Raw genomic sequence first — 144,179 nt, forward strand, 5'->3', positions numbered from 1 at the left:
TAAAGGTTATGGAGCGAATCTGAAACAGTACTCACTCCATGAGCGTCTCCTGCTGACCTCTGATTGAATTTTTTGAGGGCATGACATTGATGAAGGAAGAGCAGTAGATGTAGTGTATATGGATTTCAGCAAGGCATTTGATAAAGTACCCCATGCAAAGCTTATTGAGAAAGTAAGGAGGCATGAGATCCAAGGGTACATTGCATTGTGGATTCAGAATTGGCTTGCCCACAGAAGGCAAAGAGTGGTTGTAGACGGGTCATATTCTGCATGGAGATCAGTGACCAGTGGTGTACCTCAGGGATTTGTTCTGAGACCCCTACTCGTTGTGATTTTTATAAATGACCTGAATGAGGAAGTGGAGGGATGGGTTAGTAAATTTGCTAATGACACAAAGGTTGGGGGTGTTGTGGATAGTGTGGAGGGCTGTCAGAGGTTACAGCGGGACATTGATAGGATGCAAAACTGGGCTAAGAGCTGGCAGGTGGAGTTCAACCCCGATAAATGTGAAGTGGTTCATCTTGGTAGGCCAAATATGATGGCAGAATGTAGTATTAATGGTAAGACTCTGGCAGTGTGGAGGATCAGAAGGATTTTGGGGTCCGAGTCCATAGGGCACTCAAAGCTGCTGTGCTGGTTGACTGTGTGGTTAAGAAAGCATTGGCCAAGAGGTAATGTTGCAGTTATATAGGACCTTGGTCAGACCCCACTTGGAATACTGTGCTCAGTTCTGATTGCCTCACTACAGGAAGGATGTTGAAACCACAGAAAAGGTGCAGAGGAGATTTACAAGGATGGTGCCTGGATTGGGGAGCATAGCTTATGAGAATAGGTTGAGTGAACTAGGCCCTTTCTCCTTGGAACGACGAAATAAGTTAACTGATAGAGGTGTATAAGATGATGAGAGGCATTGATTGTGTGGATAATCAGAGGCTTTTCCCCAGGGCTGAAATGGCTCAGGTTTAGGGTGCTGGGTAGTAGGTACAGAGGAGATGTCATGGGGTAAGTTTTTTTTATACAGAGCAAGAATCGCGTGGAATGGGTTGCCAGCAACGGTGGTGGAAGCGGATACGATAGGGTCTTTTAAGAGACTTTTGGACACGTAAATGGAGCCTAGAAGGATGGAGTGCTATGAGTAACCCTAGGTAATTTCTAAGGTAATGACATGTTCGGCACAGCTTTGTGGGCCAAAGGGCTTGCATTAAGTATTAAGCTGTAGGTTTCTATAGCGGCGATGGGCCGAAGGGGCGGGGAGAAAGGCGCATGTCACCTTCACCAGCCGGGACTGGCGGGAATTGTGACGTCACAGCCCCTGTGCTGGGCTACGGGAAACCCCTGGCGTTATTGCGTTGGAGACGCCATTGTTGTGTAGGTTGTGTCGGTTTGAAGGTGCTGGGGTTTGCTGTCTCCCCTCCGCTCCCCGCTCCGGGACTCGTGGAGATTGTTCGCCTGCGCCCTTTCACCTGCTTCCGAGTGCAGTCGGTGGTTAAAGCGAGTGAGTGCTGCACTGCGACGATGTACGTGGGAGCACAGAGCCGGCCTTTGGCCCACAGCTGATCCGGGCGCGGCCGTGTCGTCTCCCGTCCCGGGTTCTAGCCCACTCTACCTGCCCCCATACCCTTGCTGCCGTCTGCCCGTTTGCCCATGGAGCCGGCTGGTGCATGAGGATTCGCCGAGGATTAGGAGCGCGGGGCCCGCCCGCTGCCGTCCGTCCGTGAACCTTCCCGAGAGAGGTGGTGTTCGCTTGGAGCTGGGCTCCTCTCGCCACCCAGTGTCCGCGACAAGTATCTGGAGATCGTCGCTGCAGCACCGTTCCGAGGAGGGTACGCCGAGACGCAGACGTGGACCTTTTTGTGTTAGATTTAAACAAAAACTCTGACCAGACTTGCTGCATTGCGGCTTTGTCAGAAAACAGACAGGAAGGAAAACTGCATTGTTCGGATTATTTATTTGGGAGATATTTCTTTTGGACTACTTGGACGTTTAAACTATACCATTAAATTTTGAGCTCTCTGGTTTATTAGTGAGTAAATCAGCTAGTATATAATTTTTTATGCAATGTGAAGTTAAAAAGGAAGCTGGTTGCTTATTGAGTTCGGGCAAGATTACTACAGATTATTTTTCTTAAACATTACTATACAACAAAGTCTAAATACTTGAGTTTCACATTTGGGAATTAAATTGTGTGTTTTGCGGTGTTAAAAGGGTAATTTATTTTGTGGGTAAGGCTTGTCCCATTCAAAAAAATGTCGTGTATACATTACAAATTTTCTTCTAAACTGAACTATGACACGGTCACTTTCGATGGGCTTCACATTTCTTTGAGTGATCTAAAGAAGACAATAATGGCCCGAGAGAAGCTGAAGGCAGCAGACTGCGATTTACAAATCACCAATGCACAGACGAAGGAAGGTAATTGAACTACCGTAACTTTTTACTATTTCAGGATTTTTTCTGTCCTTTTGTTTTATTTCCTCAAACCGCGTTCTGTGGTAGACAAGATGGCGCGTGTTGCTGGACTTGCCTCATTAGACATTAGCTTACACGTTTGAAGGAGCAGCAGTCCAATGCACAGGAAGCCGAAAGCTTTAAAAATATACTGGATGACATATTTGTCTTACTCCTTTTCAATTTACTTCGCAGCTTTTATTGTTACTTATTGTCTTTTTTTAACATGAAAATGCTTTATTCACGGATTGTCTTTCTGCCTTTGAAGGGTTTTATTTAGAATACTATAGTAAGCTTTTCATTTACCCGAGAAAGAGCTTCATGGAGGTCACAGTCTCTGCACCCTTCTATAACTCATCAGGATGACGGATAGGAAATCATTTAAATTACAAAAAGCCTAAACAAGGCTTTGAGGCATGCTGGAGTTGTAAAGATGATTTGATTCTAAATGAATAAAGTAGTTTTGAAAACTGGGAAGTACATTTTGGATAAAATCACAAGGTACATGTAATTAAATTACACAGGTTTCAAAATTCATAAAGGCTGTTGGTTTTGGTGCTCAAATATTTTAGAGACTGATCTACTTTTATTTTTAATGACTAGTAAGATTAGTTTGTTAAGGTTGAGTTAGAACAATATGTAAAAACAATAAGGACTTGTGACAGTTAATAATTTTAAAAAAGTTGTGCAACTTAGCCCATTTCTCACTAGATGCAAAGCTCTACATCACAATTCTTTGACTCCATATTCTGGCAATGGGTTATCACTATTTGTGCATCTTCCTGCAATATACTACAATCTACCACTGGATGGGGAGGGGGTTACCTCTCAGTGCCCTCCCAATTCTTCCAATTTTCTGATTCTTGACCCCTCTGTTGTTGCTACTTATTTTTATGGGATCATCTTAATTTAGATCTCCATTCAGTCTAAGACACTTCCAAATAAGTTCTGTTTTCAATCTATCCAGTTTTTCTGTGTAACTATTCTAGTAATAGCAACAAACAAGTCTCCCCATGCCATCTCTAGAGCAACCACATCTTATTTTACACTCAGTACCCACTTTATTTGGTACTTCCTGTTCAGTCTTCTCTTGCAGTAGCCCATCCACTTCAAGATTCAACGTGTGTTCTGAAATGCTCTTCAATACACAACTGGTGTAATGTGTGGTTGTTTGAATTAGTGTTACCTTGCTGTCAGCTTGAACTACTCTGGTCATTCTCATACCTCTCGTTACGCAAAGCACTGGATGTGTTTTTCTGTAAAGTAGAAATATGCATGAAATCCTATGAAATAAGTCATTTCTGAGATACCAAAACACCCTGTCAGACACAAACAATGATTGTATGTTCAAAGTCACTTGGATTACATTTCTTCCCCATTCTGAAGTTTGGTCTACACAACAATTGAAACTCGAGCAGTTCTGCATGCTTTTATGCATTGAGTTACTGCCACATGACAGTCTGAGTAGATATTTACGTTCCTAATAAACTGGTCACTGAGTATATATGCTTCTAAAGTCAAAATGCATTATTCTTCCTGTCAATTATGTGACCAATTTTTTGTCTGTAAATTTTGTATCAATTTCTCAATTGATAACTCGTTAATCTAAACAGAAAAAATTGAGCCTTGTGGAATCCCACTGTTAAAGGAGCTTGTCAGCCATGAAAAACATCTTTTCTCTGCCAGTTTGCTACTTCCTTGGATCCCAGGTACATTTGCTATTTTGATAAACACACGTAATGTAATAAAAATCTTCAGTGAAACCTGCATATACCGCACAAAACAGATTAGTACTCACCTTCTAATATTCAAAACAAAATTGAATGGTTATTAGAAAATCTTTGCATTCCAGAAGTGGCTGATTTTATTGTTCTGCCTTTCTAACTGAAAACATCAGATTCTTTCTCATCAGGATACAAATAGTTGCTCACCACCCACCAAAAAAAAGTTTTCAACTGGCTTTGTTCATTGCTTTTTAAGCAGTAGTCCTGCAGCTACAGATGATTGAAGCATGATGATCTCGAGTTGTCTGGACGTGCCTATATATCCTTTTTAAGATGCTTGATACTTTTGTCTTATCGATGCTATAATTCGTTCAGCTTCCTTAGCCAATAGAGGGGCAATGCCAAACTTTTTTAAAAACAGCTACAGGATCCTCATCTTGAGAAACCCTATCAGTCTTGACACAAGGTTAAGACTGATCCATTGGTTCCTAATGGACCTAACCTTCCTTCAATAGCCAGCCTTATTGTGAATGCTCCAGATGTGCATTACTGTCCTTTTTGTTTGTGGATAATTGTTTATCGGGATGGAGGGCGGTGACTAGTGGGGTGCCTCAGGGATCTGTTTTGGGCCCAATGTTGTTTGTAATATACATAAATGATCTGGATGATGGGGTGGTAAATTGGATTAGTAAGTATGCTGATGATACTAAGGTAGGAGGTGTTGTGGATAATGAGGTGGGTTTTCAAAGCTTGCAGGGAGATTTATGCCGGTTAGAAGAATGGGCTGAACGTTGGCAGATGGAGTTTAATGCTGAGAAGTGTGAGGTTCTACATTTTGGCAGGAATAATCCAAATAGAACATACAGGGTAAATGGTAGGGCATTGAGGAATGCAGTGGAACAGAGAGATCTAGGAATAACAGTGCATAGTTCCCTGAAGGTGGAGTCTCATGTAGATAGGGTGGTGAAGAAGGCTTTTGGAACGCTGGCCTTTATAAATCAGAGCATTGAGTACAGAAGTTGGGATGTAATGTTAAAATTGTACAAGGCATTGGTAAGGCCAAATTTGGAATATTGTGTACAGTTCTGGTCACCGAATTATAGGAAAGATATCAATAAATTAGAGAGAGTGCAGAGACGATTTACTAGGATGTTACCTGGGTTTCAGCACTTAAGTTACAGAGAAAGGTTGAACAAGTTAGGTCTCTATTCATTGGAGCGTAGAAGGTTGAGGGGGGATTTGATCGAGGTATTTAAAATGTTGAGAGGGATAGATAGAGTTGACGTGAATAGGCTGTTTCCATTGAGAGTAGGGGGGATTCAAACGAGAGGACATGATTTGAGAGTTGGGGGCAAAAGTTTAAGGGAAACATGAGGGAGTATTTCTTTACTCAGAGAGTGATAGCTGTGTGGAATGAGCTTCCTGTAGAAGTAGTAGAGGCCAGTTCAGTTGTGTCATTTAAGGTAAAATTGGATAGGTATATGGACAGGAAAGGAGTGGAGGGTTATGGGCTGAGTGCGGGTAGGTGGGACTAGGTGAGATTAAGAGTTCGGCATGGACTAGGAGGGCTGGAATGGCCTGTTTCCGTGCTGTGATTGTTATATGGTTACCAAGTTTATGTTAAACTATTGTTTCCTCAAATATCTCATTTTTCTGAAGCAGGAAAATATTTGGTATACATTGATTATCATTTCTGAATCTGATCATAACTCCTGCTTCTCACTTGTCATTATTTGGTTAATTACATAATTCATTTCCAAAACTTCATTGCCAACCAAGTAAGAATATTGTCACTGTAGGCGATTCTTTAAAATCCTGATGTCTGTTGAACTCAAACTGATCAGTTGGTCTCTTTTTCCTACTCTGATTAAACACAAGCTTACCATAAACACTGCAATTTGTTCTAATTTGTACAGTGTTCATCTTCCCACCATCTCTAGTTGCCTACATTGATTGCCTCAATATCTCATTTATTAGACTTTAGGTCTGTTCGTGGTTTTGTTCCTTCAAATGAGCAATCCAAATAAGTACTTTATTCTTTCGTGCTGCATCCTTTTTGGTTTCCAACCATATGCAGGCATCCGTACCAAGTGTTGGATGTTCCTCAGATTTCTATCCACTAGCCTTTCACTTTTGTGACATTTTGAAACCTGACCAATCATACCACTTGAGCTAATTTTGTTTCAGGTAGTCAATACTCTACTGTGAAATGATTTGCACATTTTGTGATTGCTACATACTACACTACATTGATAGTTACATAAATGTAAATTCAATAATCAGGGTTAAGTCAATCAAGATGAATGCTCTATTACATTTTTTTGTATGTGCGGTCTTATCTGTAGTGTTATATTCTGTTCAGGTTAATTGCGCATCTTCTTTGAAGTTGGTTTTACGGTTGTAGGATTGAAAAATATGCTGTCAGTTTGCATTCTGCTGATTGAAATGCAGACTGACGACATGGTTATTTTATGATTTTTGCATGTTTTTTTGGGGCTGTTTGCATCCATATTTACTTAGGAGATGGACTGTCTAGAATTGGCAAAAAAACATGGATTTGTTTGATGTCTTGAGCAAATTGAGATGGATAGGTCCCTTGGGCTGATAAAGTTCCTCCTTGGGTCTTGTAGGAGGTTAGTGCAGAAATTGTAGGGGTGCTGGGAGAGGTACTGTATTTACAACGTCCTTAGCCACAGTTGAGGTGCCAGCGGACTGAAAGATAAATACTGTTCAGTTGTTCAAGAAAGGCTGTAAGATTAATGTGGGAAATTATAGGCTGGTGAGCTTGACAACAATTATGGGTAAATTACTGGAACATATTCTAAGGGACTGAATATATAAGTAGTCAGATAGAGTGATAAGAGATTGTTGCCCCTCTAACTGGAGACCTGTGATTGATGGTGTGCTGCAGGAATTGGTGCTGGGTCTGTTGTGTGACATCTGTATCAATGATAACAATGACTTTTTATCATTTTCTCTCCCCTGTGCACTCCCATTTATTTTTGCCTACCTGACATGATCTTTATATGTGCCATACTCTGGTGCATTTTCTGCAAGTTTCACACTGAAACCTGCATTGATCTGGTGTATGTGAGCCCCTACCACAATGGTAACAGTTTGTTCAGCTAAATTGGTTTCTGTTTAGACGTTGCAATGTTATTCACACTGGTTTTTATTCATTGCAACTCAATTGCGTGTGTCTCTGCTGTTTCCATTGATACAGCTATTTGAAATGTAAGTTGTGCTTCAGTTGGGGGAAGTAGCAGTGGCCGTGCCTCTGGCACAGAGTCTGGCCTTGTGGCTCGGAAGGGTAGGGAAGAGTAGAGGAAGGCAGTAGTGATAGGGGACTCTATAGTTAGGGGGTCAGACAGGTGATTCTGTGGATGCAGGAAAGAAACTCCGATGGTATTTTGCCTCCCAGGTGCCAGGGTCCGGGATGTTTCAGATTGCGTCCAAGATATCCTGTGGTGGGAAGGAGAACAGCCAGAGGTCGTGGTACATATTGCTACCAACGACATAGGTAGGAAAAGGGAAGAGGTCCTGAAAAAAGACTACAGGGTGTTAGGAAGGAAGTTGAGAAGCAGGACTGCGAAGGCAGTAATCTTGGGATTACTGCCTGTGCCACGTGACAGTGAGAATAGCAGTAGTATGAGGTGGAGGATAAATGTGTGGCTGAGGGATTGGAGCAGGAGGCAGGGATTCAGATTTCTGGATCATTGGGACTTCTTTAGGGGCAGGTGTGACCTGTACAAAAAGGACAGGTACCACTTGACTCCCAGGGGGACCAATATCTTGGTGGGGAGGTTTGCTATGGCTTCTGCGGAGAGTTTAAACTAGAATTGTTTGGGGGTGGGAACCGAACTGAAGAGACTGGGGAAGAGGATGTTAGCTCACAAATAGAGAAAGCTTGCAGAGAGGGAGGATAGGCAGGTGATAGAGAAGGGACGCGCTCAGACCGAAGACTTGAGATGTGTCTATTTTAATGCAAGGAGTGTTGTGAACAAAGCGCGTGAGCTTAGAGCATGGATCGGTACTTGGAGGTATGATGTGGTGGCCATTACAGAGACTTGGATGGTCTGTGACAGGATTGGTTACTTAAAGTGCAGGTTTTAGCAGAAAGGACAGGGAGGGAGGCAAAAGAGGAGGGGCGTGGCACTGTTGATCGCAGATAGTGTCATGACTGCAGAAAAGGTGGACTGCCATGGAGGAATTGTCTGGAGTCTCTGTGGGTAGAGGTTAGGAACAGGAAGGGAGTCAGTAACTTTACTGGGTGTTTTTTTTAAAGGCTGCCCAATAGTGATAGGGAAACAGGTCATGGAAAGGTGTAATTATAACATTTGTTGTGATGGGAGATTTAAATTTCCCAAATATTAATTGGCATCTCCCTGGAGCGAGGGGTTTAGGTGGGGTGGAGTTTGTTAGGTGTGTTCAGGAAGGTTTCTTGACACAGTATGTAGATAAGCCTACAAGAGGAGAGGCCGTACTTGATCTGGTATTGGGAAGTGAACCTGGTCAAGTGTCGGATCTCTCAGTGGGAGAGCATTTTGGAAATTCTATCTCCTTTACAGTAGCATTGGAGAGGGATAGGAACAGACAAGTTAGAAAAGCGTTTAATTGGAGTAAGGGGAATCAAGCAGGAAATTGGAGGCTTAAATTGGAAACATGTTTTTGGGAAAGTAGGGAAGAAATGTGGCAAATATTCAGGGGATATTTGTGTAGAGTTCTGTATAGGTATGTTCCAGTGAAGGTTATGGCAAGGTACAGGAACTGTGGTGCAAAAAGGCTGTAATAAATCTAGTCAAAAGGAAATCTTACAAAAGGTTCGGACAGCTAGGTAATGTTAGAGATCTAGAAGACTATAAGGCTACTGGGAAGGAGCTTAAGAAGGAAATTAGGAGAGCCAGAAGGGACCATGAGAAGGCTTTGGTGAGCAGAATTAAAGAAAACCCCAAAGCATTTTACAAGTATGTGAGAGCAAGAGGATAAGATGTGAAAGAATATTACCTTTCAAATGTGACAGTGGGAAAGTGTGTATGGAACTGGAGGAAATAGCAGAGATACTTAATAAATACTTCAGTATTCACTATGGAAAAGGATCTTAGTGATTGTAGTGATGACTTGCAGCAGACTGAAAAGCTTGAGCATATAGATATTAAGAAAAAGGATGTGTTGGAGCTTTTGGAGATAAGTCGCCAGGACCGGAGGAGATTGTTGAGCCTCTGTCGACGATCTTTGTATCATCAATGGGGATGGGAGAGGTTCCGGAAGATTGGAGGGTTGCAGATGTTGTTCCTTTATTCAAGAAAGGGAGTAGAGATAGCCCAGGAAATTACAGACCAGTGAGTCTTACCTCAGTGGTTGGTAAGTTGATGGAGAAGATCCTGAGAGGCAGGATTTATGAACATTTGGAGAGGTATAGTATGATTAGGAGTAGTCAGCATGGCTTTGTCAAGGAGAGATCGTGCCTTACAAGCCTGATTGAATTTTTTGAGGATGTGACTAAACATATTGATGAAGGAAAAGCAGTAGATGTGTATGTGGATTTGAGCAAGCCATTTAATAATGTATCCTATGCAAGGTTTATTGAGAAAGTTAGGAGGAATGTGATCCAAGGGGACATTGCTTTATGGATCCAGAACTGGCTTGCCCACAGAAGGCAAAGGGTGGTGGTAGACGGGTCATATTCTGCATGGAGGTTGGTGACCAGTGGAGTGCCTCAGGGATCTATTCTGGGACCCTTACTCTTTGTGATTTTTATAAATGACCTGGATGAGGAAGTGGAGGGATAGGTTAGCAAGTTTGCCGATGACACAAAGGTTGGAGGTGTTGTGGATAGTGTGGAGGGCTGTCAGAGGTTACAGTGGGACATTGATAGGATGCAAAACTGGGCTGAGAAGTGGCAGATGGGAGTTCAACCCAGATAAGTGTGAAGTGGTTAATTTTGGTTGGTCGAAAATGATGGTAGAATATAGTATTAATGGTAAGACTCTCAGCAGTGTGGAGGATCAGTGTGGAGTCCTTGGGAAGCTCAAAGCAGCTGTGCAGGTTGACTCTGGTTAAGAAGGCGTACGGTGTATTGGCCTTTATCAATCGTGGAATTGAATTTAGGGACCAAGAGGTAATGTTGCAGCTGTATAGGATCCCGGTCAGACCCCACTTGGAGTACTGTGCTAAATTCTGGTCGCCTCACTACAGGAAGGATGTGGAAGCCATAGAAAGGGTGCAGAGGAGATTTACAAGGATATTGTCTGGATTGGGGAGCATGCCTTATGACAATAGGTTGAGTGAACTTGGCTTTTCCTCCTTGGAGTGAAGGAGGATGAGAGGTGACCTGATAGAGGTGTACAATATGAGAGCTATTGATCGTGTGGATAGTCAGAGGCTTTCTCCCAGGGCTGAAATGGTTGCCACAAGAGGACACAGGCTTAAGGTGCTGGTGGAGAGTAGGTACAGAAGAGATGTCGGGTAAGTTTTCTTTTCTCTCAGAGTGGTGAATGTGTGGAATGGGCTGCCGGAAACGGTGGTGGATGCAGATACGATAGGGTCTTTTAAGAGGCTTTTAGATAGGTACATGAAGCTTAGTAAAATAGAGGGCCATAGGCAAGCGTAGTAAATTTTTCTGGTAGGGACGTGTTCAGCACAACTTTTAGCTGAAGAGCCTGTAGGTTTACACCTGTACCTGTAGGTTTTTTTTTCTATGTTTTTTGAATGCATTCCTGTAAAAATCCACAAATATTCTCTCAGTCCTTAATTAAGCCCACTACCTAGTTGACAATGCTCAGGCAACTTTAATACAGCCATTACTCTGAAATGAGCTTACTTTTGAATTCACTTCGGAAACCTAAAGCATTCTGCAATCAAAAATGGTTTTAGTTCTATATATTCATGCATTACTTCCATGATACCAGCAAAGCTCATTTCAGCTGGTTTGGTTGATTGGAAAATTCTAAGCAAACTGTATGCATTTAAATCCAATGCACTCAAAGTTGTTACTTGTTTCTCATTGGCTATTCCATGGGAAAAAAAGCTGCGCTGCTTTTTTTTACTTGACCGTTTCTCACTTATTTTACTCGAACGCTCAGCTGCTGTTCTACAAGTAGCTAATGGTTTCAGGTTTGATTAAAATTTTCATGTTGCTACTGTTCTGTAACTCTATAATATTAAAACGAATTAAAAGTGATATAAGGAGCCGGCAGATGCTCATTCACATTTGTCTTTAAGCGTGTGACCTAGTAGCATCATGACATATTCAATTTACTTACTATATATAGCCCATAAAGAATTATTTAAGCAAAGAATGCTTAAGCAATGTATTTACGCAAGCAGTATTACTCCAGTATTGCTGAAATATTAAATGCTCAATACAAGTAAGTGGGAAGGTAGATGGGTTGGGATGGGAGACGAAATGAGAAGTTGGGAGGTAATAGGTGGAAACGATAAAGAGTTGAAGTAGTAGTAGCTTGATAGTGTAGACTCCCTTTGGGAGAAAGGGATGGAGGAGGGGTACCAGATGAAGGTGACAGGCAAATGAGAAGAGCTAAGAGTGGGAAAGAGGAAGGAATGAGTGAGTAATTACCAGAAGTTGATGTTCATACCATCAGGTCAGAGACTACTCAGATGGAATGAGTTGTTGCTCCTCCATCCTGAGAGGCCTTGTCGTGGCTTTAGAGATAGCCGTGGGCCAATATGTCAGAATGAGAATGGCCAGTGGAAGTAAAGTTATCGGCAACGAGGATATCCTGCTTGTTATGGACAGGGCATTGTCTTATCATTGCATGAGCCTCTAGTGCATCGTTCTCTGCAACATCTATATTCAATGGGATCCTATGAATAAATCCATGTTCCCCCCCACCCCAAAACACACATCCCATTTGACACAGGAATCATTCTTTGAGTTTCCCTTGTCCATTCATCCTGCCACCAATCTCCTGTCACTTATCCCTGCAAGCAGAAGACGGGCCACCACCTCCCTCATCACAATTCAAGGCCCCCAACAGTCTGTCCAGGCAAGGCAACGCTCCACCTGTGAATCTGTTGGGGTCGTGCTGTTTCAGGTGCAGCCTATCTATGTAATGAGACCTGGCATATATAGGGGGATTGCTTTGTCAAAACACATTTGCTCTGTGCATCAAGCAGGATTTCCTGTGGCCAACCATGTAAATTCACTGCCCCTTCTCATTCCAACATTGGTCCATGGCTGTTTCTGCATGATGAGGCCACTCTCATGACAGTATTTTGTCTGGAAAATCTCCAACCTGATACCTTGAACATTGATTTTTCTAACTTCTGATAATTTCTTGCCCTTCCACCTTCCTCTTTTTTTTGCACTCACTATTCTAACTCTCTTCTTATCCCATTTCTTATTACCTGCTTTTCACCTTCCTTGATGCTCTTCCTTCCCTTTCTCCTGTGGTCCAATTTCTTATATTGGGTCATTCCTTCAGCCCTCTGGCTTTTCCACTTACCACTTGCTAGCTTCTCAATTAATCTTAACCTCTCCTGCACCACCCACCTACTTTCCCCCTGAACTGCCTTCACCTATCACTATTCTAGCTTGTACTACTTCCTTCATCCCAACATCTTACTCTGGCAACTTCCCCCTTTCTAGTCCTGATGAAGGGTCTCAAACAAAATGTTGACTGTTTGTTCTTCTCCATAGATGCTGCCTGACCCGCTGATTTCCTCCGTTAGTTTTTTTTTGTCGGGTTTTTGGACTTCAAAGCATAATCTACAAAAACTCTGGTGCAGTCTGGAACCGTTGCCCTGAGTTGCTGTCAGCTTTTCTGGCTGTAAATTGATGATTCAGAAATGTTACTTTAAAAAAACTTTTTTATTGAAAAAAAGTAACTTCAACCTGGAAAGAAAGAATAAATTGAAAAATTATTTGAAGCAAGGAGTTTTACTTTCTGGTTTGCATTCCTTCAAAATGAATTGAAGCCTGGGCACTTACGCATCCTCATTGAGACATTGAATGACTGAAATATAGAAAATAACACTATTTTGGATCTTAATAGATTATTTTCAGAATAGAAACTAGTGTGTTGACCCCAAGGGTTTAAACAAACAAGCAAATAATAAGACAAAATGACACAAACCTGTGAGTGAGGTTTTCCTACATTGGTAATATAACTCTCTCTCTCTTGTTCTGTGAGTAGTGCTTCTATTTGCTAAACTACTGTATTCCAAGATGTTTTATGCTGATCAATTTTTCATAATCCTGTGTACTAGTTCTAGATGAATCAGCCCTGAAATCAATGGACCTTTATAGTAGAATGCTTTAGGTTTGTATGCAAACTTTTTGTAGTCTCGGGCTTCTAATCAAACAAACCAAAGTACCCAAATATTTAATGCTTATAATCTTCTGTTTTTCATGGTTGTATTGCAACCATCTACCAGATTGTTCTAATAAAGCCAACTGTTTTAATATTTTCCTACCATTGGCCAAAAGACTCAAGGCACCTTATCCAAATGGAGGAGAACATGAGGACATCCATTTAGTTGGCAAATGAATTGATAAAAAAGTGAATGCGATAGATATATTTGATACAATTGAAGGGTGCATGACTAAGATTGAATGTTCTTGTTTTTATTTTGACACTTGGATAATAATGGTATGCTAATTGTTCACAGAATATACAGATGATAATACTCTAATACCCAAGAATTCATCTGTCATTATAAAAAGAATTCCGATTGGAGGTGTGAAATCCGCTGGCAAATCATTTGTCATGTAAGTCTGCCATTTTGATTTTAAGTAACTATTACATGTTAAAAGGGAGGGAAATTCAAACAAATTTGACAGTAGGGTTCTTTCACAGATGAATGTATTGATGAATTCTATTTTTGCCATTTAACTTGCAGTTTACAGATTTTATAAGGGGTGCAACTTTACATCTATATTACCACTTTCACTCAGCTGTGATTTGTGAAAGTAAAAAGAATTGTGAAATAGACACTGCGTAGTCTTTAATTTCTTGATCCTTTGTGTAAGGTTTTTGTGTAATATAGCAATACATTGTTAAATATTTTGATGACAATTTTGACTTGACCAACAGAGTTGGGGTTTGTGTCTGAACTTGAGATGATAAACCAAAGCCTTCACAAAGATTTGAACCAGAAATGAAGGGGATAGCTTCTGTGATGTGATAGAAATTACTGAGGTAGTGCTCTTGGGATAAATTGATAATTAAATGCAGAGGGTGTTTCAAAAAAGAGTATTGAGTGACCTGTAGTGGCTAGTCATTAAACTTTAATCATTATCAAACAAACAAACTGATCATCTTGCCATTAAAAAATATTTTGTGACCATTATGAAAAATTAGTTGCATTAACCACATTACTCTGATTACATTTCCGAAGTACTTCATTAATTCTAAAGTGAGTAAATACATCAGTGCTTGAGGTATGCTGTTGAAATGAACATAAAATTTTTAGGGAAAATCTGGCATTTAGATGGTTTCAAAACCAAGCAAAAATATGACTGATTCAGTTTCAGATATGTTATGCAAAATTTGGCATTATCTTTAAGATGTAATGTCATTAATAAATTCAGTACATTTAGAGCAAAGCAGAAGCTTGCAGAATGGATAAGTTGTTTTTTTTTCAAATTAATTAAAAATAATTAATTTTAATTAATAATTAACTTCATTTTGCTCAGAATGGATTTGATTTCACAGAGACCAAAAAACCACCTGAATATGTTGGGAAACTTGAAATCTAGAAAGAGGAACCAAAAGGAATCAGAATTAAATATAGTAGGAAAGCTAATGGGGCTAAAGGCTAACAAAGCTAAAGGCTAACAAATCTCCAGGTTCTGATGACTAATGTCAAGAAGCCATGGCTTCTTCCCTTTTCCAGTCCTGATTAAGAGTCTCAGCCCAAAATGTCAACTGTTTATTCGTTTCCCAGAGATGTTGCTAAACCTGAGTTTCTCCAGCATTTTGTGTGTTACAATGGATTTCTAATATCTACAAAATATTTTGTTTATAAATAGTATGAGAATAGTATTGTTAGTCTTTGGAATCTTGGTTACTTAAATGTGGATACTTCTCAGAGTAGTGCTCATTACACATAACGTGTTGCTGGTGAGGTTTGAGAACTTGAATGAAAGAATAATAAGCTGAAGTTTTAGGAAAAATGCAAATGTGTGAGATGGTGTCTGTTTTATAGATCATAGATGAACCTGATGAAGACTGCATGGACCAAAACTAGTTTATTTTACTTAATTTATGACATGTATGTATAGCAGGCAAGATCAATAGTTCCTTGAAGAAGATAGTGGTCTAGATCTTACCCAAATCTGAACCAAAATATAGGAGCATCATAAACTAATGAAGGTGCTTCCAATTTTGGGTAAGATTTAGATCAGTAGTAATAACTGAGCAACATTCTCTTTTTGGTTTGGGTGGTGAATGGAAAGAAATCTACATATGGTAGTATATGAATGTACCCATTGTTATGATGGAAATAACAGATTTGGGAGGCCTCATGAGTTTCAATAACATCCCCCTCATTCATCTAAATTCCAGTGAGTAAAGGCCCAGAACCATCAAAATAAGGGGCTGAAAACTGCTCTCAATACTCCAAGTAATGCCTCACCAGTATCTTATTACATCCTTGCTTTTGTATTCTAGATAACATTGCATTTGTCTTTCTCACCACTGACTCAATCTGCAAATTAACCTTTAGGGAATCCTGCACGAAGACTTCCAAGGAATCAGTGAACCTGATTCTAAAGTCCCTTTGTACCCCAGAATTTTGAATTTTTTCCCTGTTTAGAAAATACTCAGTGCTTTTTTTCCTTCTACCAAAATGCATTACCATATACTTCCTGAGACTGTGTTTGATCTTAGATTAGATTCAACTTTATTGTCATTGTGCCGAGTACAGAAACAAAGCCAATGAAATGCAGTTAGCATCTAACCAGAAATACAAAGAATAGTGTTAGTTACAAAATAACTGCAAAGAAAAAGTAAGTGCTACAGCACACAAATATAAAAGTACTGAGACAGTACAGTCTGGGTGCAATACTGCTTAGCGCTGTGATGTGAGGGTCAGCAGGGTCACAGCCTCCGGGAAGAAGCTCTTCTTGTGCTGCTGGTGCAGGAGTGGAGGCTCCTATAGCACCTACCAGATGGGAGGAGAGTAAAAAGTCCATGTTTAAGGTGAGATGCATCCTTGATAACGCTTTTCGCGTTGCCCAGGCAGCGTTTATGGTAGATGTTCTCAATGGTGGGCAATTGGGTGCCGATACTCCACTGGCAGTTTTCACCACACGCTGGAGTGCTTTGTGGTCTTGATACCGGACAATTGCTATACCACACTGTGCCTTTTTGATCAGGATGGAGAAGTTCAGGGACCAGGTGAGATCCTCGGAAATGTGGACACCAAGGAATTTGAAGCTTTGACGCCACTACAGCTCCGTTGATGTAGATGGGGATGTGAGTGTGGCTCCTAGCATGCCTGAAGTCCGCAATGATATCATTGGTCTTCTGGGTGTTAAGGGCCAGGTTGTTGTCGGCACACCACGCGGCCAGGTGTGGACCTCATCCCTGTAGGCCCTCTCGTCATCCCCTCTGATCAGGCCAACCACTGTGGTGTCGTCTGTAAACTTGATTATGGAGTTAGAACCATGTACAGGAACGCAGTCATGGGTGAAAAGGGAATACAGAAGAGGGCTCAGCACACAGTCTTGAGGCACAGTGGTGTTCAGGGTGAGAGTGGAGTAAAAGAAGTTGTCTTAACTTAACAGACGGGTCTGTTAGTCAGAAAGTCCAAGGTCCAATTGCAGAGCGATGAGCTGATATCAAGATGGCAAAGTTTAGCGATCAGTTTGGAGGGGATCACAGTATTGAATGCCGAACTAAAGTCAATGAACAGCATTCTGATGTAAGAGTTGGGGCTGTCCAGGTGGGTCTGGGCAGAGTGAAGTGCCATGGAGATAGCGTCCTCTGTTGACCTATTGGTATGATAGGCAAATTGATGGGGGTCCAGGGTAGTGGGGAGACAAGATTTCAGATGTGGTAGAACCAGTCTCTCAAAGCACTTTGCAATGATGGGGGTGAGTGCAACTGGGCGGAAGTCATTCAGGCCCGTGGCAGTGGAATGCTTCAGCACTGGCATGATGGTGGCGATCTTGAAGCTTGTGGGGACAACTGCCTGGGCCGGGGACAGATTGAAAATGTCCTTGAAGACCCCGGCCAACTGCCCTGCACAGACTCTGAGCACGTGTCCCAAGTATTCCATCTGGACCAGATGCCTTCCGTACACCCTGCTCAGGGTGGCACCAGCATCAGAGGTGGAAAGAGAGAGTGGCAGTTCACCAGGTGGGAGATCTGCTTTGAGGGTGACCTTGTCCTCAGTCAACGCCAGCGTAGAAGTAATTGAGCTCATCAGGGAGGGAAGCAGAGCTGGCAGGGGGCACATACTAGATGGTTTGAAGTCTAATGACCTGTATGCCATGCCACGTGAGCCGGGGGTCCGAGGAGTTGAAATGCTGTTCAATTCTCTGTTTGTACATGTGTTTAGCCTGAGAGATTCCCCCCCTCAGGTTGGCCCTGGCTGAGCTGTAAGCCTCCTGGTCTCCCAGACCTGAAGGCTGAATCTCTGGCTTTGAGCGGGAGGCGAACCTCTGTTCATCCATGGTTTCTGATTGGGGAAGACTTTTATTTGTTTTTGTGGTGTCACTCTATCTACACACTTGTTGATGTGCTCAAGGACAGATTTGGTATATAAATCAATGTTAATCTGAGAGTCTGTGGTTGCATGGGCAGCAAACGCGCTCCAGTCTGTGTGCTGGAATTTGTGCTGAAGAACAGAGTCAGCACCCTATAGCCAGATCTTAATTTTATTTGCCATTTCTTTGCCCATTCTCCTAATTTGTCCAAGTCCTTCTGCAGTTTCCCTGCTTCCTCTTCAATACCTTCCCCTCCACATATATTATCTGCAAACCTGATCACAAAGCCATTGATTCTGTCATCCAAATCATTGACATCTAATGTGAAAGGATATGGCCCCACACTGTTTCCTTTGGAACACAATAGTCGCCAATAGCCAGTCAGAACAGGCTCCCTTTATTCCCACTCTTCCTCTTGTTAATTGGGCAATATGCGATCCATGCTAGCATCTTTCCTGTAATACAATTGGCTCTTAACTTGTTAATCAGCCACATATGTGACACCTTTTTAAATGCCTTCTGAAAACCCAAGTGATTCTCCTTTGTCAATTCTGTTTGTTATTTCCTCAAAGAATTCTTAACAGATCTGTCAGTAGGTAGGATTTTCCCTTAAGGAAACCATGCTGACCATGTGCCTCCAAGTACCTCAAAACCACATCCTTAACAATAGACTCTCAACATCTTCCAAACCCATGAAGTCAGGCTAACTGGCCTATCATTTCCTTTCTTTTGTCTCCCTGCTGCCTTGGAGCAACATTTGCAATTTTGCAGCCCTCTGGAACCATGCCATAATTTATTGATTTGTGAAAGGTCATTACCTCTGCATCTCTTTGGCTACCTCTCTTGGATCCACCATACTGTTCGTGTCTTTGACAGTGAAGACTGATACACAATACTTAGTTTGTCTGCCATTTCTGTAGTCCATTTACTATGTTTCTTTTTCATTTTGCAGCACTCCCATTATCTACTCTCACCTCCCTTTTACTCTTTATATGGTATAAAAAAAACTTGCTTTTCCCTTTGGTATTGTTGGCCAGTTTGCCTTCTGTGTATTTAAAAGTTTTGTAATCTTCTAACTGGCCACTAATTTTTGCTCTATTATGTGACCCCCCTCTTGATTTTATGTTTGACTTACCTTGTTAGCCACGGTTGCCTCATCCTGACTTTAGAATACTTTGGGATGTATATATCCTGTGTCTTCCGAATTGCTCCTAGAAACTCCAGCCATTGCTGCTCTGCCGGCATTCCTGCTTCCAATCAACTTTGGCTAACTCCTCTCTCATGCCTCTAATTCCCTTTACTGATATATCTGTCTAGCTTCTCCCTCTTAAATTGCAGGGTGAATTCAATTTAAGAACACACCCACTTAAGGTTTACCACAAGCTCCCTAAAGAAATTCAATTCATTACACAACACCCAATCCAGAATAGCTGATCCCCTAGTGGCTAAACCTCAAACTGCTCTATAAAGCCATCTTGTAGGCATTCTGCAGATTATCTCCCTCGGGATCCAGCACCAACCTAATTTTCCCAATCTACCTGCGTATTGAAATTCCCCATGACTATTATAACATTGCCCTTTTGACTTTCCATTTCTATCTTGTGTTGCATTTGTAGCCCACATTCTGGCTTCTGTTTTTGATTTTTGTTTACTTTTGTGTATTTTTGTTGTTGATTTGTCAAGGTGCTTCTGCCCCTAAACTGATTCTATGACTGCAGCTTTAGCCATTGGGCTCTTGGACTTGCTTTACTTGTCTCAGCAGTTCTGTGGCTGTGGACTCGCTTTGTGTCACTGGTTAATGTTAATTTGTTTACTTTTTATTGTTTGCATGATTTTTTTATACACATTGGGTGATCTTGTGTCGGGTTTTCTTTAAACTGGAAAATTAATCTCAATTGCGTATTTTATACATACTTTGGTTATAAAAATGTACTTTGAACTTCAATATGTGGCTATTTTAGATAAATGATTTCAGTATTCCAAGTTCTTACAATGTTAATCCCCAAAGATGTATTTTTAACTCCTTGGGTTTCTAGTTGATGTGGAAAAACCCAAAAATAATTTCAAAGTAAGATTCTGCCACTCAACACACACTAACATGAATTAACTCACTAACATGAATATACTTGGGATGTTGAAACCAGAATACTTGGAGAAAGCTCATAAGGTCATGGGGTATGTAGGTAAACCTCATGCAGACAGCACTAAGTCAGGATTAAACCTGGGTCTCTGACACTGAGGCAAAGTGGATTTATATCTAGAAACATAGAAAGTCTATAGCACTATACAGGCCCTTCGGCCCACGATGCTGTGCTGCACAGATACTTAATTTAGAAATTACCTATGGTTACCCATAGCTACCTATTTTTCTAAGCTCAGTGTACATATCCATGAGTCTCTTAAAAGACCCCATCGTATCCGCCTCCACCACTGTTGCCGGCAACTCATTCCATGCATTCACCACCCTCTCTTTTTTTGCCCCTGACATCTCCTGTGTACCTACTTCCAGTGCCCTCTTGTGTTAGCCATTTCAGCCCTGGGAAAAAGCCTCTGACTATTTGAAGATTTATTACCTGCAATCCATCTGTTGTCATTTAAATAACTTCATACAAGAGGATAAGGCAGCAATATTACTGAGATTTCAGCAATTGTGTTGCTAATTTAGGAACACTTTTCTCAATGAAGGTGAATTGTACTCATTTTTGCAGTTATAGACAATCTTGTTTTTAAAACTTCCATACTAACCTCAAACCTTCATAAGCTCATTGTGGCAAAACTATCCCTGAGAATTTGCACAATGTAACAAATCCCTAATTCACTTTGTTATGTATTTTGTCAGGAAATCTTTTCAGATAGTGTTGATTGCTAAATGAAAATTGAATGACTGTAACATCTTAACATATTTTTGCTTTCCAGAGATCGTTTTGAACCAACAAGTGGGACATCGAAAGCAGTATGTAAAACAAAAATACAATCTGAACCTTTCTATTGGTTGAATTTAAGTTGCACTATTTAATACATGCTAACCATAAGTCACAATGTTAATGATTTTGAGTAATTTTCAAAATGCTCAAATGACATGATATATCTGGCAAAGTAATGTTTTGTAATGCCTACCAAAATAGAGCGATCATTTTAAAACACTGTTGGATAACATTTAGTAATGGTTGTCTTATCTGCACATTAATTGTGTGTGTGACCTGATAGTGCAAGATTTAAGCACTGTATTTCATACTGAAACTGCAAATTAACATATTCAGGATTCAGTCTGTACAGATCAGTGTATGATTTTTAGAGTCTGGTTCAACAGTTTGCTATGGTGAATATGGAAGTTTCCTGTGATGTCTTGTCTTTTAGTATTGTGTGTATAGGGTATTTTGTGCATTTTCCTTCAAATAAAGAATGTTTGAAGTGTATTTTCCATTTCACATTGTATCACTCCAAGTTTTTAATGCTTTTATAGGTGTAATTTAATGGTAAAATGGGTTGCTTTACACTATAAGGCATGTGAAAACCAAGCTAGACTGCTGCAATTAAAAATGAATTGCTGAATTTTGTGCAGTTCAACAATTCCTCCTGTAATTTGTTTATAACAGTATATTTTATATTTGAGCTTAAAAAATTAAAATGTGACATGCATCTAGAATACTGTTTTTATTTTTAAAAAATCTGTTATTTTGGTTATTTTCCTTTTTCCTGGTCATAGTTTCAAAATGGAAGTTAGAAGGCTTTTGTGGTGTTCTTAACTTAAATCAGTGTATTTTTATGTATGTACTAGTATCAAGCTGGAGGTTCATACATTATGTACTTATTCTTGCTGCACACCACAGAAATCTCCTGACTTGTCAATTTAAAGCTCAGAGCTGACTGTTTTGTTATTTTGTGATCTTGATGTAAAGTTGATTTTGGTTGAGCCATATAAAATGTGGATTCCTTAAGAGATTACATTAAACTTAACTAGTCATGCACACATGGAATTACATTGTCTCCTAATAAATATATTACTGAATGCTTGATTCGATTTTCTATATCCTCACGATGAAATATAGACTGCATTAGTTTCTAATCTAATAGTTTTGTTGAGGACTTATTTTGCATTATTACCATAACAATTTTACGTGCCACATTTATTGCTTGTTAGTGCAATGGAGTAATGTTTTAAAAAGAAAAGCAATTTTTTTTATTAGACTTGAAAATGAGATCAATTAGTTTTTTTGTATCACTGACTTTATGAACAAGGCTTAGTTAGGTTTATCCATTGCAAAAATATTTAGTGCTTCATGGATGTCAACAGAGTTGTTGTGGTTTTTCACTTAAAGCTAATGATTTTAGGATGTTAGCTTTGTGGGGGGGAGGGAGAATTGGGAGTTCCATTAAGGTGGCATTGACATGTCTGAATGCCATACTGATTTTGCTGTCAAATTTCTGAGCAAGTTCCTTGTTCTTTACCATGATGGTGGAGTAGTTTAATTGTGCATTTACTAGATAAATTCTGATATTTAACTGAGGTAATGAAAACTTAATGGTGTCACAAAATAAATCAGACTGGCACTTTATATCACTTATATCAAAGCTGTAAGTGTTTAGGAGCGGTTTACTTTGAATTCCAGCATCCACTTTACAGTTTTTACCAAGGTTAAAGGGACCAACAAGTCTCTTATTTGTCATGTTGCAATATCATAACAATACTACAAGTCTGGGAAGCTTCAGAGGTGCTGTGTTAAATGAAATCGGCCACCAACCTATTAAAAATCTAACCTAGCAAAAAGCTCATCAGTTTTAAGGGGCCACAGAGGTTGAGGGAGAGAATTGCTGAGATAAGAGGCTAGCTAGTTTGACTGCCAGTGGTGAAATGAGTGAAAATCAAATGGGTGCATCAAAAATTGAGTTGTAAGACTTGAAGTAAATGAGATGAAATCTTTAATGTAAATACAAAGATAAAATTTGTTTAGCTGGTTGTAAAAGAAAACTACAAAATGATGGAAAAGTTTAACAGTTCAAGCAGCATATGTAGAAACAAGTAGTCAACGTTTTTGGGTTGTGATTGTTGGTCAGGATGTTGTTCTGACTTGAGGCTCATTAAGTTAAGATGTATCTTTATAAATGCACTTTTATTTTTATAAATTCTTCCAAGATTCTCAATTCTGCCAAGATTCTGATCTGCACCTGTTTTCTTGAAACTAGAATCAATTGTTAGTGTCCAAGTAGGCTACCAATCTGTATGTCTTCAGATGTGGGAGGAAACTGAAGCACCTGAAGGAAGACCACATCTTGAAAAATATATTTGGATAGGGTCCAAAATCAGCATTGAACCCAAGTCTCTTGCTCTGAGACTGCACAATTGCCACTCTATTACTTAACCAATTCATTGTCCCATCAACTTGTAAATCGAGGATGTGATTTAGAATAAAATACCCATAATTTTGGATATGTCTTAAGATGGAAAAATGGGGAAAGTTTGAGGAAGTAGGTTTGACAAATTAATAGATTAGTGCTTCAGTAGGTGAGAGCAGAGCTAAACAATGTCATAAAGGTGACATGTTCAAAGATTGGAGTCAGTTGAGGCACTAAATGACGAGTGATCTGGTTCATCATCTCTAGATGATTGTTGGCTGAGGCAATGATTTGGTGAAAGTGTAGTCTTAAGTGGGCTAAAGATGATTTGAAGAAAGTTCCTGTTCAGCAGACTTGAGGCCAGTGGTGTGATATTTCAGTGTGCGTGACTCAGTTTAACGACGGGTAATGAGGCCATGGTCTGGGCCCAGAGATGTTATAAAATGTGTAGACGGGTGACTGATTAACACTGGAAATGTGGAATACCACGTAGGAAGAGAAGTTGTAGCAAGTTTTGGATGGTTCTTGGAATGGAATCACGTGATGCCTCGGCCAGCTAGAAGATGATTGAGAGGCTTTGGTAAATATCATAAAAGATTGGAAGAGGAGGAAAATGGTCATACCCATACAAGATGTTTGTCATTTTGATTGTGACTGCTTTGGTACCTTACTTGGACAAAAATCTGATTGAAGGACTTTAAGTGTAGGGCTATTGTGATTTGAAAGATGGTGGTATTTTTGGGGAAGAATTAAGTTTGAACTTCATGGAGAGGTGACTGTTGTAATGTGCATGGTTATGGTTCTGTTAGAATGTATAATACCTACCGCCCACAAATTCCATGGGTACACATGGAAAAGCATTACTTTTGTTTACATAAATAAGTTGTACTGAACAGATTATATAATTCCTTCTGAGAGTTCTTCAGGTCACTAGGCCTTAGTCAAGGAGAGAGAGCAGAGAAATTGACCCTTTGGCACATCAATTTCATTTTGATCATTAGCTATGCATTTAATATTAATCATAACTATAATATTTTTATTCCTCCCATATTCTCATCAACTTCCCCCAATTTCAACCACTCGTCTATATACCATGGGTGAGATAGAATGGCCAAGTGTTCTATCATCCCATAACTTTCGGTTATGGGAGAGTTTCGGTGAACCTAGGGGAAATTTATTGGTCACAGGGAGAAATGCAAGCTCTGCTCAGATGGCACTTGATTTAACCCAGGTCTGGCACTGTATGGCAACGGTTCTATTAGCTGTACCACTGTGCTGCTCTTTGGTGTTTTAAATATGTCCTGGGTTTGATATTTTTGACATCATATTCTAAATTTGATAAGTTTTTAGAAACCTGTGTGTGTAATGTTTAATTTGTTTGATATTTGTACCATAGTCTTCCTTGCAAATACCATTTGCATATAGTTTTTTAATGCTTCAAAATTCATAGTTTTTTAAATTCTGTTTTGTCAAGATAAATCCCTTTGGTCATTGGAGCTGCAGGGGAAAGCAAAAGAAAGAGGTGTCAGACCTAGTTGCCAGACTGCAGGGAAAACTAAACGAGGTCAGTGTTGAGTAGTGATGTAGAGTAAAGGAATGTAGAGTGCATTAAACTGTGGAAGAAAACAGAAAAGGTAGATGTATTTCAGCGGAAAGGCAGTTGTTGTAGGTGGTCTCTTGTCTAAAAATCTTTCAACCATGTGAAGACTTCCCTTGATGAACTTGCTGTTCTGGATTCAGTAACTTGTAGGTCTAAAACCACATATTGCTATGTTTAAGCCTTTAACTCTGGACATTGCTTTTAGAAGTTATTTATAAATGAGGCTCAGAAACTGAAGAAATGTTTAGTCCTACTACATTTCCCCAACATTTGCTTAAATTGTATTTTCATTGAAAGTAGAATGACTAGTATAATATTCCTTTTATAGCACCAGGCCTTTATTTAGCACTTAGAGTCATAGAGCCCTAGAGAAGTACAACACAGAAACAGGCCCTTTGGCCTAACTAGTCCATGCTGAATACATTTAAACTGCCTACTTTCATCAACCTGCACTGCAGCTATAGGCCTCTGTATCTCTACAATCCATGTGAAGCACCTATCCAAACTTCTCTTAACTGTTGAAATCAAGCTTGCATAGACCACTTGTGCTGGCAGCTCATTCCACACTCTGACCTGAATGAAGAAGTTTCCCTTCATAGAACTATAGAACATTACAGCACAGAAACGGGTCTTTTGGCCCTTCTTGGCTGTGCTGAATGATTTTTCTGCCTAGTCCCACTGACCTGCACCTGGACCATATCCCTCCATACCTTTCACATCCATGTACCTTTTCGTTTTTCTTAAATGTTAAAAGTGAGCCCGCACTTACCACTTCATCTGGCAGCTCATTCCACACTCCCACTTCTCTCTGTGTAAAGAAGCCCCCCCCCATGTTCCCTTTAGACTTTTCCCCCTTCACCCTTAACCCATGCCCTCTGGTTTTTTATCCCCTACCTTCAGTGGAAAAAGCCTGCTTGCATTCACTCTATCTATACCTATCATAATTTTATATACCTGTATCAAATCTCCCCTCATTTTTCTATGCTCCAGGGAATAAAGTCCTAACCTATTCAACCTTTCACTGTAATTCAGTTTCTCAAGTCCAGGCAACATCCTTGTAAACCTTCTCTGCACTCTTTCAACCTTATTAATATCCTTCCTGTAATTCAGTGACCAAAACTGCACACAATACTCCAAATTCCGCCTCACCAATGCCTTATACAACCTCACCATAACATTCCAACTCTTATACTCAATACTTTGATTTAAAAAGGCCAATGTACCAAAAGCTCTCTTTACTACCCTATCTACCTGTGACACCACTTTTAGGGAATTTTTTATCTGTATTCCCAGGTCCCTCTGTTCTACTGCACTCCTCAGAGCCCTACCATTTACCTTGTATGTTCTACCTTGGCTTTTCCTTCCAAAGTGCCATACCTCATGTATTCAACTCCACCTGCCATTTTTCAGCCCATTTTTCCAGCTGGTCCAGATCCCTCTGCAAGCTTTGAAAACCTTCCTCACTGTCCACTACACCTCCATTCTTCGTATCCTCAGCAGATTTGCTGATCTAATTTACCACATTATCATCCAGATCATTGATATAGATGACAAATAACAATGGACACAGCACTGATTCCAGTGGTGTGCCTGGTGACTGGTGTGTCACAGGCCTCCACTCAGAGAAGCAATCCTCCACTACCACTCTCTGACTTCTCCCATTGAACCAATGTCTAATCCGATTTATTACCTCACCATGTATACCTAGCGACTGAATCTTCCTAACTAACCTCCCATGTGGAACTTTGTCAAAGGCCTTACTGAAGTCCACGTAGACAACATCCATTGCCTTCCCTTCATCCACTTTCCTGGTAACCTCCTCGAAAAACTCTTAATAGATTTGTTAAACATGACCTACCATGCACAAAGCCATGTTGACTCTCCCTAATAAATCCCTGTCTATCTAAATACTTGTAGATCCTATCTCTTAGTACTCCTTCCAATAATTTACCTACTACTGATGTCAAATTTACCGGCCTATAATTTCCCTTTTAGAGCCTCTTTTAAACAACGGAACAACATGAGTTATCATGTTCCCCTTAAACCTCTCACTTTTCACCCTTAAAATATGACCTCTGGTTGTACTACCACCCAGTGGAGAAGGCCTGCTTGCATTTACCCTATCTATACCCCTCATAATTTTGTGTATCTCTATCAAATTTCCTTTCAATCTTCTACATTCTAAAGAATACACACTCTATCTGTTCAATCTTTTTTTATAACTGGGCATCTCCAGACCTGGCAACATCCTTTCTCTGCATGTTTTCAGCCTGTTTGCATCCTGCTGTAGGTAGGTAACCAAAACTGCACCCAGTACTCCAAATTTGGTCTTGTACAGCTTCAATGTAACATTCCATCTTCATTGATTTATGAAGGTCAGTGTGCCGAAAGCTTTCTTTATGACCCTATCTACCTGTTACACCATTTGTTCTACCACACTCCTCAGTGCCCTACTGTTCACTGAATAAGACTATAAGATATAGAATTAGAATTAGATCATTTGGCCCATTGAGTCTGCTTCCCCCATGACTGATCCAATTTTCCTCTGAGCCCCAATCTCCTGCCTTCTCCCCGTATTCCCTTCATGCCCTGACCAATCAAGAATCTGTCAACCTCTGCCTTAAATAAACATAAAGCCTTTGTCTCCACCGCTGCCTGTGGCTAAGAATTCCAGATTCACCACTCTCTGGCTAAAGAAATCCCTCATCTCTGTTCTCAAAATATGATCCTCTTCAAATTCCAGATTCACCACTCTCTGGCTAAAGAAATCCCTCATCTCTGTTCTCAAAATATGATCCTCTTCACATACACTCTATCAGGGACTTTCACCATTTGATAGGTTTCAATGAAGTCACCCCTCGTTCTTATGAATTCTATTTAATACAGGCACAGAGCCATCAAATGCTCTTTATGTGACAAACCATTCAGTCCTCCCTTGCACCCTCCAGTTTCAACACAACCTCTCTAAGATGAGGGGCCCAAACCTGCTCACAATACTCCAAGTGAGACCTCACCAGTGTTCTATAAAATTTCAATATTACATCCTTGCTTTTATATTCTAGTCATCACTGTACCCTAGTTGGTCTTACTGGAAGTGCAAAACCACATACTTGTCTGTATTAAGTTCCAACTGTAGTTTTTCAGCCAGTTTTTCCAGCTGATGCAGACTCCTCCTTCAAGATGATACCCTTCCTCACTGTTCACTACACCCCCCCCCCCCCAAAAGACTTGGTATCATCGACATATTTGCTGATCCAGTTAACCACTTTATCATCCAGATCATTGATATAGAAACATAGAAACCTACAGCATATTACAGACCCTTCAGTCCATGACATTGTGCCAACCATGTAACCTCCTCTAGCAGCTGCCAAAAATTTCCCTACCACATGACCCTCTATTTTTCTAAGCTCCATGTACCTATCTAAGAGTCTATTGTGTCTGCCTTTACCACCTTCACTGGCAGTGCATTCCATGCACCCACCATTCTCTGTGTGAAAAACATACCTACTTATAATCACCTTAAAACCATGCCCCCTTGTGTTAGCCATTTCAGCCCTGGGTAAAAGTCTCTGGCTATCCACACAATCGATGCCTCTCATCGTCTTATACACCTCTTGTCAGGTCACCTCTCGCCCTCTGTCGCTCCAAGGCGAAAAATCCAAGTTAACTCATTCTCAAGGGATGCTCTCCAATCCAGGCAACTGTCTTGTAGATCTCTGCACTCTCTATAGTATCCCCATCATAATGAGGTTGCCAGAACTGAACACAGTACTCCCAAGTGGGGTCTAGCTAAGGTCGTGTGTAGTTGTAACATTACTTCATGGCTCTTGAATTAAATCCCACGAATGATGATGGCAAACACACCTTCTTAACAACACCGTCAACCTGCACAGCAGCTTTGAATGCCCTTTGGACACCGCCCCAAGATCTCGCTAATCCTCCACACTGCCAAGTATCTTACCATTAATATTATATTCTGTCTTCAAATTTGACCTACCAAGATGAGCCACTTCATACTGATCTTGGTTGAACTCCATCTGCCACTTCTCAGCACAGTTCTGCATCCTATGGATGTCACATGTAACCTGACAACCCTCCAGACCATCCATGACACCCCCACTTTTGTGTCATCAGCAAATTTACTTGCCCATCCTTGTACTTACTCATCCAGGTCATTTAAAAAATTACAATGAGGAGGGCTCCCAGAACAGATCACTAGTCACTGTTGTTCATGTGGGATGCGAACCATCCACAACCACACTTTGCCTTCTGTGGTCAAGCCAATTCTAGATCTGCAAAGCAAGGTGTCCTTGGATCCCATGCCTCCTTACCTTCTGAATGAGCCTTGAGCGAACCTTATCAAATGCCTCCCTGCATCCATATACAGTGGAATGCAAAAGTTTGGGCACCCATGGTCAAAATTTCTGTTACTCCATCCTTTACAGTTTCAAAATAACAAAAAAGGAAAATGGCCTGAAGCAGAAGTTCGGGCACCCTGCATGGTCAGTACTTAGTAACACCCCCTTTTGGCAAGTATCACAACTTGTAAATGCTTTCTGTAACCAGCTAAGAGTCTTTGAATTCTTGTTTGGGGGATTTTTGCCCATTCTTCCTTGCAAAAGGCTTCTAGTTCTGTGAGATTCTTGGGCCGTCTTGCATGCACTGCTCTTTTGAGGTCTCCACAGATTTTCGATGATGTTTAGGTCAGAGGACTGTGAGGGCCATGGCAAAACCTTCAGCTTGCGCCTCTTGAGGTAGTCCATTGTGGATTTTGAGGTGTATTTAGGATCATTATCCTGTTGTAGGAACCATCTTTGCATCTTCAGCTTTTTTTCCCAGACAGTGTGATGTTTGCTTCCAGAATTTGCTGGTATTTAATTGAATTTATTCTTCCCTCTACCAGTGACATTGGCTGCAACACAAGCCCAAAGCATGATTGATCACCCCTGTGCTTAACAGTTGGAGAGGTGTTCATGAAATTCTGCACCCTTTTTTCCCCAAACATACGTTTGCTCATTGCGGCCAAAAAGTTCTATTTTAATTTCATCAATCCACAGGACTTGTTTCCAAAATGCATCAGGCTTGTTTAGATGTTCTTTGCAAACTTATGATGCTGAATTTTGTGAGGACACAGGAAAGGTTTTCTTCTGATGACTTTTCCACGAAGGTCATATTTGCGCAGGTGTCGCTGCTAAATCTTCCTGAAGGTCTTTTGCAGTGAAAAATACATAAATGATCTGGATGATGGGGTGGTAAATTGGATTAGTAAGTATGCAGATGATACTAAGATAGGTGGCGTTGTGGATAATGAATTAGGTTTTCAAAGCTTGCAGAGAGATTTAGGCCAGTTAGAAGAGTGGGCTGAAAGATAGCAGATGGAGTTTAATGCTGATAAGTGTGAGGTGCTACATTTTGGTAGGAATAATCCAAATAGGACATGCATGGTAAATGGTAGGGCATTGAAGAATACAGTAGAACAGAGTGATCTAGGAATAATGGTGCACCGTTCCCTGAAGGTGGAATCTCATGTGGATAGGGTGGTGGTGAAAGCTTTTGGTATGCTGGCCTTTATAAATCAGAGCATTGAGTACAGGAGTTGGGATGTAATGTTAAAATTGTACAAGGCATTGGTCAGGCCGAATTTGGAGTATTGTGTGCAGTTCTGGTCACCGAGTTATAGGAAAGATGTCAACAAAATAGAGAGAGTACAGAGGAGATTTACTAGAATGTTGCCTGGGTGTCAGCACCTAAGTTACAGGGAAAGATTGAACAAGTTAGGTCTTTATTCTTTGGAGCGTAGAAGGTTGAGGGGGGACTTGATAGAGGTATTTAAAATTATGAGGGGGATAGATCGAGTTGATGTGGATAGGCTTTTTCTGTTGAGAGTAGGGGAGATTCAAACAAGAGGACATGATTTGAGAGTTAGGGGGCAAAAGTTTAAGGGTAACACGGGGAATTTCTTCACTCAGAGAGTGGTAGCTGTGTGGAATGAGCTTCCAGTAGAAGTGGTAGAGGCAGGTTCGGTATTGCCATTTAAAGTAAAATTGGATAGGTATATGGACAGGAAAGGAATGGAGGGTTATGGGCTGAGTACGGGCCAGTGGGACTAGGTGAATGTAAGCGTCGGCATGGACTAGAAGAGCCGAGATGGTCTATTTCCGTGCTGTAATTGCTATATGGTTTTATGATGCATAAGACCTATTAATTAGCATGTTTTTTATTCAAAAAGAAATCTGATGCTGAAATTTAGAAACAGCAGAAGATTTTCATAATGTCAAAGGTGATTATATGAAACCAGATGGTGCAAACTGATCTTTGAGGGGCAGTGAGGGTAGTAAGTGCAGGATGATCAGAGTCCTTTCTTGTGTTGGCTATAGATAATGCAAATGCCAGTGGTTGTCACAGAGCAAGGGGAAAGGCCTGCCATCAAACACCTATAACATATTCAATTTATTTGCTCCTCAATCTTGTCAATTGTGCTGGGGCAATTTACAAAGCCAGTTAAACAACCAATGTGCATGTCACTGATATTTGGCAGGAAATCAAAGCGTCCTGCATATGAAGCAATCTGCATATGGATAGTATTAGAGATGAGATTGCTGGAGTTGAGAGGCTGCATCTCTACAACTTTTGTCTCTTTTATTTTTAAAATGTACTTAGTGTTCTTCGATTTAGGAATGTCATAGCATTCACAGATGTTTAAAAAACACTTTGGACAGCTTTTAATCCAGGAATGCATTCCTGGGATGTCTGAATTTTTCATCCTTTTCCAGTTAGCCCCTGTTGCAGTGGATTATTGCGGCAGTTTTGTTTCTGGAATATTAGTATTGAACACCTGATGGTGATTAATCTTTATTTTTGAGCCTGGGCATTTATATAAAAAAAAGTAGAATTGCTTGCAGATTGGGCAACTTATGACAAGTAGAAATATCAAATGTTGCACTGCCTAACCAGCTGAGTTTTCCTCGTGCTTTCTATTTGTGTTCCATATTTTAACTGTTTTTAATTTTTATTGATTTTCATTCATTGGAAGTTGTTTTTAAAATGCATTTTTATTAATGGTTTGGTTTTTCAATAGTGTAATGTTTAAAAATTATTTTAAGTGCTTGAATTACTCAGTTGTGAAATTGAGTGTTTCCCTGTGATGGAGATACTCTGAACCATTTGGAATATACCTAGGTAGAAATAGGTCGTCAAATGTAGAAAGGCTGTTCTTCAGTGGACAGTCATATATTGATGCAGACCAGGTGACCATCCTGTGAGCAGGATGCAACCTGTGGACCATAAATAGTCAATTGCTGCTGCAGCATCATGTAGTTTAGAATACCTTATTTTGGAAGAAGGTATTTAAAGAATTAATTACTAATTGATCTAAACTGCTGTAACAGGAAACTGAAATCAGATGGAGGTTCCTGTTTGTCTGATGACTTCATTGAGGTGTTTCTCGCCTCATCATCATCTTTATTTCCTGTACCTATGATCATGTCCTGTTCTATCATCAGATGGAGGTTATAGAGCAGGATTCTTGGATGTTGGCTGAAAGTGTGTAGGGAAAGGTTGCTGATGGGGAGCGGCTATCACAATGTGTTAACTAGGCTGAATTGCTTTTTATGCTAGGGCCCGGTGTAAGTAGCTAACCCAGTTTAAAGTTGTAATTCAGCATTTTGGTGTTTGCTAGACCACATTGGAAGCTACCTTCGATCAGCCCCATTGTTGAAACATCTTGAACTATTATCCATGGTCTGGATTAAATCCTACAATAGAAAAATTTAAATATGAATAAATCTAGTATGAAAAACTGTGGTAGTAACTATTCAGCTTTTAACTATTAAACCTGTGATTTACTACTATCTTTAAGGAAAGGAAATCTGTCCTTCCAGGTAAAGAAATTTTAATTGTTTCAAGTGACATGATTGCTACGGGGAAGGCCAATATTGTTTTTGCCAGTTGCTCTTTGAACTTGTATGTATATGGCATTAACCGGGTGGTGGTGAGTCAAATACAAGGACAGCAGATTCCTTTGTCAACAATTCCCTCATAACTTTGCAGTTATGCTGATTGTATTATGGTGTTTGAGTTTATCTGTTAGCAACAGTAGAATTGAAATTATTTTGGGACGTATTGTCATTAAAAAAAAAACAACATGAAAATTAGCCCTGTAGCCCAACTGGTCCATGCCAACCCTAGCATCCTCCTGATGCCCAGGTTCAACCCATAACCCTCCAAGTTGCTCCCATCATGCACCTATCCAAATGATGCATTTCTACCCACTGACTGACAGCTCAGACCAGATACTCACTAACTCTGTGTAAGCAAGTTTACCTCTCAAGTCTTAAATCTCTTGTATTTGTGCTTTCTAGTTTTGGACACTTCCAACTCCTGAGAAAAAAACTATGAGCATCCATCTTATGTACTGCACCAGATTTATAGACTTCTGAGATAATCCCTTATTCTCCTATGGAATAAAGATTCACCGTGGCCAACTCTCACTGTAATTCAGACAGCATCCTCATAAATCTCTGCTGTATCCTTGTCACTGACTGCAACGTAATTTTCCCTAACCTAAACTGGATGCCCTCACTGATGAAGGCTAGCATGCTAATAACACCTTCTTCACGAGCCTGCCTGCTTACACAGCCACTTACTGTGAACAGTGCACTTAGACTCCCTGGGCACTCTCTTCCACAACACTCGCCTGTGTCCTGCCAGTCAGTCAACAAGTCCTACCTTGGTTTCAATGTCCAAAGTGCATCACCTCACACTTGTCCAAGTTTAAATCTAGTTGCCATTCCTCAGCCAATCTCCCTAATTCATCAGTCATAATCTGTTTGCAGTTCATTGTACTGCTCCAGTATCAGTAAGACACCTAATTTTAGCAAATTTGTTAAGCACATCTTGGTTTCATTTGGCCATGACTGGATAGCATCCAATTATTAAGTTATTAATTCTGCAATTTCATAGAGGACTAATGATATCTCTGGTTTGGTTAGCTCTTGTTCCTGAATATTCTCTAGTTGTGATTTGGATTTTTTGTATAGGGTGTCATTCCCACTCCTGGAAATTCTTGCTCTATTTGGAGCTGGTGCTGCCTGTCTTTGATTTTGGGATCTGGTGCCTGTACAGCCATTTTAAAAGCTATTTCTTAAACATTGATTAAAATTCTAAACATTAGTTTGTACATACTTCAAAACTGGAATGTTCCTTGCCATTTTATCATTGTTAAAATTGACTGCGCTAACAGGGCATGTAATCCTCGACTCCAAAACAGGCGTTATGCAGCTTACGTCATTCTATGGGTGAAGTTGGTGCAATTGAGTATACCTGGTCTCTGTCAAATATCTTCCCTTGTTATTTCAAGAAAGTTCATAATGGTAACATCCAGACTGTAGACAGGACCTGTATCAGGATCTGTTGCTGCTAACATGGATGCTGAATTGTGTGAAAGCAGCTTAAATAAAACTTCTTTGCCATGAAGAATGCTGTCTGTGTCTAGCACATTGATAATCTGTTCCTTCAAAAGAAGGCTGTGTCATTGCCCTCCCAATTAAGTGTACATTTAATGCGGTAGCATCTACTAGGTTACCGTTCAATTGTTTTTAGATTGATAACACTTTTTCAAATATTAACAATTGAAAATAAGTTTTTAAAGTTGCTAGATACGTAGTTTCACAGTGAAAACATTCATTTACAGGTTATTGCTAACTTGCAAGGATACTAGCCAGCAAACAAGGAATTGTAATAATCGCTTACATCTGTAACTGTTGAACTTTAATATTTTCAGGTTAGTGTTAATGGGGAATGCCTAGGCAGATAAATTGGTTTAAGGTGAGAGTGAGCAAATTTTATTGAAGTACAGGCCCTCCTATAATGAGCAAGCATTGAATATGGAACAACAAACCTGACTAAGCAAGATGCCAACAACTATATGTTGAGTATTCCTTATCTAAAATACTTGGGGCTGAAAGAGTTTTGGATTTTGGAATAGCTTGGGATCGCTATTGTTTCTGATCTGAATTTAAATGCTACCGGTAAGCAGTCTTTGTCTTATACTTGTTCATCATGTATACTTGTGCAACATGTTAGATTTTCATCAGTGAAGATATAGTCAAACTCATCAATGACTTGCACTGCTGCTTCGTGATCAGCAGTCACTTTATCACCACAAATCTTAAAAAAAATTAATGCAGTGGCTTAAATTGCTGCAGTCAGAATATTCACAATTACCTTCAATTTTCCGTTCAACGTGATTTTTGTTTGTTTCATGATCAGCATACCATTAAGCAGCATATGTTCATTTCGCTGACAAATCCACTCTTTCAATACACTATTGAGATCTTAATTTTTTTATCCAGTGCATTTCTATTCTTTATTAACTTCTGTTCATTACATGTATGCGGTCACTTCTCAGAACATGTCTGTAGTGCACAGTGACCTGTGTATCACCTGGGAACCTTCGCAGCACCTTACGGAATTTTCCATTTGTGACATCATGTCACTGCTCAAAAATTCAGATTTCGAAGGTTTACATATTATGAAATTTTGGATAAGGGTTACTCAACCTGTTTTAGTTGTTATGTGTAAATCTTGGAACGTGACATACATTACGAAACAACACCAATCTTCGGTAAAATTTTAATCTTGTTAATCTTTTACTAGATAATACAGGTTAATCTATGCTAGACCATAGTTGGCCAGTTTGAGAAAAGTCAATAGATCAGTTGTTCATGAAGTATCAAGGGGACTTGAAATGTCATTATGAAAGTGTCAAGTGTTCTGCATGAAAGAATCTAGCAATGCAGCATTCTGCTACTGTTCTGAATGAATGAATTAAAATTCAGGAAGAAAAGGATTCTTGAATGCCCAATTACATCAACGTGTTCAAGATTGCGTTGCGAAGGTGACAGGATAAATCGAAAGCTGTATGCTTGAAGACAATCCACAATGCTTTCAAAGTGTTGCCTATCATGTATGTATTTACAATGCATTTTTCTGAAGCCATAAATGAGGCATTTTACAGTGTTGGAGCATCAGGTCCATAAGCCCTTTATTCCAACTACGTGACACTTCTATATTTTTGACAATATTTTTTCAAAATGAAGCTATTTTACTATTTTGGATTTGGCAGCATTCTAGATTCTGTGTCCTTAATGCATAAATAAATATTTCTGATTTATCTGTGATACCTGCAGGCAAGTTCTCTATTATTGCTTCATTAATCATTCATTCCTTAAACTAAAATTGACTTGAGAGAAAATGTTTTGTCCTTATCCCATTTGTTATTCCCATAATTGGGTGTCGTCTTAGCAAATCTTCACTCTCTCATGTACATTTCCTGTAATATGCCACAATCAGTCTACAGCATTCTACATGAATTAAAAAAAACTAATACTAAATCTTTCTTTGTATCATTTTTCCATCCAAAGTGGAAAGATGATTCCAACTTTCATAATAATGCTTGACTTTGTATATCCTTTAGCAATCTGCACAAAAATGTGCCTTTCAGTTTACAGAAGAATGTGTGGACCATCAAACTGCCATTCTACTCATTCAGATTTAGTCTCATCAGCTCTCCAACCTATTTGCACTCAGGGCAGTCTACAACAGCCAGTTAACCTATGAACCAATAAACCTGGGGATGCTGGACCACCCAGAGAAAATAGCGAGTTCATTACCCTTAACTCCTTAACTTTTAATGTAAATGCCTTTTCCCATTAAGTCAAGCAGTAGTGTCTCCATTTAACTTTTGCATTAGCCTGTATCTTCTGCTTATTGCTTTTTCCTATTATGTTATTTCAATCCTTTATGTATTAATTCCTGATTCTCAAGACCGTACTTGCTTTTGTTCAGGTGCAAAACAAATATTAAGTGGATCTGCAAGGCTCCAACCATAGAAATTTTAAAAAAAATTTTAGTCACTTCAGATTTGCAAATGCAACAGTACCTATTATTGAGACATTTAAGTGATTGAATGAAAATACTTCCATCAGTCTGTGCAAGAAGAAATTATTTTAATTCCTACAGCACATTTTACCCTCAGGAACTTTTAAGAATCTTGTTTTGGTCTGAATGTAACATTACCTGAACTTTATCTGAGATAAATGACCTTTTAAGATCAAATAATTTGTCCAAAAGTACAGAAATAAGTGGTCAACCTAGACTTTGAGCAATTGAAGCTAAATAACCAGTTGATATTTTAATATTGTAAATGAACAATTTTATCACTATTGTTTGGTGTTGACTTTATCATTGGGTTACAAGGAAGGGCCCTAATGCTTTAAACTGTGCTCTTCCTTAATAATAACCAAAATCATAAATCGAGAGGTGCAGAGAAAAAAAAACAAATGGGTCTTATTGGTTTAAGTTTAAAAGGTAGTTTCAGTCCAGCTGCCAAAATATTTACCACTGTAATTAAAAATAAATGTGTTGTTTATTAATTGCTATTTTGTCAATGTTTTAAATATATTTAGAAATTTGAATTAGAAGTGGCACAGTAATCATTACAATGTATTTTATGCAAAATTTTAATCTTTTTCGGAATGCTCCAAGGTGAAGAGAAAAATAGCTAACTAGCATATATAGTCAAGTCACTTTTATTGTCAATTCGACCATAACTGCTGGTACAGTACATAGTAAAAATGAGACAATGTTTTTCAGGACCATAGTGTTACATGACACAGTACAAAAACTAGACTGAACCTGTCAGCTTTTAAATTCCTCATTCTTCTTGTCCATATTAATAGAAATTGCGCATTTCAACATCAGCAGTGATTGCACTTTGCAGCTAATTTTGAAACACTGCCTTCATATCTCCAATATTTTCTATATTCCACCCTAATCTGCTTTCCAAATAACTCTAATGTTCCCTATGCAAAATTAAAAAATATATATTATAAGTTATTAGGTTGCGTGACTTAATGGGAGACTATACAGAATTTACCTGTGCTTTTCTACGCAGGTCAAATAGGAAAAGTTGATGTTTTAGAAATTTCATTTAATTCCTCTGTTGTTTTCCCCCACTATAAATAATTCTGTCCTGTTTTGTCACCTTCCAGGTGATTATCCATGCTGCAGAGGTATTCCAGTGTTGCAAATAGGTCTACAATTATCCTTAGAACATTCTCTCCTTCTCCTTGTTGTATCACAAACTGTTTTAACCAAAACTGTTAATTTTATTTGTCATGTTGGACTTGAGTATCTTGAGTGTTTTTGTCTTTATTTCAGGTGTTAACATCAGCAATGCTTTTCACTAGGCTCATGGTTTATAATGCAGTGGTCATTGTCATAGTGCATCTGGAACACTATTCTTGCATATCAATTCCCATCATTAAGTCTTGTGGATTTGGATATAAAAGTACTTGGTTTTTTCAAGATTATTCATTGTGACCATTTTCAGCCTACCTTGATTGCTTGACATACAAAAAGATAAAGCTCTTGCGCGTACAAAACTTTACTGTGAAAACTCATTGTGTTAGATTTTAAATCAATTAAGTAATAGGTTGAGTAATACTTAATCACTATTTTAATTTCTGCTTGGATTTTTTTCATATCCAAAGCAGCTTTAAAACTTTGCTCAAAGCATGCTTTTTTCATTGTATTGCATAACTGAAAATTCAATTTAGTGTAAACATTCTTGCTTCCTTTGGTTTTTGTTTTCTATAAGCCACACTTCAAATTCTTCTGTGCTGAAGCAACTGTATTGATTCACTTGCTGCATAAGATTTGGGAGCAGAAGTAGGCCATTCAGCCTATTGAGTCTGCTCCACCATTTCATTATGGCTGATCCAGGATCCCACTCAACCCCATACCCCTTCTTGCCATATCCTTTGGTGCTTTGGCCAATCAGGAAGCTTATCAATTTCTACTCTAAATACACCCACAGACTTGTCCTCCACTACAATCTGTGGCACAGCAGTCCACAGATTCACTACTCTGGCTAAAAAATTCGTCTTTACTTCTGTTCTAAAAAGTCACCCCTCAATTTTGAGGCTGTGCCCTCTAGTTTTAGATACCCCTGCATCCTCTCCACATCCACCCTATCTAATCCTTTCAACATTCAGTAGACTTCAATGAGGGCCCTCCCCCACATTCTTTTAAATTCCAATGAATACAGGCCCAAAGCTGTGAAACTCTCCTTGTGTATTAACCCCTTCATTCCCAGAATCATCCTTGTGGATCTTCTCTGGACTCTACAATTTCAACACATCCTATCTGGATAAGGGGCTCAAAACTGTTGACTATACTCCAAGCATAAGAGTTGAACTTCTGCTGTGATGAAAATTTCTATTGAAGTGCACTGCTGTGTAGTTTTTTTCTTGTGTTCGATGCACACACACACACATATATATGCATTTTATGTCAGATGAGTTTGTAACAGAAAATTTAGTGACCAGGCTATCTATTTGGGTAAAAATATGTGCCTTATCATGGTTTAAATGTGAATGTCTGTATTTAATTCCATTAACAGATTGATGACTCTGGAACCTCTATCTCACTGGCCCAGCTTACAAAGGTAGAAAATGTTTTTTTTGTTGTTGTTAGTGGTGATCTTTTTCCTGCAAATTCAGTTCATTATGATTTAATTGTATTAATCAATCTTCTAATCTGTATTGTGATATGTTACACAGCAAATTTTCTTCAATGCCTTGTATTACGTTGTGTTGTGTTATATGTGCAAATGCATCATTTATTTTGTCACTAAAGAATTTGTAATTGTGTGTACATGTTAATAATGGAGCATTATATATTATGAATATCCTGTAAAGAGTGAATGAATTCGAGGTAATGGATGGGGAGTAGTCCCTTGTTAGACTTACCTGACTACTGCAGTATTCATCTATTTTGGTTAGTTTTGAAAATACAAGTTAAGCCTTGCCTTAATGTTGTCTTTTTAATTTGAAATGTGATTATTAAGCTGGTTATTCACCTTTGGCTTTAAATACTTTGCCAATAAAGGTGTTAGAAGAATGAAAAAGCCTGAATCACTGGATTCAGTGATTGAAATGAAGGTTTACCTTTTGCATAATCAAATCCATGTATAGCTGTAAATAAGACTGTTATCACTGCAACATATCCAAGAATTGAAAGCTTCTGTGATGTCATTGAAAGTATAAATTCTGTGTGTAATCTTTATCTGATTTTTAAAGGAATGTCAATATAGTCAAATAAATCAATTTATTAAGTGTATGGCAATCCCCAGTGTTGTACTCATCCATCTTAGATTTGATCATGTAAATGTAAAACACTAAATACAATAAAATTTATTTTCTCTAAGACCATATGTTGGAGAGGATGTATATGGGTAATCATTTGTTTGAACACAGACTGTAAACCAATGTGAAATTCGTTTGCTGACTCTATGTAGTTGATTCATAGGAAGGGGCATGTATTATGTTTGCAGATGCTTGTGGCATAGGGTTTATAAAGATATACATTTCAATTACTGTTTAGTGTGTTTACATATTTGTTTGGTATTTAGCTTTCTAGATAATGTGAATTGAAACCAAGTGTGCATTAAGCACATTCCCACTTATAAACCTGGTGAACCATATGTCCATTTACCAGTATCTCCAGGTCACAGTGACATTCAGTAAAGTTGCTGTTTGGGTTCAAACAAATCTGTTTGCATAATTAGTACAGTAAAACCTTTGTAGGATCATTTGCTGCATCATAGAACTAGAACTAAAATATCTGGAATGTGGGTGAGCAGTGAGGTTTTCTCATTTGTCAGACTCAATGTTGCATTTCTCAACATTGTGTTATTAAGTATTCCAGTGGGAATTTCTCTCAAGTACTGAGATTTGTACATTTAAATTGTTTATTACTTTGTATGATGTTTCCTGCTAATAGTTTCTGAAATAAATTGAAACGTGAATTCTTTTCAAACTAAAGAGGTGGTACATGAGCGTAGTGTTTATTCTCAGCAGCACAAATCAGATGGTCCATTATGACATAATATTTCAAAGGCATGTAGTTTTAGGAGTATGCCGCATGAATTTTATTGTCCATCTTCATGGGTTGCATGTACTTCCTGGATGAATATGAACACTTTATCTGAGTTAACATTGTCTCTGAAGGCCAGGACCTGGCTTGGAAATTTGAGCAACCATCAAGAAGTCATTAACTGGTTATGGCCAGTGTTCTGCTTATGTACTCTTGATACTGTCAAATTTTGAGGATAACAGGAAAATTATCTGCAAAACTGAACAATGGTACATTCAAGTGCATAAACCCAAGAAAGAATGTTTTCTATCCAGATGACTTGAGTGCTCTAGGAAAATTGGAGAACATATTTATTACGGTATTAGCACTGGACAATGCAGAGACGGCATTTAGGGTGACTGAGATGTAATTGATCTTTCACAACTAAGTATAAAATCTACTAAGCCCTTTTTACTGAAGAATTAAATCTGCACCAGATTATGAAGGTAAGTGGTGCATTGATATCCTGGTTTCTTACTGTGAAAGGTTTTAGTCTTCTAGCAAATAGGAAACAAGACTTATCACTAGCTCTGTACCCCAACCCTCCCTTCTCTGAAGCATGCATTCCAAATCTGTATCTCAAAAGAAATAAACAATCTGTACTGCTGTGCGGACATGCTGTTTAATAATTGCATATCATATTAATATAAGATTAATATTAATAATGTTAATAATTCTTCACCATGTGAAGAAACAACAATATTTGAATGTTGGCTGAAACTTCTGAAGGCAATGTTTGTATTCCAAATAGTTTTCGTTTGACTTGATTTGTAATTTTTCTTGAAATCACTTCTCAGTCTTTACTTCTGGAAGAGTCTTGCCATGTGGAACACAAACCTAAAATTAATATTTTTCCCCTTATTAAGGTGACACCTGTATCCTGTAAAACAAGGAAATGTTTTCTCTTTGAAATTAGTAATGGCTTTTAAAAAAGTTGTGTTCCTCGTTCTTCATATTAATATTTCTGACTGCAAATTATATATCCCTTTTTGGTGATCCTTTCGATGTGATATTTCTATTGTATTCTACCAAGTTTCAGCATGGCAGTGTGGAGTTTAATAATGACCTGGTGTTATTGTTATAAGTATTAGCTTTTTAATCCTTTTTTGTGCAAATCAGATTTCTGGAGATCATTGTAAGAGCACAGTTTGAGGAATTGAAGTCCCCTTCCATCAATATGCACTGGGATCATAGCCCTTGATACCCCAACCATCCATTTACCTATCCAAACTTCTAATAAATGCTGAAATTGAGCTTGCATGCACCACTTGAGCTGGCAGCTCATTCCACACTTGCACAACCCTATGAGTGAAGAGTTTTCCCTTGGGTTCCCCTTCAACTTCTCACCTTTCACCCTGCGCCTGTGACCTCTAGTGTTGTCCCACCAAACCTCAGTGGAAAAAGCCTGCTTCCATCTACTTTGTGGAAAATATTTTGCCACAAATCTGACATTTGGAAGGTACTCTAGAAAGAAACCAGTAATACACTGTTTAGCAGTTGAATTGTCAAGTTGAAGAGACTGCCTTTTAAAACAAAAACTGGATTTGCATTATTTGTCTCTTTCGGGATATCCTAAAAGCCTTGGCTACTGAAATATTTGTGCAAAGCAGTTACAGTTTATAAACTCTGCGAAAGACAACACGACTTGAGTAATCTGAATTGTGTAAAGGGATGGCCTTCAATTAGGTTGCAGTATTCACCTGCTTTGAAAGTTTTTCATATTTTATTGTTTTATAACATTGAGTCAGTGGATTTAATTTGGTTTTTAACGCTGATCAACAAAGACTCTCATGTCAAAGTAAAAACAGATCTCCACAAAGTGATCTAAATTAACTACAAATCTAAAACACAAAATAATTGATTGCATAAGTATTCACCCCCTTTAATATGACACCATATCATCACTGGTGCAGCCAATTGGTTTTAGAGGTCACATTATTAGTTAAATGGAGCCATGAAGCATGGTGATGGCTGTATCATGCTGTGGGGAATGCTTCACTGTAGCAGGCCCTGAATGCCTGTAAAGGTAGTGGGTAAACTGAATGCAGCAAAATACAGGGAAATCTTAGAGGAAAATCTGATGTAGTCTGAAAGAGAACTGCAACTTTGGAGAAGATTTGTATTCCACCAAGACAATGACCCCAAGCATAAAGCCAAGTTACACAGGAATGGCTTTAAAAGAACAAAATTAATGTCCTGTAGTGGCCAAGTCAGAGTCCAGACTTCAAACCAATTGAGAATTTGCAGCTGGACTTGGAAAAAGTCTGGTCACTCACGATCCCCATACATCTGACAGAGCTTGAGCAGTTTTGTAAAGAATAGGGAAGAATTGCAATGTCGTGGTGTGCAAAGTTGATGGAGACCTGTACACACAGACTCAAAGCTGCATCTACCAAATACTTGAAGGGGGTGAGTAATTATGCAATCAATTATTTTGTGTTTAACAATTGTAATAAATTTAGACCAATTTGTAGAAATTTGTTTTCACTTTGACACGAAGATCGGTGTCAGAAAAGCCAAATTAAATCCAGTGTGATTCAATGTTGTAAAACAAGAAAACATGAAAACTTCCGGGGGGGGGGGGGGGGGGCAGGAGGTGAATACTTTTTATAGGCACTATAGCTAAATCTTTCGCATCCATAAAAGGTGCACAGGTTACGTGATTTATGATAGAAATTGTGTTGGTTAGTGACAAATGTCATGAAAGACAGAGATAACTATTCATGCACTAGTGCGATCAATAACTCATGACTACAGTGGTGTAGAAATGAGCTCCATTAAAGCTTACAAATGGAAAGTGGATTTGAAGAAAACATTCATAGAAAGAATGGGGCAGTTGGTGATGATTAGCTCCTCTAGTGTTATCAGGTTGTTAAAGATTTCATAATTGGATGATGTGATTAGTTGTGAAAGTTTATTAATAGTGGGCTTGCTATGTTGGCGCCAAATTGTGTGGTGACTTTTGTGGTCTTCCCCTCCAGCATACTTTCTGGTGTGTTGGTTGTTAACATAGTTGACGCATTTCACTCTTTTGATGTACATCTAATAAATAATCTTGAATCCATTAAATAACAAAATTATTTTTGGGGTTCAGATTTAGAGTGCTGTGGTTCTGGTGATATATATAGTAGAGGGAAATTATGCTTATTTATATTTTTGTGAGACAGAGACTCACCAGTTTTGGAGTCTGTTTGATGATTGGGCTTTGGAAGTTCACTATGTTTAAGGGAGTATTGTGTTCAAGAGGCATTCTTTATATAAAAAGCAAAATAACCAGAATTCCGGCATGGGCACAGTGGGTTTAAGGACTTGTTTCTCAAGTTCTGATCATTTGTAGTTTTTAAGATGGATATGTTCTGTGGAAATGTGCAAATTCTGAATGTTTTGGAAGATTTCAATAATTTTGAAGCGTTTGGTGTGAGTAGGATTGACTTTCTTCTTGTGCTGCTTTCATTGCAGTAAAATCCCACTGGAAAATAATCTCTAATAACCAATGTTAATGAGAGAACTTCATTTACTGCTCCCCTGATACTCTGCTTTGTTTCTTTAGAAACACATGCACCCCATTTAGATTTATCTAGGATTCATGGGCTTACCAATACCAATTAGGTATTGATGGACCCACTTTCTCCCCCTCCCCCCCCCCCCCCCCCCCCCACCCCTTTGCCCTTCCAGCACTAAAAATTACACTGTCTCTTTTGGTGGTACCATGATAATCGAGACACTTTGTAGAGAAATTTTTAAAAATTAGCTCTATCACATGTTATTTATAATCTGTCGCTCCACAATGCAGTTTGTTTATAGCCTCCAACCTAGCTATCGATGTGCACTCTGGCATTGCAATAAAAAAGGCACACAGGTTTGAATATTCAAATTTTCTCTTAATTCAAATCGTTATTAAAAAAAAGTTGCTCAGAAATTAGCATTGTCCTTGTCAGTAGAGTTTGTAAGAAAGCAAATCTTAATTCCAATAAAATGTCAGCTGAATTGATCTTACCAATGGTTTTACTGTATTTGTGTATGTTTACTATTTGTGTCTGAGAGGGTGTTTAAGATCTGCAGAATAGAACCCAAAGAGCCAGCTATAGAAGCATCATAGATTTTTTTTTATTATAAGCTCTTCTTGGGCATATCACGGTTAATTAATTTTAGTGAAAATCTACAGTTGCTTTTTAGAGGTATTTTTGATACTGTAAGTCATTCTGTGGCCTTGATTCTGACGTTACAGTAACACAACTTTAGCCATTGATTGAAGTCTTTCTCCATTATCAAGTGTTAAAGTTCTTTGAACCAAGAACCTCATTTTGACTAGTCAAGAAGCCCCAAATAATCTTCTTAAATATTTAAATTCACGAAATTTCATTACTCGTTTAGAGTTTCATTGAACTTATTCAAATACAACACTTTTTAAATTGTTTTTAAGATCTTTTTTTGACTGAAGAGTTTTTGGTTGTGGATGTTTCAGGAACTGAGGAAAAATGAATCTCATGAGCATCCATGATAACGAGATCCTGGTAATTTCATTGGGGCCCTGAAGTTGATGTGTGCGCGATGTTGTTTCTTTGAAAGTATTAAAATTATCTGCAGGCAGCAGGTTTAAGAAACTCCCACCCTAACTTCCTACCTCTTCTACCATTTCCTTCTCACAAGCCAGCTTTTTTTCCTAGCATTTTGACAAACGGGATTAAAGCTGTTACTTTTTAAGTGAATTTGTTGATATCATACTAGTCATAAATACAAAGCTTCGTGCTGCTCTTTACAGGATGTGGACTGGAGTATATAAATTCTAGGTAACTCTTTTTTTGTAACACACACCTGTCAAACAGACGGCCAATCTGGCTGAAGCTAATGCCTCAGAGGAAGATAAAATTAAGGCAATGATGACTCAGTCTGGTCAAGAATATGATCCAGTCAAGTAAGTTGGAAAGTTGTAACTTTCAATTTGCTGATATTTAATAATTGTTTTTTAATTCACTGATGCTATTGATATTAACTGTTAAATTTCCTTTCCTAGTTACATGAAGAAACCTCTGGGTCCTCCACCTCCAACGTATACCTGTTTTCGTTGTGGAAAACCTGGTCATTACATTAAAAATTGCCCAACTAATGGGGTGGGTAAAACAATTTCAGTCTTCTATCATTGTTGTAGTAGTAATGTGCAAAGCAAAAAAAAAGATGCTGGACATCTTGGGGCTAACAATATTGTGGAGACCTTCAAGTCAAGCTGCATCTGTAGAGAAGAAATTAGCTTGCTGAGTATTTCCTTATTTTCCATTTTATGTAGCCCTTGAAGGATTTCTGCCTACCTTCTCTGGCTCAGTGTTGCACAAGTCAACTGACAAAATGGTCTGGTGGGAAATACTTCAAAATATTGAACAGAAGAGCAACATTATAGCAGGCTGTTTTCAAAAGTAGTTGCAGTTTCTAGTCACTTGTATTCAAATCGAACAGCATCAGGGAATTAGATTGTTGTTTACTGCTTGGATGACTGGATTGTCTTTTGACCTATTTTCAGAGTTGACATTTTACTAGAATCCTTAATTTTTTTTGGATCTGTAACTGGAATAGCATCCATGCAAAGTAAGTTCTGGGATTGCACATTGCAGGTAATTAGCCAGATGTTAATGTACTCATCCCCATTGTGGGTTCACAACTACATTTTAATAATGATAAATGAGCTAAGTTGAGACTGGGGCTCTATGATAGATGCTCAAGTAGAAACTAAAGTCTTTACTGTTACAAAAAATCACTAACATTGTCTATTTATGAAATTCGGTGTTTATTTTTCAATTTTTTAAAAATATGTGAAATATTTAGGACAAAAATTTTGAAGCTGTGCCAAGGATTAAGAAGAGCACAGGCATTCCCCGCAGTTTCATGGTGGAAGTTGATGACCCAAATATGAAGGGTGCAATGCTGACCAACACAGGGAAATATGCTATACCCACAATTGATGCGTAAGTACTGTAATATTACTGAATTCCTGATGTTATTTATTGGAGGGGCTTTTAATTAATGTGGTACAAGGGTTAAATAGCTTGGGTCTGAAAATCTCCACTTAAATCATTTCCTATGTAATCTTATGCTGTCAGTCTGAACATAGTACTTAAACAAAAGCTGTGTGGGAATTCAGCAGGTATATGAATGAGGAAAGGTAGGGGAGTTAATGATCTACAACATAAAGCTAAATTAAGTGAAATCAGAATTCTGACTGAATACCAATTTGAACAATATTTGGAAATTGGTGCAAAGGATGTGTCGTTCTTTAATAAACTAGGAATATAAAATTTATAAGAATGGGGGTGGCTCAATCAGAGCAACATTAATAAAGGTTTTGTAAAAGGGATTGAACTCGTGCCCTGTTGTTTATGATTCCTGTGCCACGTGGGAGCCTGAAGACAGAGTCTGAGGTCAGGCCTGTGAAAGTTGTATCAGATTTTATATTTTATATTCCATTCCATAACCATAGACTGACACTTCAGAAAACACAGGAATGAAATATACCTTCAAAATGTGTGTCTCTAAGACTGATACTCATGTTTTTGATGAGGGGTGATACCACCTTGGAGTGTAGTCTATTCGGGGAAAAAAAGGTAATATGGGGAACTGAAAGGCAATGGAGTCATAAGTGAATGTAATCTAACATAACTAAAAATGGGTAGGCTATTCACAGTTCATTAAGACTACAACAATTCCTATGTTGATTTTCCCATGCAAGAACATTTGGGGAACAGTAACCAAATGACTACTAGTGAAATGGAATAGTGGATGGCAGTTTTTTTGGTGCAAGTAAGGTACACACTAACAAAAGGGAATGCATGGCGTCATGCACTTCTGTGAGAGAAATGTGTGGGTGGCATATGAGTGAAAAACAGGGAAACAGGCTCATGCTCAAATCAGAATCAGAAAGTTAACAGACAACTGGAGCAAGTGGTGAATTAAGACAAATGATACATTGTTAGACAAAGGAGTTCAGAGGAAAGAAAAGTTGCAACTGCTCAAGGACCTAATGAGGATGTATCTATGTAGTGCCATGGAGGCAGTCCAAAAGAGATTCATTCAATGAATTCCTAGAGTTAAGAGTATATTATCACAAGCAGCCAAAGATATTAATGTGTATTTTTAGTATTGTGAAGAAGCTGAGCAAGTCTTGTATAGTACTTGCCTGTTACTGAGACGTACAAGATCCTGAGAGGAAATGAGAACTATATTTCATTAGGAGCTTGAGGAGACTTCATATGTTACCAGACTCAAGCAAACTTCTACAGATGTATCATGGAGACCATTCTAACTGATTAGCGTTAGGGTTTAGGACCAAGATGAGGAGAAACTTCTTCACACAGAGAGTAGTGAATCTGTGGAATTCTCTGCCACAGGAAACAGTTGAGGCCAGTTCATTGGCTATATTTAACCATATAACAATCACAGCATGGAAACAGGCCATTCCGGCCCTCCTAGTCCGTGCCGAACTCTTAATCTCACCTAGTCCCACCTACCCGCACTCAGCCCATAACCCTCCACTCCTTTCCTGTCCATATACTTATCCAATTTTACCTTAAATGACACAACTGAACTGGCCTCTACTACTTCTACAGGAAGCTCATTCCACACAGCTATCACTCTCTGAGTAAAGAAATACCCCCTCATGTTTCCCTTAAACTTTTGCCCCCAACTCTCAAATCATGTCCTCTCGTTTGAATCCCCCCTACTCTCAATGGAAACAGCCTATTCACGTCAACTCTATCTATCCCTCTCAACATTTTAAATACCTCGATCAAATCCCCCCTCAACCTTCTACGCTCCAATGAATAGAGACCTAACTTGTTCAACCTTTCTCTGTAACTTAAGTGCTGAAACCCAGGTAACATCCTAGTAAATCGTCTCTGCACTCTCTCTAATTTATTGATATCTTTCCTATAATTCGGTGACCAGAACTGTACACAATATTCCAAATTTGGCCTTACCAATGCCTTGTACAATTTTAACATTACATCCCAACTTCTGTACTCAATGCTCTGATTTATAAAGGCCAGCGTTCCAAAAGCCTTCTTCACCACCCTATCTACATGAGACTCCACCTTCAGGGAACTATGCACTGTTATTCCTAGATCTCTCTGTTCCACTGCATTCCTCAATGCCCTACCATTTACCCTGTATGTTCTATTTGGATTATTCCTGCCAAAATGTAGAACCTCACACTTCTCAGCATTAAACTCCATCTGCCAACGTTCAGCCCATTCTTCTAACCGGCATAAATCTCCCTGCAAGCTTTGAAAACCCACCTCATTATCCACAACACCTCCTACCTTAGTATCATCAGCATACTTACTAATCCAATTTACCACCCCATCATCCAGATCATTTATGTATATTACAAACAACATTGGGCCCAAAACAGATCCCTGAGGCACCCCGCTAGTCACCGGCCTCCATCCCGATAAACAATTATCCACCACTACTCTCTGGCATCTCCCATCTAGCCACTGTTGAATCCATTTTATTACTCCAGCATTAATACCTAACGACTGAACCTTCTTAACTAACCTTCCATGTGGAACTTTGTCAAAGGCCTTGCTGAAGTCCATATAGACTACATCCACTGCCTTACCCTCGTCAACATTCCTCGTAACTACTTCAAAAAATTCAATAAGTTTTGTCAAACATGACCTTCCACGCACAAATCCATGCTGGCTACTCCTAATCAGATCCTGTCTATCCAGATAGTTATAAATACTATCTCTAAGAATACTTTCCATTAATTTACCCACCACTGATGTCAAACTGACAGGTCTATAATTGCCAGGCTTACTTCTAGAACCCTTTTTAAACAATGGAACCACATGAGCAATACGCCAATCCTCCGGCACAATCCCCGTTTCTAATGACATCTGAAAGATCTCCGTCAGAGCTCCTACTATCTCTACACAAACTTTCCTCAAGGTCCTGGGGAATATCCGGTCAGGACCCGGAGATTTATCCACTTTTAAATTTCTTAAAAGCGCCAGTACTTCCACCTCTTTAATTGTCATAGGTTCCATAACTTCCTTACTTGTTTCCCACACCTTACACCATTCAATATCCTTCTCCTTAGTGAATACCGAAGAGAAGAAATCGTTCAAAATCTCTCCCATCTCCCTCGGCTCCACACATAGCTGACCACCCTGATTCTCTAAGGGACCAATTTTATCCCTCACTATCCTCTTACTTTTAATATAACTGTAGAAGCCTTTCGGATTTACTTCCACCTTATTGGCCAAACCAAACTCGTAACTTCTTTTAGCTTTTCTAATCTCTTTCTTAAGTTTCCTTTTACATTCTTTATATTCCTCGAGCAATTCCTTTACTCCATGCTGCCTATATCTATTGTAGACATCCCTCTTTTTTCGAACCAAGTTTCTAATATCCCTTGAAAACCATGGCACTTTCAAACCTTTAACCTTTCCTTTCAACCGAACAGGAACATAAAGATTCTGTACTCTCATAATTTCACCCTTAAATGACCTCCATTTCTCTATTACATCCTTCCCATAAAACAACTTGACCCAATCCACTCTCTCTAAATCCCTGCGCATCTCCTCAAAGTTAGCCTTTCTCCAATCAAAAATCTCAACTCTAGGTCCAGTCCTGTCCTTCTCCATAATTATATTGAAGCTAATGCTGTTGTGATCACTGGACCCGAAGTGCTCCACAACACATTCATCTGTCAGCTGACCTATCGCATTCCCTAACAGGAGATCCAACACTGCCCCATCTCTAGTCGGTACTTCTATGTATTGTTGCAAAAAACTATCCTGCACACATTTCACAAACTCTAAACCATCCAGCCCTTTTACAGAATGAGCTTCCCAATCTATGTGTGGAAAATTAAAATCTCCCACAATCACCACCTTGTGTTTACTACAAATATCTGCTATCTCCTTACACATTTGCTCTTCCAACTCACGCTCCCCATTAGGTGGCCTATAATACACTCCTATCAGTGTTACTACACCTGTCCCATTCCTCAATTCCACCCAAATAGCCTCCCTAGAGGAGCTCTCTAATCTATCCTTCCAAAGCACCACCGTAAGATTTTCTCAGACAAGCAATGCAACACCTCCTCCTCTGGCCCCTCCTACTCTATCACACCTGCAGATGCAGTTAGATATGGCCCTTGTGGCTAAAGGGATCCGGGGGTATGGAGAGAAGGCAGGTACAGGGTTCTGAGTTGGATGATCAGCCATGATCATACTGAATGGCGGTGCAGGCTCGAAGGGCCGAATGGCCTACTCCTGCACCTATTTTCTATGGTTGTCTTACAGTCTAGTATGGAGGGGCAGAAGATATTGGAAAAAGTTGCAAACTCATCTAGCACCACCATGGGCACCAGTCTCCCCAGCGTCGAGGACATCTTCAAAGAGCAATGCCTCAACAAGGTGGCTTTCATCATTAAGGACCTCCTTCACCCAGAACAATGCCCACTTTTCATTGCTACTATCAAGGAGGTTGTACAGGAGATAAGACTGGAAGTTTTAGGAATAGCATCTCCTCTGCCATCAGGATTTCTGAACTAAACAATGAACTCGTACACTAACTCACTACTTTTGCATTGCTTTCTTTTGCACTACTCATTTATATATACTCATATATATACCGTAGATTTCGCTTTACAGAGCGCACCTGATTAAAAGCCGCTGGCTCTAATTTTAGAAAGAAAATCAATTTTGTACTTGTACAAGCCGCACCGGATTTTAGGCTGCACCGGATTTTCGGCCGCAGGTGTCCCACGTTGTAATATGAGATATTTACACAGAAAGATATTACACGTGAGGATTTTTTAACTTTTAATTAAATCCATATGGTAACATAAACAAATACATATTGCAAATGCTTTTTTTCGAACCGTGCCTGTAACGCGGCTACTTTTAAATATACATACGTATCGGTAACACACAAATTACGTTGCGTATACTTTTTTACTGAACAACATTCCAATATCTCCTAACGACTGGTAAAAAATATATATACTGCAGCCTACCAGGAAAAGTTATTGATCGCCTTTAACTTAAAAGCAGCGTTCGCTCAGATCTAATGCCGCTCGCCCCCACCTTCCCGTTTATCGCAAACCGGTATTTCCCACAAGACGCGGCGAAACCGGGTGTGACGTCATAGCATCCCGGGATGTAGTACAGAAAACAAATATAGTTAAAACACTTCTAACTTTAACTAGAAATTACTAACAAATGAATTACTAAGCGAAAATATTATAAACTAAATAACTGCCATAAAGGCAGCACAATGCTTTTCTTCGAGTGTTTTCCATGTTGATGAGGGTGAGTACAAATGACTGATTTACAATAATTTAATTGTGAAAGTGCGCTTGATTTATCGTACAATTTCATTGGACCTCTGTGAACTACTCATCAATTTTATTGGTCTACTGTTACGAGGCAAAATGTTTTTGGCGGCATGAAAAAAAATCATGCATTAGCCGCACCGTAGTAAAGGCCGCAGTGTTCAAAGCTGTTCAAAATGTGGGAAAAAAGTAGCGGCTTATAATCCGACATCTACGGTATATATATTTATAATACTCATTTATATATATATATATCTCTCTCTCTCTCAAAATAAATTTATAGTTCTATATATTGCACTATTCCCAACATATGCCAATGATCCAGAGTTACAAACCTGATTCTAATTCTGAGAGAGTAGCGGTTGAGATGTTTTCCACCAGGAGGAGACAGCGTTAAAATGTAAAGCAGTAATTATTTAAAACTGAGATGCATTGGATGTTGTAGTTTATGATGAATCTTTTAAATTCTCACCTGTAGTTGTGGCGGCTGGATCACTTGGTATTTAAAAAGGAAGTTGATGCATTTTCAAATAATGAGGAAGGAAATTAAAGGTTATGGGAAGTGGCATAGAAGAATAGATGAGAGCTGGAGTAAGTCTGCTGTGAAATTGAATGGTGGGCAGGCTTGAGGGACTGAGTGACTATTATTTTCTTAAGCCGATACTATGAGAATTTTAGGAGAAAATTGGAGTGAACAAAGGAGTTGTAGAAAAACTAGTTTTGCACAAAACTAGAACAAGTCACCTGTTTTGAAAGAGATGCATCCATGAGAACAGTGGGGCTGGAGTTTGAGGAAGCATTTATTGTAATTCTCTCAATACCAAGAAGGGCCCAGACAACTTAGAACCAGCAAAGGTAAGTGTTCGAAAGAGAAAGTGGCTAACAACGTGTTTAGGCATTCTAACATATGGAAAAAAATTCTTGAAGCAATAATCTGAAGAAATAAGCCTCAACAGCATAATTGATATTTGTTAAGTGACCATAATTTGGTATTATTAAGTGACAAGGTAGGTGGAGGCAATACAATAGATGATAATGCTTTTCACATGGTTTATATTTAACGTCAATTTAGCCAAACTAAGAATGGAACAGTTTAGGTTAGCTCCTTTTTGTCTAAAGGATTGTCAGTGCAGGGATCACTTCTTTTGCTGTTTGACTCAGCAGTCACATGCCAGAATGTTGGTTAATCAATTATAACAACTAAACAAGTATCAGCTCAGTCAGTTACTGGAGCATTTATGATTCTAAAATGCTAAACTACTTGATTTATATTTTTTATTGTAAATGGAGGGTAAAATTAAAAGTCATCTAGCTGACAGTTACTTTACCATTTAAGACAATTCAATTGATATTTTTGTGGGCTGCCTTCAATGGCACTAGTTGTCATTAGAAACAGACCATTTAATTATTTATTTGCAGGGTTCATATCCCAAAGATAAACCTTTTCACAAGTAATATTCCTCTCACTTTCAGCATTGATTCTGTTTTAGAGTTGGATATTTGCCTTTGCTTGTCTTGGCAACCCAACTCTCATATCTTGTATTCCAGAGAAGCATATGCACAAGGCAAAAAAGAAAAGCCACCATTCCTGCCAGAGGAGCCCTCATCTTCATCAGAAGAGGAAGATCCGATTCCTGATGAACTGTTGTGCCTTATCTGCAAAGATCTTATGAATGATGCTGTTGTCATACCATGCTGTGGAAACAGTTACTGTGATGACTGTAAGTGACTCTGAGCATTCAAGCAAAATTCAGTGCTTTAAGAGTTCCATGGGGGACATAATGTTATGGTCCATGCAGGAACGTAATATAGAAGTAATGTAGGTCGAGGATCTCTAGAGCAATAGGGTCTAGGTGAGAAACAACCATAAATATTTATCTGAGTATTAAGTGAGATGCATGCAGATTATGATTGGTTCATTTAAGTCAGTGAATGCTCTGGTGTGACAGGCACTGGCAAGTGCTGGATGTAGAGGATCTGTTCTATTGGTTTGAGAATTGGTTCTGTCAAAGTGATAAGCTAGGGACCTTGAACTGAAATGGATGATGAAGGAAGAGGGATACTTTTGAATAATGAGAATTGGTAATAAAGCAATGTATTAACATAAATAATAAACTTACAAGATAATATAAAAATAATATGTCAGCAACAGATGTCTACGTGGAAGAGAATGGTTAAAAGAATATTTAAGGCTCTAGCTGAATATACATACAGATCAAAGTTTCAGATGGGACATGAGTTTCAAGGAGAGGAAGTAACTTCTGATTAGACAAGTGTGAGGCATTGCACTTGGGGTGGACAAACGAGGGTAATGAGGCATTGCAGAGTGCAGTACAACAGAGGGATCAGGGAAAACATCCATGAAAGTGGTGTCACAGGTAGATGGGTCATTAAGAGAACTTTTGGCATGTTGGTCTACATAAATGAAAGTACTGAGTACATGATTTGGAATGTTGAACTTGTATAAAGTGTTGATGTGACCTAATTTAGTGCAGTTCTGTTCACATGTGTACCCACTGGAAAGATATCAGTAAGATTGAAAGAGTGCAGTATAAATTTACAAGGATGTTGCAGGGACTTGACCTGAATTATAGGTTAGGACTTTATTCTATATTGGGCCATTCAGCCCTTCGAGTCTGCTGCACCATTCAAACATGGGCTGATCCAATTCTTCCAGTTATCCTCACTCCCCTGCCTTCTCCCCATGCCCTTTGAGGCCCTGGCTAATCAAAAACTTACCTATCTCTGCCTTAAATGCACCCAGTGACTTGGCCTCCACAGCCGCTCGTGGCAACAAATTCCTCAGGTATACCACCCTCTGACTAAAGTAACTTCTCCGCATCTCTGTTCTAAATGGGCGTGCTTTAGTCCTGAAGTTGTGCTCTCTTGTCCTAGAAAACCCTACCATGGGAAATAACTTTGCTATATCTAATCTGTTCAGGCCTTTTAACATTTGGAATGTTTCTATGAGATTCCCCCTCATTCTCCTGAACTTTAGAGAATACAGCCCAAGAGCTGACAGATGTTTGTTATATGGTAGCCCTTTCATTCCTGAACCCTCTCCAATGTTGGTATATCCTTTCTGTGTGTGGTGCGTTGCTAAGTGGATAAGACATTGATCTAGTGATCTGAAGGTCGCTAGTTCGAGTCTTAGCTGAGGCAGCGTGTTGTGTCCTTGAGCAAGGTACTTAGCCACACATTGCTCTGCGACAACACCGGTGACAAGTTGTAGGGGTCTTAATGCCCTTCCCTTGGATGACAATGGTGACGTGGAGAGGGGAGACTTGCAGCATGGGCAACTGCAGGTCTTCCATACAACCTTGCCCAGTCCTCAAGTCATCATTGAAAATCGATGGACAGCCGAAGAAGAAGGTACCCCTTTCTAAAATAAGGAGCCCAAAACTGCACACAATTCTCCAAGTGTGATCTCAGAAGTGCTTTATAGAGCCTCAACATCACATCCCTGCTCTTACATTCTGTACCTCTAGAAATAAATGCCAACATTGCATTCTCCGCCTTCATTACTAACTCAACCTGGAGGTTAACCTTTAGGGTATCCTGCACAAGGACTGCCTAGTCCCTTTGCATATCTGCATTTTGAATTCTCTCCCCATCTGTCGGTTTACTACTTCCACCAAAGTGCATGACCATACACTTTCCAACATTGTATTTTATTTGCAACTTCTTTGCCCATTCCTCTAAACCATCTAAGTCTCTGCAGGCTCTCTTTCTTCAACACTACCTGCTCCTCCACCTACCTTTGTATCATCGGCAAATTTAGCCACAAATTCATTAATCCCCCAGTCCAAATCATTGACATACATTGTAAAAAGCAGCGGCCCCACCAACCCCTGTGGAACTCCACTGGTAACCGGCAGCCAGTCAGAATAGGATCCCTTTATTCCTACTCTCTGTTCTCTGCCAATCAGCCAATACCCCACCCATGTGAGTAACTCCCCTATAATTCCGTGGGCTCTTATCTTGCTAATCAGCCTCATGTGCAGCACCTTGTCAAAGGCCTTCTGAAAATCCAAGTACAGCACATCTACTGCATTTCCTTTGTCTACCCTGCTTGTAATTTCTGCCTAGGAAAAGTTTTCAATAAGCAGTAATCGCGCCTTGGGTAAACCTCATCGGCTACTATACTGCCACTGCGCCTTAAATAGATTGCAGTAGGTTAGTCGGGCAGGGTTTTTCTTTCAGGAAGCCATGCTGGCTTTGGCCTATCTTGTCATGCCTCCAGGTATTCCATACTCTCATCTGCAACTATCAATTCCCACAACTTCCCAACCACTGATGTCAGGCTTAACAGGTCTATTGTTTCCTTTTTGCTACTTTCCACCCTTCTTGTATAGCAGAGTAACATTTGCAATTTTCCAGTTATCTAGTATGATGCCGTAATTTATCAATTCTTGAAAGATTATTGTTAATGCTTCTGCAATCTCTCTAGCTACTTCCTTCAGGACCTGAAGGTGCATTCCATGAGGTCCAGGAGATTAAGCTTCCTGAGCACTTTCTCAGTCGTAATTTTCACTACACATACTTCACTTCCCTGACACCCTTGAAAGTCCTGTATACTGCAGATGTCTTCCACTTTGACAACTGATGTAAAATACGCATTCAGTTCCTCTGCCATCTCTACATTCCTCATTACAATACTTCCAGCGTCATTTTCTATTGGTCCTATACCTACCCTCAACTCTGTTTTACCCATTATATACTTAAAAAAAGCTTTTAGTATCTTCTTTGATATTAGTCGCCAGCTTCCTTTCATAATTCATCTTCTTCTTCCTAATGACCTTTTTATTTTCCTTCTGTAAGCTTCTAAAAGCTTCCCAATCCTCTATCTTGACACTAGCTTTGGCTTCCTTGTATACCTCTTTTCCTTTTACTTTGACTCTGACTTCACTTGTCAGTCACAATAGTGTCCTCCTTCCATTCGAAAATTTATTCTTATATGGTTAATACATCTGTCTTGCACTTCCTTCAATTTTTCACAGAAAGTCCAGCCATTGCTGCTCTGCTGTCCTTCCTGCAAGTGTCCCTTTCCAGTCAACATTGGCCAGTTCCCCTCTCATGCCATTGTAATTTCCTTTATTCCATTAAAATAACGACAAGTTGGAATTTAGTTTCTCCCTCTCAATTTCAAAATGAACTTGATCATATTGTGATAACTGTTCCGTAAGGGTTCCTTAAACTTAAGCTCTCTTATCACCTCCAGATCATTACACAACATCCAATCCAACTCAGCCGATCCCCTAGCGGGCTCAACAACAAGCTGTTCTAAAAATCCATCCCTTAGACATTCTACAAATTCTCTCCCTTGAGGTCCAGTACTGGCCTGGTTTTCCCAATCCACTTTCTTGTTAAAATCCCCAACGATTACCATGACATTGCCCTTCTGACATACCTTTTCTATCTTAAGCTGTAGTTTGTAATCCACATCCCGGCTGCTGTTTGGAGGCTTGTATACTACTGCCATTAGGGTCCTTTTACCCTTGCCATTTCTTAACTCAATCCACAGAGACTCTACACCTTCCAATCCTATGTCATTCCTTTCTAATGATTGAATATTATTTCTCATACACAGGGCCACACCACCCCCTGATCTTTCTGATACACAGTATATCCTTGGATATTCAACTCCCAATGGCAGCCATCCTTTAGCCAAGTTTCAGTGATGGCTACTACGTCATATTTGCCAATCTGCAGCTGAATTTCAAGATCGTCCATTTTATTTCTTATGCTGCATGCATTTAAACAACACTTTCAGTCCAGTATTTCTTGTTTTCTGTTTTAACTGCACCACGCCTCTATTGCCCTGTAACTCATCCCACTGGCTGTGATTATCCTTCATCTCCTGCCTGTCCTTTCTATCATTTCTGCCGCACACTATCTTTGATTTATTTCTGTTTTCCCCTTCCTCAGCCCTATCAATCTGGTTCCCATCCCCTGCCAAATTAGTTTAAACAGCTCCATTAAACCTGCCTGCTAGGATATCGGACCCCTTTGGTGTAGCCCGTCCTTTTTGTACAGGTCATACTTCCCCCAGAAGATATCCCGATGATCCAGGAACCTGAAGCTCTGCCCCCTACTTCAGTCTTTCAACCATGCATTAATATGCCTGATCATGCTATTCTTGCGGTCATTAGCACCTGGCATAAGCAGCAATCCTGAGATTACTACCTTGGAGATCCTGCTTCCAGGTTGCTACCCAACTCCCTGAATTCTCTCTTCAGGACCTCCTCCCTTTTTCTACCTTTGTCATTGGTACCAACGTGTGCTAAGACTTCTGGCTGTTCACCCTCTCCCTTCAGAATTCTCTTGCACCGAGACATCCCATACCCTGGCACCTGGGAGGCAACACACCATGTAGGTATCTCTATCAGGCTGACAGAACCTCCTGTCTGTTCCTCTCACTATGCAATCCCCTGTGACTACTGAAAGGTGAAATGTTTAAGAGTAACATTAACAAGAGTAACATCAGTGACCAGTGGTGTGCCTCAGGGATCTGTCTGAGACATTTACTCTTTGTGATTTTTATAAATGACCTGGATGAGGAAGTGGAGGGATGGATTAGTAAGTTTGTTGTTGATACAAATGTTGGAGGTGTTGTGGATAGTGTGGAGGGCTGTCAGAGGTTACAGCGGGACAGTAATAGGATGCAAAAGTGGGCTGAGAAGTGGCAGATGGAATTATAAATGTGAAGTGGTTTATTTTGGTAGGTCAAATATGATGGCAGAATATAGTATTAATGGTAAGACTCTTGGCAGTGTGGAGGATCAGAGTGATCTTGGGGTCCGAATCTATAGGACACTGAAAGCTGCTGTGCAGATTGACTCTGTGGTTAAGAAGGCGTATGGTGTATTGGCCTTCATCAAAAGTAGCATCGAATTTAGGGGCCAAGAGGTAATGGTGCAGCTGTATAGGACCCTGGACAGACCCCACTTGGAGTACTGTGCTCAGTTCCGGTCGCTTCACTATAGGAAAGATGTGGAAACCATAGGAAGGGTGCAGAGGAGATTTACAAGGTTTTGCCTGGATTTGGAAGCATGCCTTATGAGAATAGGTTGAGTGAGCTCAGTCTTTTTTCCTTGGAGCGACGGAAGATGAGAGGTGACCTGATAGAGGTATATAAGATGATAGGCATTGATCGTGTGGATAGTCAGAGGCTTTTTAAGAGACTTTTGGATAGGTACATGGAGCTTGGAAAAATAGAGGGCTATGGGTAAGCCTAGTAATTTCTAAGGTAGGGGCATGTTCGGCTCAACTTTGTGGGGCCGAATGGCCTGTATTGTGCTGTAGGTTTTCTATGTTTTTATGTTTCTACCATTAGAGGGAATCATCACTCAGAGGGTAGTAAGAGTGTGGAGAACAAGCCTCTAGTGGAAGTGGTGAATGTGGGTTTGACTTCAACATTTAACAAAAATTTGGATAGTAGTATGAAGGGCTATGTTCCATGTGCTGGGTATTAGGACTGGACAGAATAACAGTTTGGCTGTCCTGAGCTGAAGAATACCCAATGTTCTACGTCCTATGATAGAATTCATGGGGCAGTTTGAGAGGAAGAAACTTGTATTACTGTGGAGTAAAGAAAATTAGAAGCATAAGAGAAAAGCTGGCATTGATTGGAAGGGGAAAGTAGCTGTGATGACAGCAGAACAGCAATGGCTTGAGTCCCTGGGGGGAAACTCAGAAGGTGCAGGATGGAAGGATGAGGCAACCATAGCTGACACGGTAAGTCATAGAAGCATAAAAGTAAAAGAGAAGGCATATAATAGAGAAAAGATTAGTGGGAAGTTAGAAGATTGCAAAGCTTTTAAAAACACATTAGAAGATAACTTTTTTAAAAAAGCTATGACAGGAAAGATGAAATATGAAAGTATACCAGCCAGTAATAAAAAAGATTTTTTTCAGATATGCAAGTTAAAAAAAAGTGAGAGTAGATGTTGGATTGGTGGAAAGTGACACTGAGGAGGTAGTAATGGGGGTTTAAAGAAATGACAGACGAACTGAAAAAGTATTCTGTGTCAGTCTTCCTGTGGAAGACATTAATAGTTTGCCGGAGATCTGAGTGTTGGGGGAGAGTGAACAGAGTTGATATTATTAAGGAGAAGCTGAAATGTCTGAAGGTCGAGGAGTCACTTTGAATACACCCCAGGGTTCTGAAATAGGTAACTGAAGAGATTGTGGAAACCCATCAGTAGTTATGAAGGGCTGGAAAATTGCAAATGCCACTTCACTTTTTAAGAAGGGAGGGAGGCAGAAGAATTTTAGGCCAGTTAGCCTGACTTCAGTGGTTGGGAAGATGTTGGGAGTCCATTATTAAGGATCAAGTTTGGGGATACTTGGCACATGATAAAATAGGCCACCAAAGTCAGCATGTAGTGAGATAGATCAGCAAGTTCAGTGGTGTTGCAACAACAACCTTGCACCCAAGGCCAAGGAATTGATTGTGGACTTTAGGAAGGGAAAGTCAAGGAAACACACATCAGTCCTCATTGGGGGCTCAGCAGTAGAAAGGGTGAGCAGTTTTAAGTTTCTATCCTATCTATCCAGGGCCCAACATATTGATGCAATTACAAAGAAGGTTTGACAGTGGCGATATTTCATTAGGAGTTTGAGGAGGCTCGTTCTTTTTGCACTGCTCGAGTGTAGCGGTCTTGTCATGATCTTCTTTCTCCCTACCCCCACCCCGACCTGAAACATCTAATGATTAAGAGACCATTGTACTTACCAGGAGACTTTTGTGATCCTGACTGCAGTTTATGTGTATGCAGGTTTCCCCCGCTATCCGAAAGTACAGCGTTCCTATGAAGCCTTTCGTAAGCTGCATAAAGCGAAGAAGCAATTACCATTAATTTATGTGGAAAAAATTTTTGAACATTCCCAGACCCAAAAAATAACGTACCAAATCATACCAAATAGCACTTAAAACCTAAAATAACATTAGCATATAGTAAAAGCACGAATGATATGATAAATGCACAGCCTATATAAAGTAGAAATAATGTATGTACAGTGTAGTTTCACTTACCAGAATTGGGAAGATTTACCCAAAACCGATTTGTAGGAAAAAATCGGCACGTACACACATGTGCACACACCTGCCTACGCAAGGCTTCACAGTCATGGTAGTCTTTCTTGGGATAAACAAGTTTACAGCAGGTGCCTTTTTTCATAAAAGTGAAAACCCTCTTAGGATTCCTTTCAGTTAGCGAAAACGGGTACTAATGTAGGTCTTTCATAAAAGCGGGGGACACCTGTACCACTAAAGGCAGATGTTCTGCAAGAACTCATACATTGAGTGCAGTGAATAGCAAACAAGAAACAACCTAGCTTATACCTTTCAAATCAATGTTGGGGACTTCAGTCATGCTTTTTGGAAGAAATCTCCGCCCAATTATTAACATTATCACTTGCAACACCTAAGGTCCCAACCTATAGTTAATAATCTGTACAGTTCCATGCCTAGATCACATTTTGGGAAAGCTGTCCTCCCACCTGCATAGCAAGGCTCCAGAGATAAGAGTAACAGAGGTGGTCATGGGAGGCTGAGGAGTGGCTGTGGGATTGCTTCGATTTGGTGTACAGGGCTGCATTCAAGAGTTTTTCAGAGGATCTGAATGAATACATCATGGTTGGCATGGACTTTATATATTTTTTAAAAAAGTCATAGAGAGTGTGCCCCCACTGTGTGTATGGCAGGTCTTGAATGCTATCTTCTCCTACAGAGCAAAACTCTCAATAAGCTTCATGACCTAGATAGGCTCCTAGATACCTCCTTATGCAAATAGATCCTTGATTTCCTCACTTGCAGACCACAGTCAGCTTAGATTGGCAACAACATCTTCATGATCTCCATCAGCACAGGTGTAGCACAGGGCTATGTGCTTAATCTCCTGCTCTACTCACTGTATACTTATGACTGTGGCTAAGCACAGCTTCAATGCCATATTCAGGTTTGCTGGCGATACCACTGTTGTAGGCCGAATCAAAGCAAGTGATGAATCAACAATAGGAGGGAGATTAAAAATCTGGCTGAGTGATGCCATGACAACAATCTCTTACTCGATGTCAGCAAGACCAAGGAACTAAGCATTAACTTCAGGAGGTAGAGACCAGAGGTCCATTAGATGGTCCTTATTGGTGGATCATAAGTGGAGAGGGTTATGAACTTTAATTTACTTGGTGCTGTTATTTTGGAGGACCTATAATAAAAATTATGAAGAAAGTGCAGCAGCGCCTCTACTTTCTTAGAAGTTTGGGAAGGTCGGCATTAATTTAAAACTGTAAGAAACTTCTATAGATGAATAGTGGAGCATATATTGCCCGGTTGCATCACGGGTAGAAGTGCCAATGCCCTTGAATGGAAATGCCTACAAAAAGTCTTGGTTACATCCCAGTGCATCTTGGGTAAAACCCATCTAACCATTGAACACATCTGCAGAGAACATTGTCACAGGAAAGTAGCATCCACCATCCAGGCCCTGCTCTACTGCCATCAGGAAGAACACACCACCGGGTTCAGGAATGGTTATTACCCTCAACCATCAGGTTCTTAATCCAGCAGGGATAACTTCTCTCAAGTTCACTTGCCCCATCACTGATCTGTTCCTCCAGCCTATGGACTTAAAAGACACTTCATTTCATTCTCTATATATTTATTGTTTACTTAGAACCATAGAACATTACAGCACGGAAACAGGCCTTTTGGCCCTTCTTGGCTGTGCCGAACCATTTCTCTGCCTAGTCCCACTGACTTGCACCTGGACCATATCCCTCCATACCCCTCTCATCCATGTACCAGTCCCAAGTTTTTCTTAAATGTTAAAAGTGAGCCTGCATTCACCACTTCAACTTGGCAGCTCATTTCAACTTATTTACGTTTATTATTTTCTTTCTTTTTTGTATTTGCAGTTTGTTGTCTTTTGTATATTGGTCCTTTGTCCATCCTGTTGGGCAGTCTTTTATTGATTCTGTTGTGTTCCTTATATTTACTGTGAACACCCACAAAAAATGAATCTCAGGGTTGTATGTGGTGACATGTATGTACTTTGACAGTTTACTCAGTACTTTAATAAATAAGTTTGCCTTTAGTGGTCTATGCAGATTAGAAACATACAGCACAATACAAGCCCCTCGGCCCACAAAGCTGTGCCAAACATGTCCTTACCTTAGAAATTAACTAGGGTTACCCATAGCCCCTATATTTTTCCAGGCTCCATGTACCTATCCAGGAGTCTCTTAAAAGGCCCTATCATCCGCCTCCACCACCGTCGCCAGCAGCCCATTCCATGCACTTGTTGGGGGATAGAATATAAGAGTTGGGACATTAAGTTGCAACTTTACCAAACACTTGTTTGGCTTCACTAGAGTATTATGCGTAGTTCTAGTCACGAATATGTTTTTTGAAAAGCTGCAGAAGACATTAACCAGGGTGGTGCTTAAGATTGCAGGACTTCAGTAGGGGGGTGAGGTTCGATAGGCATTTAGACAGTCAAGTAGGCATGGAGTATTGTGGTCCTAATGTAGGCAGATTAAGTAAATGGACAAAAGGGCTAGCATTATTTTGGTGAACTTAAAAGGCCATTTCTGTGCTGTAGTAAGTTCAGATGAGAAGCACAAATAGAAACTTTTTCTAACAAATGACATTGTCTCAGGATAGTGTTCAAGGTGAAGGTTGTTGGATTTTTAATGAAATGAGTTCTGTTACATAGACAGTTGAGGATCAGTGACTATTTAGCATTCATATAGCAAATAAGGATCAGTGAATTCTACTTCAATAATTTGTGAGCAGTAAATCACTGGGCACATTTTTTACATCAGTGATCTCACTATCCTTTTTTTTGTTTTACTGCTAATGAATTGGTGGTTTTTCTCCTACCTACAGGTATCAGAACATCACTGCTTGAGTCTGATGAACACACTTGCCCTACTTGCCACCAGACAGATGTTTCTCCTGATGCTTTAATTGCAAACAAATTTTTAAGACAGGTATGTTTCAGAATTGATGGTCTGCTTGAATTGAAAATCTAATGGCCAGTTATTTTATCAATCCAAAATCTAATGAGTTAATAGATTAATCCCTAAACATTTATTATTCATTAGTCTACTGTGTAAGCAAAATCCCTGTTACCATTAAAACAAAATTCTATAAACTTAACCTTTTGATGGTGCAAGGGAACAGGAGGGTGAAATTTCTGAAAAATTATAGCAGAAAAATTCCTTGTTTTACAGGCTGTCAACAACTTCAAAAATGAAACTGGCTATACAAAAAGAACTCGTAAACAGCAGCTGACCCAGCAGCATCAACGGTTAGCTTCCCATCAATTGCAAAATCAGCAGCCCAGCTTGAGGCCATTGCCTCCCATCAACCCTCAGGCTGCTTTGCCCTTAACCAGACCAGCCATCTCAAAGTCAGTGGATGTGCCAGTCACCAATGTTTCTGGGCATGTTTCTGTTCCAGTCTCCCTTCCAAATGCAGCCTCTGTCCCAGTACGTGCTTCTTCGCCTGTGAAAGTGAATCGAGATACCTCTGCTGCAAGCATCCCTGCTCCAGATGTTTTGACGGCTTCTGTTCATTTTCATCGGTTACCTTCAAAACACGAGGAAGGGGACATTCCGTAAGTTACATTATTGTAAGAACATTATAAAGATTATAAAATCATCTTATGAAAATTATTTAATAAGCCATGGGTAAGAATAAGGATTTCTGTGCAGGAGTAGCTGTTGGTCCATTATTTATGTGTCTGCATATTCAGTTACGTGGTTTTGTGCAATGCTTTCATCAGTATTTCATCATCCTTTTCCTTCAGTATAGTGTGTGACAGGGTTTAGCTGTGCAGCTAATTCTTAGATAATGAAAGAGTAGGTAATTAAAGACCAATGAGACTGTCTTCTGTGGCAGGCAAATTATTGGAGAAAATTGCAGGATTGGGTACCCATGGTAGTGCAGCAGTTAGCACAATGCTGTTACAGCAAAGCATTTTCCAAAGTTTGGAGTTCATTTCTGGTGCTGTTCTGTAAGAAGTCTGTATGTCCTTCCTGTGGAATGTGTGGGCTTTACCCTGGTGCTCCAGTTTCCTTCCACAGTCCAAAGACATTAATTGATAGAAGTAAGGTAATTGTAAATTGGTCCATGATTAGGTTAGCGTTAACCGGGTTTGTCGGGAGTTGCTGGGGAGGGATGGCGCGAAGGGCAGGAAGAGACTACACTGCGCTGTATTGCTAAGCATACAAATTTACAAGCATTTGGAGAAGCATAATCTGATTAGAAATACTCAGCTGGCCTTTGAGGGGTAGGTCATGCATCAAGAGCCTGTTTGAATTGCTTGAGTTATGATGAAGCACATTGAAGGTAGAGCACTGGATGTGGTGTATATGCATTTGATAAGGTTTCCATGATAAGCTTATTCAGAAAGTCAAGAGGCATGAGGTCCAGGACAAAATGGCTTTGTGGATATAGAATTGGCTTACTCATAGAAGGCGGAGGATAATCCTAGATGGTGACCAATGGTGTTCTGGAACCCTTGCTTTGTCATATCTATAAATGACTTGAAGAAGGGTAGGTTAGTTAGTTTGCAAATGACATGAAGATTGGTGGAGAAGTAGATAGTGTACAAGGTTGTGAAGGGTTACAATAGGACATTGGCAGATGTAGTGTTGTGCTTAGAAGTGGCAGGAGTTCAGCCCAGACAAGTATAAACTGATTCACTTTGGAGGGTCTAATTTGAAGGCAGAATTCAGGGTTAATGGCAGGATTCTTAGCAGTTTGGAGGAACAGATGGATCTTGGTTTCCATGCCCATAGATCCCTCAAAGCTGCACAAGCTGATGGAGTTCTTAAGAAGGTATATTGTGTGTTGCCCTTCATTAGCTGGTGATTGAAATCAAGAGCCATGAGGTAATGTTGCAACTCTACAACCCTAGTTAGACCACTCTAGAAATATTTTGTTCAGTTCTGGTTGACTCATAGGAAAGATTTGGAGACTGTGCAGAGGAGATTTACTGGGATGCTGCCTGGATTAGAGAGAATATCTTGTGAAGAAAGGTTGAGCAATTTTTGGGCTTTTGTCTCTGGAGAGAAAGAATGAGAGGAATGTAAGATAAGAGGCATAGGTTGAGTAGATAGCCAGGGACTTTTTTCAAGTACAGAAATTTGAGGTACATAATTTACCTCATTGAAGTACATGAGTACATAATTTTGAGGTGATAGAAAAGAGTATTGGGGGAGATGTCAGAGGTAGGTATTTTACACAATGCAAAGTTCATTGAATGTTCTGCAGGGTTGGTGGTAGAGGCAGATATATTAGGGGTAATTAACTTCTTAGATATGCAGTGGGTAATTTAAGCATGTAATGCTATATGGGAAAGAAGGGTTAGATTGATAGTAGAGTAGGTTATAAGGTCAGCATAACATCATGGGCAGAAAGGCCTGTACTGTGCTCTTATGTTTTATGTTCGCAAGTTGGTAAAAAGCCATGAAGGAATCACAATATTAACTTGCCAGTCTCTTATCCATCCACTGAAGTTCCTATTAAAGTTTGTAAAAGCCTCTTGAACAGTTCCAAAGTCTGCCCATTCTGATTTCTAGTAGACCATTCAGAAGCATTTGAGATGCCACAGTTTGATAATGTAATTATGCATTTACTTGGTAGCCATTTTATTAGGTATGTCTGTATACCTCGTTAATACAAATACTAATTAACCAATCATGTGGCGGCAAGTCAATGCATAAAAGCATGCGGACATGGTCAAGAGGTTCAGTTGTTCTGGACAAACATGAAGATGGGGAAGAAGTGTGATCTAAGTGACTTTGACCATGGAATGACTGTTGGTGCCAGGCAGGGCTGTTAGTATCTCAGAAACTGCTGACATGGGATTTTCACACATAACAGTCGCTAGATTTTATAGAAATTGCTATGATAAACAAAAAACATCCAGTGGGCAAAAATGCCTTGTTAATGAGAGATGTTAGAAGTTCAAGCTGACTGGAAGGTAGTGAGAGTTCAGGGCCAACTGTGATGGGGAAGGTCAGAATTTTGAAGAGTTGTGGAAAATATAAGTAAAGTATATTACTGCTGTAGGCAACTGGAAAGGGAGTCATTGAGGAATATGGACAATGACAATATGGACAAAGAGTGGGAATAAACAGGACCTTTTCAGAATGGCAGGCAGTGACTAGTGGGGTACCGTAAGGCTCAGTGCTGGGACCCAAGTTGTTTACAATATATATTAATGATTTAGATGAGGGAATTAAATGCAGCATCTCCAAGTTTGCGGATGACACGAAGCTGGGCAGCAGTGTTAGCTGTGAGGAGGATGCTAAAGAGGATGCAGGGTGACTTGGATAGGTTAGGTGAGTGGGCAAATTCATGGCAGATGCAATTTAATGTGGATAAATGTGAGGTTATCCACTTTGGTGGCAAGAACAGGAAAACAGATTATTATCTGAACGGTGGCCGATTAGGAAAAGGGGAGGCGCAATGAGACCTGGGTGTCATTGTACACCAGTCATTGAAAGTGGGCATGCAGGTACAGCAGGCAGTGAAAAAGGCGAATGGTATGTTGGCATCCATAGCAAGAGGATTCGAGTACAGGAGCAGAGAGGTTCTACTGCAGTTGTACAAGGCCTTGGTGAGACCACACCTGAAGTATTGTGTGCAGTTTTGGTCCCCTAATCTGAGGAAAGACATTCTTGCCATAGAGTGAGTACAAAGAAGGTTCACCAGATTGATTCCTGGGATGGCAGGACTTACATATGAAGAAAGACTGGATCGACTAGGCTTATACTCGCTGGAATTTAGAAGATTGAGGGGGGTATCTTATTGAAACGTATAAAATTCTAAAGGGATTGGACAGGGTTGATGCAGGAAGATTGTTCCCAATGTTGGGGAAGTCTTGAACAAGGGGTCAAAGTTTAAGGATAAAGGGGAAGCCTTTTAGGACAGAGATGAGGAGAAACTTCTTCACGCAGAGAGTGGTGAATCATTGGCTATATTTAAGAGGGAGTTAGATATGGCCCTTGTGTCTAAAGGGATCGGGGGTATGGAGAGAAGGCAGGGACAGGGTTCTGAGTTGGATGATCAGCCATGATCATACTGAATGGTGGTGCAGGCTTGAAGGGCCGAATGGCCTACTCCTGCACCTATTTTCTATGTTTTTATGTTTCTATGTAGTAAATTATAGAAAATCAAATTAGAAAAACACAAACGGGCCCTTAACATTGGCAGACAAAATCCCATGGAATTCTATAAAAATCATGAGTGGAAGAATAACCAGGGTATGAGTTGGTCCCCTTAGAGATTGAAGAGACAACCTCAAAGTTCAAAATGTATTATCAAAGTGCATATATGTCACCATATACAGCCCTGAGGTTTATTTTCTTGGCATGCTCAATAAATCTATAGAATAATAACCATAACAGATTCAATGAAACTGATCTGCAACAAGGTCTACAACTTTGAGCAATGCATATTGTCACGCTAAACTAATTTGGTTTCCACTCCCCCCCCCCGTACCATTACAATTTAACATCCAGTTGTATATTCAGATATTTTGTATATTCAGACTGTCAAGATGCCTCCAAATTTTTTTCGGCTGTCTTTAATGTATGTTGACAGAATTAGGTCTTGTTTGTTATGTTGCATGGATGATTTATTGCCTTTTATGATGTTTGATCTGGGGTGGAAAATCCTTGTATACTTTTAACTTGGTTAACAGATCTTCCCACAGTAACTAGTAAATCTGGAAGTTAAATCTTGTTTGTATTTGAAAGCAACAAATGATATTTCTATTTTAGTGAAATTGGCAAATCAACTGTGACTGTTACTTCTGGAATAACAACTGCTAATCCATCCATGCCTACAAGCAGTACTTCAGCACTTAAGGTATTTACAGATCTTGTCTGTTATAGTATATGGCACAGATGAATGAAGGATTGCATAGGAGAAGGTGTGCATGACTGCCAGTGTGAGTCCAGAGTTGCTGTTGTGATGAGCTTTTGATAATGCCATCTGGTTGATAGGTTAATTACTGCACTTGAAAAGTATAAGAAAGTATCTGTTCTCCCTTCCCCCATTTCTGATGAGGCGTCTATGACCTGATACATTAACTATTTATTTTCCATGCTCTGCTTAATCTGCTGATTTCCTGCAATTTTTATCTCTCCAGTATCTGCAGCTTTATTTATTTAACTTATTCAAAAACGTATTGAGTTTTTGAAATGTCACTGACATAATTAGATCTACATAATGATGAGTTGTAAATATTAATCTAAAACTGGTTGGAGGTATGCACATTTAAATGTGTGGTTTCTTTGTAGTCTGTTCCACTAATAATTTATGTATCTTCTGTCAAGAAGTTGATATTTTCTTTTGGTGGATTGTTGCAAAGTTGTAATTTCTGGTCACTTCTGAAGTGAAGTATGAAATTATATTTTGAGACTGGAGGTATTTGTTATGCACTTAGAATTCAGAGTGTGGGTTGGTATTTAAATCACTAGAATTCTCCAAAGTGAATACTTCCAGAAGGGCATAGTTCACTGCTCAATGTGTTTGAAATTTTTAACTTAGGATTCAAGATCAGTACTCCACTGAGCAACACTGAACACTCGAGCAGCAATAGAATCATAGTCATAAAACGGGCTGCACAAGCTTACTTTGGCTTATCTCATTCATGCCGATTGCAAAATGCATTTGCTTGCATTAAGCTCATATGCCTCTACATCTTTCTGTATGCCAATGCAAATGCCATTTAAGCAAGGAAATCGTATCTGCCTCACCTCCATCAACTCTGGTAATTTGGGGAATTAAAGAAATCTAAAAATAATGATCAATTTCATAGTTAAAACTACTAGATTATCATTGCTTTAGAGAGCTTTAAGGGACTTCAGGGATGACCAATAAATGTTAATGCCAGTTTTGGTCTATTTCTATTTCCTAGTCAGTGATGTATACCATTAAGCTTGATTGTTACTGTATTTTCAGGGTTATCAGGTTCCTGTTCTTGGTCATCCTGCTTCACATGGACAGTCCATACCTACAACAGGTATGGTATATACTTAGGAAATGCTTGTCAGATTGACTTCCAATTGTAAATTCTGGTTAAACATCCCATTACTTTTTTTTTAGTTCAGCCAATGAGATCAAGTAGTGTTCGACCACCAGGAAACAGATCAGGTTGGGAAATGTAAGTAAGAATGACTGCATCCACACTCTGGAGTTGTATCTTCTGGTTAGAGAACCTTGAAACGTTAGGAGTTCTGTTGTCTTTCCATGGCTGTATTCCTATGATGAGGCCAAACAGCTCATATTCCATCTAGGTAATCTCCAACATGATGGTATGAAAATCAATTTCTTTAACTTGCTAATTTCCCCTCATCCCCCCTCTTTTTCTGTTTCTCATTCTGTTTACCCTCTCACCTGCCTATCATCTCACTCTGGTTCCCCTCCTTCCATTTCTTCCATGGTCCATTGGCCTCTCCTATTAGATTCCTCCTGCTTTAGTCCTTTACCTCTTCCACTTCCAGCTCCCTACTTCATTCCCCAACCCTATCACCTGGTCTTGCCTATTGCCTTATAACATGTACATTCTTCCCCTCTGCTTCTGCTCACTTCCTTTCCAGTCCTGATGAAGGGTCTCTGTCCAAAACATGGCAGTACTTAATTAAAAATGCTTAAGAATAACTTGTACGTCTGTATTTATGGCAACTGCACTAATTATTGACAATCAGTTTTGGGTACTTGTGTATCTGTAGGTTCTTTGTCTCATCATTTGATATTTGTTTTCAAATCTACTTCACTAGATCATCCAACAGAGGGCATCAGAGTGATCGCGTTCCACGAAGTCGGACACAGGCAATCGCAAACCCTCCCCCTGTCTACGTGCCTCCCCCAACCCTGTACCCTCCTCCACCTCACCCAGTTCCTCTTCCTCCAGGCGTACCTCCCCCTCAGTTTCCTCCACAGTTTCCTCCAGGCCAACCCCCTCCTACAGGATTTACTGTCCCTCCTCCTGGATTCCCTCCAGCACAGGCTACAATATCTGCCCCATGGATACCTCCTGCTACACCATCAGCTCCCGCCAGTGTCATACCTACTGTCACGCAAGCACCTCCACTGTCCAGGGAGGAGTTCTACCGGGAGCAACGACGGCTAAAGGAAGAGTAAGTGAATGAACGTTAGTTTCAGAGTCTGTAGTATCTGTTATTTCCAGACCCTGCTGGGGTCCTGATGCAGGATTTCAAACTGAAGTGTCAGTAATTCCTTTACTCTCTCAAATTTTGCTTGAATCAGAGTTCCTCTAGCAGATTGTTACTACCACCGGAAAACACTTGTTTTAAGTTTTAGCTTTCTATGTGTTGGTGCTCCACAGCTTGTGCAGTAGGGCAAGTTAAGGGATATATACTAGCTGTAATTAAGCTCTTAGTGTTACCATAGTTCAGCTGTATTGCAAAATTAACTGAAGAATACATAGGCGTTAAAACACTACAGGTGTATCTGCAGTTACAAAAACTTGCAATGATATGCACTTTGACATGCTTGGGTAGCAGAGTTTGGCAGCAAACACATTGCGAGAGGTAGCGCATTGACCATTAGAGAATGATAAAATCATAGAAATATATGACAGCCCATCTCTTCTATGCCTATTATTTATATTCTTACTGTGTTTGCTCAGATTCTGCCATATCTCTGTACTCCTTTCCTATAGAAACATAGAAAACCTAAAGTCTTTTAAAAGACCCTATCGTATTCACCTCCACCACCATTGCTGGCAGCCCATTCCACACACTCGCCGCTCTGCATAAAAAAAAACTTAACCCTGACATCTCCTCTGTACCTACTCCAAAGCACCTTAAACCTGGGCCCTCTTGTGGCAACCATTTCAGCCCTGAGAAACAGCCTCTGACTATCCACATGATCATTGCCTCTCATATTCTCATACATCTCTATCAAGTCACCTCTCATCCTCCGTCACTCCAAGGAGAAAAGGCCAAGTTCACTCAACCTGTTTTCATAAGGCATGCTCCCCAGTCCAGGCAACATCCTTGTAAATCTCCTCTGCACCCTTCCTATGGTTTCTGCATCCTTCCTGTCATGAAGCAACTAGAACTGAGCACAGATCTCCAAGTGGGGTCTGACCAGGGTCCTATATAGCTGCAACATTACCTATCGGGTCCTACATTCAATTCCACGATTGATGAAGGCCAATACACCATATGCCTTCTTAACCACAGAGTCAACCTGAACCTGAACAGAGTTCTATGGACTCGGACCCAAGATGCCTCTGATCCTCCACACTACCAGGAGTTTTACTGTTCTGCCATCATACTTGACCTACCAAAATGAACCACTTCACACTTATCTGGGTTGAACTCCATCTGCCACTTCTCAACCCACTTTTGCATCCTATCAATGTCCCACTGTAATCTCTGACAGCCCTCCACACTATCCACAACACCCCCAACCTTTGTGTCATCAACAAATTTACTAACCCATCCCTCCAGTTCCTCATCCAGGTCATTTATAAAAAATCATGAAGAGTGAGGGTCCCAGAACAGATTCCTGAGGCACACCACTAGTCACCGACCTTCATGCAGAATATGACCTGTCTACAACCACTCTTTGCCTTCTGTGGACAAGCCAGTTCTGGATCTACAAAGCAATGTCCCCTTGGATCCCATGCCTCCTTACCTTCTCAATAAGCCTTGCATGGGGTACCTTATCAAATGCCTTGCTGAAATCCATATACAGTACATCTACTGCTCTTCTTTCATCAATGTGTTCAGTCACATCCTCAAAAAATTCAATCAGGCTGGTAAGGCATGACCTGCCTTTGACAAAGCCATGCTGACTATTCCTAATCATACTATACCTCTCCAAATGTTCATAAATCCTGCCTGTCAGGATCTTCCCAATCAGCTTACCTACCACTGAAGTAAGACTCACTGATCTATAATTTCCTGGGCTATCTCTATTCCCTTTCTTGAATAAGGGAACAACGTCCGCAATCCTCCGGAACCTCTCCCCTCCCTATTGATGATGCAAAGATCATCGCCAGAGTCTCATCAATCTCCTTCCTCACCTCCCACAGTAACCTGGGGTACATCTCCATGTCCAGGTTTCTTTTAAACATTAATAGTATTTGCCTCCACTATCTCTTCTGAAATCTCATTTTTAAATATTCACTACTCTCTGTGTGGGGGTGGATGATAAATTATTCGGACCTCTAAATTTCTCACTCCTCACCTCAAAAGTGAACCATCTCAGTCTGGGGAAAATATGACTCATCTCTTCCAATTAATTTAAGCGATGAGGGCAGACAACAATGGCTTGAGTTTCTGCGAGTAATTTGAAAGGCAAATTACATTCTAAAATATAAGAATGTAAATTGAAAGCATTCTAAAAGAAGGATGAGTCAACTGTGGCTGACAAGGGAAGTCAGAGACACCATAAAAGCAAAAATGAGGACATGCATTATAGCAAAAAGTTAGTGGGAAACTAGAGGATTGGGAAGCTTTTAAACACCAACAGAAGGCAACAAACAGGCAATGAAGAGAGAAAACATGAAATATGAAGGTAAGCTAGCCTAATACAAAAGAGGATAGCGCAAGTTTTTTCAGATATATAAAGAGTAAAAGACGGTATCAGACCACTGGAAAATAACATTGGAGAAGTAATAATGGGAGCTAAAGAAATGGTGGACAAACATATTTTCCCCCAGTCTTCATTGTGGAAGACACCATCAATATGCCAGAAAATTGAGAGTTATCAGTGGATAGAAGTAAGTGTAGTTGCTGTAACTAAGGAGAAGGTGCTTGAGAAGCTGAAAAGGTCTGAAGGGAGATGATTCATCTGGACCAGGTGGTCTACCCTGCAGGGTTCTGAAAGGGGTAGCTGAAGAGATTGTGGGGGCATTAAATATATACTTTATTGATCCCAAAGGAAATTACAGTGTTGTGGTAGCATTGCAAGTACACAGATATGAATATTGAAAGAGAAGTAGAAAGCAAAAAAAAGTTACCACAAGCAGTCTAACTTGAGCGGGTCATCAGTTCCCTGGTTATAGGTTGACTCGTTATAGAGCCTAATGGCCGAGGGTAAGAATGACCTTGCATAACACTCTTCGGACCAACGCGATTGCCAGGATTTCCTGTAGGGTACTTTGTTCTACCACAGCCTCCAGTGTGTCCAGTTTCACTCCTATAACAGAGCCAGCCTTTCTACTCTGTTTATTGAGCCTGTTGGCATCACCCATGTTGATCCCATTGCCCCTGCCCACCACCACATAGAAAATTGTACTGGCAACAACACACTGGTAGGATGTTTGAAGGAGAGGCTTGCTTACTCCTAAGGACTTCAGTCTCCACAGGAAGAAGAGGTGACTCTGACACTTGTACACAGTGTCTGTGTTGGTGCTCCGCTTAAGTCTGTCATCCAGACAGTAGTAGAAAATGTTACTCCTCTGTTTAAGAAAGGAGAAAGGCAAATGTCGGAATTATAGGCATTAAGGGGAGGTTTCAGGGTACTTGCAAGCACGTGACAAAATATGTCAACATGGTTTCCTTGGGGAATATCTTGTTTAACAGATCAGTTGGAAATCAGAATAGACAAAAGGGAGGCAGTGATTTTGTTTACCTGAATTTTCCGAAGGCTTTCTCCAAAGTACCCATGAGGGTCCTTTTGTAGTTGGCTGCCGGTGACTAGTGGTGTTCCAAAGGGATTCGTGTTGGGACTGCTTCTTTACATGTTACATTATCACAATGATATGAATGATGGAATTGATGGCTTTGTGGCCAGGTTTGTAGATGATAGAGATAGGCAGAAGGGCAAGTAGTGTTGAGGAAGCATGGAGTCTGCAGAACTCCCTGGACAGAATAGGAGAAGGGGCAAAAAAGCAGCAGACGGAATACCAGTGTGGGTTGTGTATGGTCATGCATTTGATAAAATAACCCCTGGGTCACCTCAGGCATCGCTCAAACTCGTTCTAGTCTAGGGGGAGCAGCCTTCGGCCCCGCCAAACTGGGTAATCAGCTGGTTTGGATGCTGTGTGATGTCCCCGCCTCGCCCAAAAAAGAGACAGTACACCTTATGCGATTAAATGAGTACAATTTATAAAGATTACTATAACTAAGCGATTACTAACGATACAGTATATATGAAGAAGAAAAAAAAAGAAAAGGCGCCAAACTTATCAAAGTCCAAACCACTTCGTGCACAACCGTTGGAGCTCAATTACTGAAGTCTTCTGGCATTCGATCCCCTCCGAACTCCTCGACCCGCCTCCTGGGACCACCCACGGTGGTCGACCAGACGCTCCACACTCCTCTGTCTCCGTCTCCTCTCCTCACCAAAAACCTTGGGCCGGGGACCCCCGCTCGGGGTCCGTTCCGTCGCCCAGCTTCCAGCATCCCGTCCTCTCTCTCTCACTCCATTGCGCCGACTCCCCAAAATCCCCGCCAACAATCAGTTTACAGTCCCAAACAAGCTTCCAGCACTTATCATAACAAAGACGCCAGCATTCCTACTTTTAACAAAGGTGCCAGCATTCCTACTTTTAACAAAACAAAGACGCCATTTTGATTACATACACATTAACAAAGGAAAAGAAGAAACCCCCTTTACATATATAAAAGCATAGGACTGTTCTAAAGGGGCAGCAAAATCAGAAATCAAGTGGAAAGAGACCAGCTGCTGGATTCCCTAAAAGTTGAGTCAGTAGTAAGGAGAGAAAATGCAATGTTAGCATTTATTTCAGGAGGACTAGAATATACAATAAAAGCAAGAACGTAATGCTAAGACTTTATAAGGCATTGGTCACACCACACTTGTGGAGTATTGTTGGCCATCTGGGGTCCCTTCTGTAAGAAAGATAATGCTGGCATTGGAGAGTGTATAGGCGGTTCACCCAAATGATCCCAAGAATGAAAGTGTTAACAGATAAATGCATGATGACTGTGCTTATACTCATTGAAGTTTAAAAGAATGAGGTGGGAATTGGATTTGAAACCTTTCAAATATTGGATGTGTAGAGGATATGTCTAATAGTGCCTGCAGTCTAGGACTAGAGGGCACGGCTTCAGAATACAAGTATATAAGATGTGATAAGATAGAGGAGGTATATCTTTAGCCAAAGGGTGGTGAATCTGTGAAACCTCAATAAATAAAGTCACTTAGTGTGACGGCCAGAACTGCACACACAACTCCAAGTGCGGCTTCATCAATAGTTTGTACAGCTGTCCCAATTCTACTACTCGGTGCCTTGGCCCATGAAGTGAAACATTTTTTCATGACTACCCATCTGTTAAGTAACTTTTGTAGAGTTATGGGTTTGCACCTCTGCCTTTATATCTCATTGCTGCTAAGGTCCCAACACTTAATCTACATCGTGTAACAATCTGACCTCCAAAAGTACAATATCTGTCTAATTTTATAATTGGATACTATCTGCCATTGCTCCACCCAAGTCTCTAAGTGATTTATGTGCTGCTGTATCTTTTTTTAATCACTAATTTTTATTGTAACAGCAACAAATTACATTCAATACAACCAGTTGCTGATTACATTTTGACTGTTTAACCCAGCCACTCCCCAACCCTCAACACTATCTCCCTCCACCCCTCATTCTCTTCCTCAGCCCCCTCTCCACCCCTTCCCCCTCTTCACCCATCCCTCTCCCCTCCACCAACCAACCAAATAGTAGTGCATACACAGACAGAGCATTCCTATTTTAACAGAACATCTTTTAAGTTAGATATCAAATTTGTCCACATTAAGATTGTGTTTGGTCGTGCGTCATGTATTCTTGCTGATGATAGTTCCAGGTAAAAAATGTCCAAAAAGCTCCAAAGCCAGTGAGTACTTGAATTCTCATGGAGAGGTTTCCAATGCTGGACTACAATCTTCTTAGCTGCAGTCAGTCCTGCCAACCAGATTTTGCATGTTTTTTCCATAAGGGAAAATGTCAGTATCTACAGGTGAGGTGCTGGAGGATTGGAGTTTCATTGTTTAAAAAAGGCTCTAAAAGTAATCCGGGAAATTATAGGCCCATTAAGTTTGACATCGGTAGTAGGTAAATTATTGGAAGGAGTACTAAGATAGGATCTACAAGTATTTAGATAGACAGGGACTTATTAGGGAGAGTCAACATGGCTTTGTGCATGGTAGGTCATCTTTAACAAATCTATTAAGAGTTTTTCGAGGAGGTTACCAGGAAAGTGGATGAAGGGAAGGCAGTGGATGTTGTCTACATGGACTTCAGTAAGGCCTTTGACAAGGTCCCGCATGGGAGGTTAGTTAGGAAGATTCAGTCGCTAAGTGAGGTAGTAAATTAGATTAGACATGTTGGCTCAATGGGAGAAGTCAGAGAGTGGTAGTGGAGGATTGCTTCTCTGAGTGGAGGCCTGTGACTAGTGGTGTGCCACAGGGATCAGTGCTGGGTTTACTGTTACTTCTCATCCATATCAATGATCTGGATGATAATGTGGTAAATTGCATCAGCAAATTTGCTGATGATACAAAGATTGGAGGTGTAGTGGACAGTGAGGAAGGTTTTCAAAGCTTGCAGAGGGATTCGGACCAGCTGGAAAAATGGGCTGAAAAATGGCAGATGGAGCTTAATACAGACAAGTGTGAGGTATTGAACTTTGGAAGGAAAAACCAAGGTAGAACATACAAGGTAAATGGTAGGGCACTGAGGAGTGCAGTAGAACAGAGGGATCTGGGAATACAGATACAAAATTCCCAAAACGTGGTGTCACAGGTAGATAGGGTAGTAAAGAACTTTTGGTACATTGGCCTTTATAAATCAAAGTATTGAGTATAAGAGTTGGAATGTTATGCTGAGGTTGTATAAGGCATTGGTGAGGCTGAATTTGAAGTATTGTGTGCAGTTCTGGTCTCCGAATTACAGGAAGGATATTAATAAGGTTGAAAGAGTGCAGAGAAGACTTAGAAGGATGTTGCTGGGACTTGAAGCTGAGTTACAGAGAAAGGTTGAATAGGTTAGGACTTTATTCCCTGGAGCATAGAAGAATGAGGGGAGATTTGATAGAGGTACATAAAGTTATGATGGGTATAGATAGTGAATGCAAGCAGGCTTTTTCCACTGAGGGTAGGGGAGAAAAAAACCGGAAGACATGGGTTAAGGATGAAGGGGTAAAAGTTTAAAGGGAACATTGGTTTGGGGGGGTGGGGCTTCTTCACACAGAGTGGTGGGAGTGTGGAATGAGCTGCCAGATGAAATGGTAAATGCGGGCTCACTTTTAATATTTAAGAAAAACTTGGACTGGTACATGGATGAGAGGTGTATGGGGGGATATGGTCCAGGTACAGGTCAGTGGACTAGGCAGAAAAATGGTTCAGCACAGCACAGAAGGGCCAAAAGGCCTGTTACTGTGCTGTAATGTTCTATGGGAAGGTGGGAGTCATCATTTAGAAGATGTATAGTGGGGTCCATTGGTAATTGTACCCCGTTAGTTCCGTAAGAATACTGTAACCTTCCCCCACAAACCAAAAACCCCTGGACATTCCCATACAACATGTATAAGAGCCAATGGTTCTGTGGGGGCAAAATGAGCAATATGTGTCAGGAATCAGTCCCATTTTGATGTCTAATTCTCAGTGTTAAATATGCTCTATGACAAAATTTCAAGTGTATATACCTATGACCTGGGGTTTTTTGAAGCATTATCCCAAGCCGCATCCCAGTCTAAGTCTTGTCCCAATTCAGATATGTCCCTATCCCAGGCTTTCATTCCTGATGTGGGATATATTTCTGGGAGTTTAATTTATCATAGATATATGACACTATCTGTCCTGAGCACTCTGTATCCAACATAAAATGGGATGGTCCTTTAAATCTGACCCCCAGGGAACCCCGTAGGCTTTACAAGCTGATCTTGCTCTAAAGTAGAAGAGAAAGGAGTGTTTATCAGTATTGTATCGAGATTCCAGTTCTTGAAAGCTAAGGATAGTAGTTGCTCCATTAATATCTTGAAGAGTAATAATACCTTTATCCAAGTTCTGTTAGTGAATGGTTCCCTTCTCCCCCCAGATAGATGATTATTGTTCCATATTTGCACCATATGCTTTTAAATTTTAGGAATTGGACCATAATGCAAATCACATTTTTTGGTAGATGTACCTATATGGAGAAAGACCTTCAACCTTATTCATGCTATTAGCTCTTCTATATTTTTCCATGACAAAACTTTATCCTCCTCCATCCAATAGCTTTTTATTACAGATACCCAGTGATACAATTTAAAATTTGGACATCCCAATCCCCCATCCAGCTTTTTGAATTGTATATAATTATACCCACTTTATATTGGGTCGTTTACCGTTCCAAACATAACATCATAATAAAGAGTCCAGTTTTTGCCAGTATCCTGCTGGAGGCACAAGATCACTGAGCTGATTAAAATTAATGCGGGTAAGATGTTCATTTTAATGACCGATATACGGGCTGGGACTGATGCTGGCAGGTGTCTCCATCTATTAATATCTTATATTTTTTCCAAAATTAAAGAGTAATTTGTTTTAGCCACAGATGATAGGGAAGTATTAACTTTAATACCCAAGTAGAGGACCTCTTATAACCTTAATCTGGGGAGAGAGAGAGAGACACATTACTTTTATCTGTATTAATCAGCATCAGTGCTGATTTTTACAAATTAACTTTGTATCCTGAAAGAAATCCAAATTGCTCCAGTGTTTTTAAAACTTAGGGGAGAGTTTGTTGAACATTTGCCATATAAACTAGTGTGTCGTCTGCGTAGGGGAGATCTGAGGAGAGTTTCTAATTAAATTTGGAAGCATTTCAGTAGATATAGTAAAAAGTAAAGGAGACAAAGGGTCTCCTTGTCGTGTGCCCTGTCCTATGTCAAATAACTCTGAGAAACCTCCTCTCACACATACCCGGGCTGAAGGATTAGCATACAGTGTTTGAATCATATTGATAAATTTATTGCCGAACTTAAATTCTTTTATAACTCTCCAAAGATATGGCCATTCAAGACAATAGAATGCTTTTTCAGGATCTAGAAATAGCAGGTCACAGGCAGGCAGGATTTTATATGTTGCACTCAGTATGTGTAAAAGCCGGAGAATATTATCAGATGCAAGACTGATAAGGCCCGTTTGATCTGGACTAACTTTTTCCAACTACTGTCTCAAGTCTACTGGCTAAGCCTCCACCTAGTAGCCTTATTTTTAATATTGCCATAATTAAAAGTAGATATGACTGGGTTGTGATCAGATAGATGTCTGGGCAAGAATTCTATTGAGTGTACCAAAGGCAGCAAACCGGAAGATATAAGAATGTAATCTATTCAACACAAAATTTTGTATCTTGTGGAAAAGAAGGTATAGTCTTTAGCAGATGGATTATCCATCCTCCACCCATCAGTTAAATTTAAATCCATTAGAAAAAGGTTAAGTGCTTTGGAAGCAGAGTCTTGAGAGCTTGCTATAGTTGAGGAAGATTTATCAAGGTTGCTGTTTACCAAAGCATTCAGGTCCGAACCAACATGTAGTTGGTAGTCACTTAACTTCAGTAATTGTGAGGTAATTGAGGGAAAAAATTCAACCTCGAATATAGTTGGGGCATATATAGGCTAATAAATTCAACTTTTTTACCCTGAATGGATGTACAGCAAAAAGCTAGACATCCTTCATTGTCGTTGCCAGTCCTTACAATTGATACATTAATACTATGTCTCGTTAATGTCATAACTCCTTTCGTATGAGTACCATCAGCTGATGCCACAACGGGTTTATAAAAGCGGTTTTGAACCCTGGGAATGTCATTAGGTTTAAGATGTGTTTCCTGTAACAGCGCAATATCTATTTTCTTTCTGCGTAAGAAATCTAAAACCTTTGAAAGCTTGTAGGGAGAAAACAGATGAATGCTGTTTTCAGCTTCATTCTTGATGAAGTATGACATTTGGGTGTATTGAATACTGTATCACCTTAAAAAGTAAAAGATAAGAAGTATATCCTATGCGGACTTGTATATCCTAACCATATTATCCTTGTACTAACAAATTAATTGAGCCATTGCCTTAAAACTCTGACCTGTAATACTCAGAAACAAACTGGCCCCTTAAATTAACTAAATACAAAAGTGCATTGAATAACTTTCCGATAAAGAATAACCAGAAAACTTCATACCTAGGACATTAACATCCCTGTCCCTGTTAGATTGCGCACACAGGCTGGTCCGAGCTCTTAATGCAGTTCCATCTCCTCCTGAGGGGCGTGTGGACTTTGCCCAGGGTCTTCTTCCATATCTCCCAGCACCGATGATTTCAGGGCTTCATTCACTTTCTTTGCTGAGTTAAACAACATCTTCATGCCCTTGATATTCATTTTCAAAATTGCCGGGTATATGAGGAACAAGTCGATCTCCTTCTGTCAAAGCTTAGCGCGGATCCCATCGTATCCCTTACATTCCTGCATCGTGCCGAGGCTGTAGTCAGTGAAGAACTGCAGCTGGGTGCCATCAGGGAGAGTAGGTTTGGCTTTCCTCGTGCCCTCCAGGATAGTACCATAGAAACGTAAAGACCATGGTCGTTGGTCTTGAGGTGTTGTTGGAAAAGATCCCATGTGCTCTATGGATCTCCAATGGAGTGTTGTGGGAGTTCTTGAGCACTGGAATCCAATTAGGCAGCATCTCCTGGAGGTAACCTCTTGGATCGTTGCCCTCAGCGCCTGTCGGTAAGTTGACCAGCCGCTCATTGTTTCTTCTGGATCTATCCTCCAAGTCGTTTAGCTTCTTTCATATCTTAGTCACCTCCACGAGACAGGATTCAGTAACTTTCTCATTCTTGCGTAAGCTAACCTGAATGTTATCTATTTTGTTGAAGACTGTGCTAAATTTTTTAGCATGAATGTCCACTTGCTCGTTTAACGACCGGAGAATGTTGCAATTCTCTACCATATGCTTCTGTATGGGGTCAAGAGCCTTTCCCATCGACTCCTTTATCATGTGGGCTACCGTTTTTTGCAGCGATTCCATCTCCGTTGCCATTGTTTGCTTAATTAGCGTAGCTATTTCCTCGGATGAATCACTAGCTTTGTGTCGTCTGCTATTTTCTTGTTTCTTGGTTGAATTTGGATTTTTTTTTGAGGTCATGTCTTTAGTTAGATCTTTCTCCAACTCAACCTTGTATTAAGACCATCTATGAGCCCTAAGTAACATGTAAAAGGAGGGTTATATGTCAGTACTCAGTGCTGTGCTGCCATCTTGCCTCGTGCTTCACCGGAAGTCTGTGCTGCTGTATCTTTAAATTCCTTGTTGCCTTTGACGCCATTTAATTTTGTATCATCTGCAGCAGTGGTTGCCAACCTTTTTAAGCCCAGGATCCCCTACCTCGGCCTTAGTGAATGGCAAGATCGATCTACTAAATCGTTTAGACACGCTCATGCGCACCAGGCAGAAGGAACCGGAAGTGGAGCCCCGCAGCCCCGGAAGCAGTCTGTCTTTGCAGGCGGCTTTCTGTACCTGGAGTGTTGCTATGTTGCCATTATCTTAATTGGTATTACTTATTTTTTATAATGCTCACATTACAACACCTTTAATTCTATGTTTCATTATTTAATTTTATTTCAACATGAAAAATAAATGAATAAAAATTGACTGTTGCACTCAGTGTGATGATTGGGGCTGAATACTTTCTGTTAGTTCCCTGAAATTTGCTCATAACTACAGTCAGTCAGTCTGAGACAGTCTGTGAGGTGTCTGTCAGTAAGACAGCTCCTATACTTAGGTTTAATAATTTTCATCTGTTGCAGCAAAGCACCCCACAAACCACCTGACAGACTGAATATTTGAATGGACAGTTTCCTTTGTTAGACTGAATGTTGAACCTGCCACGTTTTTCAGGTGTTTTGTATTGGTAAACTGTTACTGAGACACTATATGCTTCAGAGGTACGTAAGCTAATGACACCACTGTTTATTGTTTCCCAGTTCTTTTACATCTGGGGAATGTTGGAATTTAAAGGGGGAGAAGTGTTGTAATGTGAGCATTATAAAGATAGGTTGATGCCGATTAGGAAAATGGTGATGTCGTGATGTTCCTGCTGCGGAGAGCTGTTTGTGGGGAGAGATTGTTTCCGGGTTGCGGGGTTTTTGCTTCTGGTCTCTTCTGCCCAGTGCACATTTTTCTTTTTTTCGGGATCTACTGGGAAAGTCTCAAAGATGACCGATCGCGATAGACTGGTTGGCGACCACTAATCTACAGACTTAATCATATCCCCTATATTCTCATTCAAATAATTTATATAACAGACATAAATAATATGATGAGCAACAAAGATCATAAGTACTGACCTCTTGAGCACTAAATGTCAAGGAAACACATGTCCACCACTACCCTTGCTTGCTATCACCCAGCCAATTTTGGAACCATTTCACCAGCACAACTCAAATCCCTTGTGCCTCACCCTTCTGGAGTGGTCTACCAGATGGAAGCTTGTATTAATTACTAAAGTCCATGTGAGCAACATCTCTCTCTTCGCTATTATGATAAATTGAATCCCTACAACATTAGCTATCATTCTGTGTTCTGGTAAATTGCCTATGGCCAAGAAAGACAAAAAAGATGTGACCCGACCAATCTTCTCCCTTGGCTTCTTTAGTCAGATCCTGGGGATTTACCTGCACTTATTCCTTTCTGATATGGATCATAAATATGATTGTTGTGTGAAATATTTGAAGTCCCTCAATTACTGATTTAATTTTTGTTCTCTTTCATCTTCTCCATACCTCAGAGAGAAGAAAAAGTCGAAGCTTGATGAGTTCACAAATGACTTTGCTAAAGAATTAATGGAGTACAGAAAAATCCAAAAGGAAAGGCGACGCTCCTACTCCAGGTAATTTGTTAAAATAAGATCTATGAGTAGCTTTGAGCTTATCCTGCAACAAGCTACAAAATAGAAATTCTGAAGTTCTGATGTTTGTCCTCTAAGTGGAAGCATAAGCTCATTGAGCAGCTCATGGAAGTACAGGCGTAGGAAAATTTGCAGTCTTGTGAAATGAAAGCTCCTCACCAATTTGCTATTTTCCCCCATTTTTTTGCTTCGTTATGTTGTTTTTGCACTTGGTGTTTCTGTTGTATTTATCACTATCATGTACTTACTGTTACAAGAAACTTCATTGCACACTGGTTTACACGGCAAGTTTGAAATCTTTCTGGAGAAGAGAAGAGATGCATCTCAGGCTTTGCCATTTCTGTGATGTTAGAGTGACTGTAACTCAATGATATTGAGTTAATCACTTTTTAAAGGTTTCAAAGGTACATTTAATGTCAGAGAAATGTATACATCATGAAATGCTTTTTCTTTGCAACCATCCATGAAAAACAAAGAATAAATGACAGTTAATTGTTAGAACCCCAAAGTTCCCGCCAGCTCCCCTCCCTCCTGGTGTAAGCGGCAACAAGCAATGATCACCCCTCCCCCCACCGGCAAAAAAAACGGCACCCACCTCTGAGCACTCAAGCATGTGCAAAGCAATAGCAAAGACAGACTCCTCATTCACCCACTACTTGACCTACCACTGGCTGTCTCTCCCTAATAAGGGAGCAAGGGGTGTCTCCATTTCACAGTGAGTGGGGAGACATACCAAACAAGTCACTGGTTTACGCAAGTCTATTGCGTCGCTTTTTCTGAGCTCTGTGCCCAAAGATCTCGGGTCTCCAGGCAACACAGCCTTAGATCTTCCGACTCCCAAAACACACTGATCTCCTGCCTGGACACTGACCTCCGACACTCCTGTCTTCAGAGCCACGAAATCTCGGTCCTCCAAAGGCAAGCAAAGCTCTTGGGTCGTGCCCTTGGTGTGCCGAATAACGGCCAGTCGTGAAACCCCTAGAGCGGGTCCCATTCCCGCAAAGAACCATACTTGGTGTGTAACTCCAGGTCAGGTTCCTCAAAAGAACCCTGAAAGGAAAAAAATCGAGATATGAAAGGTGGAAATAGAGCTGTTTCAAAAGATGCAAGCAGTGGAGTCGCTGTTAGGCGCCATTGGTTCTCCTAAGCTGTTGCTGCTCCTCAAAACTCCTGGGAAACTTGTTTCCTTGGAGTTTCTGTAGATCCCAATATGTCATAGTTTGAAATACTTGTATTATAAGTTGTATTAAGCAACACCAGACATAACTTTAGAATAAACTCAGCATTATCGTTTCATTGTTCAAGAAGGAAAATATGGATAATCCTGGATTTGAGAGCTACTGGTGAGTTTTCTGAGGGATAGGATGTATGAGAATTTTGAAAACCATGTATTGCTTTTTGTGGGGCAAATTGTGTCTTACAAACTTGACGAGTTTTTTTGAGGAGATGACAAAGGTGATTAATGGTAGAGTTGTGGATGTTGATTTTGTCATTTGACAAGTTCCATATGGTGGGCTCATCCAGAAGATTAAGCTAAAGGGCATCTTTGGTGACTTGGCCATTTGGATTCAGATTTGGCTTGCTCATAGAAGATAGAGGGTAGTGGTCAGCAGCACTTAATCTACTTGAAGTTCCATGACAACTGGGTTCTGTGAGGATTCGTGCTGGCATCTCTGTTATACATATAAATGACATTAAAATTGTGAATGGGTTTGCAGATGATACAAGTATTGATGATATTTTGGGTACTGTAGAATGCAACAGGATTTAGATCTGTTCTAGGTGTGCACAGATGGAGTTTAATCTGGCCAAGTTTAATAGGGTATTGAACTTCAGGAAATCAAATGAAACTGCACTGTATATTGCAGGACCCTTAACAACATTGATTTACAGAGAGATTTTGGGCAGCCCAAGAGCATAGCTCTCTGAAAGTGGCTGCATAAGTTGATTGGGTGGTATAAAGAAAGCATCTGGCTGCTAGTCAAGGCATTGAGTTCAGGTATGAGGAAGTTATGTTGCAGCTTTATAAAACTCCTGATGAAGGGTCTTGGCCTGAAATGTTAACTGTTTATTATTCATTTCTGTATTTGCTACCTGACTCGTTGAGTTCATCCACTATTTAGCATAAAACTAGTTGGGCTGTGTCTGGGGTATTACACTTGATTCTGATTGCTGCATTATAGGAGGCTTCGCAGGGAGTACAGAGAGATTTACCAGGATACCTGGATTAGTGTGCTGTGCTATAAGAATTTGGACAAAATGGGGTTGTTTTCTCTGTTATGTTGGGTAATTATATAAGTTTACTGTATATTATGAATGACATAGATAGAGGGTTGGCATCTTTTCCCCAGGGTCAAATGCCTACTTTAAGCATGCATTTTAAGGTGCTGGAGGTAAACTTAAAGGAGAATTTAAAATAAATTTACAAGGCAGTTTCTTTTGAATGGTGGGTCCTTGAATATACTGCTGGGATAGTGGAAGTGTAGCAGTTAGTGTGACACTATTATGATTCAAGGTGTGTTCCAGAGGTTAGAGTTCAATTTTGCTGCATTTCTGTAAACAGTCTCTGTATGTCCTCTCTGTGGAATGTGTGGATTTTCTCTGGGTCCTCCTTTCCTCCCACAGTACGAAGACGTACTAGGTAGATTAATTGGTCATTATAAATCGTAGGGTTACTCTGGTGGACACTGTGGCTTAAAGGGCCAGAAGGACCGACTCCATATTGTATCACTGGGGAAGAAACAAGCAGGGCATTTAAAAGGCACCTGGGCACATGAATGTGCAGGGAATGATTGTATAGGGGTTTAGTGTATGTAGAAGGGATTATTTATTTAGGCATTTAATGTTCAATTAGCCTGGACAAATATTGTGTGCTGAAATCCCTGTGCGTGTGCTGTGTGGTTCCACAGTCTTAGTTCCTACTATTCCCTGCTATTTGAGCAGATCAAATCTGGCCCTTCTGGTACTTGGAAGTTCTGAGGCCATTCAGCCCTGTCAGTGCGCCTGGCTGTCTGAAATAGTGTTCACCAAAATAAGAACTGTTCCAGTATCTTCAAACTTTTATTACAGATACTAGCCTCAGTAACTAGTTTCAACAAGCCATTATGTGGATTTAAGTTTTTAAACTGAGTCTGTTTTAATATGCACCTTTAGATGATCTTAAATATCTTTGATTTTTCTCCCAGCAAGTTATTCTCAAAATATTTGAAATTTTCACCTTTTCATCTTGATCTTTTAAGTTTCATGTCCAATTGTGATGACCATTCTTCTACATGTAACATTGTTTTAATTTTTGAAAACCTCTGACATTCTAAAACAACACACCTCAGGATAAATCTAATATTGCTTCATATACCTCATTGGTAAGAATTTTTTCCTGTAAGTTGGCTACAAATTTGTTTTAAGTCTCCTATGTTATTATTTGTGTTTCGTTTGAACTACAGCATCTCAAACTTCACCTTTCCTCACTTCTTGCTCAGGTCTCGATCACGTTCATATAGTGGATCATCGTTCAGTGGCAGCTCTTACTCATATTCCAAGTCAAGATCTCATTCCTCACGATCATATTCTCGATCAGTCAGTCGATCTCCAAGTCGTTCCTATTCGAGGTCACCTTCATATCGACGAGGCAGTGGGAAGAATAGAGGCTATCGATCAAGATCCAGATCTCGTGGATTTCATAGATCCAGGTCCAGGTCACCATCTTACAGAGGATATCGCTCCCGCTCCCGATCTCCAAACTACAAGCCCCATTCTCCTTACAAAAGAAGTATCCCTCAGAGTGAAAATGATCGTGAGTATTATGATCGTTACAGAGAACCATTACCACCATTTGACTACAGAGAACTTTATGATAGACCTCGTGATCCAAGAGACGCTTTTGAAAGGGAGCGGTACAGAGAATGGGAGAGGCGATGCAGAGCATGGTATGAATATTATAAAGGATACAATGGTGGTAATCAACCACGACCTCGTTCTCCCACAAGTAAGGACCATTTCTCTCCTGAGCGTTTTGTCCTACCTGGCCCTAGGCGTGATAATTCACCTCACGTTCGGAGTCGCAGAGATGAATATGCAGCGGAACAGTTATCACGAGGGCGTAATTTGGGAGGTGCAAACAATTATCCAGAAAAGTACTCTTACAGAGAAAGTCATTCTGGAAAGGAACTGAGAGGATCAAAAGAAAAGGAAGCAACAGTAAGCCTTCGCCCTGACTCAAAAAGTGCAAAACACAAAAAACACAGGAAGAGGAAAAAAGATGAAACTGAGTCAGTCAGTAACCTGATGTCTTCTCGAGAAGGAAAAAAAGCTGTCGAGACTACTGGTGATGACAGCAAAGGGTCTTCCTTGTTTCTGCCTCCTTGCAGAGATGATGCCACACCTGTGAGAGATGAGCCCATGGAAGGAGATTCGGTTGCTTATAAAACTCCGTCTGACAAAGACAGGAAAGAAAAATCAAAATCAAAAGTGGAAAAGATGAAGCGGAAGGCAGAGAGTAGCATGCCGAAAAAGGAATCCTCTGGGAAAACCACAAAAGCTCCCCAAGAGAAGCCTCTTGAAAAAGAGCGGGAGAAATCACCTCACAACGAGCCCAGCATTAAGAAATACAGGGAGGAATGTCCTTCCAAAGTTGAAAGTGTGAAAATCCAACCCCTGCCAAAAAGTGAAAAGTTCTTTCTGCCAAGGAAGCTGCAGCTCAAAATGGGAAGAGAATACAAAGAAATGAAAACTGCAAAGGAGGAAAAACAAAAGAAAGATTATCCCAGAGAGGAAACAAAACATGAGAAAACTGTGAGCAGAGAGGAAAAATTTAAAACAACAGTCAAAGCAGATGATAAGCCAGGTAAGGCAGAAGCAAAAGCTGACAAGCGTAAGCGGAAAAATGATGAAAAGGTGACCGACAGAGAGCTTGGAACACCTCCAACTAAATCATCAAAAGTGGAAATGCAGGAGGCAACAAAACCTTCAACAAAGCTGAAGTCCACATCTGCTACTGAGAAAGCAACAGGAAATCTTGCAGAATTATCTTGTGAAAATGAGAAAGTCACTCCAACAAATTTGCCAGTGAGGAAGATTAAAATAAATAGGGAGAGTGGCAAAAAGATTGTGAGTGGGGAATCCCCAGCTGCTCAGGAGGAGGTTTCCGAGTTACTGGAATTAAATGGTGGAAAATCCAAATCAGACAAAGTGAAAAGCAAGGCGAGGAGGAGAGTGGCGGGCAGCGAGACCGTTGCTTCTGTCCTGGTAGATTATACAAGGTTAGCACTTTTAATGTTTGTATTTGTTGGTACCAGTTGATCTGGGTTCTTGGGAGCTAAGCAGGGCAAATCTTTTGGTTATGTTGTCTGGTTACTATTAAGCATGTAACTTTGCTGATATTGCATTTGCTCTGGAAGGTAATTTTCAGTGTAAGAGTGCTGTACTCTATCTTCCAGTATTGCACACAAACTGCATATTCGGTTGTCATTACTTCCCCTTTGCATCCCTGTGCAATTGACCTTTAAAATTGCAATCAATCATAAATTTAATCAAAGCACGATACTGAATGCTGGGTGCCATTGCTCAGAAAATGATGGGTACACTCAAGTTCTCAGTGCTTTTGACGGTTTATTGAAGAAATGAGCATGTTGTAAATGTATTAAGCCTGACTGAGAAGACCGGCTGTTGCCCAGGTTTCTATACTTTTTTTTTTATTTACACAAGTTCAGATTCCAAGTGATTTCCTTAATAGTACAGCAATACATCCTACGATTTTAAGCAGTCTTTGAATCCACAGCGCTGACATTCATTCTCTTGTATTGGGGTTTCCAATGGGAAGCATGTTGGTCAGTTTGTTGGTATATGCATCTCTTTTGAATTGGGTGAGCCTGCATGTGGAAATTTTAGCTATTGAAGTAATAGGTGCTGACAGTAAAAGTGTAATCATTTTCTTATTTTTTTCACTCCCAGCACCAGTTCTGCTGGAGGGAGCCCCATTAGGAGAGCTGAGGAGAAGCTGGATGCAAAGAAAACCGTGATCAAGACCATGGAGGAATACAACAGTGATACCAGGCCCCCAGCTGAAGATGAGATTGTTATTGTCCAAGTCCCTCGGTCCAAGTGGGAAAAGGAGGATTATGAGACTGATGAAGATGAAGGAAAAGCAGCAGCTGCACTAAACGCTGGGAAACCTAACAGTTCTGGGCAAGGTGTAAAGACTGCCAACCCAGCAAAGCAAACTGAGAAAGATGTTGTTTTTGTAGAGAGAGTTCCAAAAACTACTAAAGAGCTGACCATGGAAGAAGCTCAGCAGGAGGCTAAGCCCCCAGGTAAAAGCTATGTGCTGAATGAAAAATCTGCAAGGACTAAAGATAAGGAACATGTTATGTCTGACAGAGAGATTTTGGAGAAAAAGAAAGCAGCCATTCAGCTAGACAAGCCAACGGTTACTGAGAGAGTGATTGAGGTAGCAAGTGGAAAGAATCCACCTACAAAAGAGCACCAGACTGAAAAACTGGAGCCAGGTAGCCGAGGTGCCTTAAACAAAGACCTGCTTGCTGATGTTGACAGTAAGATGGATGGCAACAACAGGCATGGCTCAACCAACAAGCAGAAAGAGGAACGAAGCCGAGATACAAGAAGGCGAGTCTCCCCCAGTAAGTGTGAAGAACTGACATATGTTCAAAAGGGACGAGAACAACATACAGAGAGCAGAAGAGGCAATACTGAGCCCAGGAAAATAGATCACAATGCTGAGAAAGACAAGAAATCACAGACGGACCACAGAAGTGGGTCAGAGTGCATAAGTGGCAGTGAAGAGGCAAGATCAATCCCTTTTAACCGAGGCAAAGAGAAACACATTTTTGAAACCAGAAGCAATAAGGACAGTGAAGTAAGTGGGAATAAGGTGCCTCATCAGACTGAAGAATCAGCTGAAAAGAACGAGCAGGATCTTTCTTTGAGCCGGGGTGAGAAAGATCACAGCCGTTCCAGACTTCCAGGATCCCTTAGTCGTTCCTCCCGATTATTACGCCATTCCTTGGATGTAGCCAGGGAAACAGACGAGGCTGCCTTTGAACCAGATTACAGTGAAAGTGACAGCGAAACTGAAGCTGAGCTAAATGATGGAAATGACACAAAAGAGATTACAGATGAACCAAAGGAGGTCACGGCTGTGTCTGCAGGTTCCAGGAACAGTGGAACTAAAAGTCACACCCAAAGCAGCCCTAGCCCCAGTTGTAGTCGCAGCTACAGCCCTAGTGAAAGTCAGACACGCAGTCACAGCAGCAGTGCGAGCTCAGAGGATACACAGGACAGCAAGAAGAAGAAGAAGAAAAAGGAGAAAAAGAAGCACAAGAAGCACAAGAAACACAAAAAGCACAAGAAGCACCTTGGGGTTGACTCAGAGCCTGATAAAACTCAGAAACACAAACACAAAAAGAAAAAGTCCAAAAAAAGCAAGGACAAGGATAAAGATAAAGAAAGTGACCAGAAGGTCAGATCTTCTGTCATTGTGCGAACTGCAGAAACGGATTAGACATTTGTCTAGAATGTTTCGTCAAACTTTGCCACAATGCTTGGAAGCTTTGTAAATATTTACTCAGACATTGCTATTCTGCGCTGAGTTTACTAAACTGCAATTCTGGAGATATTGTTTTCTGTAAAATTGAGGGTTTATAAATTAGCAATTTTTGTACAGAATTGTGTTTGACCAAAGTATGGTCAGATTATGCTGCAGCATTTTTAAGTGAACTGTCAGACTACACTGGGAACTACTGTGAAATTTTCACTGTACTTTTTTTATAGCTGTGTATACAAGCTGACAGTGTAATTAATGTAAATGTTTTGCTTGATGATTTGCAGTACAAGCCCCATTGTGTCATCTTTTGACTGAATAAATTTTCATTGAATTCAGTACAGTTGCAACAAATACTTTCTCCCCATTTCCAGATAATATAGCTAAAGACAGTTATTTTTAAAGTCAAAATAGGATTTTTGAGGACTGGGCTAATAGTCTTAAATTATGGGGTTATGTAGCATAGAAACACGTCCTTTGAACCATCACTAACAAGTTGTCTACAAGTTAGTCCCTTGTGTTTAGACCAAATCCTGCTTGAGATTTTCCTATCCGTGTCACTGCCTAAATGTCTTTTTAATATAATTGTACCTGCCTCTACCCCTTTCTCTGGTAGTTCTTTCCACATCCCTATCGCTCTGAATGTGGAAAAAGTTATCTCTCAGCTCCCCTTTCACCTTAAAACCTATGCCTTGTAATTTTTACCTCCATTACCTTGGGAAAAAGACTGTAACCTTTCACCCAATTGATTCTGCTCATGATTTATCTATGATGTTAACCCTCAGCTACCCACGCGCTAGACAAACTCCCAGCCTACCCAGTCTCCCCTTATAACTCAAACCCTCCAATCCCAGTAACATTCCTGTGAATCTGTTTTTTTTTAGTTTGCACCTTTTCTGGGGTTATGACATCCTACCTGTAGGCAGTCAGAACTGCGCATACTGCTGGTCTTGCAAAACTTCTCTGCAGTTGTAACATGTTAATACCTTAACTAATGAAGGTAGACACTAGAATACTGCAGCACAAATACAGGCCCTTCAGCCCTCAATGTTGTGCCGACCTGTATATTCCTTTAAAAAAAGTACTAAACCCACACTACCCCATAATCCTCTTTCTTTCATCCATGTGCCTGTCCAAGAGGCTCTTTAAATACCCCTAATGTTTTAGCCTCCACCACCATCCCTGGCAAGTCATTCCAGACACCCACAACTCTCTGTGTAAAGATACTTACCCCTGATGTCTCCCCTAAACTTCCCTCCCTTAACCTTGTACGCGTGCCCTCTGGTGTTTGCTATTTGTGCCTTGGGAAACAGGTACTGGCTATCCACCCTATCTCTGCCTCTCATAATCTTGTAGACCTCTATCAAGTCTCCTCTCATCCTACGCTCCAAAGAGAAAAGTCCCAGCTCTACTAACCTTGCCTCATAAGACTTGTTTTCCAATCCAGGCAACATCCTGGTAAATCTCCTCTCCATAGCTTCCGCATCCTTCCTATAATGAGGTGACCGGAACTGAACACAATAGTCTAAGTGTGGTCTCACCAGAGATTTTGTAGAGTTGCAACATGACCTCTCTACTCTTGAACTCAATCCCCCTATTAGTGAAGCCTAACATCCCATAAGTCTTCTTAACTAACCTATCAACCTGTGCAGCGACCTTGAGGGATGTGTGGATTTGAACCCCAAGGTCCCTCTGTTCATTCACACTCTTAAGTAACCAACCATTAACCCTGTACTCAGCCTTCTGGTTTTTCCTTCCAAAATGTATCACCTCACACTTACCTGGATTGAACTCCATCTGCCACTTTACTGCCCAACTCTGCATCCTGTCTATATCCTCTTGTAACCTTCAACAACCTACAGCTTCATCCACAACTCCTCCAATCTTCGTGTCATCCGCAAACTTACTCACCTATTCTTCCGCCTCTTCATCCAGTTCATGTATAAAAATCACAAAGAACAGGGGTCCCAGGACAGATCCTTGTGGCACTCCACTAGTCACCGATCTCCAGGCAGAATACTTTCCTTCCACTATTACCCTCTGCTTTCTTCCTGTAAGCCAATATTTTATCCAAACAGCCAAGGTTCCACTGATCCCATGCCTCATGACTTTCTGGATGAGTCGCTCGTGGGGGACCTTGTCAAATGCCTTGCTAAAATCCATGTAGACCACATCTACCACCCTACCCTCATCAGTTTCTTTTGTTACCTCTTCAAAAAACTCAATTAGGCTCATGAGGCATGACCTTCCCTTCGGAAAGCCAGGTTGACTATCCTTGAGTAGACTACTTCTCCAAATGCTTGTGGATCCTGTCCTTAAGAGTCCTTTCCAATAGTTTGCAGAACACCGACGTAGTTCCCAGGATTCTTCCTATTAACTTTTTTTAAACAAGGGAACTATATTTGCCATTCTCCAATCCTCCAGCACCTCCCCTGCAGCCAAAGAGGATTCAGAGATCATAGCTACTGCTACAGCGATCTCCTCTCACTTCCCACAGCAACCTGGGGTATATCATGTCCGGCTCTAGGGACTTATCAATCTTGGTGTTTCTAAGAAGATCCAACACTACTTCTTCCTTAATCTCCACATTGTCCAGCACACAGGCCTTTTCTATTTTGACCTCACCCTGATCAAGGTCCTTTTCACTTGTGAATACTGAAGCAAAGTATTAATTTAGGACCTCCCCAACCTCTGCCTCCAGGCACATGCTGCAGTCTTTATCCTTAAGTGAACCCACCTTCATTCTTGTCATCTTTCTTCTCACACGCATAGAACGCCTTGGGGTTCTCCTTAATCCTACATGCCAAGGTCTTCTCATGCCCCCTTCGAGCTCTGCTGAGTCCTTTCTTAAGCTCCTTCCTGGCTACCCTATATTTCTTATGAGCCCCACCTGCTTCTTATATCTATAATATGCTTCCTTCCTCTTGACGAGTTGCCTCACGTGTTTCGTCAGCCACAGTTCCTTTTTCCTACCATTTTTTTCCTTGGTTCAGAGGGACAAACCTAATCCTGAACCCAGCACAAGTGCTTCCTAAACTTCCTCCACATTACTTCTGTGCTTTCACCCTTGAACATCGGTTTCTAATTTACTGTTGCTAGTTCCTGCCTCATCCCTTCATAGTTAGCCCTTCCCCAATTAAACACTTTCCCATTCTGTTAGTTTTTATCCTTTTCCCAACTATGCTGAAGCTAAGGGAGTTGTGGTCACTCTCACCAAAATTCTCCCCCACCAAGAGGTCTGCCACCTGACCAGGTTCATTGCCCAGAACTAGATCCAGTATGGCCTCTCCTCTTGTTAGCTGGTCCACGTACTGTGTCAGGAATCCTTGAACACACCTGACAAATTCAGCCCCATCTATCCCCCCTGGAGGTGCCAATCAATATGAGGGAAGTTGAAATCACCCATAATTACAACCCTGTATTTCCTGCACCATTCTAAAATCTGCCTGCTTATCTGCTCCTCAGTGTCCCGAGGGCTATTTGGGGGCCTATAGACTACTCCCAGCACAGTGATTGATCCCTTCCTATTTCTGACTTCCACCCACACCAACTCAGTGGACACTCCCTCTGCAGCTTCCTCCCTTTCTATAGCCGTGATACTATCCCTGACCAGTAATGCTCCCCCCTCCCTCCCATCCTATTCTTTTAAAACACCTAAACCCTGGTACCTGCATCAGTCAATCCTGCCCTTCCTCCAGCCAAATTTCAGTAACGGCCACAACATCGTAGTTCCACATACTGATCCATGCTCTAAGTTCAGCCCCTTTATTCCTAATACTTCTGTTGAAATAAACACATTTCAACCCCTCTAACTGGCTATATTTATGTTTTGTCCCCTGCCTGTCCTTCCTCACCAACTCAGAACACATAGCATCATGCCCTTGTCTTTCTACCCTAATCTCTGCACTCACATTCTGAATCCCACCCTGCTGCCAAACTAGTTTAAACCCTCCCTAACAGCTCTAGCAAACCTGCCCGCCAGGATATTGGTCCCTTTCCAGTTCAGGTGCAGCCTGTGCTTTTTATATAGGTCAGACCTTCCCCAGACAAGATCCCAATGATCCAGAAATCTGAACCCCTGCACCAACTCTTCAGCCACGCATTCATCTGCCAAAGCCTGTTCCTACTCTGTCTCGTGGCACAGGCAGCAATTCTGAGATTACCACCCTTAAGGTCCTGCTTTTTAAACTTTTTTCCTAACTCCCTATATTCCTTTTTCAGGACCTCATCCCTACCCCTATCTATGTCATTGGTCCCCACATGGACCATGACATGCTGCTTACCCTCTCTGCTGAGAATACCGAGAACTCGAACCGAGATAACGCGGACCCTGGCACCGCGGAGGCAACAGACCATCCAGGATTCTCGATCTCTCTCAGAACCTCTTATCCCCCAACTATTGAATCCCCTATCACTACTGCTCTCCTCCTTTCCCTCCTTCCTTCCTGAGCTGAGGGTCCTGTCTCAGTGCCAGAGACAACTTGTCCCTGGTGGGTCATCCCCACCAACAATATCCAAAACGGTATACTTATTGTTGATGGGAGCGGCTACAGTGGTGCTCTGCTCTTTCTATCTATTCCCCTTCCCTCTCCTGACAGTCACCCAGTTAACCTGCCTCCTGACTTTCAGGGAACAGTCACCCCTAAAACTCCAATCTCTTACTGCCCTATCAGCTGCTTTCTGCTGAGTCTGAGCTATTCAAATCTTGATTGACTTGATTTGCACAATCCAACTACCAAAGCCTCAAAGCTCTACTCCTTTACTGGTCACTCTGCTTGAGCTACCCCTCTTTTTATTTGCTTGAACTTTTCAATTTTCAATTGCACAAAGAGCTGCTTTCTGATGAGTCTGAGCTATTCAGATCTTGATTGTACAATCCAATTGTCAAAACCTCTCGAGCCAAAGCCTCAAAGCTCCACTCCTTCACTGGCCTTCACTCCTACTCCGACACTCTCATGGAACTACATACTTGTATCCCTAGTTCTGCAACACTCCTCAGGGCCACATCATGTTTGTAGAAGTCCTGTCCTGATTTAACTTGGCAAAATACAACAGATCGCACTTGTTTAAGTTGGCTTCCATCTGTCATTCCTTGGCCCACTTTTCAGTTTATCCAGATCCAGTAGTACTGGTAGTGAATCTTCACTACCCACTGACCACTTTTTGTGTCACCAGTGAACTGGTCATCATGTCAGTTGATCCATATAGTGAGAATTTATTTCATCAGGGCTCTGATAACACTCTCCAACATCTGCTGGATCTTTACTACGCCACATGACAATGATGGAATGGTGATACGTTTCCCAAAATGGGGCAGTGTGATTCTTGGAGGGGATGGTGTAACCATACACTTGTTGTCTTTGTTCCAGATGATAGAAGTTGTGGGATTGAAATTTCATAACAGCTATACACTGTCATCATCACTGTGGTTTTAGGGATTGAATACTTGGATGGTTGTTGGTGTCCCAAATTCTGTTTTGATTGTGTCATGGTTGTGAGACTGCATTAATCCGGGGGTATGAGCATTCCATCCTGCTTTCAACTTGTGATTATAGGTGGTGAAAAGGCTTTGAAAAACCAGTGATTTATTATTAAATGTACAAGTATATGTATGAAAAGATGCAATGAAAAACTTGCAGTAACATCACAGGTGCATAACATATTCAGTATAATTTATTTATTATATTTAGCAATACATTGCAGAGTGAGCCATTCTGACTCCAACAACTCACAAATCTGATCAACCTTAGCCTAATCACAGGACAATTTACAATGATCAATTAACTGAATCAGTATGCCTTTAGACTGTAGGATGAAACTGGAGGATTCAAAGAAAATCTCATCCCACAGGGAGGACCGACAGAGACACCTTACAGAACAGTGTTGGAATTGAACTCTAAACTCCGGAACCCTCTGACCTGTAATAGTGTCTTGCTTACCACTACACTATTGTGGTGCCCAAAATCATAAATTATGCACCATTTTGCCAAGAAAACAAATTAGAACAAAAATAGCAGTCCATTGTAGTGCAAAGTGGCCATAGTGTTGCTATACTGAGGTAGTAACGGGTTGTGCAGATTTGATCAAATTGAATAGTTGAAGGGAAGTAGACATTCTTGAACCTAATGGTGCTGGATTTCAGGCTTCTGCTCCTGCAAAAGGATGGCATGGGCTGCCTGGATGGTGGGATTCTTTGGATTCCTTGGGGGCAGTACCCTGTGCTGATTCCACTGATGATGGTGGGGGGAGGGGTGCCAATGATTTGTGAAGCTGACCTCACTGTTCTGTAGTTTATTGCATTCCTGCACGTTTGAATTGCTGTACCAATGGATGCAATCAGGATACTTACATCTGCATTAGTTTGATAATGATCAGTGAAGCTCAATGTTTTAAGAAAGTAGAGATGTTAATGTGCCTTCTTTGTGTTTGTATCAATGTGCTGGGTCTAGGACAGATTATTGGATGTGCTAAAATTCTGGAATTTAGAGCTGCTGACTCACTCTACTGCCAATCCACCAATGGAAACAGGTGCATGTTTGTCCTTCCCCTTAAAGTCTTTGATCAGTTTAGTTTCATTGAAGTTGAGCGAAAGATGGTTGTTGCAGCACCAATTAACTTGGTGTCCTTTCTGATTCATCACCACTTAAGTGATTCTTCCAATAACAGCACTGTTGTCAGTAAATTTGAATAAGGCATAGCTACAGAGAATATGTACAGAGCAGAGGGCTAAACATGATGCCTTGTACACATATTGACGGATAGAGTGCATGAGGTGATAGGTTTTCACTCGGCTCTCTGTCAATGCTGAAGTAGGAGATGCACATGCCCAGATCTTGAAGCCCAATAATAAGTTTGGTAGAACAGAGGGTTCAAGGAATACAGATACAAAATTCCCTAAAAGTGGTGTCACAGGTAGGGTAGTAAAGAGCTCTTGGTACATTGGTCTTTATAAATAGAAGTATTGAGTATAAGAGTCGGAATGTTATGGTGAGGTTGTATAAGGCATTGGTGAAGCCGAATTTGAAGTATTGTGTGTAGTTTTGGTCACCAAGTTACAGGAAGGATATTAATAAGGTTAAAAGAGTGCAGAGAAGGTTTACAAGGATGTTGCTGGGGCTCGAGAAACTGAGTTACAGAGAAAGGTTGAATAGGTTAGGACGTTATTCCCTGGAGTGTAGAAGAATGAGGGGAGATTTGATAGAGGTACATAAAGTTATGATGGGTATAGATGGTGAATGCAAGCAGGCTTTTTCCACTGAGGGTAGGGGAGGAAAAAACCAGAGGACATGGGTTGAGGGTGAAGGTGGAAATGTTTAAAGGGAACATTGGGGGGGCTTCTTCACACAGAGTGGTGGGAGTGTGGAATGAGCTGCCAGATGAAGTGGTAAACACTTTTAACATTTAAGAAAAACTTGGACAGGTACATGGATGAGAGGTGTATGGAGGGATATGGGCCAGGTGCAGGTCAGTGGGACTAGGCAGAAAAATGGTTCGGCATAGCCAAGAAGGACCAAAAGGCCTGTTTCTGTGCTGTAATGTTCTATGGTCTATGGATGATTGTGTTGAATGCTGAATTGTAGTCAAACGGCAGCATTAGGAATGTGTTCCTGTTATCCAGATGGTCCAGAGCAGAGCAAAGAACCAGAGAAGCTGCATCTGTTGTTAGACTTGTTGCAGCAATAGGCAAATTGAAAAGGAACACAAGTCATCTGAGGCAGGAATTGATTCATGCTATAACTGACCACTCTAGCAACTTATTTAAGGTTGATGTTAAGTGCTTAATTGACAGTTGTCATTACTAAGTTCATCTTGGGCACTGATGCAGTACTTACCTTTTGGAAGCAGGTGGGAATTTTATGCAGCAGAGAGATTGAATAAGGAACGTGGCTTGGACAGTGTCTTCTGGATTTATTAAGTGTCATGTTTTTTGTAAGGCTTAAAAATCGAATCAAACTGTGCTTGAGGACTATAAAGAAACCAGAAGTGTATTCAGAAAGAGACTTGAGAGAGCTAAAGGGGGTTTTGAAAAGTCTTGAAATAGGCATTCTCCACATGTCAAGAGCAAGAGGAGGGAATATGCTTAGAGCTAGAGGATGTGAGTGAAATGTGAGTAAATTAGTACTTCACATTGGTAATCATTGAGAAGGATGTAGAAGATGGTGAGATCAGAGTGGAGAATGCTAAGATGCAAGGGAGTTTGAGGTTAGAAAAGATGTAGAATTTGGGTCTTGAAAAACATTGAGATGAATAAGCCCCCAAAACATGATGGGATACTCACTAGGTGAGCGAAATGGTTCTGAATTGTCATACTACTTATTTCTTGCTACCAGTGACAAAAATCACTTCCTTTTGAACACAAGCACACACAATTGATGCTATTTAAAAACTTTGCTCTATGCATGGTGTATTGCCTAATAGCCACACAAGTGCACACACCTGATGTTTGTTAGGAACTGTTCAACAACTATCTCCTGTCCCAATTAAGTGGCATAGAGTCCCAAATAAATGAAAGGGATACTGGTTGTGTTTTAATTTGTTTTTGCTCCTTAAAGAGTTGACACTAATAAGAGGCTGCTCCAAATAATCAGACTCTACAGTATATGTAAATTAAATTAGTGCAAAAAGAGCAAAAGCAAAAAAAAATAGTGAAGTAGTGTACATGGGTTCATTGTCTGTTCAGAAAGCTGATGGTGGTGGGAAGAAACAGTTCCTAAAATGCTGAGTGCTGCTCTTCAGGCTCCTGTACCTCCTTGATGGTAGCAATGAGAAGAGGGCTACCTGGATGATGGAGTCTGCGATGATGTATGCTGACTTTCTGAGGCACCACTTTTTGATTCTGACTGAGTTTGCAACTTCCTAAAGCTTTTATCAATCCTGTGCAGTGGCCCCTCCATACCAAATGGGGATGCAACCAGTTAGAATATTCTCCACAGTATATCTTTAAATATTTGTGACTTTGGTGACATAACCAAGTCTCCTCAGACTCCTAATGAAATGTAGCTACTGTTGTGCCTTTTTATAATTGCATCAATATGTTGGACCCAGGATAGATTTTCAGAGATGTTGATGCTCAGGAACTTTAAATTGCACACCTTTTCCACTGCCGATCCCTCAATAAGGACTGGTGTGTGTTCCCTCAACTTCCCCTTTTTGAAGTTCACAATCAATTTGTTGCTGTTGTGACACCACTCAACTAGCAGATCAATCATTGCATTTTTTGCTTTGATACTGAAACTGCTTATTATGGCAGTGGAATTAATCTATGGATGTACAATGAAAAGTATCCTAATTATTTTTTAAAAATTCGATAGGTATATGGACAGGAAAGGAATGGAGGGTTATGGGCTGAGTGCAGGTTGGTGGGACTAGGTGAGAGTAAGCGTTCAGCACAGACTAGAAGGGCCAAGGTGGCCTGTTTCTGTGCTGTAATTGTTATATGTTTTTTTGCATTACAACTTGGTATAGAAACACCAATACCCAAATGTGGACACCTACAGAAAGAGGTGATGCAGCTCAGTCTATCACAGGAAAAGCCCTCACCACCAGAGAGAGCATTTACATGAAGCACTGCCACAAAAAAGCTGCATCTGTTAATAAGTACCCCCCACCCCACCATCCAGGTCATTCATAAAATATATTGAAGAATTTATTTTAAATGGAAGGAAAGTAATTCAAATGTTCTCCAACTGTAAAGGTTGCGAGAAGATTAAATGTAGTTTGAATGGAATTCTGGAGTATAACACCAGTTTGCAAAGCAAGCAAACTTGTGAATATAGTGTCCAAAGTGAAAACCCAACTTTGATTTTAAGTCCATAATGTAGCATTAATGCAAATTTGGAGCAGTAAGATTAATAAACCTGAATCATTGATTTGTAATCTGGGATTTTGGATCTTTAATAAATATTTGCATTTGCTTACTAATAGGACCATATATTAAAGTGCTCACTTCTCAACCTCAAAACAAGGTAGTAATCTCTGGATTGCAGCCTGTGCCATATGCCAGTGAGGATAAGAATAGGATAACTTGGCAGATGACTGTGTGGCTGAGGAATTGTTGCAGGGAGATCTCGTCTGGGAAAAGTATGACATACAAAAAAGGATGGGTTACACCTTGTGGGCAGGTCTGCTAGAGCTTTTAAGGTTTTGGCAGGGTATTGAGAACCAAAATGATAGGTTGAAGAATGTGGCAATTGGTATGCAGATAGACGTAATATGTAGAGGGACTGAGGAGAGGATAGGTAGTTGATAGGGCAAAATTGCATATGGGTTTAATTGTCCATTTTAATGGAAGAAGTATCAGGAACAAGGGTGATTAATTTAGTGATTAATAATGGCTGCTGGATGTTCTATAGGGATAGGAGGTAAAAGGTGGCAGAATGACATTACTAATCAGGGATAGCATCATACAGTGCTGATTTTTAAAAAAATATTCAGCCCCCTTGGAAGTTTTCATGTTTTATTGTTTTACAACATTTGATCACAGTGGATTTAATTTTTTTGGACACAACAGAAGTCATGTCAAAAGTGAAAACAGATCTCTACAAAGTATCTAAATTACAAATATAAAACATTAATTGATTACTTATGTATTCACTTCCTTTACTATGACACTGGTGCAGCCAATTGGTTTTAAAAGTCACATATTTAGTTAAATGGGGTTCAGCTATGTACAGTCAAGGTGTTTCAATTGATTGTAGTAAAAAATTACACCCGTATCTGGAAGTTTCACCTACACCACAAAGACAAAAGAAGCTCTGCAAAAAGGTTTTTGAAAGCACAAGTCAGGAGATGGATACAGGAAAATGTCCAAGTCACTGAAAATCTCTTGGAATACAGTTGTCAATCATCAAGAAATTGGACGAATATGGCTCAGCTGTAAATCTGCCTAGAGCTGGCCATCCTCAAAAACTGAGTGGCCATGCAAGAAGGGCTAGTGAGGGAGGTCACCAAGAGATCTATGACAACTCTGGAGGAGTTGCAAGGTTCTGTGGCTGAGATGGGAGAGACTCTGCATACAACAACTCTTACCTGGGTGCTTCAATCAGTTGTAGCTTTATGGCAAAGAGAAAATCACTGGGGGGGGGGGGGGAGCTCATGATAGTCTTGGCAAGGGTTTGCCAGAAGGCATGTGGGAGACTCTGAATCAGCTGGAAGAAGGTTCTATGGTCTGATTAAACCAAAATTGAGCTTTTTGGCCATCAAACCAAACACTATGTTTGGCGTAAGCATGGTGGGGCTGTATCATGCTGATGCTTCACTGCAACAGGTCCTGGAAGGCTTGTGAAGTAGAGGATAAAATTAATGCAGCAAAATACACGGTAATCCTGGAGGAGAAGAGAACTGCAACTTGGGAGAAGATTTATTTTCCACCAAAACAATAACCTCAAGTATAAAGCCAAAGCTATGCAGGAATGGCTGAATAACAACAAAGTTAATGTTCTGGAGTGGCCAAGTCGGATTCTAGATCTCAATCCAATTGAGAATTTGTGGTAGGACTTGAAAAGGTTTGGTCACTCACAATCCCCATGCAATCTGACAGAGCTTGAGCTTGTAAAGAAGAATGGGGAAAAATCGTAGTGTCCAGGTGTGCAAAGCTGTACACTCAGACTCAAGGTTGTAGTTGCTGCTATAGGTGCACCTACTAAATACTCACTTGAAGAGGGTGAGTAATTATGCAATCAATTATTTTGTGTTTAATAATTGTAATAAATTTTGACCAGTTTATAAAAATTTGTTTTCACTTTGATACTAAAGGGTATTTTCTGTTATCAGTGTCAAAAAGCCAAATTAAATTCACTGATTCAATATTATAAAACAATGAAATATGAAAATTTCCAGGGGAGGTGAATACTCTTTTTAGGCACCGTAGCTGCAGAAAGGGAGGATTTCACGGAGTGATTTTCTACTGTGTCAGTGTGGTTGGACATCAGTAACTCAAAGGGTACTTCCAGCCCTCATCCCCCACCCCTATAGTAACAGAGATGAGGAAGAACAAATCAGGAGGCTGATTTTGAAAAGTTGCAAAAATAACAGATGTTTGCATGGTTGACTTTAGCTTCCCTAATATTGACTGGCATCTTAGTGCAAAAAATTTAGATGGGGTGAAATTTAAGTATGTCTCAGAAAGATTTCTGACACAATATGTAGACAGACTGACTAAAGGAGAGCCCATACTGGATCTGGTGCTAGGCCATGGACCACAGTCAGGTGTCAGATTCCTCAGTGGGTGACCATTTCAGATACAATGGCCACAACTCCATAACCTTTACCATAGCCTTGGATAGGGATTGGAGCAGACAGTATGGGAAAATACTTATTTGTTAGAGGGGAATTTATGATGCTATTAGAAAGGAACTTTTAGAAAGGAATTTTACACAGTGGTGGATGCATGGAATGCCTTGCCAGGGATGGTGATAGAGGCTGATACATTACGAATGTTTAAAACTTTTAGCAGGGCACATTGATGACAGAAAAATGGAAAGAAGGGTTGATGATCTTAGAGTTGGTGAAAGGGGCAAAGGGCCCGCACTATGTTCTATCCTTGATTTTTCTGTTAATGAACTCTTTATCCCACTCCAGCACCGTTTATCCTTGTCCACTCTGTTCTTTCTGGAAATTGTATCATTTTTCACTTTATCCAGTAATGCATTTGTGTTATATGCTTGTACACATTTTCAGCAACATAATTTACTCTGCTAATTCAAAAGACACAACTGTTCTAGTTGCAGTAAGAGAAAAGCTTTGGAATTAGTTTTAATGCAAAAGAGGAAGTAATCAAGCTCCAGGTGATGGAACGTGAAACAAACAGAAATGCTGGAAGAAGTCAATTGGTCAAACACCACCTTTGAAAAGAGGAGTTTGTTATGTACCCCAAGGGTTCATATTTTCTGTGGACAATCACTTTAAAATGTCAGTAGAATGAGGCTGGCTTTTGGACACTGACCCCCCCTGTGAACTGGTGCTGCTAATGAGAGAGAGATGAAGAACAGAGGGGGAGGGAGAGTCATGCAACACAGATGGGAGAGAGAGACACACACATAACTCAGTACTTTGGCGTCTTCACTGATTGTTTGCTTTTGCTCCAAGGACTTTGCCTGCTTGTGTGAATCCCTGCTGACACAGCAAAGTGGTGCTAGGTGCCTGCTGAGACAACCAGGCGGAGCCAGGTGATGGACATGGACAGGTGATTGATGGCTGGTACCCCGTCAGGGGAGATAAAAGACGGGTCTGCTGAGACACCAGCAGACACGCCTCGAGACACTGCAAGAGTGTTGAGCACCCACAGGAAGGTGGGGGCTTGGAGGACCGAATCGGGAGATCGGTCACAAAGCTCACAGTGTGACGGCAGGACCGGTGGGGGCTTGTGTGTGTGTGTGTCCACTCACACCAGAGTGACGAGTCCACCACGGAAGAACGGTTTAGCCGAGAACAGAGGGGTCATATCCAAATGACCACATCAGTACAACGGAACAAGAAGACAATGGAAGGTTTGCCTGCTGCAGCTGCTCACATCTCGCTCTCTCTCTCTCTCCAACATTACACCAGCAACTACTGCGACCTAACCTAAACAGAACTGAACTGAACTTTCATCTCCTGTGACTATTCATTTACCCCTAGACTTCGGAGGAGCTTGGTTTTTGATTCCTTTTACCACACTTCTGTATGTATATTTGTGTGTATATATATATAAAATTGCTAACCAAAAATTTGCATTTTTGATACTGTATTGCTTAGTTTACTAATAAACACCTTTCGTTACAGTACCACCAGACTCCAAAGTGTATTCCCTTTCTGCTGGTTTGGTAACCCAGTTACGGGGTACGTAACAAGTTGTTTAACCTTTTCTGAGAAGGGCTTCCAGCATGAAATGTTAACTAGCTTGTCATATATGGGATGTCACATGAGTGGCTGAGTTCTTCCAGCATTTCTATGTCAATAGAGTTCTGTCAAGTGAGAAATTTTAAAATGGGGAATACATTTGGTACTCAGATAAATGGTGAGAAGAAATGAATAATATGCAAGTTGTAGATAAATTCCTTTGGTTAATTTATATAAAAGTCACCAACACAGTTGCAATTCTTCATCCTTGTGGTTCTGAAAATCCAAAGTAGCACTGGAGAAGCACAACAACAATCTGCAGGCTGCTTACAAAGCTTCTAAATATTTTTTTGAATTACTCACACTGCATGTAATTTCCCTTTGAACAACATACTTTTGAATTAACTTAATGAACTACGGATTTCACGATCTTCAGTAGGTTTTGGACTGGACTCTCAAGCAAGCCAGTATGGTGCCTTCAAGTGGACGAGATTCTGAAAGTTTTCTGATATTCTGCTTCTCTAAAAATTTGTTTCTTTGAGATCCTACTTTAAAAATTCTTGCTTCCCTCCTACTCAGCTTCCTAAGAGTCTGACACTGACGTTCTGTGTCTATGACTTGCTGCTTCTCAGAGATTCTGCTTCACTGCTACTGTGCTTCTTTGAGATTCATATTATTAGATACTCTGCATCTGTGATTTTGCTTCTCTGAGATTTTGATTTTCTGAGATACTACCTCTCTGTGGTTCTGGTTTCTGAGCTTCTGCTTCTCTGATATTATTCTTCTCTGTGATTCTGCCTTAATATGAGATTCTATATAAATCAGAGGGTGAAGCTTAGGATGATGGCACCTAGCTCCTTTGCTTGCATCTCCAGAAACAACTCTTTTTCTATCTTTGATATCTCTTTTTTTTTCCTTTTCAAGATTCTTTTGAAGATCCTGACCTGAAGTTACACGCTGACTTTGATTCTTTGCAGAAATGGGACCCGCTCTCAGGGCCCCGTGACTGGCTGCTTTTTGACATGCCAACAATGTGGTCTGAAAGACTAGAACACCTTCAGGGTGCTGGATTTTCATGGCTCTGGAGACAGGTGGATTAGAGGCTGGTGCCACCGCAGTAAACTGGTGTGTTGTGGGAGTACACAGAAGATCGTAAGCAGCGAGCTGGCTGTGTGGCCAGAGACCCGAGACCTTTGGGCACAGAGCTCGGGAAAAGCGATGCAACAGACTTTTAACACCATTAATCAATGAGTTGCTTCATTATGTCTCCCCTGCACTGTGAAATGGGGTCACCTCTTTTTCACTTATTAGGGAGAGCGAGAACCAGTGGTATGTTGAATTACCAGGTGAACAAGTAGTTTTTGGGGTACTGCAAGTCTGTGTCTTTATTGATGCTTTGCTGCACACTTGAGTGATTGGTGGGGGGTGCCGATGCTTTTTTGTTGATTAGAGAGGGGGGTCATTGCTATTCTGCTGCTTGTGCATGAGAGGGGGGAGTTGGGGGACTTTGGGGTTCTAATATTTAACTGATTCATTCTTTGGGGCACTTCTGTTTTTATGGATGTTTGTGAAGAAAAAGAATTTCAGGATGCATATTGTATACATCTCTAACATTAAATGTACCTATTGAATATCATTCTGCGACTCTGAGATTCTGCCACAACAGGCTTCTAGATTACTGAGATTCTGCTCGTCTGATAATCTGCTTCACTGTGATTAAGCTTCTCTACTGTTCTGATTCTCTGAATTTTCTGAGATTCTACACCTCTGCACAGTTGTGTTTCACTGTCATTCAAAAGGTCTGATTCTCTGAGACTGCCCTTCAATGAGATTCTACTGTGATTCTGCTTCTCTGAGATTATAGTTCTCTGTGGTGCTGGCTCACTGAGATTCTGCCCCTCTAGGAGATTGGGATTCTGTTTCTATTATATTCTTCATCTGTGTTTCTCTGTCTCTGAGTTCTGCTTCTATGAGATAATGATATCCCACAATTCTCCTCTAATATTCTAATTTTCTGAAGTTTTGTTTCTTTGAAATTCTACTTCCCTGGGATTCTGCTTATCTGTGATTCATTTTTTTCTGATGATCTCTTTATCTGAGATTCAGCTTCTCTGGATTTTGATTCTCTGAGATTCAGCATCTATGGAATATTTCTGCAATGGGATTCTGCTCTCTGAGATGATGGACCTCTCTGTAGGAGCTCAAGGTCCAAGGTTACACAATGCATCAGAGGGATATTAAAGTACGTGGAGTGGATGGCGCGTCTCTGCTGGTAAAGAACGGAATCAAACCAGTAGAAAGATGTGACATAGGATCGGAAGATGTTGAATCCTTGTGGACTGAGAAGCTTCTCATGGAACAAACACTTCTTTGTTCATACATTATTCTCACAGCATGATTTATCAAGCTACCAATAAGTCAGTTAGGTTTTAGCCCTTTTAATTCTGCGTATAATTCCTCATTCCCTCCTTTAGTCGTTCCAGGACAAATAGGATTATCAATATAGCGGTTGTTGTACATCTTAGTTTTCATATTCATGTAAGAAGGGTGGAAGTAACCCTTGGGATAAGCCAAAGGGCTTTCCGTGTCATCGTATTCTCCATCCTCATCACTTGCACCTCGGTATCTCTGAGGTCCCCTTCCTTCTAGTGGGACTCTTTGTATAAATATCACTGTGGGTACAGGGCAAAAGCACAGGCTGACAAGAGTGTTGAGCACCCACAGGAAGGTGGGGGCTTGGAGGACCGAATCGGGAGATCGGTCACAAAGCTCACAGTGTGACGGCAGGACCGGTGGGGGCTTGTGTGTGTATTTGTGTCCACTCACGCCAGAGTGACGAGTCCACCACGGAAGAACGGTCTAGCCGAGAACGGAGGGGTCATATCCAAATGACCACATCAGTACAACGGAACAACGGAAGGTTTGCCAGTTCCACCCCCACAACTGGCTTTATGAATGAGTTTGTTGATTCTGTTGGTGTCTGCTACCCTCAGCCTGCTGCCTCAGCACACAACAGCAAAGCACTGGCCACCACAGACTCGTAGAACATCCTCAGCATCGTCTGGCAGATGTTAAAGGACCTCAGTCTCCTCAGGAAGTAGAGACGGCTCTGACCCTTCTTGTAGACAGCCTCAGTGTTCTTTGACCAATCCAGTTTATTGTCAGAGAGTGAGTTAGGACTGCCCAGTACAGAGAGTGAGTTCGGAATCAACACTGTACACAAAGTAAGCTGGGACACAACAGAGTACAAAGAGTGAGCTGAGACTACGCAGTACAAATATTGAACTGATACTGCACAGTGCAGAGTATGAACTGGAACACTACACAGTACAGGAATTGAGCTGTGGCTCTACACATACAAAGAGCGAGCTGGGACTACACAGTACAAAGAGTGAGCTGATTCTACCCAGTACAGAGAGGGAGCTGGGTCTCAATACAGTACAAGGAGCAAGCTGGGACTGCACAGTACACAAAGTAAGCTGGTACTCACAGTACAGAGAAGGAGCTGGGACTGTACAGAGTACAGAGAGTGAGCTGAGGCTCTACACAGTACAGAGAGCGAGCTGCAATTACACAGTACAGAGAGCGAGTTGGGACTACACAGTAGAAAGAATGCGCTGACATCTACACAGTACAGAGAACAAGCTGGGACTCCACACAGTACACAGAGTGAGCCAAGAATACAGAGTACCGAGACTCAGCTGGGACTACACACTGTACAGATAGTGATCTGGGAATCTACACAGTGCAGAGAGTTTTTTGTGACTCTACACAATGTGCTGGGGCTGTACATATCATAGACAATATGCTGGAACTTTACAAATCATAGAAAATGTGATGGAACTCTCCACAGGCAGCGCGGAATCTGGGACTCTACACAGTACAGAGAGCAAGCTGGGACTCTACACAGTACAGAATGTGAGAGTGAGTTGGGAGCGTACAGCTCTGTACAGAGAGTGAGCTGGAACTACACTTTACAGGGAGTGACCATCAACGCTACACAGTAGAGCGGGTGAACTGGGACTACACAGTACGGAAAGCGAGCTGGGACTACACAGTACAGAGAGTGATCTGGGACTCCATATAGTACAGAGCGTGACCAGGTACAACACAGTATGGAGAGTAAATTGGAGTCTGTATGGAGTCTGCCCTGTACTGAGAGCGACCTACACAGTACAGAGAGTTGTTTGTGTCTGTACACATCATAGACAATGTGATGGGACGCTACATAGACTGGAGGTACAAAGAGAGGAGCTACACAGAGGAGCTGGGAATCTACAAAGTAGAAAGAGCGAGCTCAGATCTACACAATACAGAGAGCAAGCTGGGACTCCACACAGTACACAGTGTGAGCTGTTAATACACATGTACTGTGCTAAGAATACAGAGTACTGACTCCATTTTGCAGCGAATAGAATGAGACGCGTTTTTATCGTGGCTCCACTTTTTAAAAATATCTTATATACCACTGATAGATTCGTTTTAAGTTTGAAGATTCATTATTTATGTTGAAGGATTTATGACTTAACTACAATGGGAGGAAGTCGATCTGGTATTGAATTGAAAAGCAGTAAGACTTTTCCCGAAATGGAACAAATGGAACAAATAAAGAAGTTGGAGGAACCTGTTACTTTAGCAGTAATGTTCTCTTTAACACAAGATGAGAAATCTGAATTTGGTTCGCTTAACACTAAGATTGATAAACTGACGGATGCTAATAGGAAGCTTGAAAAATCCATCTTTACTGTTCAAGAATCTCTGAAGAATTTGGACTTTCAATTTCAGACACTCAAACAGACTATCCATCGAATCGAGAGGGAACAGGAACGATTCAGGCAAACTATCAACGAACAAGAATTGAAGATGTCAACTATGGAAAAGAAAATTAATCAAGTTACCTTGGAATGATCAAAATCAAGAAAAAAAAGATTGATTTAGACAGCAGAGCGCACCGGAGGAATTTACGTATATTGGGTTTGCCTGAAAATGCTGAAACTGGTGGCCTGTTGAAGTTCGTCTCTGATATGCTGTATTCACTTTTTAGTGAGATCCTTGAAGCGAATCCTGTTCTTGACAGAGCACACAGAATTCCAAGATCTTGGCATTATCGGAACTTCGTCCAAGACCACTCATACTTTGCTTCCATACAACCAAAGAAGCCATACTCCGAGAGGCTAGAAAAAGAAGGAAACTGATCTACAATTCAACTGAAATCGGTATAGTGGAAGATTTTCCTCCTGAGATCTTTGCCGAAAGAAGGAAATACCGGGAAGTCATGATTGAATTGTATAAAATAAATTGCCATCCTTCGCTCCGCTACCCCGCCAGTTTGATAATTTGGGGGCTGAGAGTTTATTGAAAATTTTAAGACTATTCCGATTGTAACTTGAACAGGTAATTTTGAGGTGGGAGATGTTTATAGATACTTTGAGGAAAATCTGTTCTATGCTTTATGGATGTCCGTACAGGACTTGATTGATTTAACCCTTTTTTATTTGTTAATAATTAGTATATGAAGAATTTGAAGAAAACCTGTTTTACATTTAATGGATGTCCACACAGGACCTGATTAGTTTTTTTTCTCTCTCTTTCATTTGTTTTAACATTAATATAGCTCTGGGTTTGTTATATATATATATTCACTTTTTTGTACGACTTGTAAGTTCTCTTAAAAAAACTTATTTGTTTGGATTTATTGTTTTATGATTAAATGAATTTAAGATGGTCGGCACTATTTACGTTTTAATTATTGTTAGACATAACATTACAGTATTTGAAATTTTTTCATCTCTTTTATTATGTCTGGAATCGGTGGGGTAAACATACTTTGTGAATAGAGCTGCAAAATGGAGAATGGGGTTAAGGGTCAGTAGATTTAGCTTGTAGCCTGCCTATTAGGCTGCTATTATTCAGGCTTTGTGGGGTGGGGCTATTAGATTCGTTTTTTTTTCTCGATTGGGCAATCCTGAGAGGTTATATTTTCTATCAATCATGATGTCAAATCTGTGCGTTTTTTTTCTGGATCTAGGGTGCGCTTGCGCAATAGCTTTCATTATAAAGCTTTAACTTAAATTCTAAATATAGATGCTAATAAAATAAAAATAATTTCTTGGAATTTGAACAGCATAAATCATCCTATTAAGCGTAAAAAGATTTTTAAGAAATTAGAAATACTTCATGCGGATATTATTTTTGCGCAAGAGACTCATGGAGACAGGATGAAGATCGCTTTTTTAAATTTTGGAAGGACCCTTTATATCATTCCTTATCAACAAATAAAGTTAGAGGGGTATCTATTTTTGTTAATTCTAAAATCCCTTTTGTACACTTTAATACAGTTACTGATTCGATTGGAAGATATTTAATTGACACTGGTTTATTATGCGGTCAAAAGATAGCTCTGGTGTGTGTTTACAGACCTTTAATGATATAAGACCTTTAATGAAATGCTTACATCACATCTTTGTCAAACTTACACTGATTCTATATCTTCTGGGAATCTTCCAAAAACCTTTTATGAGGCATTAATTTTATTGATTCCTAAAAAAGGAATTAAAGATTTATCTGAATGTCAATTTCCCTAATGAATATGGATTTTAAAACTCTCTCTAAGATTTTAGCTAATAGACGAGAATGATCAAACTGGATTTATTAAAAATAGGTATTCACATTTTAATATTCGAAGATTGTTTAATATTATTTATTTGCCCTCAGTCAAAGAATCTGAATGTGTTGTTTCTCCTGATGTAGAGAAAGCTTTTGACAGGGTGTAATGGCCTTATTTGTTTCAGGATTTGGAGAGGTTTAACTTTGGTCCGGGATTTATTTCCTGGATCAAACTGTTTTATCATGCCCCGATGACTGCGGTTATAACTAACAATCAAAAATCTCATTTTAGATTGTATAGAGGAACTCATCAGGGTTGCCCTTTATTATTTAATTTGGTTTTAGAACCACTTGCTGTTGTTCTTAAGGATTCTAACTGTTCAGGATATAAAGAGAGGGGATAAATCACATAAGGCAGATGATTTATTAGTTTATATTTCAGACCCTAGGAAATCTATTCCCTCTATGATATCCATATTTACTGAATTCAGTATTTTCTCTGGATATAAAATAAATTTACATAAAAGTGAATTACTTCCTATTAATAATTATTCTGATTATTATGATCAAATACCTTTTAATATTGCTAAAAATTATTTGACCTATCTTGGTATTAAAATCACTGAAAATTTTAAAGATTTATATAAGTATAATTATAAGTCTAATGATAAGGTTAAACGAGCTTGGGAATTGGAACTTCGGGAATCACTTTCAGATGATCGATGGAATAAAATTTATCATTTAGTCAACAATTCATGCATTTGCGCCCATCACTCCTTGATTCAGTTCAAGGTAGTGCACAGGGTGCATATGTCAAAAGATAAAATAGCGCATATTTTTTCGAATATATATCCCACCTGTGATAGATGCAATGCTGAGGTGGCTACCTTAACTCATATGTTCGGTATGTACACATACATAACAGAAAATACACATAATATTCAGCTCATAAGAGTGTACACTTCAATTTTGCTCAAAAGTACTAGGTGGTAACATGATATAAACTTTTGAATCTTACTTACCATATGATTTAGAGCTGTATGCAACCAATTTTATGAGTGTACTTCTAAAGTTGAGAAGTTGCTTTAACACTAATATCACCATCTGCACTGAATGGGACTTTAGCGTTTTCAAAGAAAACGGCATTTAATGGCAGTTCAATGTAAATGCTATGTTGTAGGATCCTGAATTCGGCTTTATTTTGAGAAATTCATGGTGCTGAGTAATATTCATACCGTTTCTATTCAGTTGCACCTCAACCTGAATAGTTATGTACACATACATAACACAAAATGCCCATTTTAGAGTGTAATGCATTCAACTCATAAGAATGCACAGTAATGGCAGTTCAATGTAAATGCTACGTGCAGGGTTCCTGAATTCAGCTTTATTTTGACTATTCCATCGTTCTGAGTAGTATTCATACCGTTCCCACAGTGTTACACCTCAATCTGAATAGTTATATAGACATACATAACACAAAAATGCACATAATACAGCGTAATGCTTTCAGGTCTAAGAGTCTACACTTCAATTTTGCTCAGAAGTACTAGGTGGTAACATGATATAAACGTTTGAATCAGTCTTACCATATGATTCAGAGCTGTCTGCAACCAATTTTATGAGTGTGCTACTAAACTTAGAGAAGTTACTCTAACTGATATCACCTTTTTCATTGAATGGGACTTTAGCCTCCTCAAAGAAGAAACAAACCTAATGGCAGTACAATGTAAATGTTATGTGGTAGGTTCCTGAACTCAGCTTTATTCTGAGTATTCCATGGTTCTGAGTAGTATTCATGTCGGTTTTTTGCAGTTAAGCCTCAACCTTAATAGTTATGTACACATACATAACACAAAATGCACATACTAGAGTGTAATGCATTCAGCTCATAAGAGTGTACACTTCAATTTTCCTCAAAAGAACTAGGTGCTAAATTGATGTAAGCCTTTAAATATTACTCACGATATGATTTAGATCTGTCTGCAACCAATTTTATTAGTGTGCTACTAAAGTTCGAGAAGTTGATTTAACTAATATCACCATTTGCACTGAATGGGACTTTAGCATTTTTAAAGAAAACGAAAGCTAATGGCAGTTCAATGTAAATGCTATGTGGTAGATTCCTGAATTCAGCTTTATTTTGAGTATTCCATGGTTTTGAGTAGTATTCATGCCGTTTCTTTGCAGTTACACCTCAACCTGTACATTTATGTACACATACATTAGACAAAATGCACATATAATGCATTCAGCTCATTCAGATTCAGATTGAGATTCAGTTTATTGCCATTTAGAAACCACAAATGCAATGCAGTTAAAAAATGAAACAACGTTCCTCCAGAATGATATCACAAAAGCACATGACAAAACAGACTACACCAGAAAATCCACATAACGTTTGGACATCCCCAATCCAGGATCCGGAGAGGCTGCTGCATGTTCATATAGCGCTACCATCTTATCACGTATCCCAGAAACGAGCTCCAATACCAACAGACAAAACAAGAACTGCACATAGTTACAACATAGTTGTAACCACATAGAACCACAAGAACCACATAGTTACAACAGTGCAAACAATAGCATAATTGATAAAAAAAGAAACAGACCATGGGCAAAGTAAAAATAGTCCAAAGATGTTAAAGAGTATAAGTTCAAAAGAAACCACCACACAGATTCCAGAACTCCTCAGGGTCCAAATAGACTCGTCGTCCCATGCAGGCGGCAGAAGGGAATACCCCCGCTTTGGACATCCACGGCGCTGCCCGACTCAGCCTTGCAGATGAAAGCTCCATCAAACCAGGCCTCGCAGACACAGCATAAACAGAAAGCGACCTTACTGCAGCGGACTCCGAGTCTATCGAACCTCCAAGACTTCGACCATCCCCTCCGTCAGAGCTTCTCCAAGCACCATCCTCTGCCAACGGCCATCGGCAGCGCAACCTTGAGGACTGGGCCCTCTTCTTCCCAGCAGAGACGCGGACCAAACAGCAGCAGCAGCAGCAGCAACAAAGAAGGTCTTCATGGAGATTTCCAGATATTCCTCCGTGCTCCCACGTCCGTTTTTCACCCGATTATGATTGCGCACAGAACCCCGCTTCACAAATAACAGACGATCAGGTCTGGAGTTGCCGCAGCAAGCTGCGTCACGCCGCCATCTTACACCATAAGAGAGTAAACTTCAATTTTCCTCTTGATATAAACCTTTGAATCTTACTTCCAATATGATTTAGAGTTGACTGCAACCAGTTTTATGAGGGTGCTACTAAAGTTACAGAAGTTACTTTAACTAATATCTCCATTTGCACTGAATGGGACATTAGACTTTTGAAAGAAAAAAAACCAAAACTAATGGCAGTACAATGTAAATGCTATGTGGCAGGTTCCGGAATTCAGCTTTATTTTGAGTAATTCGTGGTGCTCAGTAATATGCATGCCGTTTCTATTCAGTTGCACCTCAACATGACTAATAATGTACACATACATAATACAAAATGCCCATTTTATAGTGTAATGCATTGAGCTCATAGGAGTGTACACTAATGGCAGTTCAATGTAAATGCTATGAAGTAGGTTCCTGAATTCAGCATTATTTCAGCTTTATGCTCTGAGTAGTATTCATGCCTTTTCCTTGCAGTTACACCTCAATCTGAATAGACATTGTAGACATACAATGAATATTGTAGACATACATAACACAAAAATGCACATACTAGAGTGTAATGCATTCAGCTCATTCAGATTCAGTTTATTGTCACTTAGAAACCGCAAATGCAATGCAGTTAAAAAATGAGACAACGTTCCTCCAGAATGATATCACAAAATCACATGACAAAACAGACTACACCAGAAAATCCACATAACGTTTGGCAATCCCCAAATCAGGTTCTGGAGAGGCTGCTGCATATTCATATAGCGCTCCCAGCCTATCGCGCATCCCGGAAACGAGCTCCAATACCACCAGACAAAACAAGAACAAAAACTAAAGCTACAAGACCTGCACAAAACCACATAGTTACAACATGTAGTTACAAAAGTGCAAACAATAGCATAATGATTTAAAAAAACAGACCATGGGCACAGTAAAAATAGTCCAAAGATGTTAAGGACTATAAGTTCAAAAGAAACCACCACATAGTTTCCACAAGGGTTCAGGGTCCAAATAGACTCGTCGTCCCACGCAGGCGGCAGTAGGGAATACCCCCGCCAAGGACTTCCACGGCACCACCCGGCTCAGTCTTGCAGACGCAGCACACAATTAAAGCTCCATCGAACCGGGCCTTGCGGACACAGCACAAACAGAAAGCGACCTTACCACAGCGAACTCTGAGTCCGTTGAACCTCCGAGACTTTGACCATCCCCTCCGTCAGAGCTTCTCCAAGCACCATCCTCTGCTGAGCGTATTAAGACGCCATGGCCATCAGCAACGCAACCCCGAGGACTGGAGGCCTCTTCTTCCCAGCAGAGACACGGACCAAACAGCAGTAGCAGCTACGAAGAAGGTCTTTCTGGAGATTTCCAGATGTTCCTCCGTGCTCCCACGTCCATTTTTCATCCAATTATCATTGCGCACGGAACCCCGCTTCACAAATAACAGACAATCAGCTCCGGAGTTGCCGCAGCAAGCTGCGTCGCGCCGCCATCTTACAACATAAGATTACAGCATCTTACAGCACACTTTAATTTTCCTCTTGATATAAACCTTTGAATCTTACTTTCCATATGATTTAGAGCTGTCTGCAACTAATTTTTTGAGTGTGCTACTTGTTACGAACCCCGTAACTGGGTCACTTACCAGCAAAGATAGAGAGGTCCTTTGAAGTATGATGGTACCATTTTTAACAGCATTTATTAGTAAAAATACACATAAATAATATCAATGCAAACATGCAGATAATATACATCATCAATACTAAATCTGCAAGTGTGGGTGTAATAATAATCAATAAGAAATACGCTCTATCGTTGTCTAGGGGATAATGTATTGTCCGATGGAAATATAAAAGTCACTAAGTTCATGCAGGCTGCAGCCTTTGGTTGGAGTCGAGAGAGAGATTTTGAGAAACTTGCCAATTCCTTTTATGATTTCGATCCGTCGGGAGTCCCGTTGGTGTGGCCGTTCACTTGTGCCCTCTCCTTTAGCTAAACCGTTCTTCCGTGGTAAGCCCGCCAATCCCAGGCAAGGGAAAGGACGCACGCGAGCCCCACCGGCTGTCGCTATTAAACGCTGTCACAGGATTTCTAGCGTTTCTCCTGGTGCGTCTAAAGGGGTTGTTCCCCAGACCCTCTTTTATCCTTACTCACGGGGTCTCATGTCAATCAGGTTGGGAGGATGCAATCCCTCAACCAGCCCACTCTTGTCATCCCCTGAGGTCTTCAATGAATAGTCCAGTACTCAATACATAATTCCGTCTCCAAGAGACAATAGCCGTTATCAGGGGTTTTTGTTTCGCTGAGGCCAGGACACATTCCAAACGTTGAGGATTCTGCGTGTCTCTCTCTCATTTCCTGGGTCCCAGACCCGAATTAATAGCGATCTTGCGATTCTCAAAAAGGAGGAGGCGACTTTGTACCCTTCGGCCCCTCAGAGTTGTGGCACATTCGTAACATACTAAAGTTAGAGAAGTTACTTTAACTAATATCACCTTTTGCACTGAATGGGACTTTAGCCTTCTGAAGGAAAAAAACAAAGCTAATGGCAGTACAATGTAAATGTTATGTGGTAGGTTCCTGAACCTAGCTTTATTTTGAGTATTCCATGGCTACGAGTAGCAGTCATGCCGTTTCTTTGCAGTTACTCCTCAACCTGAACAGCTATGAACACATAAATAGCACAAAATTCACATACTAGAAAGTGAGGCATTCAGCTCCCAAGAGTATACACTTCAATTTTGCACAAAAGTACTAGGGGCAAACTTGATATAAACCTTTGAATCTTACTTAACTTATGATTTAGATCTGTCTGCAACCAATTTTATGAGTGTGCTACTTAAGTTAAGTTAAGCTAACTTAAGTTCGAGAGTTTGCTTTAAATAATATCACCATTTGCGGTGAATGGGACTTTAGCATTTTGAACGAAAATGAAAGCTAATGGCAGTTCAATGTAAATGCTATGTGGTAGATTCCTGATTTCAGCTTTATTTTGAGTATTCCATGGTTCTGAGTAGTATTCATGCATTTTCTTTGCAGTTACACCTCAACCTGTTCAGTTATGTACACATACATAACACAAAATACACATACTAGAGCGTAATGCATTTAGCTCATTCAGATTCAGATTCAGTTTATTGTCATTTCGAAACCACAAATCCAATGCAGCTAAAAATGAGACAACATTCCTCCAGAATGATATCACAAAAGCACATGACAAAACAGACTACACCAGAAAATCCACATAATGTCTGGCAATCCCCAATCCAGGTTCCGGAGAGGCCGCTGCGTATCCATATAGCGCTACCATCCCGGAAACGAGCTGCAATACCACCAGACAAAGCAAGAACAAAAACTAAAGCTACAAGACCTGCACAAAACCACATAGTTACAACATGTAGTTACAGCAGTGCAAACAATAGCATAATTAAATTTTAAAAACTGACCATGGGCACAGTAAAAATAGTCCAAAGATGTTAAGGACTATAAATTCAAAAGAAACCACCACATAGTTTCCACAAGTCCTCAGGGTCCAAATAGACTCGTCGTCCCACGCAGTCGGCAGTAGGGAATACCCCCGCCAAGGACATCCACGGCGCCGCCCGACTCAATCTTGCAGACGCAGCACACAATTAAAGCTCCATCGAACCAGGCTTCGCAGACACAGCACAAACAGAAAGCGACCTTACTGAAGCGGATTCTGAGTCTGTCGAACCTACGAGACTTCGACCATCCCCTCCGTCAGCGCTACTCCGAGCACCATCCTGTGCCGAACGTATTAAGATGCCCCTGCCAACGGCCATCGGCAACGCGATCCCGAGGACTGGGGGCCTCTTCTTCCCAGCGGAGACACGGACCAAACAGCAGCATCAGCAATGAAGAAGGTCTTCCTGGAGATTTCCAGATGTTCCTCCGTGCTCCGACGTCCATTTTTCATCCGATTATGATTCCGCACGGCAACCCGCTTCACAAATAACAGACGATCAGGTCTGGAGTTGTTGCAGCAAGTTGCGTCGCGCCACCATCTTACACCATAAGAGAATACACTTCAATTTTCCTCTTGATATAAACCTCTGAATCTTACTTAACATATGATTTAGATCTGTCTGCAACCAATTTTATGAGTGTGCTACTAATGTTCGAGAAGTTAATTTAACTAATCTCACCATTTGCACTGAATGGGACTTCAGCATTTTTAAAGAAAATTAAAGCTAATGGCAGTTCAATGTAAATGCTGTGCAGTAGGTTCCTGGATTCAGATTTATTTTGAGCGTTCCATGATTCCGAGTAGTATTCATGCCGTTTCCTTGCAGTTGCACCTCAATCTCAATAGTTATGTAGACATGAAGAACACAAAATGCACATAATAGAAAGTAATGCATTCAGCTCATAAGAGTATACATTTCAATTTTCCTCAAAAGTACTGGGTGCTAACTTAACGTAAAACTTTAAATTTTACTCACCATATGATTTAGACCCATTCGCAAGCAATTTTATGAGTGTGCTACTAAAGTTCGAGAAGTTACTAATATCACCAATTGCACTGAGTGGGACATTAGAGGTGTCAAAGAAAAAGAAAGCTAATGGCAGTTCAATGTAAATGAACCTACTCTGTGGAAGGTTCCTGAATTCAGCTTTATTTTGACTACTCCATCCTTCCGAGTAGTATTCTCGACGTTCCCACACATATACACCACAATCTGAATAGTTATGCAGACCTACATAACACAAAAATGCACATAAATAGGGAGTAATTCTTTCAGGTCTAAGAGTCTACACTTCAATTTTGCTCAAAAGTACAAGGTGGCAATGTAGTGATGTGCTACACACAGCGCTGAAATAACGACACGCGGCTGGTAAGTCATTTCGAGACTAGTTTATTCAAACTTCGCGGCGCATTGCCAAAGTCTTCCCCCGCGCGCTGCCTATTTGTGAGCCGGTTCGCCTGCGCAGAAAGTGGGTCGCCACATACCCCCCCCACCCCCCCCCCCAGAACCGGCGATACACCCCCGAATGTCCACAGTCTGCATCAGCCTCTGTTTGGGAGGTCTGTCTCTGCACTGCGGTGCCTGAACCTCGACAGGCTGCGCCAAGTCCAAATGGGCTGGTTTGAGTCGGTCCACCGTGAAAACCTCCTCTTTCCCCCCCAATGTTCAGAACGTACGTGGACCCGTTGTTGATGATCACCTTGAACGGCCCCTCGTACGGCCGCTGTAGCGGTGCCCAGTGTTCGCCCCTTCGTACAAACACAAACTTACAATTCTGCATGTCTTTGGGTACATGGGTCGGGGTCCGTCCGTGCTGTGAAGTTGGTACGGGGGCCATGTTGCCGAGCCTTTCGCGTAGCTTGTCCAGGACAGCTGCGGGTTCTTCCTCTTGTCCACTTGGGGCTGGTATGAACTCTCCCGGGACGGCCAGGGGCGCGCCGTACACCAACTCGGCCAACGAGGCGTGCAGATCCTCTTTGGGTGCTGTGCGAATTCCAAGCAGGACCCAGGGAAGCTCGTCCACCCAGTTAGGTTCTCTCAGGCGGGCCATGAGAGCCGACTTCAAGTGACGGTGGAAGCGTTCCACTAGTCCGTTCGATTGTGGGTGGTAGGCAGTTGTGTGGTGTAGCTGTGTTCCCAACAGGCTGGCCACAGCCGACCACAGGCTGGAGGTGAACTGGGCGCCTCTGTCGGAGGTAATGTGGGCCGGTACCCCGAAGCGTGCTACCCAGGTTGCAATCAGTGCTCGGGCGCAGGAATCGGCAGATGTGTCGGTGAGCGGGACCGCCTCTGGCCACCTCGTGAACTGGGCTACCATAGTTAGGAGGTACCGCGCTCCTCGGGACACTGGCAGGGGGCCCACGATATCCACATGAATGTGGTTCGAACTGCTGCGGCGGGGCTTTAGTGTGCCGCTGCACCTTGGCTGTTTGGCACTGCGCGCACGTTCTGGCCTATTCACTGACCTGCTTGCGAAGTCCGTGCCATGCGAACTTGCTGGAGACCAGCCGGACGGTTGTCTTGATAGATGGGTGCACCAAACCGTGTATGGAGTCGAAAACTCGCCGCCTCCAGGCTGCCGGGACGATGGGGTGAGGTTGGCCGGTAGCCACGTCGCACAAGAGGGTCCTCTTACCTGGGCCTACGAGAAAGTCTTGCAGCTCCAAACCCGAGACTGCGGTCCTGTAGCTGGGCATCTCGTCGTCTGCGTGCTGCGCCTCCGCCAGTGCTGCATAGTCCACCCCCATGGACAGGGCCTGGACAGCTGGTCTGGAGAGTGCGTCCGCCACAACGTTGTCCTTTCCCGAGACATGCTGGATGTCCGTCGTGTACTCGGAGATGTAGGACAAATGTCGCTGCTGGCGAGCCGACCAGGGATCGGACACCCTCGTGAACGCGAAGGTCAACGGTTTGTGGTCCATGAACGCGGTGAACGGCCTGCCTTCCAAGAAGTACCTGAAATGCCGGATTGCCAGATACAGTGCCAACAGCTGCCGGTCGAAGGCACTGGTGGCCAGCCGCCATAGTCATTAGCGGCAGCTGGCCCTGGCCCTTGCAGGGCGGGTGACAACGGTGGTCGTAGAAGCACCACTGTTCACTGTCCTCCTCACTCCTGCCTCTGTGTTGTGTGCGCCCCCTTGCCGGGCCTGGTCTGGTCCGCTGTTGGGCGCGTGGCCTGTTAATCTGACCCACGGATTAGCTCTCTCTCTTGGCTTTCCACAGCACGTCTGCCCGGGAGTCACTGAAATCTGCATCGGCCAGCAGCAGATGTATGTCCTCGGGCAGTTGCTCTAGGAACGCTTGCTCGAACATGAGGCAGGGCTTGTGTACGTCGGCCAGGGCCAGCATCTCGTTCATCAATGCTGACGGCAGCCATTCTCCCAAACCGTCCAGGTGAAGCAGGCGGGCACCCCGCTCACGCCGTGAGAGGCCAAAGTTCCCAATGAGCAGCGCCTTGAATGCTTCATATTTGCCTTCTTCCGGGGGCAACTGTATGAAATCCGCAACCTGGGCGGCCGTCTCCTGGTCAAGGGTGCTCACCACGTGGTAGTAACGCGTGGAATCAGAGGATATCTGCCGAATCTGGAACTGGGTTTCTGCTTGGCTAAACCACACGCGTGGTCGCAGCGTCCAGAAAGTCGGCAGTTACAGCGAAACTGCGTGAACAGATGAAGAGTCGGTCATCTTTGGTCCAAGTCCAGTTTGGACCGTCGGGGTCACCAATGTAACGATGTGCTACACACAGCGCTGAAATAACGACACGCAGTCATTTCGAGACTAGTTTATTCAAACTTCGTGGCGCTGGCATTTAATTCCTAACGCCTGCCCTCTCTGGGCGGAAATGTCATCAGAGTGCATTACCAAAGTCTCCCCCCGCGCACTGGCTATTTGTGAGCCGGTTCGCCTGCGCAGAAAGTGGGTCGCCACAATAACATGATATAGCTAAAGGATGTACAATGTAAATGCTATGTGGTAGGTTCCGGAATTCAGCTTAATTTTAAGTATTCCATGCTTCCGAGTAGTACTCATGCCGTTTCTTTGCAGTTACACCTCAATCTGAATAGTTATGTAGACATACATAACACAAAAATACACATAATACAGAGTAATACTTTCAGGTCTAAGAGTTTACACTTCAATTTTGTTCAAAAGTTATAGGTGGTAACATGATATAAACTTTTGAATCAATCTTACCATATGATTTAGTGTTGTTTGCAACCAATATTATGAGTGTGCTACTAAACTGAGAGAAGTTACTTTAATTATTATCACCTTTTGCACTGAATGGGACTTTAGCATTTTGAAACAAAAAACAAAGCTAATGGCAGTACAATTTAAACGTTATGTGCTAGGTTCCTGAACTCAGATTTATTTTGAGCATTCCATGGTTCCGAGTAGTACTCATGCCGTTTCTTTGCCGTTAAACCTCAACCTGAATAGTTATGTCCACATACATAACACAAAATGCACATACTCGAGTGTAATGCATTCAGCTCATAAGAATGTACACTTCAATTTTCCTCAAAAGTACTAGGTGGTAAATTGATGATTTAGATCTGTCTGCAACCAATTTTATCAGTGTGCTACTAAAGTTTGAGAAGTTACTTTAACTAATATCACCATTTGCACGGAATGGGAATTTAGCATTTTCAAAGAAAACGAAAGCTAATGGCAGTTCAATGTAAATGCTATGCGGTAGGTTCCTGAATTCAGATTTATTTTGAGTGTTCCATGGTTCCGAGTAGTATTCATGCCTTTCTCACACAGTTACACCTCAATCTGAATAGTTATGTAGACGTACATAACACAAAACTCACATAATAGAGAGTAATGTATTCAGCTCTAATAGTACACACTTCAATTTTGCTCAAAAATACCAGGTGGTATCTTGATATAAACCTTCGATTATTTCTTACCATATGATTTAGAGTGGTCTGCAACCAATTTTATGAGTGTGCTACTAAAGTTCGAGAAGTTACTAATATCAACAATTGCACTGAATGGGGCATTAGAGGTGTCAAAGAAAACGAAAGCTAATGGCAGTTCAATGTAAAAATGCCATGTCCTTGCAGTTACACCTCAACCTGAAAAGTTATATACACATAAATAACACAAAATGCACATAATAGAAAGCAATGCATTCAACTCATAAGAGTATAGATTTCAATTTTCCTTAAAAGTAGTTGGTGCTAACTTGACGTAAAACTTTAAATTTTACTCACCATATGATTTAGATCTGTTCGCAAGCAATTTTAGGAGTGTGCCACTAAAGTTCGAAAAGTTACTAATATCACCAATTGCACTGAATGGCGCATTAGAGGTGTCAAAGAAAATGAAAGCTAATGGCAGTTCAAAGTAAGTACTATGTGATAGGTTCCTGCATTCAGCTTTGTTTTGACTACTCCATCGTTCCGAGTAGTATTCATGCCGTTCCCACACATTTACACCTCAATCTGAATAGTTATGTAGTCACAATTAACACAAGATGCACATAATAGAGAATAATGCAGTCAGATCTAAGAGCCTACACTTAAATTTTGCTCGAAAGTACTAGGTGCTAACTTCATATAAACCTTTGAATCTTACTTACCATCTGATTTAGAGCCGTCTGCAACCAATTTTATGAGTGTGCTACTAAAGTTGGTGAAGTTACTTTAACTTATGCCACAATTTGCACTAAATGAGACTTTAGCCTTTTGAAAGAAAAAACAAAGCTAATGGCAGTACAATGTAAATGCCATGCGATAGGTTCCGGAATTCAGCTTTAATTTGGGTATTCCATAGTTCTGAGTGATATTCTTGCTGTTTCTTTGCAGTTATACGAATAGGTATGTACACATAATTAATACAAAATGCACATAATATAAAGCAACGCATTCAGCTCATAAGAGTGTACACTTCAATTTTGCTCAAAAGTACTAGGTACTAAATTGATGAAAACCTTTTAATTTTAATTACCAGCTGATTCACAGCTGTCTGCAACCAATTTTAAGAGTGTACTTCTAAAGTTCGAAGAGTTGCTTTAACTAATATCAACATTTGCATTGAATGGGACTTTAGCATTTTCAAAGAAAACGAAATTTAATGGCAGTTCAATGTAAATGCTATGTTGTAGGTTCTTGAATTCAGCTTTGTTTTTAATAATACATCGTGCTGAGTAATATTCATGCCGTTTCTATTCAGTTGCAACTCAACTTGATTAGTTATGTACATAACACGAAATGCACATTTATAATGTAATGCATTCAGCTCATAAGAGTGTACACTAATGGCAGTTCAATGTAAATGCTATGTGCTAGGTTCCTGAATTCAGCTTTATTTAGCGCATTCCATGGTGCTGAGTAGTATTCATGCCGTTCCCATGCAGTTACACCTCAATCTAGACATACATAACACAAAAATTCACATAATACTGAGAAATGCTTTCAGATCTAAGAGTCTACACTTCAATTTTGTTCAAAAGCACTAGGTGGCAACATGATATAATCTTTTAAATCAATCTTACCATATAATTTAGAGCTGTCTGCAACCAATTTTATGAGTGTACTACTAAAGTTACAGCAGTTGCATTAACTAATATCTCCATTTGCACTGAATGGGACATTAGCCTTTTGAAATTGAAAACAAAGCTAATGGCTGTACAATGTAAATGCTATGTGGAAGGTTCCTGAATTCAGCTTTATTTTGACTATTCCATAGTTCCGAGTAGTATTCATGCCGTTCCCACACAGTTACACCTCAATCTGAATAGTTATGTAGACGGACGTAACACAAAACGCACATAATACAGAGTAATGCATTTAGCTCTAATAGTCTACACTTCAATTTTGCTCAAAAATACCAGGTGATAACTTGATATAAACCTTTGTATCTTTCATACCATATGATTTACAGCTGTCTGCAACCAATTTTATGAGTATGCTACTAAAGTTAGAGAAGTTAATTTAACTAATATCTCCATTTCCACTGATTGGGAATTCAGCCTTTTGAAAGAGAAAACAAAGCTAATGGCAGGACAATGTAAATGCTATGTCGTAGGTTCAGCTTTATTTTGAGTATTCCATGGTTCTGAGTAGTATTAATGCCGTGTCCTTGCAGCTACACCTCAACCTGAATAGCTATATACACATAAATAACACAAAATGCACATAATAGAAAGTAATGCATTCAACTCATAAGAGTATAGATTTCAATTTTCCTTAAAAGTACTTGATGCTAACTTGACGTAAAACTTTAAATTTTACTCACCATATGATTTAAATCTGTTCACACGCAATTTTATGAGTGTGCTACTAAAGTTCGAGAAGTTACTAATGTCACCAATTTCACTGAATGGGACATTAGAGGTGTCAAAGAAAACGAAAGCTAATGGCAGTCAATGCAAATGCTATGTGGTAGGTTCCTGAATTCAGCTTTATTTTGCGTATTCCATGAGTAGTATTCATGTCTTTCCCACACAGTTACACCTCAATCTGAATAGTTATGTAGACATACATAACACAAAAATTCACATAATACAGAGTAATGCTTTCAGGTCTAAGAGTCTACACTTCAATTTTGCTCAAATGTACTAGGTGATGTTATGCGTGATGAACAGATCTGATGGACAATGGGGTGCAGAGTTACCCATCCCCCTCCATGAACCATTACTGTTGCTATGCTGCTCATGAGAGAGAGAGATGGAAAACATGCAAGAACATCTGCTACAGATAAGAGAGGGGAGAGAGACTTGTTGATTTACTGTGTTATGACGTCTGCAAGGGTTATTTATCTTTTGCTCATCTTTTACTATTTTGCTCATCAACATTCCTCAGTGGACTGCAGGAGTGGGCTGGTTTGATGGACACAGTCATTCAGAGTTGAAGGATAGCTGAGACCCCGTGAGTAGGGATAAAAGACAGGTCTGGAGAGACACCCTTCAGACACACCAGGAGACACACCAGCGGACACTGATTAAGTGTTGGAACCCACAGGAAAGGTGGGGGCATCGGAGACAGAACCAGGAGATCGGTAAGTTAAACTCACAGTGTTACAGCAGGACCGGTGGAGCCGTGTGTGTGTCTACTCATGCCAGAGTGACGAGTCCACCACAGAAGAACGGTTTAACTGAATGACAGAGGGGTCATAACTGAATGGCCACAACGAAACGACGGATTTAGAAAGGAGTAAAAGGTTTGCCTGCCGCAACAGTTGCCGTTCCATCTCGCTCGCTCTCTCTCTCTCCAACGATTACAACACAACAACCATATCTGAGCTGGGAGAACCACTACAGCGCATCTTCAACATGAGCCTGGAGCAGAGAAGAGTACCCAGACAGTGGAAAACATCCTGTATTGTCCCGGTACTGAAGAAACCACAACCAAAGGAGTTGAATGACTTCAGACCTGTTGCCTTGACGTCGCACGTGATGAAGACCATGGAGCGGCTGATAATACAGAATCTGAGGCCACAAACCAGGCACGCCCAGGATCCTCTTCAGTTTGCGTATAAGGAGAAGGTGGGAGTGGAGGATGCTATCACGTATTTGCTGCACAAATCACTCTCTCACCTAGATGGGGTCAGTTGTGCTGTGAGGATTACATTCCTTGACTTCTCTAGTGCCTTTAACACCATCCAGCCCAAGATCTTAAGGCACAAACTAACGGAGAAGGGAGTAGACTCTCAGATGGTAGATTGGATAGTGGACTACTTGACAGATAGACCTCAGTATGTGCGGTTGGGAGACTGTAGGTCTGACACGGTGGTCAGCAGCACAGGGGCGCCGCAGGGAACCGTACTCTCTCCGGTCCTGTTCACCCTGTACACATCAGACTTCCAATATAACTCAGAGTCCTGCCATGTGCAGAAGTTCGCTGATGACACGGCCATAGTGGGGTGTGTCAGGAATGGACAGGAGGAGGAGTATAGGAAACTGATACAGAACTTTGTGATATGGTGCAACTCAAACTACCTGCGTCTCAATATCACCAAGACCAAGGAGATGGTGGTGGACTTTAGGAGATCTAGGCCTCATATGGAGCCAGTGATCATTAATGGAGAATGTGTGGAGCAGGTTAAGACCTACAAGTATCTGGGAGTACAGTTAGACGAGAAGCTAGACTGGACTGCCAACACAGATGCCTTGTGCAGGAAGGCACAGAGTCGAATGTATTTCCTAAGAAGGTTGGCGTCATTCAATGTCTGTAGTGAGATGCTGAAGATGTTCTATAGGTCAGTTGTGGAGAGCGCCCTCTTCTTTGTGGTGGCGTGTTGGGGAGGAAGCATTAAGAAGAGGGACACCTCACGTCTTAATAAGCTGGTAAGGAAGGCGGGCTCTGTCGTGGGCAAAGTACTGGAGAGTTTAACATCGGTAGCTGAGCGAAGGGCGCTGAGTAGGCTACGGTCAATTATGGATAACTCTGAACATCCTCTACATAGCACCATCCAGAGGCAGAGAAGCAGTTTCAGCGACAGGTTACTATCAATGCAATGCTCCTCAGACAGGATGAAGAGGTCAATACTCCCCAATGCCATTAGGCTTTACAATTCTACCGCCAGGACTTAAGAACTTTTTAAAGCTATTATTAATGCTTTTTGAGATGGTGATTTAGATGCATATCATATTTTTTTTTACTGAGTTAAGTATTGTATGTAATTAGTTTTGCTACAACAAGTGTATGGGACATTGGAAAAAAGTTGAATTTCCCCATGGGGATGAATAAAGTATCTATCTATCTATCTATCTATCTATCTATCTATCTATCTATCTATCTATCTATCTATCTATCTATCTATCTATCTATCTATCTATCTATCTATCTACCTCAGCATGCATGAACTGAACTGAACTTTATATTTTTTGTATGACAATTCATTTACCGCTAGACATCGATAGAGCTTGTTTATTATTGCTTATTATTATTCCTACACTTTTAGGTTTATTATTGCTAACCTGTGTTATTTATATATTTTCATTAGTGGTATTGTTTTGCTTATTTTATTAATAAACACTTTTGAATATAGTACCACCAGACTCCAACGGATTCTTCTTTCTCTGCTGGTCAGACACCCAGTTACAGGGTACGTAACAGCGGTAACATGATATAAACTTTTGAATCAACCTTACCATATGATTTAGAGCTGTCTGTAACCAATTTTATGTGTGCTACTAAACAGAGTGAAGTTACTTTAACTAATATCACCTTTTGCACTGAATGGGACGTTAGCTTTTTGAAAGAAAAAACAAAGCTAATGGCAGTACAATGTAACTGTTATGTGGTAGGTTCCTGAACTCAGCTTTATATTGTGTATTCCATGGTTCCGAGTAGAAATAACACAAAATGCACATATTAGAAATTAATGCATTCAGCTCATAAGAGTATACATTTCAATTTTCCTCAAAAGTACTGGGTGCTAAATTGACGTAAAATTTTAAATTTTACTCACCATATAATTTAGATCTGTTCACACGCAATTTTATGAGTGTGCTACTAAAGTTCGAGAAGTTACTAACATCACCAATTGCACTGAATGGGACATTAGCCTTTTGAAAGAAAAAACGTAACTAATGGCAGTGCAATGTAAATGCTCTGTGGTAGGTTCCAGAATTCAGCTTTATTTTGAGTATTCCATGGTGCTGAGCAGTATTCATGCCGTTTCTACACTGTTGCACCACAACATGAATAGATTAGTACCCATACATAACTCAAAATGCCCAGTTTAGAGTATAATGCATTCAGCTCATAAGAGTGTGCACTAATGGCAGTTCAATGTAAATGCTATGTGGAAGGTTCCTGAATTCAGCTTTATTTTGAGTATTCCATGGTTCCGAGTAGTATTCACGCCGTTTACTTGCAGTTACACCTCAACCTCAATAGTTATGTAGACATAAATAACACAAAATGCACATATTAGAAAGTTACGCATTCAGCTCATAAGAGTATACATTTCAATTTTCTTCTAAAGTACTGGGTACTAACTTGATATAAACCTTTACATTTTGCTCACCATATGATTTAGATCTGTCCGCAAGCAATTTTATAAGTGTGCTACTAACGTTCGAATAGTTACTAATATCACCAATTGCACTGAATGGGACTTTAGCAATTTTAAAGAAAATGAAAGCTAATGGCAGTTCAATGTAAATGCTATGCGGTAGGTTCCTAAATTCAGCTTTATTTTGAGTATTCCACGTTTCTGAGTAGTATTAATGCTGTTTCCACACAATTACACCTCAATCTGAATAGTTATGTAGACGTACATAACACACAATGCGCATAATAGGGAGTAATGCATTTAGCTGTAATACTCTACACTTCAATTTTGCTCAAAAATAGCAGGTGGAAACTTGATATAAACCTTTGAATCTTTCTTATGTTATGCCGTCGGCCCCCTCCTTTGTGAGAATCTCAAGAACCCTAGTCAAGGGGGGGGGGGGGGTCAGCTGACCCAAAAGAGGAAGAGACGTGCTGAATAGACACAGGAAAATGGGAGAGAGAGAGAGAGACCACGTTCTCCCAAGAAGCAGAATAAAGGTGACATTGTCTATTGTCTCATGGAGACCACGTGAAAAGCCCTCGGGCAAAGTGGGCTGGTTGAGAGAGAGATCGCATTACCTGCAACTTGATTGACACCTGCGATCCCGTGAAGAAGTATAAAGGAGGGTCTGAGGGGGGGGGGGAACCCTCAGACGCACCCAGGAGACACCAAGGAAGCACGATACCGATTCCCGTGGGAGTGGGAAGCCATTTTGAAGGAAGCCACGTGCGTTAGATTCTGAATTTCGAATCTGTGGCTAGAACCAACGAAAGACTGCTTTTAACTAACAACGGGGAAGTCTGCTCCCCTGATTCCAAGGATTTGCTCTGCCAAGACGACGGGCAAATGTTTATCTTTTCTAAATCAGCTCTTTCTCTCTACAACGTGAAAACCCCAGCGGTTCCCAAAAGGGAAAAGCCTGCAAACTTCTGAGTGACTCTTTATATTTCAATTGGACTCAGTATTACCCCTAGACAACTATAGAGCTTATTTCTGATTGATTATTATTACACCGGTGTTTTAGATTGAGTTTTGACGATGTATATGATCTGAATGTTTTGTATTAACCATACGCTTGTGCCCTTTTTTTGAATAAAACGTTGGAAAATAGTAGCATCCGACTCAGCTGATCCATCTATCTTTGCTGGTAAGTTACCTGGTTATGGAGTTACGTAACAAGTGGGGTTCTCGTCCCGGATTTGAAACCAAACGGGAGGGTCAGTGAATCGGGCTGTAAGTCCAAACTTAAATCTGGTTACGCAGGTAGCCAGACGGGAAACCAGCAAAGATGGATGTGGGTGAATTTATGAGAAACCCGACGGTAGAGGCGCTAGAGAAGGCTACAAAATCAGACTTAGTAAATTTGGCGCAGGCGTTAGACCTCACAGCGGTGAAGCCAGCAATGAAAAAGCAGGAAGTGCGAAGGGTCATACACCAGCATTACGTTGGGAAGAAGGTGTTTGCAGCTGAGGATTTGGAAAATATTCCCGAAAAGAGATTAGCGAGTGGGACAGATCAGGCAGAGTTGGAGAAAGCAAGGTTGGACCATGAGCTTAAACTAAAGCAGCTAGAAGTAGAAGCAGCTGCGAGGGAAAAGGATGCAGAAAGAGCTGCGAGGGAAAAGGATGCGGAAAGAGAGCATGTGTTCAAACTAAAGCAGCTAGAAGCAGAAGCACAAGAGAAAGAGAAACAAAGGAGCCATGAATTGGAGCTGAACAGGCGAAGGCAGGAGCGAAGAGCTCAAGGGGAAGAGAGAGAGGAGGGTTTTGATGTTAGTCGGGCGTTGAGGTTGGTCCCCCCGTTTGAGGAGACGGATGTTGATAGTTATTTCTTGCTTTTTGAAAAGGTGGCAGTGAATCAGCAGTGGCCCAGAGAGCAGTGGGTGGTGTTGTTACAAAGTGTGTTACGAGGGAAAGCACAGCGGGTATATGCCGCGCTGCCCCCAGAAAGGGACGGGAATTATGATCAAGTAAAGGAGGCCATTCTCCGAGGTTATGAGTTAGTACCTGAGGCGTATAGACAAAGGTTCCAAATTTTAAGGAAAGGGTGGAATCAAACATATACCGAGCTAGCCCATGAGAAGGGTGTGCTCTTGGACCGTTGGTGCACAGCTGAAAAGGTGGCCGAGAACTATGGGCGTCTCAGGGAGTTAGTTTTGATTGAGGAATTTAAAGGTTGCGTTCCGGAAGAGATCCGAATGTATTTAAATGAGAGGACGAATCAGTCCATCTCAGAGATGGCTAGGGTCGCAGATGAATATGCCCTAACCCACAAAACAAAGTTTTCCTCGCCAAAAAGTTACCCGAGAGACCGTCGGAATGCTAGGGAAAGCCCACCGGCTGAGGCGGAGATCCCGCCGGGAGCTAGCAGAAAAAGTGAGGATAACAGACAGGAAACCTGGAGACCCTCTGGTTTAACCTGCTTTAATTGTGGGAAGGTGGGTCATATCGCATCGAACTGCTTTGCTCCGAGAAAGGAGTCAGAGAGGGAGAGAGCAGCGATCCCTATCGGGCGTGCAGTGGTAATCAGGAAATGGACAAGAGGGCACCAGGTAGATGGAGTACCGGAGGGGCGGGAGACATTTAGGTCCGAAGGAACCGTGGCTTTGAAGGAAGGGGACCCCCCAATTCCCGTACGAATTTGGAGAGACACGGGGGCGGAACTATCGTTAATTAGCCGTAATGTGTTAAAATTCGGCCCTCGCACGGGGGAGGTAGCCCTGAGAGGTATAGGGAACCGAACCGAGGTCGTGCCTTTGCATAGGGTCCTTTTCGATTGCGAGTTGGTGTTGGGACCTGTGGAACTAGGAGTCCTGCCGGAGTTACCGGGGGAGGGTGTGGACCTCCTTTTGGGTAATGACCTCGCAGGTGGGAAGATGGGAACCGCCCTGATAGTTGAGGCCCCACCCATGGAGTCCCCGAGCTATCGTGCATGCGCGGTCACATGCAGCCTGTCGAGAAAAGCAGCTGAGAACCAGAGCAGTTTAAATCGGGCCAGTAGTGAATTGGCCAAGACGTTTTTACCGATCCTATACCACGAGGGTTCAGAGGGTGGTAAAACAGAAGGTAGTAAAGTAAAAGGGGGTAAGGGCGAGGAGATAGCCCCCCCCCCTTTGTGAAGAGAAAGGTCCTAGAGGTAGGAAATAAAGATGAGAAACGGATAAAGCTGTTAAAACGTCCAGAGTTGGACGTGGTTGATCTGTTTGGTTTGGCCGAATTGTTTGGAGAAGTTGAGAGCTCTAAAGATGTTCTCGATGGTCCCGAGAGTGAAATGAGGGCAGTCTTAGAGAGGAAGGGTATCCTTGCTGTGGAGGAAATGGCCGAGGAGGTTGTTTCAGCTCGCAGGGTTGCGCCTTCCCCAACGGGGGCTGCCTGGAGAGTAGCTGGAAGGATCGGGGGACGTTAGAATTTGAAAAAGGTACGGGTGTTGAAAGCCTGGAAGAGGCCAATGTCCCGTTTGAGTGTGTCCAAGACGGGGATGCACGTGGTGCTGAACCTAGTCACGGAGCTCAGGAAAAAGTGGAGGTATTTGACTCAGCTGGACGGGATGGCCGTCCTTTTGGATCAAATAGACTTGGTTCAGAACAAAAAGGGTTACCCTTGGGAAGTGAGAGTTCCCAGGTGTTTATGCTCGAAGGTGGGTTACAAGTTGATGAGGTGAATATTAATATTGAAGGAAAAGGGGAATGTGTAGTTCCCAAATTGAATGAAGAAAATTTAAAGGCTGGACTGATATCGGAAGCCGCAACCAGGCTGCAGAGACAATGGCTTGGTACCACAAAGCCTGTGAATCAATTACAGGTTGAGTTGGAAGGTAAAGGGGCCCCACACGCTATTGTTATTCCAGAGTGTGGTGGGAAAAGGCAGAATTTGAAATGCTGTTTGAACAAAGAGTTTAAACTGGAACACATTGTTGATAAAATAACTCCTATGAAAGGAGCGGGCGAAAGCCTATTTCGCCAGGGTGCCCAAGATCACCACGAGGGAATTAACCGGAAAAGAGGCGAGGGTTAATGGGGACGCGGTTTTTAAAAAGCGGAAGCCGGTTTTAAGGGATTTTGACCAAGTATGTGAATAATAAAGACAACACCCATGGAAGCTTGACTGTTAAGTTTGAAAGTAACATAAAAATTAGTATTTTGCATGAACCTTTGTAGATGTATGTAAGCTAAGATCACACCTCCTTAGTTATGTTGCTGAAGAAAGCAAATAAATAAGGTGGTTATTGAGCTGAAGTCTGATGCTACCAGGCGTTAGCATGGCACATGAGGTTAAGGTATTAAAGAAAAGGGACACTGTACTTGTTACCTGTTTAGATACTGACTTGAATGTATAACAGTAGTACTCTGAAGAGAAAAGCTTGTGTAGTATGTAGATTCAAAAAAAAAAAATCCTGTACCAACCTGTTTTTAACCGCTGGTTAAAAACCCGTTATGGGGGGAGGTGTTATGCCGTCGGCCCCCTCCTTTGTGAGAATCTCAAGAACCCTAGTCAAGGGGGGGGGGGGGTCAGCTGACCCAAAAGAGGAAGAGACGTGCTGAATAGACACAGGAAAATGGGAGAGAGAGAGAGAGACCACGTTCTCCCAAGAAGCAGAATAAAGGTGACATTGACTATTGTCTCATGGAGACCACGTGAAATGCCCTCGGGCAAAGTGGGCTGGTTGAGAGAGAGATCGCATTACCTGCAACTTGATTGACACCTGCGATCCCATGAAGAAGTATAAAGGAGGGTCTGGGGGGGGGGGGACCCTCAGACGCACCCAGGAGACACCAAGGAAGCACGATACCGATTATCGTGGGAGTGGGAAGCCATTTTGAAGGAAGCCACGTGCGTTAGATTCTGAATTTCGAATTTGTGGCTAGAACCAACGAAAGACTGCTTTTAACTAACAACGGGGAAGTCTGCTCCCCTGATTCCAAGGATTTGCTCTGCCAAGACGACGGGCAAGTGTTTATCTTTTCTAAATCATCTCTTTCTCTCTACAACGTGAAAACCCCAGCGGTTCCCAAAAGGGAAAAGCCTGCAAACTTCTGAGTGACTCTTTATATTTCAATTGGACTCAGTATTACCCCTAGACAACTATAGAGCTTATTTCTGATTGATTATTATTACACCGGTGTTTTAGATTGAGTTTTGACGATGTATATGATCTGAATGTTTTGTATTAACCATACGCTTGTGCCCTTTTTTTGAATAAAACGTTGGAAAATAGTAGCATCCGACTCAGCTGATCCATCTATCTTTGCTGGTAAGTTACCTGGTTACGGGGTTACGTAACACTTACCATACGATTTAGAGCTGTCTGCAACCAATTTTTATGAGTGTGCTACTAAAGTTCGAGAAGTTAGTTTAACTAATATCACCATTTGCCCTGAATGGGACTTCAGCATTTTCAAAGGAAACGAAATTTAATGGCAGTTCATTGTAAATGCTATGTGGAAGGATCCTGAATTCAGCTTTATTTTGAGAATTCTATGTTTCTGAGTCGTTTTCATGCTGTTTCTATATGGTTACACCTCAAACTGTATAGTTATGTAGACATAAATAACACAAAATGCACATATTAGAAAGTTATGCATTCGGCTCGCAGGAGTATACATTTCAATTTTCCTCAAAATTACTGGGCGCTAAGATGACGTAAAACATTAAATTTTACTCACCATATGATTTAGATCTGTTCGCAAGCAATTTTATGAGTGTGCTACCAAAGCTCGAGAAGTTACAAAAAACGCCAATTGCATTGAATGGGACATTAGAGATGTCAAAGTAAACAAAAGCTAATGGAAGTTCAATGTAAATGCTCTGTGGTAGGTTCCAGAATTCAACTTTATTTTGAGTATTCCATGGTTCCGAGTAGTATACATGCAGTTTCCTTGCAGTTACACCTCAGCCTGAATAGTTATGTAGACATAAATAACACAAAATGCACATATTAGCAAATAACACATTCAACTCATACGAGTATATATTTCAATTTTCCTCAAAATTTCTGGGTGCTAACTTGACGTAAAACTTTAAATTTTACTTACGATATGATTTAGATCTGTTTGCAAGCAATTTTATGAGTGTGCTACTAAAGCTCGAGAAGTTACTAAAATCACCAATTGCACTGAATGGGACATTAGAGGTGTCAAAGAAAAGGAAAGCTAATGGAAGTTCAATGTAAATGTCATGTGGTAGGTTCCAGAATACAGCTTTATTTTCACTATACCATCGATCCGAGTAGTAATAATGCCGTTTCCACACATTTACACCTCAATCTGAATATTTATGTAGATATACATAACACAAAAATGCACATAATAGAGAGCAATGCTTTAAGGTCTAAGAGTATACACTCCAATTTTGCTCAAAAATACCAGGTGGTAACTTGATATAAACCTTTGAATCTTTCTTACCATATGATTTAGAGCTGTCTGCAACCAATTTTATGAGTGTGCTACTGAAGTTCGAGAAGTTTGTTCAACTAATATCACCATTTGCCCTGAATGGGGACTTCAGCGTTTTCAAAGAAAAAGAAAACAAAGCTAATGGCAGTAAAATGTAAATGCTATGTGGAAGGTTCCTCAATTCAGCTTTATTTTGAGAATTCCATGTTTCTGAGACGTTTTCATGCTGTTTCTATACCGTTACACCTCAAACTATATAGTTATGTAGACATAAATAACACAAAATGCACATATTAGAAAGTAATGCATTCAGCTCATAAGAGGATACATCTCAATTTTCCTCAAAATTACTGGGTGCTAACGTGACGTAAAACTTTAAATTTTACTCACCATATGATTTAGATGTGTTTGCAAGCAATTTTATGAGTGTGCTACTAAAGCTCGAGAAGTTACTAAAATCACCAATTGCATTGAATGGGACATTAGAGATGACAAAGTAAACGAAAGCTAATGGATGTTCAATGTAAATGCTCTGTGGTAGGTTCCAGAATTCAGCTTTATTTTGAGTATTCCATGGTGCAGAGCAGTATTCATGCCGTTTCTACACTGTTGCACCTCAACATGAATAGATTAGTACCCATACATTACTCAAAATGCCCAGTTTAGAGTATAATGCATTCAGCTCATAAGAGTGTACACTAATGGCAGTTCAATGTAAATGCTATGTGGAAGGTTCCTGAATTCAGCTTTATTTTCAGTATTCCATGGTTCCGAGTAGTATTCATGCCGTTTCCTTGCAGTTACACCTCATGTTGAATAGTTATGTAGACATAGATAACACAGAATGCAGATATTAGAGAGTAATTCATTTAGATCTAAGAGTCTACACTTCAATTTTGCTCAAAAGTACTAGGTACTAATTTGCTGTAATCCTTTTAATTTCAATTACCATATGATTTAAAGCTATCAGCAACCAATTTTATGAGTCTGTTACTAAATTTCGAGAAGTTGCTTTAACTAATATCACTATTTGCACCGAATGGGTCATTAGCAGTTTCAAAGAAAACGAAAATTAATGGCAGTTCAATGTAAATGAGATGTTGTAGCTTCCAGAATTCAGCTTAATTTGAGTAATTCATGGTGCTGAGTAGTATTTATGCCGTTTCTACTCAGTTGCACCTCAACCTGAATAGTTTAGTACCCATACATAACTCAACATGCACATTTTAGAGTGTAATGCATTCAGCTCATAAGAGTGTACACTAATGGCAGTACAATGTAAATGCTATGTGGACGGTTCCTGAATTCAGCTTTATTTTGAGTATTCCATGGTTCCGAGTAGTATTCATGCAGTTTCCTTGCAGTTACACCTCAAACTGAATAGTTATGTAGACAAAAATAACTCAAAATGCACATATTAGAAAACAAACGCATTCAGCTCATACGAGTATATATTTCAATTTTCCTCAAAATTTCTGGGTGCTAACTTGACGTAAAACTTTACATTTTACTCACGATATGATTTAGATCTGTTTGCAAGCAATTTTATGAGTGCGGTACTACCCAAGCTCGAGAAGTTACTAATATCACCAATTGCACTGAATGGGACATTAGAGGTGTCAAAGGCAACGAATGCTAATGGCAGTTCAATGTAAATGCTATGCGGTAGGTTCCTAAATTCGGCTTTATTTTGAGTATTCCATGGCTCCGAGTAGTATTAATGCGGTTTCCATACAATTACACCTCAATCTGAATAGTTATGTAGATGTACATAACACAAAATGCGCATAATAGAGAGTAATGCATTCAGCTCTAATACTCTACACTTCAATTTTGCTCAAAAATACCAGGTGGTAACTTGATATAAGCCTTTGAATCTTTCTTACCATATGATTTAGAGCTGTCTGCAAACAACTTTATGAGTGTGCTATGAAAGCTGGTGAAGTTACTTTAACTCATATCTCCATTTGCTCTGAATGATACTTTTGCATTTTCAAAGAAAAAAATACACAGCTATTGGCAGTACAATGTAAATGCTATGTGGTAGGTTCCTGAATTCAGCTTTATTTTCAGCTTTCCATGTTTCTGAGTAGTTTTCATGCTGTTTCTATACGGTTACACTTCAAACTGCATAGTTTTGTATACATACATAACACAAAATGCACATAAAATAAAGTAAAGCATTCAGCTCATAAGAGTATATATTTCAGTTTTCCTCAAAAGTACTGGGTACTAACTTGATGTAAACCTTTAAATTTTGCTCACCATATGATTTAGAGTTGTCTGCAACCAATTTTATGAGTGTGCTACTAAACTTAGAGAAGTTACTTTAACTAATATCACCATTTGCCCTAAATGGGAATTTAGCGTTTTCAAAGGAAACGAAATTTAATGGCAGTTCAACGTGAATACTATGTTGTAGCTTCCTTAATTCAGCATTATTTTGAGTAATTCATGGTGCTGAGTAATATTCATGCCGTTTCTATTCAGTTGCACCTGAACGTGAATAGTTATGTACACATACATAACACAAAATGTCCATTCCAGAGTGTAATGCATTCAGCTCAAAAGAGTGTACACTAATGACAGTTAAATGTAAATGCCAAGTGGAATGTTCCTGAATTCAGCTGTATTTTGACTATTCCATGGATCCGAATAGTATTCATTCCGTTCTCACACAGTTACACCTCAATCTGAATTGTTATGTAGACGTACATAACACAAATTACGCATAATAGAGAGTAATGCATTCAGCTGTAAAACTCTACAAATCAATGTTGCTCAAAAATACCAGGGGGTTACTTGATATAAACCTTTGAATCTTTCTTACCATATGATTTAGAGCTGTCTACAACCAATTTTATGAGTGTGCTACTAAAGTTCGAGAAGTTACTTTAACTAATATCGCCATTTGCCCTGAATGGGACATTAGCCTTTTAAAGAAAAAACAAATCTAATGGCAGTACAATGCAAATGCTATGCGGTAGGTTCCAGAATTCAGATTTATTTTGAGTATTCCATGGTTCCGAGTAGTATTCATGCTGTTCCCACACAGTTACACCTCACTCTGAATAGTTACTTAGCATACATAACACAAAATGCTCATACTAGAGAGTAATGCATTCAACTATAAGAGTCTACACTTCAATTTTACTCAAAAGTGCTAGGTGCTAAATTGACGTAAACCTTTTAATTTTAATTACCATATGATTTAGAGTTGTGTGCAACCAATTTTATTAGTGTGCTACTATAGTTAGAGAAATTACTTTAACCAATGTCCCGTTTTGTACGTAATACAAAATTAGCTTTTCCAAATGAAATGAAAGTTATTGGCAGTTCCAGTGTAAATACTATGTGGTAGGTTCAGCTTGCATTTGAGTATTCCATGGCTCTGAGTAGTATTCATGCAGTTTCTATACAGTTCCAACTCAACTTCAGAAGTTATGTACATTTACTTATGAGGAAATGCACAGAATCTAAAGTAATGCTTTCAGCTCAATAGAGTACAGCTCTGAATTTTGCTGCAAACTGCTAGTTGCTAACTTGATCTAAACCTTTCCCTTATAGTTACCATATGATTCAGAGTTGTCTGCTACCAATTTTATCAGTGTGATACTAAAGTTAGAGAATTTATTTCAACCATTATCACCTACTGTACATAGTAGAACATTACTGTTTCCAAAATAAATGAAAGGTATTTAGAGTTCCAGTGTAAATAGTATGTGGCAGGTTCCTGAATTCAGCTTTCATTTGAGTATTCCATTGCTCTGAGTAGTATTCCTGCAGTTTCTATACAGATCCAACTCAGCCTCAGAAATTATGTACATATACTTAGAACGAAATACATAGAGTAGAAGGTATTACATTCAGCTCAATAGAGTGCAGCTTTGCGTTTTGCTGAAAAGTACTATTTGCTAACTTGATCTAAACATTTTACTTTTAGTTACCATATGATTGAGAGTTGTCTGCAACCAATTTTTTCAGTCTGGTACTAAAGTTAGAGCAATTACTTCAACCAATATCACCTTTTGTACATAATAGGACATCAGCTTTTCCAACACAAATGAAAGTTATTGGCAGGTCCAGTGTAAATATTATATGGTAGGTTCCTGAATTCAGCTTGCATTTGAGAATAGCATGGTTCTGAGTAGTATTCTTGCAGTTTCTATATAGATCCAACTCAACCTCAGAAGCTATGTACATATACTTAGCACGAAATTCATAGAATAGAAAGTAATACTTACAGCTCAATAGAGTGTAGTTTTGAATTTTTCTGAAAAATACTTGTTGCTAACTTGATGTAAACCTTTTTATTTTACTTTCTATATGATTTAGAGTAATCTGCAACCAATTTTATTTGTGTGCTACTAAAGTTAGAGAAATTACTTTAACCAATGTCTCGTTTTGTACATAATAGAACATACATGTTTCCAGAAGTAATGAAAGATATTGGTAGTTCCAGTGTAAATACAATATGGTAGATTCCTGAATTCAGCTTGCATTTGAGTATTCCATGCTTCTGAGTAGTATTCTTGCAGTTTCTATGCAGTTTCAACTAAACCTGACTAGATATGCAGTTTCAACTAAACCTGTACATATAGTTTCAAAATGCTTTGAACAGTCATGCATTCAACTCAATAGAGTGCAGCTCTGAATTTTGCTGAAAACTTGTAAGTGCTAACTTGATGTAAACCTTTTAATTTTACTTATCATATGATTTAGAGTTGTGAGCTAACGTTTAACTGTGTGATACTAAAGTTAGAGAAATTACTTCAACCAATATCACCTATTGAATATAATAGATCATGAACGTTTCCAAATGAAATGAAAGATATTGGCAATTCCAGTGTAAATACTATGTGATAGGTTCAGCTTGCATTTGCTTATTCCATGGCTCTGAGTAGTCTTCATGCAGTTTCTATACAGTTCCAACTCAACCTCAGAAGTTATGTACATATACTTAGGAGGAAATGCATAGAATCTGAAGTAGTGCTTTCAGCTCAATAGAGTACAGCTCTCAATTTTGCTGAAGACTGCTAGGTGCTAACTTGATCTAAACCTTTCACTTTTAGTTACCATATGATTCAGAGTTGTCTGCTACCAATTTTATCAGTGTGATACTAAAGTTAGAAAAATTACTTCAACCAATTTCACCTATTGTATTTAATAAAACATCAGCGTTTCCAAACGAAATGAAAGATATTGGCAGTGCCAGTGTAAATACTATGTGATAGATTCAGCTTGCATTTGAGTATTCCATGGCTCTGATTAGAATTCATGCAGATTTTAGAGAGTTCCAACTCAACGTGAGTAGTTATGTACACATACTTAACACAAAATTCATAGAATGGAAAGTAAGAGGTTCTGCTCAATAGAGTGTAGATATGAATTTTGCTGAAACCTAATACGTACCAACATGAAGTGAACATTTTAATTTTTCTTACTATATGATCTAGACTTGTCTGAAACCAATTTTATCAGTCTGCTACTAAAGGTAGAGAAATCACTTCAACAAATATCACCTATTGTACAGAAACTCCAAGAATACTACTCAGAGGCATGGAATACTCAAATGCCAGCTGAATTCAGAAACCTACCACATAGAATTTACACTGGAACTGCCAATAGCTTTAATTTCTTTTGGAAACGCTGATGTCCTATTATGTACAATAGGTGATATTGGTTAGTTTCTCTAACTTTAATAGCACACTGATAAAATTGGTTGCAGACTGCTCTAAGTCATATGGTAAGTAAAATAATAAGGTTTACATCAAGTTTTTTGATTCCTTAGACTATTATTTTGTCATATCTGTGGAAGAATAAGCGTTCTAGAATTAATAAAGTTTATCTTCAAAAATCTAAAAAAGAGGGTGGCATGGCCTTACCTAACTTTCGTTTATATTATTGGGCAGCTAACATACGTTGTACTACCTTTTGGTCTTTTTTCATAGCCAACCTGAGTGCCCTAGTTGGGTGGCAATGGAGTTGAGTTCCACTAAAGATTTATCTATTTCTGCACTTCTTGGCTCTGTACTCCCTACTAGTTTGTCTAGACTAATTGTTAATCCTTTTGTTAGACACACTTTGCGAATATGGGCTCAGTTTAGGAAATTTTATAGTTTTTATGGTTTTTCCCTTTCTAGTCCTATCTTACATAATCACCTTTTTTTTTACCTACTGTAGCGGTGTGCTACATGCAGCGCTAAAATAACGACACGGAGTCGGTAAACTGCAATCAAAGAATATTTTATTCGAACTTCACAGCCTTGCTTTAAAGCCTCCCTCATCCCGCCCTCCCCGGGCGCGGATGGTCCAAGAGACACGTACTCACAAACCCCCGCAGGCTTTTTCCCTTTTTTGGGAAGTTATGAAGTTGGGAAGTTGTGCGCCAAGTTATGAATGGAGTCGAAAACACGTCGCCGCCAAGGTGCAGGACGACGGGACGGGGCTGGCCGGTGGCGACGTCACAGAGTAGGGTCCTCTCACCTGGGCCTACGGGGAGGTCCTGGAGCTGCAAACCGGGGACTGCGGTTCTGTAACTCGGGATCTCCTCATCTGCCTGCTGTGCCTCTGCCAAGCGCCTCAATGTCTACCCCTGGGGAAAGGGCGTGAATGTTAGGGCGAGAGAGCGCAGCCGCCACGACATTGTCCTTACCCGAGACGTGCCGGACGTCCGTCGTGTATTCAGAGATGTAGGACAGATGGCGCTGCTGGCAGGACGACCAGGGATCGGACACCTTCGTGAACGTAAAGGTAAGCGGTTTGTGGTCCGTGAACGCGGTGAAGGGCCTACCTTCTAAGAAGTACCTGAAATGCCGGATTGCCAGGTATAGCACCAACAGTTCCCGGTCGAAAGCACTGTATGTGAGCTCGGGTGGCCGCAGGTGTTTGTTGAAAAACGCCAGGGGTTGCCAGCGGCCCGCGATGAGCTGCTCCAGTATCCCACCGACTGCCGTGTTAGATGCGTCCACTGTGAGGGCGGTAGGGACGTCCATTCTGGGCGCAGTAGCATCGAGGCTTTCGCCAAGGCTTCCTTCGTTTGAATGAAAGCTGCGGCGGACTCCTTGTCCCAGGTAATGTCCTTGCACAGACCGGGCAGCAGGGCGAACAGGGGGCGCATGATCCGGGCAGCTAAAGGGAGGAAGCGGTGGTAGAAATTGACCATACCTACGAATTCCTGAAGGCCTTTGACCGTGGTGTGTCGGGGGAAATGGCGGACCGCATCTACCTTAGCGGGCAGAGGGGTTGCCCCGTCTTTAGTAATCCTGTGGCCCAGGAAGTCAATGGTGTCGAGCCCGAACTGGCATTTGGCCGGGTTGATTGTTAGACCGTAGTCACTCAGCCGGGCATAGAATTGACGGAGGTGGGACAGATGCTCCTGACGACTGCTGCTGGCTATGAGGATGTCGTCCAAATAGATGAATGCGAAGTCCAGTTCGCGTCCCAATGCGTCCATTAACCGCTGGAACGTCTGTGCGGCATTCTTCAGGCTGAACGGCATGCGGAGGAACTCGAAAAGGCCGAAAGGGCTGATGAGAGCCGTTTTGGGGACGTCGTCCGGATGCACCGGAATTTGATGGTATCCTCGGACGAGGTCTACCTTGGAGAAGATCCGTGCGCTGTGCAGGTTTGTTGCAAAGTCCTGAATGTGCGGCACAGGGTAGCGGTCCCGTGTGGTAGCCTCGTTCAGCCTGCGGTAGTCGCCGCATGGTCTCCAGCCCCCTGTTGCTTTGGGCACCATGTGCAGGGGGGAGGCCCATGGGCTGTTGGACCGCCGGATGATCCCCAATTCCTCCATCCTCTTGAACTCCTCCTTCGCCAGTCGGAGCTTGTCCGGGGGAAGCCGCCGAGCACGGGCATGGAGGGGTGGTCTCTGGGTCGGGATGTGGTGCTGTACGCCGTGTCGGGGCATGGCTGCCGTGAACTGCGGTGCCAGAACCGATGGGAAATCCGCCAGGACCCTGGTGAAGTCGTTGTCGGACAGCATGATGGAGCCGAGGTGAGGGGCTGGCAACTGGGCTGCACCCAGGGAGAACGTCTGAAAGGTCTCAGCATGGACCAGTCTCTTCCTTGGCAGGTCGACCAGTAGGCTGTGAGACCCAAAAAATCCGCACCCAGAAGCGGTTGGGCTACCGCGGCCAGTGTGAAGTCCCAC

General features: G+C 40.8%; 1 protein-coding gene and 1 non-coding gene across 2 annotated transcripts; one reads left to right on the plus strand and one right to left on the minus strand.

The window, feature by feature from the left end:
• The first annotated feature begins 1,310 nt into the window (after positions 1-1,310).
• On the plus strand, positions 1,311-91,889 carry rbbp6 (retinoblastoma binding protein 6). The gene is made up of 17 exons (XM_073061345.1): positions 1,311-2,412; positions 13,803-13,902; positions 20,764-20,800; positions 39,249-39,293; positions 45,589-45,677; positions 45,777-45,873; positions 46,580-46,719; positions 53,646-53,818; positions 63,991-64,094; positions 64,338-64,723; positions 68,901-68,988; positions 70,087-70,147; positions 70,231-70,288; positions 70,905-71,264; positions 83,877-83,978; positions 87,476-89,254; positions 89,946-91,889. Exons 1-17 carry the CDS (start codon positions 2,247-2,249, stop codon positions 91,510-91,512), a joined length of 5,352 nt encoding a protein of 1,783 aa, XP_072917446.1. The 5' UTR covers positions 1,311-2,246; the 3' UTR covers positions 91,513-91,889.
• Positions 56,104-56,260, minus strand: LOC140736394 (U4 spliceosomal RNA). The gene has a single exon (XR_012100928.1). It is a non-coding gene; the product is annotated as a U4 spliceosomal RNA (small nuclear RNA).
• Positions 91,890-144,179: the final 52,290 nt, after the last annotated feature.

The sequence above is a fragment of the Hemitrygon akajei genome, chromosome 11, assembly GCF_048418815.1.
Source record: "Hemitrygon akajei chromosome 11, sHemAka1.3, whole genome shotgun sequence".
Lineage (NCBI taxonomy): Eukaryota > Metazoa > Chordata > Chondrichthyes > Myliobatiformes > Dasyatidae > Hemitrygon > Hemitrygon akajei.

Excerpts from the sequence above, each read along its gene's own strand:
- rbbp6 (XM_073061345.1), top strand. The coding sequence starts at position 2,247 with ATGTCGTGTATACATTACAAATTTTCTTCTAAACTGAACTATGACACG. Across the intron at positions 45,874-46,579 it reads AAAATTGCCCAACTAATGGG|GACAAAAATTTTGAAGCTGT; the intron begins GTGGGTAAAACA and ends TGAAATATTTAG. Across the intron at positions 64,095-64,337 it reads CAAACAAATTTTTAAGACAG|GCTGTCAACAACTTCAAAAA; the intron begins GTATGTTTCAGA and ends CTTGTTTTACAG.